Here is a 121,896-nt window from a genome sequence, read left to right as displayed (position 1 = left end):
CCTCCTCTACCTCTCCTCTACCCTGCTGTTCCTCACTCCTCCCCCCCTCATGCTGGCCCTGGTACCTGTACCCGTGGATGTTACCGGGCATCCTCTGGACCCTTGCTGAGAACAGGAGATGACACAGTTTCTGGGTCACTTCTGTCACAGTCCAAATGCCACTCAGGGAGGGCTGACCTTTTCCGGTGGCCGATGCTGGAGCATGCAGCCTCCGTGCGTGGCTGTCACCCCTGTGGTTCCAACCACAAACACACGCTCTCTACGATTCACTGACAGACCTTTTTTTTTTTTTTTGTAAACCCCTCTGCTGTATTCACCTCCTCCTTTTTATCCATGACAATACATGTTTAAACAGCGGGGATGAATCAAAGCTGACAAGCAAAAAAATAGCCACTGTAAAATATGGCTGATGTAAGACATCTTTGCTAAAGTCAGGACCCTCACACGGGCCTGACAATGTCCCACCCCTTCTGGTGTGCCCCATGGGACCTTACTTCAGAAAAAAAATTGTGAAGTAGTCAATGGGCGAGAGACAAATACATTTTGATCCTGTCTGAATTGTGCCTTGACTTTCAAAGATGATGTTTGTCAATTTAAAAGAAAATCAGAAAATCAAGAAAGTCACAGTTTGCTGTAAAGATAGTAAAATACCGTTTAGTTTCGTGTGAAATCGCTCAGTGAACTTCATCGACTCGCTCATACGTCACCAACACCAACATTGCCATTGCCTCGGCAGAGAAAAAAAAATCACAATAAATCTGGCCATCTTGACAGCTAAAGTTATGTGAAAGGAGAGTTAGTTAGTTCTGTGAGCTAGCTTATATCCGCGACTGGATCTACGAGGTTTCGGTTATGGGTTTCGGTAAACATTAAATGAGACGACGACCATACAGATGTTAAAAAATCCTCACCAACTCGCACAACCGCTCCTCAAAAACTTCTGCCATTTTTTAAAAAATGTCTTCCTCTTGTCCTGTTTTTGTATCTTGCTTGAACTACTATACTGCGACACTGCCCCCCGAGACTACTGCAGGTACTGCTCTGTTGGTCCGTATCTAATGTTGATCATAAATTAGCCTTTAAAGGACTGTTGGGTGTGTAGTTTTTCTAATTACGTACTTTCACAGTCTTAAACTTAAACAATTTTATGACAAACTGTGACTTTCTCAAGCTGAATCTTTTACACTTGCAAACATCATATATGTCATATATGGGATCAAAAAATTATTTTTCCATTGCCTTTCACTACCATACATATTTTTTCTGAAATAACGTCTCATGGTGGTCCACCAGAAGAAGCGTGACTTGGCCTCTCCGTCAGGTCTCACTGGAAGGAGCTCCAAATATGCTTCCTGGATTTATTTGAAGGCAAATGGGAGCTTGGCTCTTAATGAAATACCTCAATTAGCAAGAAGCCCAGTCAACACCTTTCTCTTTTACATCTAGGACATTTAAGTTTCCGTTGCCAAGCTGTTTCTTTTAACTGAAAGTGACTTGCGTTGCTCATTTACAGCTGTCAGAAACAGAACATTTCAGTGGCCAGGCCCTGGGTGCATGTGATCCCATGTCACATCAGTGTCAGGAGAGATTTTTGCAGGGTGTTCGGAGCTCTGAGTTTTTTTGCTTTTTGAAGCTCTTGGCCGTGTCTCTGCTTGTCCCGCGCTACCGGTGACTCATACATCACTAAACTAAACTAGCCCCCCACATCTCCCCCCTCACCCATCTGAGTGGATTAATGTGTCAGAGTTGTTCAGTTTCCCTCAAACATACCATCTGCCCTCCGTCCTGTCAATCAAACATCCATCGCTTTGCCATTCAAAATCCCCCAGACCATTTTTTCTCATGATCCATTGTTGTTTTTAAATAACAGCCTCTGATTAGCAGGCAGCGCTTCCTAAAAATAAAAATGAAATCTCCTCGTGTATCTGCTTCAGCTCAGGGCAGTGAAGCTGCTTTTTTCCCAGTGCTGCTATTCAAGCTCCTCTAAAAAAAAAATCCTTTTTTAATTTCAAACTGGCTGCTCTGACTCTTCCAGGAGAACTTTTATTTATTTCCACCATGTGATGTCTTGCTGGCTGAGGGAGGCTGAGAGGATCCCTACTAAAAGCACTATGCTGCCTGGGGCAGAAACAGGCCAGAGCTCTCTTCACATAAATAACACAGGAGCGTGGAGGAAGTCCGTTTGGTGGTCTGCTGGAGGGATAGAACCTACCCATCAGTCTGTCTCTGGTTCTGTCCTTCTTTCTCATTCTCTGTGTCTCAGTGGTCTATCTAGCAGCTTGGCGGAAGAGGCATAAAACAGCAGGATGTGGAAGAGATTGGGCCAAGATGTACATCTGAGTGGATAGTGGACTTCCAATAGCCTGCGGGCCCGGGCCAGACAGAGTGGATGATGCTGTGAACTGCATCAAACTAATCTGACACATGGGAGACACAGATTTAAGAATTGTAACCAATATTACAATACTGAATAAAATGTGTAACTAAATCGTTTAGCATGTAGTCTCTTGGCAATTTTGTAACTGGAAAAACATGATTCATAATGTGCTTTCAATTTTTTCTCCTTCATACAAAATTGATTATCAGTAATCCTCGTATATTATTGTGAGCCAAAAGATATTCTTTGATGAAAAAATACTGTATGTTGACTGTTGTGTTCACTGGATGCCTCTTGAGGATCAAGTTTCTCCGGAACACTGGTGTTCCAGGCCCCAGGAAACGACCTCTCCAAACTGGCCTTATTTGGAGAGCACTCGAATGCCCCATTGTTGTGACAAGAACAATGAATCTAAAAAGAGGTGAGAGACAAGGGCAAGGAAAACACAAAATAAAGATGTCTGGCTCCTAAAAAATCATCAGATGGAGGTTTTCCTTCTATATTTGCTCTCACATCATGGAAATACTGTCAGCTGACGCCGGTGTCAGCCCCCGCCTTTGAAGTTGATTTTAAAAAAGCTGTATTTAGTTTGCATTGTGTGCAGAACCTAATTTATAGGAGTTGACCCTGGCTCCTCTTTTGTGCGACAGCCATCTTGGAAAACAATGGCAGGAAGGCTTGAAACTTGAGAGGAACTGAATCTGCTGTTTTCCATTTTTTCTGTTCTTATTCAACGGAGAATTTTTTTCCCCTGCCTGAGTAAAATAGCTCTGTTTTTGTGTCCAACAGGAGCCATAAACTGATGTCTAAGCATTCCATGGCCAGGCAATAGGTCCGAGTTTAACTGGACACATGGGGACAGTTGTTTTGTACCACATGGAGCAGGGGGGGCCTGACAGAGGAAGCCATGGCCGCCTGGCGACCTCGCCGTGACCCACTGGCCTCCTCATGGAGGGATCAAGGCCTAGATGGGAGCCGGCTGAGGGTTAGAGGTTTAAGGGTAACAAATCAAGCAACACTTTAGTGGTATTTAACCCCCACATACCATATCTCTCTAACTGTGTGAGCGGTGCATAACTGCGCAGAACAAACATAGAAACGCTTATTTTTATTCTATATGTGGGAGTTCTCTTCAGCAACAGAACTGGAGTGGTACAGGTTTGGGAATGATGAGTGAAGACAAGGAGAAGATCATTTTACTCAGATACATCTCTCTTGAACTCTGCCTTGGTTAATTCTTCTGCTGGTCAGCGGGTTAGTAAAGATTGGGGAATGCATCAAATATTTAGCAACGATATTCAGTGAATGTTCTTGTCAGATTGCTGATAAAATAAATGCGTTACTTTGGCTCTGATGCAGCTTCCTCTCTCTCTCTGTGGTCTCTTCAATGTCCCACCCACATCTGATTGGTTTCACACAGCAGTGCATCTCTTGAATTTGCATCAGGGTAAATCTAAAGAGCAGCAGCAAAATAGAGATGATAATATGGTCGGCATCTTCACATTAAAAGTTCGACATCTGGAAAAACAGTCCAACCACTTTGACTGCGTGTGAGCACCAAGCATCAATGTTGTAAACAGAGTCCTCACTGTAGCTCCTGTGCTCTGTCGGCCTGGAACACAGTCCACCTGTTGAGTACAACAGCGTGATCCGCGGTGATGTGGTGTCGACAGGTCTCTGTAAAGATGTGGAATATAACAAAAGTACTTTTACTTGTACTCTACTTGTATTTACTGTATTTTTGCTTTTGTATAACTTTATACTTTTACGCCACTACATCTCAGAGGCGGATATTGTAGCTTTTACTTGTGGAGTATTTTCACAAAGTCTTATTAGTACCCTAACTTAAGTAAAGTATCTGAATACTTTTCCACCACTGGTGCTGATGGTCAGCTACGAGGCCTCTGTACTAAAACATCTGTGATATTAGGACACATATTCTCTACTTTACACGTGTAAAATGATTTCCTTCTTATTATAAGAAGCATTCTCTGAGGTGATGGCAGGATCTCCACCCTTTCACTTTCTTTCCTCTTATCGTTTTTTTGTGCCATAAAGAAGACACGACAAGGACCCCCTATAGGCAGTGCATATCTGCCTCTAAAGGCATCACTCAACTTTATGTTCACTTGTGGTTCCCCTAGCCGGGCTGTGTTTCTTCCATTGGTGTCTGCTCATAAAAGGTACTGCGGTTGTAAAGATGTGCAACAGACAACTGCTGGGCAGTCACACAGCTTTACATGGAAATCAGGTGTTTATGCGTAGCTGTAGGCGCTTTAAGAAGTCTATATTGTTAAGTTTGTGCTGTTTATATTCATGACTCAAGAACATATTCAAAATCATTTCTCAAAACTTATTTATTAATGATAAACACAAAAAATTACATTGTAAAAACAGTATTTTCCTTTAAATGACCACAGCATAAAATGTGGGACAGAACATGACAAGGACTGAATGTTTTTTTTTTTTTTTTTTTCCACAATCTTATACTACACACATTGCGGTGAAATACAAACATATAAACACTGTAACTTCAGGCCACTGGGCTGACCGGTTGAGCAAAAGTAAGCTTACACAGCTTATAGCACACATTCAATACAGACTTTGATTATCGTTAATGATTATTTTCGCCGTTGATTAAACTGTTGATTATTTCCTCGACTAATGGATTAGTTGTTTGGTCTAAAATGAGTTTCCCAAAGCCCAAGATGAGTTCCTAATGTCTTGTTTTGTCCACAACCCAAAGTTTTGTCCACAATCCCAAGATATTCAGTTTGTGTCATTTTTTGTAATATTCCAATGTTTGTAGATTTCATGATAAACCATTAATGGCCAAATGTGATGAACATTATTTAACCATACCGATATTCAACAGAGAGGAAAACAGACACCTGTTGTGTAATGTCATCAAACTTGTTGGCACTAGAGGTTAGTGGGAGCTGTGAGAAAAACTGTCCTCAACGTGTTGAGATTTATATTTAATTACGTACAGTTAATTAAGACACTTCACACTAAAAAGCAGATAGAAAATGTTGACAATCCTCCTGTGATGAAATTTAGTTATGGTGTGACCCTAGCTTCAACCTCGATCCTCAACAGATTTGACAATGCAATGTGAAAAAGGTCAGAGTGAGAGCAGCTTTAATCAGAAAATGATCCTGTTTACCCCCCTGCAAAATGACTGAGAGGGCACCGAGTGACGCAGGTGAGAGTCAGGCGTCCACCCAGCCCCCGGACCGCACCTCTCTTATCTGCCGATGGAGCAGAGGAGGAAGGAGTGAGGAAGGAGTGACAAAGGCCAGGGCTTTGGGTGTGATAAGGAAGGGCCATATGTCCCGCTTTGGCCCCGGCTCTCACCCTGAGAGGCCATCCAAGGGCCAGGAGTTTGAACACAACCAGGAAAGCCTCCAAGACGGTGTTTTCGCACTCAGGTATGAATCTGACCCTGTGCTGTCAGATATACAGGACGGTGGTGTGTGTTTACATGTGGTAGCTTTGGGGGCAGTGGAAGAGAGGGAGGGAGGAAGACAGGGTAAGACAGACAGAGACAGAGGGTCAGGTGGAGTTCAGGGCAGAGTCTCACACTGCAGGAAAGCATAATTGCTTCCGGATCTCGGCATCCACCCGAGTTCCTATCCTTCCCGCCTCCTCTTTCCTTCCATTCATCCTTCCATCTTTAGTTTTTCAGCTCCACTCCTCATCTTTTCTCACTCTTTGTCTTTATTCTGGCTCTTGCTGCAGTTTGTCCTGCTGGGCGGCGTGGCACAGGGTGACAATGTCTGTCGGGAAGCAGTCTTTGAGCAGGATACCTCTGTCTCTCTGGCAGTCGAGCTCTCCTATGAAACCATACCAGTAGATCACAAGGCCTGGACCAAACCTGCGGAGCCAAACAAAAGAAACAAAGCCGGTCTTTCGTGAGAGAAACACTACTGTCATCTCAGAGAGTTCTGAAGAAGCTATGAATGAGTTATATTGCTGCTTTTAAACCCATATCTGCAAAATGCTTACGGCCGTTGACTTTGGATTAGGAAGGCATAACAGAAAACAGCAGGAATAAGCAAGTGAAGAGACAGAAAGATGGGACGTTAGAGAGATTGATCTACGAGAGATAAGGTCGCTTAGGTATTTTCCTTTGATCGCCATCCAGGAAACTTGTGCTGAATCAAACAAAAAAAGGCACCGGGAAGATTAAGATCTTTCTGACAGGGTGATACACACTCGATCACATTACAATGGCAGTGAAATAACAATAATCTGTTCAATAACAAAGCTCTGCACCGAGGCCTCCGCATCCTGTCATCGGAAGCCTTTGGCACATAGCAGAGTTCAACACAAAGTCTGAGACTTAAACACGCTGCATCTGGCGGTTAATGTTAGCCAATCCAACTGTGTCCAGCTGTTTCATTCACTTTGAAAGCCAGAGCAACTTTGCCTTAGTTGGCGAGCACTGTTGTTACTATAAATAATGACTTGCCAGGCAACTGAGTAGTCAAGTTCAGACTGTTTAAACACAAGGTGTTTTTTTTTTCTTTTTTCTTTTTTAAACCCTTACTTCTATCTTTTGTTCTCTCTATAGACACTGCAGCTACTGTACACCTGAAGCTCTGCTGAAAGGTGCAGAAACAATTAAAATGGAGGAGTTCTTCTCCGGGAAATGTGCGACGTTATTTCACTACTACTTCTCCTCACAAAGGCAATAAATCATCTTTCATGCTTTTTATTATGCCCCAAAGAGCCACCGGTGGCCCCTCTCTGCCTCATATAGATCATACCTATTCTTTGAACATTAGCTGCCATGCATAAAGACATGTCACAGTTGAACTCTGAACGGAGAGCACGTCAGCCCCCACATGCAAGACCAGATTCAGGGGGCTGACAGTGCTCCAGTCCCAGACACTCTATCCTCAGACAGTTAACAATGTTGCGGGGGCCTCTGGAGACCCAGACAGGAAGCTAGCCAAAGGGCCACGGAGAGCAACAGAAGTTCAGCTCCAAGGTAAAGTGCATAAAACCTTGAACCTGTGATCAATCACTTCATATTGAAATACGTTCTCAAACACCCGATGGTGTTATTTTAATAATAATTATGGGAATCTTTCGTCTTCTGTATGGTTAGAATTTATGAGCCGAGTAAAAGTGACCTTACAACTTCGACAAGATATTTCAACACATAAATTCTAAATGCAAGTTCACAGCTATGTAAGACTGTGTTGACTGGGCCTTGAGGCAGTGCATGTTCTACATACAGTACCTGCAAGGGGACAGATACATGCACGAAATAATAATATGTGACTGTACGTCCATCCCCTCCAAGAGGCCCTTGCAGCAGTACATGCTTCTGCACCCCATCCCCTGCATTCTACATTTTACAGTGTGTGATTTACGGTGCTGTATCTATGAGCAAACAGGCCAAAGCTAACAGCCCCGGAGAAAGCCCACAGATGCACACCGAAAGTTCACCGCAATGTCACACACATAGCTCAGCCTCTCAGTGCCGCACAAAGCTCAAGCTCCCCCAAACTCTTCATCGTTTCCATGGTCCGCCGCTGCTGCTGCTGCTGCGTGGTCGCCAACTCTTAATATGGAAATGTTATGGAAACAAAACCTAAACATTTACATTAGATGACTTTGGAAATGGGGTTACGCTCTTCTTTTTATTCAGCCGCCGTGCCGTATGCATTTCCTGTGCTCTGGATGGGGAGGTGAGGCTGAAAAGGGGAGAAAAGCGGTCTGTGCAGAGTGGAGAAAGGCAACCTTCTGGAAAGGTTAAACCTGTACATCAACAGATAAGGCAGCGGCGTACGATACATCATGTCCCGGGTCTGTCAGGGGAGGCCGAGCACAAATTGAAACAAGCAAAATTATAAACACAGGGGAGCCATGTCACCAAGGCCTCTCCATACTGTAAAGAAAATAAATGGACTTTGAATCCTACTCAGAATTAATACAAGTTAATACTACAGGGACCTTGAGGTAAAAACCTGAGACTGGGAACACAAACAGTAACACAGAGAGGAAAGGGAATGGTCAGGGGGCCACAACTGAGCCTGAAGGCAACAGCGTGAGACTCTTACCACTTTTACACCAAAATTTGTATGCATACGCAGGTTTTAGAACGTGGATAAACGTGCTAAAAATAGGCGATTCACTCCTTGCCCATCTCTATGTACATTTCTTGTACCTTATGTTCTTCATCACGAACACGCCGCAGAAACAGGGAAAAGTAGACAGCAGCAAATCAGACTACATCCTGAAGACGTTTAACTTGTTTTAAAAAAGTCTTAATCAGTAACACTCTCAATTAGACACATGTTTTTGTTGCGGAGCTCATGATGGCAGTTGAAGGAGTGGCTTCTTTCGCTTCTTTCTGATCCCTGTTGAGAGTTGCACATGCTGGTAAGGCTCTAGTATTGACAAGGAAGCCACTGACAAGGCAAAGGTGGTCACTTTTTAAACTTGTTTTACTTCTGTCTCGCTTTCAAACTCAACGCTGCCTGAACAATGTTCAAGTGCTGCTTGAACAGAGACAGAGATTTAAAAATATTAACAAGCCAGCGGGCATAACATCAATGCACGTTGACGAGGGGTGAAAATGACGATCGGAGCTGGATAAATATCAAAACTCATGCCTGCTGCAGGGCCATTTAACCCGGAAGTCAATCCCAAATTGTACATATTCACATTAAAGACAAAAGCCAGATGTTAGTGGATGCAGGTTGTTTTTTTTATCCAGTGTGAAAGGGGTATTTAGAAAAAGGTCCAAGGAGCACCCAGACACTATAAAGAGCAATTATAAATATACAGTATGTGATGCCCTATATACCCCTATACAGTGCCTCTGAAGTTCGGTGTTATAGCGCCTGATGAAGTGAATGGAACTTCAACTCTGTACGCAAATTATGGCTTATTATGTGGGCTGGCTCGTCTTGACCTGGCGTGTGCTTATTACAAGCACCACCTCCAAGAGAGTGAGAGTCAGCCATCTTCCAATAAACACCTAACTGTGTAACGAGTTGGGGAAATTGTTTGTGAAATGTAGCTAATTTCAGCAAAAGGGGCCACTTGACGAGCCTGGGCGTGGATCGCGGCTGCCAGCCACGCTTTCGTTAGTGTTAATGAGCGGGTGGTGGTCGCGTTTAAAGCAGGTGCCAAGCAGCTTACTACGGCAGCTTAATGAGAGCAAAGGCACTCAGGAACAAAAACGCTCGAATGGAGAGGAGGGAGTGTTATTAGTGTCTGACTGCACATAAACACAGCGAGTCAGTGGAGCCGAGCCTCACACAGAGCCGAGTGCTGAATTAAATCTGAAAATGCACAACCCATACATGAACAGAGCACTTGAAAAAATATGAACTGCATACGCTGAATACAGTAAATTACAAACTGTACCTTTAAAAGAATGTGCAAACTTGCTCTCTTGATTTTATTTATGCACTTCTCATTTTCTGGGAAACCCACCCCATGAGAAAAAAAACCCGTGTCATTTAACATTTCTACCGATCAGGTCTAATTTGATCCGCCACATTTGGTGAGAAAAGGCTTTACTAAAACTTGGGCCGAGCACTTCTGCCAAAACACATTACACGACATGATGAATTATCAATAAAATCAAGATGAATTTACGCTTTAAAACACTGTCACGTCATTTTACACACCGCGCAGACCCGTTTTAAAACAAACGCCCTGGCAATGATTTAGACAGCGTAAGCCTCTACCTGAAGGTGAACTCTCTGTCTCTGAGGTCTCCCCACAAAGACCTCTTTGTCTTCAGCATCCATACATCAGGTCACGAGGTAGGCTCGCTAAAGCGCTGCCAAACATTAGCTTTAGTCAGTCTTTTCTCTGCTCTCTGAAATGCAGGTATGGAACCTGCTCAACGTCTTCTAAGACAGAACGCATTGAGAGTGAGATGTATAGTGGGAATAAAAGTCTCTGTGCTGGAGACAGAAGAACTATGTACATAGCAAAAGACAGAAATAAAATATGTGTCAATCAATGCAAGGTCTGTACTGAATAGTTCAAAACTTCATTCATAACGTTGACAGTGGAATTCTGTGCATTCAAATGCTGTGCAGCTTTTTTTTCTTTTGCATGATAGCTGATGGTTGAAGTCTCATTCCCTGGTCGTCAAATCTCAACACTGGCTCTGACGAAGACACCGACCCAAATCATTGATATTTTTACGACCTGGGAGCTAGACTCAACAATCAACTGACAACAATAACAAAAAAATCAATTTAGCCTCTAACACATATGTCCATTTTTTGGGGGCTGATGATGTCATAAAATAAAGTCTTTCGAAAACCTAAACAGAAACTACAAATGTAAAGAAATGACATTCAATACATGCCTGGTCCAAGCTATAGGCAGCTGCCTATAGGAGTTTATTCACAGGATCAGATGATGGTTATGTGTTTGTATGTGAGTTTTCGAGGGGGGGCATTGACCCAGAGCCTGCATGCCAGGTGATATGGCCCAGCAGCTGATCACTGTACATCCAGCTTGTGTAATTTAATGGCCTTGCAGTCGCTGTTTGTAGCACGTCAGCCCGCCTGATGATGAAGACGCCCTGATAAGACGAGCTTCCATGCACACAAATAGGATATTTAAAGGCTGACACTACCTGGAGGGTCGTCCACGAACGGGGCGGTAAATAATCCCTCGCCACGAACTATACATCCACCTGTCCAGACATAACAGGAGCTGAATGGAAGAGTTAACCTCCCACAGACGAGTTATTAACACGGCGAGAGCTAAGAATAGAACACCTCCTTTTCTCTCTCAACCTCCCTCTTTGTCTTTGTGGTCGAGGAAAAGTTCAATTCTGCTCAGGTATGTAGAACAAAAATACAAAGGCACAGTCGTATGTTAAATGAATCGCCCAAACCTGCACAAGCATCGTAATTAAGGTGGAACAGAGGGCAATAAAAAATAAAAACATCTTCCGCCTGGTGTAATTCTCCCCGACGTTTTTATGTTTTCTGTCGACGGGGTATGGAAATGGAACGTGACGCGGACGTGGTTCGTGTTTGTCACTGTTGGAGGTAGAGAGAGTGTTTTATGTGTCTGTATGTTTGTGTAGTGTAGTTAGTGTTAGGTTAATATAGAGGTGTGGAGGTGTAATGTGTGAGTATGGAGGGTGTGGGAGGTCAGGTCGAGTCAGTGTGCTGTGAGCTGTATGTTGCACTAGGAGCTAATTTACGTCCACTGATGCGAGATACCAGAACAGAGACCGGAGGATTCCAGTCCTTTATCTGGTAACCACGGCAACCACTGTAACCTTCGCAGCTGGGCACGTCCTCAGCTCTCTGACCTGCTACAAAATTAGGCAACTCAACATCACCTACCTGCAGCTCACGAACACTGTGACACGCTTTATCGTACGGCGCATCACCTTTACTATTTCCATGAGGAGGTCTTAACTTGGTAGTGCTACTAACAAAATCAAATACAATCACATTGTTTTCTGTTAAGTATGTGTGGGAGACACTGCTCTCTATTGTTTACTATGGTTTGTATTGTACACTCGTCTATTGTAAGTTAGCAAGTAAACGTTAGAATGAAATGACCATCTTTTTATTCTTTGATTGAATCACCACACAGCGGCAGAAACCTCATACTGTGTGTTTAAAAAATAGAGCATCAACTTTCATTGTTTTTGTACACATTCATCATTAAATGTGTGTGTTTATTTTGCAAAGTGACTCGCAGCATCATGTGCAACTCGCCTGTGTGAGACTCTGCTGCTTGTGTGTTTGTTTCAATAGCATAACAAAATGTTGAAGACAAACAGTATCAGGCACACATCCTGTGACCTCACATATAAACATGATATCATCCCGACATACGCACACATAACACTGCTCCTCTGCAGGTCTGCAGGCGCCCGGTCGGGCTGACGCTGCCCTCACAAGGGCAGATAGGGTTACAGTACAAACTGTTGTTGATTAAGGCCGTGCCTGTAGTGGGGGATCATCCTAAATTGAAAACACATTAGCCACCAGGGTTAAGGGCAGGGCTTGGACCAGGGCTTCGCGGGGCGAGGAGCAGCGGCAGACACAAAATGGCTGTCCCTCCGCCTGCCTTTGACTGTGTTTCCCCCAGAGACAGGTGGCAATTATCGGCCAGGACTGCTGGGAGTTCACAATAACAGGTTAAAGGAGCATGTATCCCCCTGACGCTGTAGTCCTCTCTGTCTGCACAGGCTCACAGCCCCCAGCCTGCACGCCCGCCACCGCGGGGAGCTTCCTGTCTCAGAGCAGAACTTGGAGACATGGGGACTCATCAAAGGCCAGAGGGACTCTCTGGACAGATCTCCAAATTAGCACTATGGCCAGTGTTTGGCTTTGGAGACTAATAGGCCTCATCTGAAAACAGCAAAAGCCTTCGAGACGTTTTTTTTCTTCTGTTATTTTTAAGTCCCACATCAGATATAATGAAGGTCATCTCAATCGTGTGCAGTGCATGCGTTCACAACGTATTTACACACTCGTAGACAAGATTATTGCCTACTCATGGTTTCAGTACAGTGCTTGCACAGGAGACACCATTTGCAGCCATTGCCATAATAGAATTTAATAAAATCAGCATCAAGTGTTAATGAATACCCACTCAGTGTGTCATAACTGAAGAGATCAAGCCATTTTCATGATGTAGAGGGTCATTATAGAGGATGGGGAGTCGATATCCGAGAAAAGATCAGGTGAGCTCTGACCGTCTGAATGTTAACCCTCACACAGCCAGAGGAACACAGAGACAGAGCTTTCTTACTATTACATTCATGTTACACGGGCTGGATTTAAAAGCAGAACTGTTTATAGAAGAGGAACAATGCACTGAAAGTTTTTGTCTGAAGTATAATTTGTTCCATGACTCAAACTAACTTTAATACTGATTGTTCTGGTGTCATCACAGAGCTGTCATCAGGAGGTTGTTTCACTGCATCGCTGTGTCCTCGATTCTGTTTGGACCAACTTCTGAACACTAAACAGACAAAGCTGAAGCCAGACCACACCTTGTTTGGTTTCGCTCCACATCCAAAACAGACCAGAGTGTGTCGAAGCGCGTTGGACCGTAACGCCGTAGATCTGACAGGGCACCAGCACACATTACACACACGACGCACACTTGTCCCTCAGATATGTGTTGCTAATGTGGTCGGCGACATGCTCAGTTAAGGGACTTAACGAGTTCCAAACACTGATTGAGACTCCTCCCTTTGGCTGGAGGATGTTTGGGAAGCATGATATCCTACAAACAGATCCTAACCAGGACCAAATGGCAGTGCGAGGCAGTGCTTTCAATGTCTCGCTTATGTGCTTGTCAAAATAACAATAAGGCTGATGCTTAGTAAGTTGTGCGCTCATTCACGTAATCACGTGTTAGCCAAGTTATCAATCAGTTGAGTCTGTCTGATTATGTGCGTGTGAGGTGATAAGATTTAGGTTAATGTGAGAAGGTGGCAGAGGTGATAGGAGGTTGTGAGGGAGACTGAGGTCAGAGAAAGTGATAATTCGTCAGTGGGAGATAAAGACTGCAGACCATAATGCAGTGATGGTGGGGGAGCTTAAGGCTGTTGGGAGTTAAAGGCTCAGAGATGCAACAATAAGTGAACTAATCGATAAATCGATTGACAGAAAAATAATTGCCAAATATTTTGATTATCGATTAATCATTAGTTGATAATCAAAAACATTTTTTTTTTTTGCCAAAATGACTCTCATATATGGAGATTTCCTGCTTTTCTCTGTTTTTGTTTTTTTATCATATCAAACTGAATATCTTTGGGTTTTGGACTGACTAAACAACATTTAAAGATATCATCTTGGACTTGGTTTGGGAGTAAGTTTTACTTCTTAAAACCTGCTGCCACTTCAGTGAGGACTGAATCAAAAGTTAGCCGTGGAAAGGCAGGTGTGAATGTTTGTTGTGTAAGGCCTCCTGGCCTCTGCATCCATGACTAGACCCCTGCCCCAAAATTAGAGTGTGGCCTCTAATGTCTCCCTGGGAGAAAAAGAGGCCTGGCTTTCGTCCAAGTCAGCACCTTTGGAAGTGCAGTCGTGTTACCACCACTAAATCAACATGTCAGCACCCGGCCCAGTGAACTTCTTTACCCAGACTCCAGCGCTTACAGCTACCCCACACACCTAATGAATTGGTGTGAATGCCCATCTGTCTGCTACAATGAAAAGGAGAAATGAGGAGAAAGAGGAAAAATCAAGATATTTCTCTTTCAGCTGTTGCATTGAACCATTTGCCGTTTTCCCAAATATGGCGATGACACAGAAACACTGCATTAGTCCTGAACAGAGAACAGCCGAGGCCAGGTTGAGGTATCCTCGCCATCAACCTTGGCCTCTCAGTCCAAAATGGAACTGTCCCAGTTTTTTTTTTTTTTTTGGGGGGGGGGGGGGTTTGGAGACGGACGCAGGCGAAGGGCCACAGAAAGCCGTGTGCTTACTCGGCAGTCTGTTTACATTCCTGAGGGTAATTTTAGCCCTTGGGAGGGGAGCAGAGCAGGGGGGCCGACATGTCGTTGGGGCTTGTCAGTGGTCGACGGGCCAGCCGGCGCAGTGGCGGCACCTGGACATGTGGGTGGTACATAAAAACACACACAGACATAGACCTCCAGCGGACCAATCACTGAAACTCTTATCTGTATTTGTGCTAATCAATTATTTACCAGCTTTAGTAATAGGATTTTTTAAAAAATATTCTACATAACATCAATGGCTACTTTGTCTGTGACTGGACAATTAAATGAGGAGGAGGCCTAGTGGAAAACCACAGCAGCGAGGGTGTAGCTTCGCTAACAGGCCCACCACAGAGCCCCATTAGCTTTGGACAACACAGGATATCCCCTGGTGTTTTCACTGATGATCTGGGGTGCAAATCTAATTTCATTGTAGTTTCTAAAAATTTGCTATGCAAACAAAACAATAATCCTGGTTCAAGAATCGCTGAGGGCTTCTGCGTGCGTGTTGGGATTTGTCTTTTTATTACTTCCAGCCCAGAATGTCCCCTTCAAAGGGGCAAGAAAGCAAAATGTCCATGTGTGTTTGCGCTGCCTGTGCGTCTGTGCACGTGCATGAGAGAGGGAGAGAGAAAGAAAGACACAGAGAGAGAGAGAGAGAGAGAGAGAGAGAGAGAGAGAGAGAGAGAGAGAGAGAGAGAGAGGGAGGGAGACTCAGAGCTTATCGAAACTAATTAGGCGAGGGATCAGGATGGAAGTTAAATACTGGGCTACATGTAATGAAAGAAGCAGAGTGGGGGACATCTGGGGGTCAGGCCCACACCAAACAGTGGTCCTCAGGCAATCTGGTATTGATTTTCACTCGTTTGGGGATGAAGGTGGACCAGGGGGGAGGGAGAGCGAGAGGGAGCGAGAGAGAGAGCAAGCGAGATAGAGAGAGAGAGACGGGGAGAGGCAGCAGTGCAGAGTCTAAGGGTCTTGTGAGTTGTCAACTTGACAGTTTAACCCCTTTTGGAGGAGAACAAACAAACAGAGGGATCTCCTGGGCTGACAGCGTTGATCTGTCATAGCGATGACACTGCAAAGCCCCACACAATGCCCACACGGGAGAGGAGAGTGGGGAGGAAAAAGGAGGAGGGTGGCTTGATACAGATATGCAGAGGCACATTCCTTAAGCCGAAGAAGATAGGACTGGGCTCTGCTTAAGATCTGGGAAGCTATCTGCACCTTGAGAAAATCAGAGAAGGAGAAAATTAAATAACTAGGCAACAGTTCCAATTTTAGAACAAGTGTTTGCGACATTTCTTATCAAATAGATGTAACTGCTGTGAATTGTGAGCGCACATGTATGCAAAAAAACGGTCAACCAAATTTGGTTACAGTTTGGTCACATTTTGGTCTTCTTCTCTTTGGTTTTTATCTCTGATAAACCAGCGCTGGGGACCGTCCACAACCACACGGACACACAGATGTCAGCGCTCCTCTCTTGTCACTCAATCCGTGAAGGCCGTCACCCCCGAGCACCTTCCCTCTCATGTCCTTAAACACTTGAAGACCCCTTTTCACTTTTCCCCTCAGACTCCCTCATCGCTTTGTCACATTGCCAAAGGGGACTCCATTAGCCTGGCCATGCACAGAGCCCCCAACTCTCACTTATACTTAACACACACACACACACACACACACACACACACACACACACACACACACACACACACACACACACACACACACACACACACACACACACACACACACACACACACACTCAGAGGGAGGGTGATACGCGAAGCTGAGGCTGTCCACATCAAATTAGAGTGGCCCCTATTGTCCCTATTACGGCCTGGGAATGCTCCATCATGACGGATGCTACGGGGTCCCTCACTTGTCAGGAGTTGTCAGACAGAAAGGGAGTCTGGATACACACAGCTGACAGGTAATCTTAATGTCTTCAATTAGCCCAATTAGGCCTGTCATAAACAATTCGATAAGTGCTCGACCAACACAAACAGATAAAACGCACGCACAAGCACACACGGACGTACACACTCACGCGGCGAGGTCTGCAGGGTATTAATGAGAAGGGTAATGGGTATATCAGCGGACGCTTGACTTGTCTTTTGTTTCAAGGAGGGGTGTGTCCCCATCCTTTGCTCTCAGCTGTGCACTGCTGGCTGCTACCTGGTCAGTTCAAATTGTACTATCTCCTTTCATTAGCACATCGCCGGCTGAGAATCTGAAAGGCCGTGACAAAATTCATTTGAGACGAGTGGGAGCAGATTGCCTGAAGCAGGTGCTATAAGGGAGATAAAACAAAAGCAGCACCTCTGAGGAGCTCTGTGTGTGCATGCATGTGTGTGTTTTCCGTGCCTGTGTGTGCGCATGCAAGATTTTCCCTGGTCTTCACATTCTGTTCTTCTCCTTGCTATGGTAAATGGGTAATGACACAAAAGTGCTTTTGAAAAAAAAAAAGAAAAGAGAGAGAAAGAAAGAACAGGGACCAGAGAGGAATCGGCCCAGCGCACACTAGGAGCGTTTACAAAGCTGTGGTGAAATCTAAATATTGTTCCTAGCGTGACTAAACAGGCCAACACCTTTCAGTGCAGAGGATGTGCGATAGCTGAAATTGTTTGATTTGGTCTCTCCTTTATAATATCTTATCGCCGAGCAGCGGTGACACCCACTCTACATCCCTCGCCTTTGTCCTCTAACCGTTTCTTTAAATCCATTTATTTGCATTCACTATCAATTTCTTTCTCTCGAGGTACGCAGGACACGTTTCGGGAACCGTGAAGCACAAGCTAATGTTTGAAACAGAGATTCCACCGTTTGCAAACACAAGACCCGAGCAAAGTTAGCATCAATATTTGAACAAGAACTTGGCCTTGATCTTATGCACAGAGGCCTTGAAATGCCCCACATTAAGCAACAACGCTGACAATGCAGCACTTATACACTAGTTTCATTCAGGGCCATGTTGAACAAAGGCAAGAAAAAGAATGCAAACAAATTACAAAAAACGCAGGCGAATTCAGTTAAAACAAAGGCTATATGTCGAGTGGTGAAATCCCAAGGCACGATTTCATTCAGTCCAAGTGGGAAGGGAGAGACAAACCAACTACCATCAGCAAAGATCTGTGATGGACATCTAACTCTACTTCTGATCTTTACCTCAAGTGACGGCTGGAATGCCATCTGAGGAGAGAAAAAAAAAGAAAGAGAGAGAAAAGCCGTCACCGGGAAGTTGTAATAGGAAATTGCTCTTGGCAACTATTTGTTCAAGCACCAGATTTTTTTCATCTTTATGCCAACCCAGCGAGCCCCCATTGGAAAACAGGGCAGGTCCCCCTAATGAGTAATCTATTTCAAAGCAGTCGTGTCTGGGCATGACAGTTTACTGAGAGGCTTGAAGAACTGGTAATTACCAGTGTTACGGGGCAATTAATGCATATTACACTGCGGCACTCATGGCGGTGACTGTCAGCTCCCCAATAAAAATGAGCACTCTTCAGCTAAAGGGTGACATTAATTGGGCCCTTAATGACTATGCAGAGGAACCAAGCCAAATAGGAACAAAACAGGGGACTCGCTCTGACTCCAGCAGAGGGCTGGAAATTGGACTAAAAATGAGATTAATTGCTGTTTAGAAAAAAAAAGAAGGGAAAAAATGTGGCGAGGGGAAGGGGGAGAAAGAGGTTGGAATTATAGGGTGCAGAGAGCAAGGGCTGCTCATACAAATGACAATTCAATTAATTATTTTATACAGTATTTTCCATACCTTAAGGAGCGCAGACAGGCCTCAAGCCCATTTCGAAGGCTTTGTCTTGATGTGCTGCTCATTGCATAAACAGCGACATGTACATTCACCAAAGCACCCACACACACACGTCCTCGTGGTGCAAATGCTCTATATAATGAAGCTAAAATCCTCATTTAAGTGCAAAGAGGCTTTCCCACATAACACGAAGAAGCCTGATGTATGTATCTGTGATGAATGTAAAGGAGATTAGGTAGCTAGGTATTCCATAATGTGCACTAGAGAAAAATCATCTTAAGAGGCATGTATGGAGAGTTTCTGGGTTATACACATTCCTAGGAAGCCTAAGGCCTTAAGTATGTCCTTCCACTTAAAACAGTCATAAAAAACATTAAGCAAAGCCTAAAAGTAAATCTGCCAAATTGCAGGCCTTCCACCCCCAGAAATGTTTGTTTAGAAGGAGATCAAGGATGTGGTGAAGACATGAAGTAATTCTGATTAATGTTGCTAAAGCTAGGCACGTACTGAGCACCACCTGAATATGCAAGCCCCGAATCATAAAAATATCAGCATGCAAAACATGCCATCATTTGCATACATTTTTGATTTTGGATTTCCTTGCTATTTAAATATGCAGTTAGAAATAGTCCAGCACTGCCTCTTGCGCTGTCACGCTGCACACTCACACTGTCATTGGTCCTGATAGAACTCTTCCGCTTCAAAGGGAGCTTTGCAATGGAGAGGAGAATGAGCAAATATTTGAATTGCAAAAACACATCATCTAGCGAGAGGGGAGAAAATTCAAGACAACTTTTTAGAGTTAAAGACACCCCCAACCCCCAGCAAGCGAACCCTCTGCACACAGCACAGGAAAAAAAGTCAACATATTCATAGCGTAAGCACTCTCCTCGCTAATTTACCATATCCAAATTTGTGTAATGGGATATGACACATTTTAGAGCGGATTGTGGAAAAAAACTTTAATTTGAGGAGAGAACCATAAAATGTTTTAAGCTGCCCCTGTATTTAACTGAAATCCACCACACAAATCCAGGTTCTCAGACAACCTGACATGGATTTGATTACAGACTGAAGTGTAATTAGCTGCTTAAGTTATCCCCTGCTAGGTTGGAGTAAGCAGCACCACCACCGCAGCTAGCTATTCCAGCATAACTAAAGAGACCTTCAGACACTACAGGAGTACCTTTACCCTCAGGATTCAGCACAGCCAGTTTACAGTCATTTACATGTAATCACTCCAGGAGAATCTCTGACGGCTTCCAACTTTTGCAGAAGTTAGTGGGGGAAAAAGAGCAATAAATAATCTTCATGACAAATCAATAATATGACTCATAGCATATTTGAAAGTATGAGCTTCCCCAATTTTGACGCCAGGATAAATAGAGGATTTAAGCCAAAAGTTACAAGTCTAGCCACGAAGGCCATGAACAACATTAACAGCAATAAATACCCATCTTCAGACATCTGAAAAAATACCTCTGCAAAGGGGGAAAACTGTGTTTATGATTGTAAATTTATTTACCACAGGCTGAGAAATACCTTGAATTTTAAATCGGGGGAAAATGTGAGCGTCTCAAACACATCCTCAGAAAATGTCTGGGACGCGTGGAGAATTACTGGGAGCTGCAAAATAAACTGTGGAAAGACGGGCAATCTGCTACTGGTGGAAAAATATCAAGGCTTCTTTTTTCATAAGCATGTCAAAGCTCTAAATGTTAAACAAATAGTTTGTGGGTTCCATGCAATAATTAAAGGATCATTAAGTTTACACTGTTACTATGACTCTGAATTACATCTAAACATCGTTCTCAACCTGTAATCACAAGCTTAAAATGTTTAATTCTTCTCATCTCTTAACACTAGGGCTGTAACAAACGATTACTTTCATTAAAGGTGAATCTGCCCATCATTTAGTCTATGAAATGCAGTTTAAAGTGCCTTTGAAAGAATCTTCATTTACTGTACTATCATAAAAGGCACAGAAGAGCAACAAATCCTCACATTTAAAAGTGTTTGAAATATTTGGTTTAAAAATGACTGAAACAATTAAATCATTATCAAAAGTAGCAGCTCCACACACAGTTAGCATTACCCAGAGCTCCTCTATACACCGTCCACATCTCACCCCTCCTGTGGCCTCTACTCTTTGTGACTCGCCTACGTGTAGACAACTTGGAGACAGGTCTGAGCAGAAATCAAACCTAAATGATGGATAGCTTTACTGCACAATGACCTCTGTCACTGAGTTCTTGCCCTAAATCAATGCTGGCGATAAGGGCCCTGCGCCAGCGCTCACCTTGGTATGTTCACCAGCAGACCTTATCTATGGCAGGAGGAAGTGTGAGTAATAACTAAAGACAAGCCACGACAAAACCACTAACCCCACCTTGTCAAACATAATTTACAATGTATATCCCTCTTACCCCCCCACTGCTGCTGTTAAAACAGTAATTATGAGAACCAAAGAGATTTGGGACTGTGTGTTTGGAGGATTAACCTGTTGTAGGTTGGTGGGAGAGCTTTGGTCCAAGAAGGGAAACTGAAAGATGGATCATCTACTGAGGACTGACACACGCTAATCTCCATACACCGGCATTCCCCTACACATTCGTACACAAAATTCTGAATAAATTTCACCGTTGTCAGGTCCGTGCTCCAGTGATGCATACAGGGAGAGGTTGGAGGTTGAAGTTGAGAGGAGGGCTGACAGGAAGTAGGAGCAAAGACTTTACGAAGATTACGGCATCGAGAACTCTAAGACCTTTCAGTAGTTTCTCATTTGAGTGTGTGTGTGTGTGTGCGTGATAAAGTGTGTGTGGAGCGAGAGAGCGAGCATGCTTCCAGGCAGTCGCATCAAAACGGAGAGAGAGACCAAACATGACATCAAACGTCGCAATTAGCTGACCCCTTTCTCCTAGAGTCGCAGTTTGAAAAGCTCTGCCTTTAAAACCCTGATTAAAATATGTTTACTTTCTCATTCAAAATGACGTTTGACAAGGTTAGTAATATTTCAACTAACTGCAAAAACATTCCTGTGGCCGTAATGCTTTTTTTCCATCGCTTTGCAGGGGCGCAGGTAACCTCGGAGCGAGTTTCCCATGAACTCAGCGCTACAATTTGAAAACAAAACGGCTAAGGGGGGAAAAAAAAGAAGAGTAGTTCAAAGTCTCACTGGAGCGTGTTTTGTTTCAGGCGGACAGCTGAAGCTAAAAGTTTTGAGATCATTATTCAGAGAATTTATTCCTTTTCTTATCCAAGCCACGACTAATATTTAAGACACAGCCAGTTTTTCTCTAACCACGAGCTACATCCTTAGCAGAGACTCAGGGGGGCTGAGGACTGTCAGCAGCTCCGAGGATAGAGTTCCTCAAACTGTTAAACCCCCTCATCACCAAATTAGGAGAGGTGCAGTGTGTATTCGGATGACCTCTCCAATGGAAAAGTAATACAAAAAGTAAAGTGAGATGTAGTTAAATGGTGTATGACATGATAAATATGTAATAAGAGTATATTACAGTCATTACTTTGTTTTAAACTGACCTGAAGCCCAAGTTTTTTTTAAAAAAAAGGGCTTCAAGAAGTCAGCAAACTTAAATAAACAAAATGTAAATGGCGTCAGAGACTGTCTTTGTCAGTGTGCATTCCTGACAAGATCAGCAATGAATAAAGGGAAGGCATCAGAACTTGTCAAGCCAAAACTCTGTCTGAAAGTTAATAGTTTTCACATCCATTTCCAGTCGCTGGAGAAGAGAATGTGACGTGTCTGGCCGGACAGTGAGCCAGCCCCAGCTCGGCTGCAGCTGCGCTCAAATTGAAGTGGCACTTTCTATCAGAGGCCTTTCGCCAGACGGCTCTATTCTGCCCTTTCACTTGTAACCTCCATGACACACAGACGCCCATTACAAAAAACAAGAGTGGTCATTTTAAAACACACAGCCGTCATTGAAGAGACAGATTCCGGGTTTAACATGGGGGGGAAGATTCATGGTGCGAACGTGCCAGCTGATAGAGATATCACTCAAAATGAGAAATAGATTTCCCGGACATCTCCATGGCGGCCGTACAAAGGGGCCGGCTCAAAGCCCCAAACTCTGCGCAGAGTTTATATTTCACTTGTTCAGAAATGTATACCTCCGTTATCTCGCATCAGTCCAAAGGACAAGGATTGGGTATCGTTGTTTCAACTTCCCGCCTATGATGAAACGTTACATCGACAGCGGAGAGAGTTGGAATTTGGATCATATCGTTACCCTGTTAACTCCTTTGGCCCTTGTCACATAGGTTTGGTTTATGGCGCTCATTTAAAATACATAATAGAGAGAGAAAAAAAACATATTAGCATTATTAACACAAGAGAGTGGAAAGAACATATTAGCAGTCATATCGAGTGCAGATTTATTCTGAGAAGTTTTAATAGGGTTCAGTGGCCAAATGCATTTTTTTCCCTAATCATTTACAGACCTGACAGAGCACGCAGAGACAAATCTGTTGACCTGATAGATCTTGCACATTAACCCCCAGAATTGATGAGCAAAATCAGAAGGTCAGCACTTGGACACAGGCTCCTCATGTGTCTTTGATTACACACTCCCACTAAGGGATAGGCAGGCAGAGATGTTTAAGCTATCAGGCAATCAGACCGCCGCGAGACGTGAAACTCAAACCAGAGACGGGAGAAGGGAGAGGGGCTGCCTGGGAACAAAGATGGGGGGAAGAGAGGGGTCCTGACGAAGCTCTTTAACAAATGCCAGGCCGGTGAGGGAAGACTCAGATGTGCTTGTATCTCTTTCAGCGTTTCTGGCAACGAAGCAATGAAGTGAATTAATGCTGAAATATAAAGCAAAGTTCACAAAAACAAAATACGTCTTCATCTGGTATTTAAATTCGGTTATTTATGGTACATCAATCAAAAGTGATTGCCATGAGGTACAATCAGATATAGGTCTTACATAGTGAAACAAACAATTCGAACCATACATCAGTGTTGTTCGGGGAGATGAATGAGGTCAGACGGTGAATGGAAAAAGAATTGAAGTCCCTTCTTAACTAAATGTAGAATGATGGGTGGAAATTCAGAACAGCTTTTGACGTCATTTATTGTGGAACGGATACAGAAGCTGATGCAGATTTGTTGAAAATCTCTCTGTTACTCTCTAAAATGTCATCTTATTTACTGCATCGCCCTCTTGGTTCAGGATATCCAAGGCTTTGTTCGAGGCATGAATCACCAAAAGCTTTTTATTAGGATCTTTCTTTGATCAATACACAAAGAGGTCAAACCGAGCCAGGATAGCACTCAATACTGAAAACAACAGTACCGCAAATGCAAGTGTATGCACTCCAAGTGTGTGTCTATCTTTTATAAGGGATTATATTTCTGATGTAATATATTTGTCCGAGATTAGCATTACCAAGATGAGAAAAATAATTTAACAGGAAGGCAGAGAGGGTAAACAAGAAGGTGAAATCACAGGGAAGAAAAGCATGGGTGGTAAAAAAGGAAAAAAAAACAAAAAAACAAGGTTACGTGAGGGACAGTGGGCCTATAAAAAGAAGCCTACTGTCTAGATTATCTATAAGGAACCACTTATCACAAGCGACCAGCTCCACACAGTGACTGATGGGCCTCGGCAGACCATGAGTACCAGCACATTATCTGGTACACACAGAGCTGCTCTTTAAACACAAAGGCAGAAATATGAAGCATTGTTTCCTTGGCTGTCATTTGCTAAAAAATATTCTATTTATTCTTGGTTGTAAATAGAAAGAGCGTTTACCGTTTTTGTGCACAGAAATACACAAGACAATGCGCAGAGATAGACTGGCTAAAATAAACCATTCATTTGCAGGATGTAAGATACAACCGATTAGACCCCGAAGTAGTTCTTAAAAGGTTCAATTAAATCTTGAAGTATGTAACTATTAAGAATGAGTGACCTATACCATACATCGAGCTATGGGTGGGGGAAAGAATTGATACAACATAGTATCACAATATTTTCTGTGACAATATTGTATTGACACATGGACACCAAGAATCAAGCGTTAGTTATGTAATTTATTAGAGGAGCATAATGTAGTTTTGGAGAAGAAATCCAAACTCAGATTTATAATATTTATGATAATAATGAGGTAATCAAAGAAACCGTAACTGAATAAACAAGCTGTTCTCAGAAGAAAACAAGGTCCCCAGAACACTGTTTGAAGCTAGAAAGGTGGCAGGGTCCGCCAGATATAAACAAAGTGAAACAGTATGATATTGTGTTGTCCTTTAAGGTCAGTTTGTTTATTCAGTCTATTCAGTCATGAAACCAAAGAGAGTTTGTTTATTTAGTTTGTTTAGGCATAACAAAATCAGTCAATGAAGATCTGTGGTGCACCCAAACCTTATAATGGCTGAAAAAATAAATAAATTAGGAAAAAAAACAAACAAGGAAACTGTAATCTGCCCAAAAAGCTGTTAAACACTTACCATGTCATGAAATCGCATGTCCAGAACTAAAATATGCATTCCTCCTCCATGTATGTGAACCATGGTAGAATAAAACCCCCCTTCCTCTCTACCAAATGCCATGCCTTCAAACAAAATGCCAGGACCATATCGGTTGATAGAGGAACAAAAGACCAAATTGTGTCCATTCAATTGGGAATTTTGTACCAGTAAAGAAAATGCTATTTTTCTTGGTCACATTTATTTCCTGTGACAGGCCACAGGACTCACGGTCCAGTGCTCTCCGCAGGCCTTGGGAGGACACTGGAGGAATCATGTGATGACTCCTGGCTTCCCCTCATCCTCCTCTACAGAGAGGTTAAGACACAATTAAGCCCTTTAGCTGGCCAGCGTTAAGACGCTTTTGAAGCAGCTGTGGAGGTGCATGAAATGAAATACTTAAAAGGCCTCATGAACCAAGGGTCCTTGAAAGCATTAAATATTTGTGCTGTAGCTTTATGTCTGCGGAGCTTAAAGGAGTATGTATGCGTGAAGAGAATGCCTTTATAAAAATCCTCTTAAACTACCTTTAGCCTTCTTGATAGGTTCAGCAAAATAAGAGCGCAACCTTTGTATGATAACAGGATTTTGTATAATTATATTCATATTTCTTTCAGTGGCTTTTGAATATTACTGCAGTAATGTTACTACAGCTTTACGTCACACTGGGTCCAATGTGGACCAGAATGCTTTTTGAGGGTCAGGCAGCCATCGAAATTCTCCTGTTAGATTGAGTTTTAAAAGGAGCCACACTAATCCTTGCCCACTCCACTCGGTGCTTTTGACAAATGCTGCTGACTTCTTCCTGGAATGAAACCCAGAAGGTCACTTTAGAGGGGAAAAAAAACAGAAGGGGAGCGAGACAGAGAAAATGAGGGGGGAGAAAAAAAAAGTGCATCTCTGTAAGTCTGATGACATACATCGTGAAAGCTGACAAAAGATGTACGTTAATCTTTTAAAAAGTTCCATAGCAAAACAGGAATTCGCCGAGTAGACATGCTTGCACCTCATTTCACTCGAGGCTCTCTTCTCCATCTCGCCGTGTCACAGGCGAGCAGAAAGACAGGAGGAGGGATATGTATCGCTGGGGTGCCGCATGCTGTCCCACTCCTCGTTTATACACACAGCGCGGCCGTGTCAAAGCTGCTCTCACACTCAATGGTAAATGACAAATTTGGATAATGCACACATACAACCCTACAAAAATAAATAGGAGACATGGAGGCTTAACCAGAGCTAAATCCTGAGGCTGCTGGGGACCTGAGAGCGCGGATTACACTCCAGACGCCTTAAACAATGCACCCAAATGTGCATCCTTAAAAGCATGAAATCCTTGAAGCATCAGAGCCGACTTGTCATTTGCCATTAATATTCCAAGTTGCTTGTGCTTTGGGGGCCGGCATTGCACTTCTGTGTGCTGATGTGCCCTAAAACAAACACTTGCAAAGCCCTAAAGGAACCACCATTATGGATAGCTATTTTTCTAGCTGTGGAATATTCTACGAGAGGATGTCATAACAAAGGAAACAATAAAAGGGGCCACGTTCCTGCACTGCATGGGGTATCCATAACTATAAATAGGAGGAAGGCAATGTCAGAGGGGCTCTCGCTTTACCAGGAAAACAGATATTTGCGCTCTCGGAAAACAGAGGGAATTAAGCTCTAACTAGAATTTTCCATGCATATTAAGTAAACAAAAACTCTGCAACATTAACACCCTGCAAAGACACCTCATCACCATCACAATAGAGAGGCTTTTATTAGAAACTAAACACACTGCTGGTAGCTGCAGTAATGCAGCTATTCACATATTGAATCACTGGTAAATATCTTTTTTAAAGGCCACTATTGCAGGGGGGATTTCTTTGTTGTGCACATCGCCGACAGGAGGGTGGGCTAAAGTATGGCAGGGCACAGGTCTCGGAGGTGTGGCATTGTCACCCCAGAAGTGCCAGTACCTGTCCTCGGGGATGGCCCTGTAATGTCCAGCCTCATTGGATCAGCAGCAGCCACGACCCTGTGGGCGCCCTCTCCCAGGTGACATCCCCTATCTGCTCTGGCTCTATGATGGCCCTGCTGCTGCTGCTAAGGCTTATATTACTCTTATGCTACTATTACTTTAAATGGGACCACATAACCTGGCTGTTTTTCAAGCGCATATACATACACCTTCTATACACACGTAGGGCTATACAAAATATTGATATTCTATCAATATCATGATAAGACACTGTATACTGTGTTGAATTTTGGATATAGTTACATCGTGATATGGCGTAAGTGTTGTCTTTTCCTGGTCCTGAACTTACCAGCCTGTTCTACTTGTTCTAATACTTGCCTCTACCCACTTAGTTATTATACCTGAAAGTACCAATTGTCATCCCTTCAATATTGTCAAAATATCGATATCGAGGTATTCCGTCGAAAATATCATGTGCGATTTTGTCGTCCAGTACGAGCATTGTATTTGAGGCAATTTCAAAATATCGAGATATACATCGTGTATCGCAATATAGCCATAAAATATTGCAATCTTATTTTAAGGCCATATTGGCCAGCCTGCAACTATTTCTAAATGTCTGGGTTCCCACACCTTCTTAAAACATCAAATTCAACTGAGCAACAGTAGCTAATGTTAGTTTAGAAATCTGCTTCCAGCACAACACAGAAGTTCCACAGAGCCCGTTTAAATTAAAACAAATATCAAAACAAAGAAATGCTTGTACAAAATATATAAATTACTCCTCTTTTTTATGTCTATTTTCAAACATTTTCAAAGCCTTGATTTTTCCCTCAATCAAGGGTTTAAAGGACCCGTGGGAACCTTAAACTATGATCAAATTGCTTTACTCATATTTAACCGGTCATATTTTTAAAAGCAAACTATCTGCACATCTAAGGATGTAGTAATAAAACCTTGTTTAAAGATTAAGGTTTATCAGCTGGATTCAATAAGGATCGTCTAACACACATTTTGTCATTACACTCCACTTATTAAGCATTCCTGTCGTTACTGCTTTGGAAAGTTCAACAAAAAATGATGGACATGTCCATTAAAAAGGACGGCAATCTTGAATCAAAAAATTAATTTCGTGTCGCGGATGGATTGACGGTTCTGAGAATATAACAGAATTACCCTGCAATTTCAGCTGTAAAATCCACAGCATACAGTTCCAGATATAATTGGAAAAAGTTCACAAAGACCTCAAGATGTCTAATTGCAGCTGTGTCAACTAATATGAAACATCACATAAATCAGATTTTTGTCTATTCATTAGCCAGTGTGTCAGCGAGCAGATTAGTGATGTTGTAGGAACAGTCTGCTGAGAGTCCTCAGAGTTACCACTTCCTCATTAATTGTAGTTTTGCCTCCATTACGTGCATCAGGAAACTGATACAACAAAGGACAAGCACTAATCTCATATACGCAAAACAGATCTGAATGGAGATCGATTTGTACTTTTGTAGCATGAGAATTTTCCGCTGGCAATTATGGGAGGACATAAATTATCCACATTACAACAGGCCCTGACTTTGAAAATTATCGAAACAAAAGAGCCAGATGAAACGTAATGCGTGTGCGTGCATTCGTGTCTCAACAAATTTCCAAGTGGTCAAACCAGATGATGTATAATGGCAAACCCAAAAGTCTTAACCCCCATTTCATACGGGGGAGAAATGAGGCATACTGTCCCATTATATTGCTATAAATCATTTTTTTCTGGACGGCTGACAGCTTTTTATCAGATCTAACCTTTTCAAGTCTCCATTAAGAGAGCTAACATTTTCAACTCTGACACATTTTGCAGTTTACGAATCTCACAGCTGATTTACTTTGGGAGGGGGGCATGCTGGCGTCCAAGCTCATTTCCACACAGTCTGTCCATTGTGTTGGATTAGGTGGAATGGGGGAGGAAAAAAAGGAAACAACAAAGGGAAAAACTGGCTTTGAATCCATTTATTTAACTCTAATTTTTCCCTCTTGATGTGCTACACTACAGTGCAAGGTAGTTGTGATGCTGAAAAGCTATTTTAGTATAGTATAGTATAGTATATTCTGATTTACTCTATTGATTCTTTCATGGCACACAACTGCTGCATGGAGGGTGATTAGGGGCCACAAAGATCCCTCATAATCTGACAAATTAATAATGAGTGGACTCATCAGACATGCAGTAAGACTAGGAAACAAGGAAAGACTAGAAAAATAATTGCTTGGTCGCGAGTTAAGTTCGGTAGAAAAAAAAGGTGCTTACAACAGGGTCTGTGGATTATCTGTTCACCCTGCTGCTGTCTGGCAAAAGATATAGAAGTATCCGCTGCGGTACCACCAGACTACGAAGCAGCTTCTTCCCTCAGGCTGTGAGACACTTTAGCTCATCCTCCGCACTCACCATAAAAAAAGTTTTTCTTGTGTAGCATAAATCGATTACAACTTGCATTCTGTTTTGTAGATAAATGCACCTTGAGCCTTAAATGTTGTTAGTAACTGTGTCATCATTTCTGTAAAGAGGTGAATTTTTCAAATGTATGTTTTTGGAGCTTAGAGCATCACAAGCCAAGTGCCATCTTGTTCCATTATATATATATAAAAAAAAGGCATTCATCTCTACGGCTGATATCTCCAAAACGCGACAACTCACACCCCAAAAAAATAGAGATGGATAAATAGCACTACAGGCAAGAGGAAAAATGTGTATTTTAGATTTCGGGGTGAACTGTACATTTAAGTACCTAAAGCTCTAAGGGAACATTAAGTCAAACTTGGCAATAAGCAATGAAAAAAACACAAGAGTGCACAAATATTCAGGAAGTCTGCAAATATTTGTCACTATCTGAATATAATTAAGTATTTGATAAGATAAACTAATCAGACAAGCACAAAGGCAGAACTTTAGTTGCTGCTCTGAGAGTTATGGGAGGAACTTTGCCAACCATAATTGATTTAAGTACACCATATTAAAGGAGGGGCAGTTAAGGTGGCACCACACAAGGGTCCATATTTCATTACATGCTGTGTTTAACCTTACCCACTTCTCCTAAAACACACAAGAGGCTCATTATGTGTTTAATATTCACCAGCAGGTGAATAATTTTTATGCAACTCTGATAGTTGGGCGAGATGGATAACTCAATTATCTGAACATCCGTCAGAGCAGAGGGCTCGCTGGCTCTGGAACGCCACCAGCTAAGATTGATGGCTGTAAGACACCAATAGCTGCTGCTTCGCCATCTCATCCAGGCACTGGGCCTGAACACGCCGTTTGATTCTGCAGAAGACCGTTTTTCTCTCCATTTTTTCCCCCCTTTTATCTTTTTTCTTGGGAGCATTGTAGGTGAAGCGTCATTACCCCTCACTCCACTGAAGAGGGGTTCATTATGGGGTTAGTGTGTTGGCAAGACTATTGTTTGGATGATAAATGCAGTTGGTGAGGGCTTTGGAGGGAAAATTAGTTATGTTTTTTCTTTCTGTCTGCAAAAACATGTCCCCATAGCTCACTCTGCAATGCTTGAGGGCAAACCAAGAACAATTAACACAAGCAATGGGTGAAGCAGCTCAGTTAAAGCAAAGAGGGAATTCATGAAAAATAAGCAAATCACTGGAAATGTCAATCAGGGGCAATGAAGTAATTACAAACACTGCTGTGTAATTCCAAGGGCAGTCAAAAAGAAAACCAAAAGGTTTGGAGTCGAGCACTGAAGTCTGATGAATGAAGGAATGGACAAACATCCTAAACATCAGCCCTTCAGGGCTCGTCTCATAAACGGAGTCAAACTAATGAGAAGTGAAAGGAAAATGATGTCACCCCTTCACTCTCTTGTCCCTCATTTCTCTACTGATTTCTCTCTATGTTTTTGTGACCACAAAGTACTGACCCCAAATTCACTTCCTTCTCTTTACACACAAACATGCATTATGATCTGTCGTACGTGTGTGCGTGCACTGCGTATAAGGACTAACAATAAGAGAAAGATGAGGCACATTTTCAAATGTCAGCAGTAAATGTCAATTAAAAATTACAAGGGTGCTGGAAAAGGTAGGGTCTGAAGGGACTGACATTTTTGTTTTCTTTTTTGACACAACAATGTTTATCTGACCGGGCTGATGGCTGACATGACAAGATCTACTTTGTCAGTTCCTTAATACACTCGGACAAGGCCGCCCCAGTGAATATCAATGAAAGGCACCCGTGGGCAAATATGTAAGGCTCAGACTAACCCTTACAGTCCAATCAGCCTATTAGTATTCTGATATTTTGACCTACTGTAAACTCAACACCACGAGTACCAAAAGGGGGAGACCAAAGACAGATTAACGCCACTTTCTTCAATCTAAACGAAGACAGAAGATTGACTTACACAGTGAAATATTTATGGGGACATCTGATCTTCATGTCACGCTGTCTGTGGCGTTAATCAAATCAGCTCTTTTCACAATATTTTAGGTTTGACTGAGATCATTTAAGTACTTTCTCATCAAACATGGCTTAAGCAAAGCGTTTCACTGTCACCAACTATCTTAGCGATATTTAATGAGGCCTAAAAAAGATGGTAACCATCAAAGATTGGCCCTTTTAAAATTCACACCTCGGTGACTTTTAGTTCCTGACGTCAACAATAGTAAAAAAATAAATGACTGAGCTTTTTCCCCTGGAAGGAGGCCATTTCCAAATAAAAAACTATGATACACTGAGAAAATAAAACACACCATTGATTACGACCTTGACCTCATCTCCCGCACTTTAACTGCTCAATGATATTGGATGAGTCATCTTCCCTGAAAATCAAATGATGGCTCTGCTGGCAGCTTCAGAGTGAAATCAGTCATATAAAGGCAGGGGGAACATTTTCTGAATGTGGAACCAATATTTTCATTTCGTTTATGGTACTTAAAAAAAAAAATCACTCTTTTCATGTTTAACAAACCTGTCTTAGCAGTTATCGCTAAAAACTCAGAATGATTCATTTTACATTATTTGTAGGATACATTGGAGCTTTCCTATGATCCTGAGTATGAAGAGGTTATCATTAAGAGAGAGTATTAACAACTTAGTTTGTATATATTCTACAATGGAGAAAAAAGTATAACAAGCTATGTTGGATGGATAAAGGTCATCTATGTCAGATAATAGAATGTTTATTTGAGGTTTGAGATCAATGTGTATAAAAACCTACACAAAAATCCTGTCATGATAAACTGCTTCTTTTTCCGTGTTTTGGTCTTGATAGATCCAGAAGTCTGATCCTGATTTGGTACTGTACATGCAAAACAAAAACAAAGAGAGAGTCTGGCTCTGCCTGCATGGGGTCTGGACCCTCCCGGCGTTCCAGCACCATGTCACAACATGTCAGCTGGCCGTCACGGCTGAGGGGGGCCGGGGCCTTAGCGAGGCGAATGGAGGCAGCGTGGGTGACGTTTAGACTTGGTGACTGGAACCTCGTGCCAAGGGAGGCAGGGATGCGAAGACCATGTGTGAGCTAGCCCTTCTCTTCTCTCTGTGTGTGACTCAACACAGAAGTCGCTCTACCTGATTACCCCAGTTGGAAATTAAGCCTGTATAACACTCAGTATTGTGCTAAATGATGTGGATAATGGTTGAGGACACATCGTGTGACATAGCCAATTTTGCAGGCATTTAGTGGGAAAAGACTGTCCTAACCAATATATTTAATGGGACACTTCAAGATACATTTAACAAAGTAGGTATTTTATGCATCTTATTCATTTCTAGCATTGAGACACATATTTTCATGTGCATACACATACATAAACCTCTGTTGCCTCAGGGTCAGTCCACAAGGGCCTATTCCTGTCCAAAGGTTCTCATGACAACAGATGCGATGGATTAATCACCCATTTCCCAGCTTCCCTTCAAAAACAATATGGGTACTCTAGAAAACAATAAAGCTCACAGGCTGTAAAAGGCTCCAATGACAGGAGTGGATGTGGAAGTAGTGTGATGTACAGATGTACCATATGGAAGTGTGGGGTTAGTGTGGCCTGTGCCAGGGAGGAAGTGGTTAGCCTTAGTTGACAGAAACGTGAGTTATGATAGTGAGAAAAGCGGATTGAGGTTTGCGGTCAAAAAGGAGAAGTCATAAAAAGAATATGCAAAGTGACAAAACATGAGCAAACAATACAAATAGGTGAGAATATGAAGACTCACCTGTTCCAGTAGCTCCAGAACTGCTCGTTGAGATAAGTGCGATGGCTGTGGTCATCTCCGAACGAGGCTTTGCTCTCAATCCAGTGCACAATGTGTCCCTCCACAGCTTTTCAAAAACAGAGACACACAGCAACACTCAGGAAACCAGTAACAGGAAAACCACACAAGCGAGAGCCTGGAGGGACAGGTGACATTTACTTAATTTTTTCCTCCATGTCATTCACAAAAATCAACATTAATGTGAGTGTTTTGACAAGTAAATAATCCTCTTTGAAAGGCAAAGGTTAACAGGCAGGTATTTCTAAAGCTGCAAAGACTTTGCACTCAATTTGTTGTCGTCAGCTATTAAATCAATCACCAAATATTTTCATAATCGATTAATTTGTTTGAGTAAATTCCTAACAAACAAAGGTCAAGGTTCTCTGATTTCAGCTTCTTAAATGTGAATATTTTCTGCTGTCTTTACTCCTCTATGACAGTAAACTGAATTTCTTTGGGTTGTGGAAAAAACAAGACATTAGAGGAGGTTATCTTGGACTTTGCGAAACACTGATCGACATTTTTCACAATTTTCTGACATTTTATCGACCAAACAATTATTCAGTTATTTAAAGGGTAACCCCACCTACATTACCCACAATGCAAATCGGCCACCAAGTGACATCTTTGGAGGTAATTAATCAGATTACATGCAGTTTCCTCTGGAGCCACAAAAGGCTTTATACTACTTTTTCACTTTTTCACATGTAGTAGTACTCCCAAAGACCTGTTACCTCACTTTAATATGTAAAATTGGTGGAGTTACCCTTTAATAAAATAATAGACCGATTAAACTACAGTGAAAATAATAGTTAGTTGCAGAAAATACTGACATCTGTAATGTAAATACTAACCAATGGGAACTTCCAGGATGATATCAGGCGTTTTGTCGTAGCCCATAGTTCTCAGTTGGTTTTCATCTACAGGAGATAAGGTGCAGAATTTCAACATCTGACTCTTCATTTGCCATGATTTTACACTTTACTGAACAAGCACTGGTACATCAATCAAAGGCAGGTAACCTAACGGCCTTCACCAAGGTGCTGGTAACAAAACGCCTTAGTGTTAGCGAAGAAGAAATAACAGTAGAGGACAGCGAGCACAGTAAAACCATTAACTACAAGTGCCACGTATTCGCTGTCGTTGCACAAAAACCTGTAAAGCCCAGTTAAGGAGCTGCTCTCCAGTTTGCCAGAGCATTATAAAATATACAGCGAGGGGACAAGGTTGGCATTATAGACTCTGTAAGCCTGACCCCTGCCTGCACAGGCCGCAGCCATTGTCCTTGACTTCTGGTGCGCTTCGGCCATTATCCCTACAACACCTGATTTCTCCATTAAATCTCAGGCTGACCAGGTCATTCAGTTCCAAGGGCCTGCCTCTTTGTCTCCAGCCAAGCTCAACTAATGGGGCATGGAAGGGAATTGAGGAGAGATGGAGGGTGGCGGTGTCAGTGGTGGTGAGGAGGTAGTATCAGCCAAGGGGGAAGAAAGAGAGCTGAGTGAGGTCAGTGAGGCTGCCAGAGGTCTGTGGTACAGAGGGGGCATCCTGGGTGTGGTAATGTAGGTGTAGATGTCTGTGTGATAGGATGGGAGCCTCTATTCATACCGACCAGGCTGCTGACATTGTCATGTGGCTCTGATCGCCTTTTTGCATCACCTTTGATTAAAATTAATGGGCCATCCCTGCTGTTGGGTAGCTTACTTCCAATCCATTTATCAGACGGGGTGAGGCTGCCTCAGTGGCCCTTGTGTCGCTCGAACTCTGACAGTTTTAGAACAGTCCTCTGCACAGCTCTGAGGAAAGGTCAGCACTCCAGGTCCAAATAAATGATATGGTCTTAATGGCAAAGGGAATGACTTTTACCCTTCATCACTCATCTGACCTAGGGGATGGTGATGGGATGTGGGTTATGGCGAGACGGGAGGGTTAAAAATTCAGTTTCATAATTTCACACCTGGACACTCTACCTAGATTTAATATTGTTGGAACAAGACAATGGTGCGAGGAAAGTATAAAATATAACTGGTTAGAGCAGCTACAAGGAGTTTTTAAGTGGTCATGAAACAGTCTCAGTTTAATACAGATGCTTGTACATGACCAAACAAGTACATCATCAAGAAGACTGGCTATTTCTATTAACTTATTAACTTATAAATGCCTGTCACTGGGTAAGAATACCTGCAAAATTAGATGAAAAGATTCACGGACCAGAAGAGCCTATGTTTAAATTTTCCCAGACAATTTTTTGCAACGAGTTGAACGTTTTGTCGTTATATTTTGTGGTAATGGCCGATACTTGGGCAGGTTAATTAAAAAGAAAAGAAAACAGCTGATCTACTTCTTCTTGCCAGTAAGTTAAGTAATATGTTTTATTTATGAAATACATTGCAAGACATCATTTTCCTTCAATTTCTGAATTTACATGGATGGATATAGGTCAGTGGATATTACTGTAATACAACTGGCTTAAAACGTAACATTTTATGTTGACCTTGCTACCAATCCATATCTTGCTGTTGGCATATATATAAAAGACATACCATTAAAAGGAAATGTTGACGACTTCAAAAAGAAAAAAAAAACGTTACTGAGCCACTAATTTTGTTAGCTTAAGGATTACATGTGACCAAGGTGTATGAACAGTACTAAAAGACTTTGTTTCACCATTGTCAAGTTCCTGCGTATAATAGTAAATAGTATTAAAAAATATGTTGCGTCTTTCATTCATTTCTTCCAAAACAAATACTTGTGCTAAGATACGAGGCTGTGGTGGTCATAATTACAGGAAACACTACCGCTCTTGTCCACAGGGGCTGCCAAAATCAACCCGAATGAAAGTTCCTTGCAGTTGCTTTAAAATGTCAAAAACTACAACCAAATATAAAGAGTTTCTTTTTTTTCTCTAAACATTACCCACACACACACACACACATAAAAAACATAATCATGTGAATAGAAACGCTTACAGGATAAATAACAGGAACCTGAGAGGACCAAACATTACAACTAATGAAACATTAAAACCTACCTTTGAAGCTTTTATTCTTTAAATATTCATACAGCTGGCGCATAAACAACCAAGGATATTTGAAACAGCTCCTTGTTGTTGGCAAATCAATAGTAGATAACATCCACTGCATCAGTCATGTCCAGGCCTTCTTTTACTAAGCTTACAAAAAGGCTGCAATGCCATGACCAGACTGACTTTAGAAAGGTGATGAGAAGGTTAAGAGGTGGCTTACCTAGAAAGGAAAGGTTCCTCTCCTTCAGTTTGTCACAGAGCAGCACCTCATGCTCTTGGCCAATAGCGCTGGGAATAGAGAGTCAAGGATTCCAACAAATAGCAACAGCAGTACATGTATACTGAAACATAAGAATGTTTAAAGCAGTGCGGTCTCAACGGGGGCAATAACGTGAAATTCACAATGAGAACACATAAAGTTGCTCATTGTAGGTTGCTGTGGTATCAACATGAGTGTGTTGATGTTAAATGATTCAGCTTAACCGAGCATGTGTATGTTTGACATAAGTAAAAGTTACTTTTCTCCACTATTGGCTTACGATGCAAAGTAAGAGCCACTTCTCTTTTTGTCAATGTATAGCGCGAGCACAGTCGGAGTTTTCAGGTCAACCTTAATCTGCTTTCACAACAAATCTCCAAAGTGCATTACCTAAATGAGGAAGATGAAACAAATGCCAATTTGGCAAAATGCATAGAGCGCCTGGACTGGCTGCTCCACTCATTCCTCTAAAATCCTTGAAGAAAAATGCTTTTAGAATTAATGTCAGTTTGCATCAGGATGCAAGCTCCTCGAAGGAATCCTGCATTTGCAGAGGCCGGATGTCATACATGCTTTTCCAAGAAAAGTTCTTAAGGCATTATACTGCCCTCAACAAACACTAATCACTCAAAATGGATTCTAATTAATTAATACATATCAAGATTGGTACAAATGCACTAAGAGCTATTCCTCCCATTGAGGATGGAGCTCTTAGTAGTGGGCGGTTATCATGAACTCTCTATGGTGGAGTAACTGACTCCGAGTTGACACTGATGAGCGGACAACCAAAGAAAGGTAAAAGGGGGGGATGTGGAAAGGGGGCAGGATGGGACAGGGTTGACTGGCTATGAACAGAATGACCCAGCCCCACCATGCACATGAAAGCTTGGACAGACACAATAACATACAGATGTACACATGTATACTCATTCAAATAAGTCTCCTCCCCCCGGAAAGAGTTGGTCTGCTACCCAGCTGCTTGCCCCTAAATAGCCCTTATAGTCAAGGCCAAGCCCCAGCTAGAGGAGGAGGGGGGTATTTGTTGGGAAAGAAAGGGAAGGGAAACACTGGAAACACGAGGAGCACAACTGAATTACGAATAAACACAATGCAATGAAATTATCAGTTCAAGTTGGACTGATGTGCCCAGAGCTCTCCAAGGTGCTGAACACCAAACTAAAGAAAATCCAATTAAAAATTATTTTCCATTTTGTATAAAATAACACATCATCTGGGTTAAATAAAATACAAAACAAAAGAACACATTAACCACCACGAGGCTTATGAATGATTTGTCTTCTTGTATCATACAACATTGGGTCTGATCCACTGTGTGCACATAGAGATGCATTCAGATCAGCCTATTCTCTCCTCCTCCTCCTCTTCCCTCCATCACCTCTCAGCCCCTGTATCGGTGATAGTGGGGTGGCAGGCGGGATGAAACACTTCCCCTGTGAAGCAGAACTTTTATGTCAGGTGAAGCCAGACACATCTCATCCCCTTCAATAGCTCCTCGTCAATTTCAGGCTTAAAATTTTATGGGATAGGATACTGTTTGATGCAGTCTACCAGCGGTCCATAACAGCAGTCATTTATTGTGCACTGAAAAGAGGGGGAAGAAATATTATGGCGTGCGAAAAAAAAAAGGGGGCGGGTGGGTGAGAAGGGTTGGTGAGGTGAGGAAGCCGGTACAGTGCCGGGGAAAAAAGGAGAAAACACAGGAGATGCTGGCAGATTGGCAGGCATGACCGCCGGCTCTCACGTGACCTCATCAGCAAACATGAGCGGCTGATGCCGTCTGTCAGCCAGGTGGTACGACATCACTTAAAAACTCACTAAGCAAAAGATTTGTTACATGCAAAAAGGTACGGTGGGAAAAAGTATACAAAAATGGAATTTTATAAGAATTGACAAAAACACTTGAAATGATTTCCTATAATATTTCAGTTTGAATTTAAATGTACAGCACTTACCTGGTAGATGTTTTTGGCCAAAATTTGGTCTGGAATTAGCGACGGCTCCTTGAGCATGCTGTTGAGGACTGCTTTAGAAGCTAAGAACAAGAGAGAAACAAATACAAAAATCGCATTAATATCAGTGTGTGAATTGCATTAAACACTATAGCTTCTCTAACCTGTTAATGTGAAAACTATGTATTCTAATTCCCGCGTTGAATTGAGAGCAAACAGTGACAATACACAGACAAAAGACAGGCTTGACACGCTGTAATTCACCATGCCTCTGTTAGTGCAGTATTTCCACACGAGTCCATTAGATGGCTGCCTGGTGTCTATACAGATTTTCTATAGATAAATGTTTCAGTCCACAGCACAGGAGCCCCATGTAGTTTATCTATGTTATGAACGCCGACTATTCTGCATCTCTCATCCCCATTCTTGCTCTACTAACATTATAAATCAGGAGAGGAAAGCTCGCTGGATTGATGCGCTGGCACTGCAACAGCAAAAAATTCCTTAAATCATTTCTTAAAAAGATTTGGATTAAATGGATTGTATCATTGTGTGACGAAATGGTTGAGGCACGCCATTTTAGTGATACATGGTCCTGACAGACTTGCAGCATTACAGACAATACAAGGAATGTTTCTATTCACATTTCAGGCATGGATGGTGCCTGCGCCAACATTGTGCAGATATTCACAAGCTCATCTAGAAAAAATGTCCAAAGTATATAACTGCTAAAAACAAGACAGCTTATTTGAGGATTTATAAAAAAAAACTGCTAAAACAAGAGTGACTCGGGTGCACATTTACCAACACTGACTAGATCATTAGGCATCTGTTAAACGTATTTCATTAATAAAGAAGCAAATAGAAGAACATTTTAAACCCTTTTTTTTTCCTGTCCTGTCTTCCTCTTTGCATTTCTTTCATAGGTACTACTCCCTGAGAAAACTATCAGAGGACAAACATCCCTCATCTACCTTATGATGAAATAAAGAGGCGGGAGGGTGGAGAAGAACAAAACCCATTCAACGCTCCCTCCTCTCTTTCTGTTTCTCCTTCTTTGTCTCCATCTTTCTCTGCCATCTCTTTTTTTTCCCTCCCTACCTCCTCTCTGTTCCAGTCTCCCCCAGCCACGGTACTCCCCCAGCCCACCCCATAACCCCGCACTCCCTCTTAGAGCTGCAAGGCACACGGCTGTGCTTTATTTCTTTGCTCATTTTTCTCAGAGATTGGTACCCTCACACGCAGATCCATACCATGCTCCTGTGCAGCGCGGGCGGCGGTGAAGAAAGAGGGTTATATTTTCCCCTTGAGTTAGGACACCTCATGACAAATGATAATGGATAATCAATAAAGCGGGAAATATGAGGCAGCAAACTTTATGAAGCCAGCAGACATATTACTCCCCAACAACACTGGTTTCCCTTAACAAAGTCACTACTCGACTGTGCCTAATAATCTGAAGGAAAATCAAAGGACCCGCAACCACATCAGCAATATTGGCAACTTATTCCACTTTAATGGCATTTTGATTGATTTTTTCCCTCTTCCTAATGGTCGTTTTATAGATTTGACGCTGCTTCTGCAAAACAGTAGTGTGTAATAAACCTCCCCGAAGGCAAACGGTGGCCATTAAAGCTCTTGTCTTACTAGCACTCATAATTGGAGGTTGACCACCACCACATTTTGGTCTCTCACGTAACACACACAAACACACACTGCCAGGACCAGGCTTCTCCCTCTCTCTCTCCTTCTCTCTGTGATATTTTTGGTAGCTGGCCATTATAAGGCATAGGATCCCTTTCTCCTGCTCTTTTTGAGCGATGGGGTTAAAAATAGCCATAAAGAGGTGACCTTGGCGCTGACATTGTGGAATTTCAGCCAAGCATTGACCTGATGAAAATGGAAGGCCGGGCCGCTAATAAATCAGGATGCTTTTAAAATGAGTTTACCCTAATGCTCATTCATCACGGGCTGTAATGCCATTTGCAGGCCCAGGATTCGCTGCTGTGCACAAACACAGCAGTAAATAACAACAGGGCCCTTGCATCCCTCGCATCGTTGCAGCCTCCAACATCAGCATACATTTATTAAAGACGCCCCCGCCTTGCACGGCAGCACTCCTCTATGACACCCTGAGCTCCTCTCTGCCACGCACACACACACTGTGCTCTTTAAATACACACACTCAAGGCACACACAGACGCACACATAAAACATGTGCAGGAAAATAAAAAGCATAATCTGAAGAACACCAGACACAGAGAACAAAGCCCTGCAGCACGACTTTGCACCTTGTAAACAGTCGCCAAATTTACTGTAATTGTCCCATGTTGGTATAAATTCTGACTAAGGCACCGTATCACACCGTCAACATCTGAACAGAAAGAACAGAGAAGAGGAGAATAATAGATGTGAAACGCTACGCCTCCATTGGGATTTGCTAAAGAAAACAACCAGTGTAAACAAATCACAAGCCTGTTTTCATATGCAGCAAAAAAACAAAATAAACTATATAAAGGCGAGGTAAGAGCGACATAACCTTGGCTTGATTTCTCATTGCTTACTTGTGTCATTTGTAAGTACTCTTCCTTTCTCCACTAGGGTGAAAAAGTCATTATCTCAAACACAAAAAAATGTTTGGAAACCTCATTAGATCGCAACATTTGTTGAGGGAGGACCGTAATAAACAATAACGGATGACGATTGTTATTGCCCCTGACACTGATGAGCTCCTCTGCAAGTTTGTTTATTAATTAAAAAACCCCACTTTTTTTTTCCACGGGTGGCGGCGGTGGGGGCTGCTTACACATTTCCTCTATGTGCCCACCCCCCCTCCCTCCCTCAATACTCCCCGTGCACCAGCCATTGAGCTGTGGAGGGGCACTCGTTCATCAAACTTCATGGAGCAAGGGAGAGACAGGTCCTGATAATGTGCGCCGCTAAAGCTGATTTTCCATGATGAATCTCGGAGCATATAAATTGGCTAATATCTGAAAACATTTACAGATACTAGAGGAATTGACTACTTGTGGGACATGATGGATGAGGCTCCGCGACGCTGGCCGACAGCTCTGCAAATCTCTGCGGCTGCCTAAAGCCCTCATTTGATTTTCCAATTTACTCCTTTTAAATTTATCCTCCCGTATTGAAAAAAAAAACAGAAGATGGGAACGAGAGAGAGCGTGAGAGAAAGAAAGAGAGAGAGAGAGAAAAAAAATGTGGTTTTTTTTTTAAGCTATCTATGGTGGTGTGTAGGTGCTAGTTGATGATATGAGGTGGTATCTCCTGTGCAGGAGGAGCCCAGTCCCTGAAGAGGTTACTGGGGCAGAACTGATCCGCTTCCACCTGATTCTCCCTGATAGCGGTGAGATGAGACTCTACATTTCTGTGTGTGTGTGTGTGTGTGTGTGTGTGTGTGTGTAGCAGTAGTAATAGTAGATCTGGGGAGGCTCTTGCTATGGAGAGAGGCTTCCTAGGTCAGGCCATTAGACTGTGGCAGAGGCTGACTGGAGCTTCTCTGCTGAAAAGGAGTAATTAGTATACTTGTCAAGTGAAGTGCCACGCTGCTGCTTACCTCCCTTGCACCCACCCCTTGCATGCATATACACACACGCACGGGAAACACTCATCCTGCCTTTGCCTCCTTACTCCCTCCTTCTTGCTAATGAAGTGCCCTTGCTCTCATTATATGAAAAAAAAAAAAGAAAAGGCTGCATATACACACCGGCTCCACCACAGCAGAGAGGTGAGAGAGAGAAAAGAGGAGCACTTGAAGACAAGAGAGGAGGAACCATAACAATCGCAGTGGAAGTTGAGATTTTACTGGATGGAACATAACACAATATTCAGTTATCAACACGTCTGATCTGCAAAACACTGGAGCTATTATGAATTCTGTCAAGGAACCAAAGGATCACAGTCGACGGGTAACATTCTCACAGTGTTAACATCAAACGCGAGACGTTTATAACCTCGCGTACAAGGCTTCTGTAAAGGAATGTGACAATAAATCTTAAAGGCGGTCGAATCACATAGTTACAAAACATGGAGCAGCAATCTAATCTGGAGCTGGGCCTTGGGAAAATGGAAAAGGTCAAATAGCTAGCAAAATTGCCTCCTCAAAAAAGTATGTCTAAATCTAGAGGCACATCAACTCCTGTCAAAGGAGGAATAGGAAGAAAGATGAAGAGATAGCAGGAGTGGGGAAAGAAAGAACTGGAGCTCCCCCAATGTGCCTGCTGGTGACTTCTAAGAGGTAGTACCTACAGACATAAAGCTGGAATGACAGTACAGCTGTTTACAATGCAGCTGTGTCATTTTCAGAACGTAAAAGTGGCCTGAGACACATAGCATGTACACACGTGTAGGTTTAATCCAGTTCATGATATTTGTCCCAACAGCTGCAATTAACAATTATTTTCATTTTCGATTAAACTGTTGGTTATATTCTTGATTAACTGATTGGTGTGTAAAATGTCCAAATTCAATGAAAAATGTTATTGAGCGTTTCCCAAAGCCCACGACGACATCGTCAAATGACCTCTTTTGTCCACAAGCTAAAGATATTTGGTTTACTTACATAGAGGAGCAAAGAAAACAGAAATCATTCACTTTTAAAAAACTCAGACAATTTTTTTATCTTCAAAAAAAAACAACAAAACAAAACAAAACAAACTTTGAAAGATTGCTTTTCAGAATAGTTGGTGACTTATTTAATAGTTAAAAAACTAATCAGTTATCCGTGAAAGCTCCATCTGTCCCTGCCGACGAGAACATTTAAAAAAGGTTTTTCTTGCAGTACAGGTAATACATCATTTACATCATTAACTTGATCACAGACAAAGTTTACAATAATCAATTTAAAGTAAGTTGTTTGGATAATCAGTAAAACACCACACATTTGCTTGCTCAAATTACTAAACATTGAAGCTGTCTCAACTGGTTCAAAATGTTGGATTTTTCCAAACAAATCATATCAAATTCAGCTTCTAGTGACCTTAAAATAGTGGATATAAACAGTGTAAAAGTGCACATGTGACCTTTCCTCCTCTACTGCCCGGTCTGTTTTCATGAGACAAGGAGCATTATGGATGTTGATATCATATTCAATACGTGATAAAACTGCTTTGAATGTATTGATTTATTTACAAGCGCCACCAGATAGTCTTTCATTCTGCTTGACTGATGCTCTCTCCAATACTTTTGCTGCAAGGAGAGAGGGGGGAAGGCAGCTTGTTGGTGGTGTCGTCATGTTGAGGTGGTGTGTGCAGCTAGTGGGAAGGAAGGAAGGAGGGGAGGGGAGGGAGGGAGTGGGTGGGGTGGGGGTGGGGGGCGCAACAACAAGCGAGCAAAACAAAACAAGGAAGGGACAGAAAACAATTTAAAACTCTGTATTGATCCAGCACTAGTGATTGTACATATATTCCACAGTCCCAAAGGCCCCATTCCTGTGTCTCTTAAATGCAAAGGGAAGGAGAAAGGGAATAAAAAAACGATGGTGCTAGGCAAAGGCAAGCCACTCACCCAGTTGGGGGTAATGTCCCTTATATAGAAGTCTATTGATCTTTGCAGCGCGCCTGCCCGCCCGCCCTCCCTCTGGAGTCCCACAAAAACACACAAACACACACACACGCACACTGGAGCACAGTCTAGTGCTGCAGGGGGCCATGACGGATATGCCTGACAATAGCAGTGAACCAACCTGTTAGCTAATTGCCAGCAAAGACAATTATCCTTGCATTGTTTCATAATGGCAGCACATTACTGGAGTCTAATATACACACAGGGAGATTGGAGGATCTGACCGCGCAGTCCATGTGGGCAGCAATTCATTTGCAAAGGCCAGGCGGGTCATGAGGACACTGAAGGGAGACTCTGTCAAAACAGAAGTCACCCTCAAAGCGAGTGAGTTTACAGCTGGCAAAGGTACAATATGATGACATCTAGGCCTGTCACAATAAATTATTTTATTGGATGATATATTGACCCAGAAATAATCTTGATAAACAATATTATAGTCATTTTAAGACTATTTTATGCCAATGATATGATGATAATAGCACAATAATGCAAGTACACCCTTTCAAAGAGCAATGAACATTTTCTAATTCTTAATAATATTCAGACAATAGAATCAAAACGTAAACCAATATAAAAATATGCTACATATAAAACCACACAACTAAAACAGTAAATATTAAACCTAGTCTCTGGTACCGTTAACACAAATTGCACTTCAGTAAATATTTAACTTTTGGCAAAGGGGTATTGTCTTTCATTAATAGGCAACGTAGGGCCAATCCAGTTTTTGCCGCTTTTCATCGGTGCATGTCCATATATCGGTATGTTGATTAGATATTAAACATTTCTGCTGTAACGCTGCTACAAGTGTTGTCGTCGTGTTAGCTAAATTCCTGTGCGTTTAACTCTCCCCTCCCTGCCTGAGTCACATAGATCGATTTTCATCGGAAATGGTGGTAGTTTAACAATGGAGACAACAACTCCCATGATCTTGCGCTACTTACATCTTTTGTTTTGATTGAGAGACCCCTAGTGGAAGGAAATTACAAAATGTGCGTTTAATCTGATCTAAATCATAGTGTCTCGTCACAGCATGTAGTCTGAGTCGGGCTCATTTGGATCTATGATTATCCTGTAAAAGCCATCTAGCTTCTGTGAAATCACTCTCTACAAGAAGAACCATGACATTAGTCACTAGCCTGCGAACACCGAAACACGGCACGCTTACATCACTGTTTTGAAATTAAACAACGATCATCCAGGAAGTTTCATCCGCTTCAGATCTATTCTGAGCAATAATAAAGCACGTTTCCACTGTATGGAGATGGAGGGATGCAGCGTGCTATTATCCGAGACGGAGTGCTTCTCCTGGATGAATGCTCTGTTCTACAAGCTGCTCAGACTAGTATTTTGACAGGCAGTGGATAACGGTGGGTCCAAAGCAATCACATCTTTGACTTTGACAAATGGCTGCGCTGTGGCGAAGTTGAAAATAACACACATCCACTTTAATCTCTTTCTTGATTAAATTGGAAGCACGTCTTTTTGACATCATGCGATTCACACTCCAAGCACTGACTACTGCACAGACACTCACACAATCCTCAAGATCGGCCTGTTGAAATGACATGGACCCATGTGTGCATGTGATATCAGGAGTTGCCGAGTGAGGGGAAAAAAAAAGAGAGAAGGAAGGGTTTTTTTTTGTTTGAGTTAACAAATGACACATGTAGAAAGGTAGAACTGCAACTGATGCCAGTATTTGGCCAAAAAAATATTACAGAGGATGACATAAGAAGGGTCTAGAGAGGGAAAAAAAGAAATGACACTAACCAGAATGTGCGTGGACAATTATTCACACCATTTCTGGACAATCTCTTTGACATGTTCAACAAAAATATTTGCGTCTGGAATTTGGTTCTCCCGCAGCGTGTCCATCAGCGTTACCTAGGAATGGTTTGCTTTTCCTGCCACGCTTTTCCTCACAGGACCCCAGTAGGGATTAAGAAATGGGGATGAGGGAGGAAGAAAAGGTAGGGGGTAGAGATGGATGCATTGGGGGATGAAGGAGGGTGAGGAAAGAAATCAGGGGCGTTATAAATAACACTGATGAGGTGAGCTAGCATTGATCCACGCTGCAGTTGAGAGGTGGGTGGTCCTCCCAGTGCTTAATTGCCAGTCATGTGCGCTGGGATGCGGCTTCTACTAAATGTGGTCTGTCTCTCATTAGGCTTGGACAGGCTGAAAATACAGCAGCGAGAGCTGGAATTGGGACTCAAACAGAAGGAGATTCAGAAGACAAAGTGCTACAATTAAGACTGATGGGAGGGATGATAGAAAGGAAAGAGTGGGGAATGGAAAAAGTGTTACTCACGCATTTCACCCTCCAGGTCCTGAAGGTACCTGTCCAGGATGATACGAGCCATCAGTGCAGGAGACAGATCCACCTTTACATAGATTGGACAACACAAAAGAGAATTTTCCTTAATAAAAAAACAGGCTATGGCGTCACCAGCGAGTTAATACGACTTCAAAACATAGTGGAACTGTTATCCCTCTCTGGAGAATTACTCCATTTACAAACCTTCAGACTAAATCTCGCATATCCAGCTGGAAGTGCGAACATATTTCAAAGAACCAAAGAATTACAGCACTGAAATTGCACGGTCAACCTACCTTTGGCTGATGTCACATAGATAATAATGATTGTAATGGCTCTAAATGATATTATTGCGTTTCCAAACCTTGACCTAACTTTCGACACTCCCTGTGCAAATTGGTCTTTGAAAGCCTTGCTTTGCAGTAACCTTTCCCACAGGAACAAGGGATCGCCTATTACGCAGCCAGGCTACCCGGCTGAATTGCCTTTGCCTCTGTCAAGCGGACAACCGTAGTCTCTCATCTCGTATGAGAAAGCAGCACACAGGCTAGAGACAATGGAAGGCTTTAATCATAGGATGATCACCAAGGCAAAACTGCACAAACCAACAGGACACACCGGAGGGACTGTGGGAATGCAGTCCTTAATAGGAAGGAGAGAACCTATGGCTGCAGCACTCTTTGAACACAAAAGACACCTTGAGAGGTGTGCAATGTTTTTGGTTTGAGGGCAGGGAGAAGCCCTGACAGGTAAGGGAGCACTAATGACTGATACTGAAGGTGTCTGTCTGACCATATTGTTATCAACACAATGCATCTCCACTCATTCTAAATAAAATCACAACAAAAACTTTTCAAATGGTATGCAATAAAAAAACAACAACAACAGATATTATCAATTAAAAGGTATCAACCACAAAAAGTCTCAAATGTTTTGAAGCAATGGAGCGAATGTATTTTTCAAAAGTTTTGTGTTTGCCTTAGTTTAAACAATACAGACGCTGCAAATAAGACGACACATGAAGTCATTTACAACAGAAATTTCACAGCCTCTTCAGTAGGGAGGGAATTAAAACATTGCTTGAAGACTGCCATTCCTAGCCAGCTCGTTATGAAACACAACGTTCTTGCAGCTGAGGATAATTTTTTCTCTTGTTAGCATAATTGGGTACCAAAAGTGAATTTGCCCTCAGCCTATAGTGAGAGTGGTGGGTTTCATCTTTTCTCTGATGCTTCCTAGTAACGCTCGGAGCAGAGCGGCTTCTCTCTAAACAATGTCTTTTTACCCGCAGTAGTATTTGTTAACATCTCCATAATATTGCACTAAGAAGGCATCGTGTAAAAAAGGCCAAACGTGTCTATAATAATTAAAGGGTGAAAGCCGAGTTTATATCTTCATTAAGACTTCTGAGCTGTTTCTTAGCATTTGTAGCTTGCAGCTACAGAGGCTCTCCTTCCTCTCCCCCTACCCCTCCTCATTTCCTCTCCCTGTCTTCTCTGTTCTCAATCCTTTCCTCCATTCACACCTTCGGATAACGAGAGCGCTTCAGATCCTGGTAACCTGCATCAGGGCTGACACATGAAAAATGGCAACATTACCAACGCTGGCCCAGCCTGAATAAGGACCACCTGATTAGTTCAGGTACTTGCATCTCCCTAATTTTCATATTAATCATGAGTCCATCTCCGTTCTCAAGTCAGATCGCGGCACTTCATGAGTTTAACATGTGACTAAGATTCACACAGCCTTGAAATCCTGCAGAAAACAATTATTGTTCAGTAAAACTCTGGTTTTATCAGCCGCCAAAGCTAATGGGTGTCACAAACAGTACAGCATAACTGCACCTGCTCTAAACCCTGACTGTTTAAGTAACCTTTACATAAAGTGCCAAATAAAGCATGCAAAAAACAGCAAATGTCGAGTTTAGACCCGTCATTCATAGAAGACTACTGGGGGCAAAAAAAAAAAGAAATCCATGAATAGTTTTCATCATTGTTAATCATTTCCCTCTGTTGGAGATATATTGTCTCATAAAGGGATGAAACTACATCAATTAGCGGTCTGGGAGACCATGAGTGCTTGGTTTAAATGTTAAGTAGCATATTAAAATGACAGTTAAATGGTTCATAGACAGTTATCTCTGAGCTGAATTTAATCCTTTGGAGGAAAAAAAAAATCATGTGTCAATTAAATGGAGAATGAATAATGGCAGTTAGCTTTGAGCTGCCACTGATGCGTATGAACTACTCTGATTTTAGATTAAGAAACCCTCAAATCTCGTTGCTCGGTGTAAGCACCAATAAAAATTTAAATGTGCATTTAAATATTTTAAAAGGTTATGCAGCCTATTCTAACAATAAAAATAAGAGGAGACCACAAGACAACAATGTATTCAAATGACAAAAGATAAATAAATAAGAAAGAAAACAAAACAATATTAGTTTGTAAGTAATTCAGTCACATTAGCTGCCTTTGCTGCATTTTGTTTACCGAGTAAGAACTGTTGGTTGATTCTTTGGTACTATTCTAACAGAAACGCTAATTTACTGAATAGGTGCAAAATGTAAGAAACACTAGTGGCCACTGAGTAGATTAATTTTCACTAATGTGAAATTCACAAACTTGGTCATGTGAATAATTGAAGTGTTTAGAGCATGAGGCTATTTTAAAAAATTACACAAACGTTCTCCACCCGAATAACTTGGATTGAAGTTCACATACATGTACAAATCAATTGAAATATAATCAAGATCACAATATGGAGCTGCACTGTTGTGCTGAAAGTAAAATGTGTCACAACAAACTAGTATATACAAAGCATTGTGGCTCTACAGAGCCCCAGCCTACAAATCATATCTTCAAAATGTAAAGGAACATGCTTGTTTGGTGCAAACCCCAGCAAACATCACATCATCATTTTAATATTATTTTCAGTTCAAATGAAATGCAAATATTACCATTCCCATTAAAATCATGACTGTTTGAGACCGGGTTGAAGGAACTGATGGACATTTTGCACGTTGAAAGACTGAGACACGAACTATCTGGCAACCCTCAGGTGTCTCAGAATATGAAACCCTGTGTTACAGCACATCAAGGACCAGTAGAACTGTCTCTTCTTCAAACAACTGCCTTGTACCTCTTTCTGGACCTGCAGTGAAATCTGTAAAATACTGGGTTTTTAAAAGGTTGGCCAAATGCACTTTGCAGCATGTGTTTTCTTTTGTTGTTTGTTTTTTTCTTATTCGTTTACTTATTTATTTATTCATTTCTCATGTTTTTTTACATTCATTTTGTAGGGGGGTATACTTCTATTTATCCAGTCACCTATTCATTGATGAAAAACCACTATAAATAAAATGTTCATAATCATGACTCATAATCACAATATCACAATATCTGTCAAAATAATCGCAATATGATTTTTTTTGCATATCATTCAGCCCTACCTAAATAACTATATGTATGAATACCGTTTGCTACATCAACCAGAGGACGAAACCTACACTGACCTACTAAAGTAAACAAGATGAAGTGATGAAGAGAAGAATCAACCAATGACCCTGCCCTCACCTGTCCACAGTTTGCCACAACTCCGCCTGAAGTGCAATTTGGAAAATTATATAATCAAACACAAGAAGTATTTTCACATCTGCTTAATGGAGGCGAGAGCTAATTACATTAAATAATTGATAATGGACCATTTTACCAATTTTGATAATGACTAACAGACAAGGGCGAAAATCAAAAACTGCAGCCAATTTTCTGCCTGACTAAAAAACAAGTACGCATCAGTTGAGGAGTTTTTCTTTTTCAAAGATAAGAAAAAAAGAGAGCGAGAGAGAGAGAGAGTGGGAGAGAAACCTTAAAGGTTGAGTCATTACCTCATTGGCCAACTCCAGCAGAACGGGAGCAGTGGGTTGTGCCTTGGCTTCTCTCAGATACCTTTATTATAACAAAGAAGAACAACAGCAGTGAAAAAAAAAACATGGCCCACAAAGGCAGACAGAAGGGGTAGAGGGGACTAGACCGGGCTAGCCAAGACATGCTAATGTCCCTGATGACTTTGCCCTAGGTGGCATATGGCAGGCTCAGTGCGGTTAAAACAGCACTGCTTGAAGGGCTTCAAATTTCCTTGAAGCCAGACAAGCATATGATAGTTAGTTAACCCCTGCCGCCCAAAAAGCCTTTTTTCCCTCGCCAGCTAAAACTGCAGCTCCCCTCAGATCTTACCCAGATCATCTCTGAGGTTTGTTGTTCTAAGTGGATTAGAAGTGCATTATCCAGCCTTGTTTTCCCCAGAACAATGGCCTAATAAGCTAGATAAAGGCTAATTGCAATATGCAAAGAGGCTTTCCCCCCTACAGCCTGTTTTTCTTTTTCTTTTTTTTTCTAATTTATCCTTATTCATTGAATTACAGATAATCATCCAATCATAAGCCTGTGTAAGGCAAATGTCCAATCGCTGGTAATTTATTTATTTTTCTGCTTTCAATTTGACATGGAGAACAGAGTCTTAACTTAGCAGGTGCAAGTGGAGGTCTGGAATGAATCCTGAGGGTGGTGATTTGTTTGGAGGAGATTATATCTGTCATGGTGGCCCACCTACTCTCTGACTGAGGAAGGGACTTGCCAAAGTCCCTTTCTCAGAACGGAGAAGACAAAGGGTGCACACAAGAGTGGGAGGCTGAAGGAAAAAGCAGTGATAGAGATGAGAGGAAGATAAACACAGAGTGCTAGACAGAAGAGGGAAGAGCAATAAAGTGATACAAAACAAAGTAATACAGCACCTTTGGTAGTGGCTTTCAATAACATCTGGTGCATGGTGTCTGGAGATTGTTCTTTTGGTTCGTTTCTGTCACAAAGAGAACACAGATGTAATTAGGGGTCTACCAAATTTCACTTAATTATGCAAACCTGTGTTGTATAATGACAATCCCTCGTTACTTAAAGCTGCTGTAAGTGATATATTTTTAGTAAAATGTGAAAAAGTAAAAGTGTTAAATAGCTCTGTCTTCCAACAGTAATCACTGTTACTGAGTGTTTGGTCAGTAACCTATGTCTTCTCTACTCCCGCTCAAACAGTAAAAGAGAAAAGACATTTTCTGGTATCCCTGCCCACTTTATCCAATCAGGACAGGGAACACCATCAAGAGGCGGTCCTGTCTGCTCGAGAAACAAGGTGATTATCTGGTGATTATAGCTGGACGTTCATGCAGTGACGTAGAGAGGAAGGAGGGGACGCCAACTGAAAAATGGACAGGAAGTTAGCTAAGACGACGACTTACAACAGCTTTAATGTCGTGTTACTTTTGTTTCCAAATGTTATATGATATAGCCAATTAGATGGCTATGCTGATTGAACAAATTACTTTTAGAGGCTCTTTACTGGGTTATGTATTGTAAATAAGGAAATTTGAGTTAAATCTCACAACATGGCGGATGAGGAGCTTGTGCCAAAAAAGAACTACAGTATTATTATCATTATTATTATTATTATTATTATTATTATCGTTATTATTATTATTATTATAATACTGTAGTTGAATGACTCCATCCATTAAATTCATTTAATGGAAATAAACTGCCTTTTATTATTATTATTATGATTATCATTATTATTATTATAAATAATAACAACAACAATAATAATAAAAGGCAGTTTATTTCCATTAAATTCATTTAATGGAAATAAACTGCCTTTTATTATTATTATCATTATTATTATTATTATTATTATTAATAACAACAACAATAATAATAAAAGGCAGTTTATTTCCATTAAATTCATTCAAATGCAAAAGCTTTGAATTTTTCAGTCCACCTGAATGACCTGCAGCCTCAGCTCCTCTTTCAGGCTCTATTGTATATCAACCAGCACAAGAGATCTTGGGTCAGAGTAATTTAATTTCAATAAGTTTGCTGGGGGTCAAAGTGTGCCAATGCAACCTTGTTCAAACAGCCCATCCCCTCCTTCCCCCACTCACTCAAACCATGTATTCATTTCCCCCTTTTCGATCAAACAATGACCCTATTCCACATTCCAGACCCTGACATTTCCACGCAATTCAATTGCCATTTTTGCCGAGAAGGATGAGGACAGGGGATAAAAGAGGAAGAGCATTGGTTGAAAAACAACTTATTTAAAAACTACTACACACAAAAAAATGTAATTCCACAGAGACAGGCGGTGTGACTGACACCTGTCAGGGGGATGATAAATGACTCCATTTTCTGCCTGTGCTGCCTTCTGCCACTGGCGGCAGCGGCCATTTATCATCATCCGCTGTCAGCCGTGGAAAGCAGCAGTGACAGTGCGAGTCAGCAAACATTTAGCACACGCAGCCGCACTACACGGGGAAATTATTATTGTCAGAATAATAATGGTTTAGCATAATTTATTACAGGTCCACCAAATAAGCAGGGGCTAGATGTTATTAGACAGATGGATGGGAAGACTTGGCAGACATCCACTGAGGCTCAGGCAGGCAAGGGCCCTCAACGTGAACGTGAGGAGGAGGAGGTGGGAGGGGGGTGAAATAAACGGGGGTATGGTGGTGGGGGGGCATCCTCCAAACCAATCAGAGAGCTGGCAGTTCAATTACAAAGAAATAAAGGGACATTCATCATTCAATTAGGCACCTGTCAGGGCTCACAAAAGAAGAAAACTTCTAACCTGGTACTCCAGGGAGAAGATGCTCAGAAGAGTGGACTGCGAGTGACTGGAACAAATAAAAGAAGGACAAAGTTAATTACCAGAGTGCATTGCACAGAGACAAAGGGAGAGGGGGAGCTTCAAAGCTGGGGCCAGCTGCCCTGTAATCTAAAAGAACATGAAAACAAGTGTGGCAAAGTTGTTCCAGATGAACACCTCTGACAAAGGATTCCTGCCACGATGGCGTGGGGGGGTGGGAGAACGGGGGAGGTTGTGTGTGTGGTATGAGAGATGAGAAAAATATAGCCTGTTTTTTTTTTTCTTTCACTCATTCATACATACCATCTTCTTCCCTCCCCTTTCTTTCCAGTGAGAGCGCTGAAAGCTAAATTGTTCTTAATTGAAGTGCAGTAAAACTACACAAAGGCACAAAACATGACAAAATTGGAGAGAAATTGAATGACATTCATGCAAATAACGGAGAGGATTCAAGTCCAATCGCCGAGTGAGAGAATTCACAATAATAATGACAATAACTCCTTGCTTTGGTAGATGTCTCTTTGCAAAGGGTCTGACCACTGCGAGTGTGTGTATATGTTTTGTGTGATACACGGATAGGAGAAAGTTTTCCTGCTTCACTGTCAGTGCTGGCATATGGGCCGCTCTGGAGCCCTCCCACTGCAACTGATGGGCTTTGAAAATGGAAACTTTCACTGCAGGAAGCTGGGACTCCCAGGAGTCGGTCAATTCCATGGGTTGCCATAAGTTACATTCATCTCCAGCTCCAGTCAATGTCAAACACCTGGCAGAGAGGCAAACCTGGAAAACAGGCAGCTCCAACAGGGACTTGCAGCCCCCTTCGATACCCCTCCCCAACCCCCACAGCATCTTTTGAGTTGAAGATATTTAAAGCTGTGACAGATATTATTCTAATTGGATGATACATGCATATTAATGAAAAAAAAAAGGGGAAGCATGTACACATGGCCATACACAAACTGCTCTGCAATGGTCTCCAGTGGTTTGTGTCTCCATATACCGCTCTCAGTACACTTGATTGTTAAATTTAATGGACTTTTCGTTACAAGTCACCTGAGAGTTGTATGTAAATACTGACGAGAAGCCGAAGCTTCCAATCTGCATTGAAATATTGAGTCCACATAGGCCTTCAACATCAATCACCATAAACCATGAAACAACCATGTGACGTGTAAACAAAGCCAAAGGAATCTCAAACATTGATTTCTGTCTGGAGTCTCAGTCTGTGACCATCTCTTAATAAAAGCATTTCAACCGCTGGAATAGTTTATAATGACTAACCCCACCAAAGACGTCATCTTGGGTTCTCCAGATGCCACTTTTGAACAGTTTTACAGCTCTGGCTGGAGAACAGCTAATTCTCAACTATTCAAACTCTTGGGGGCTCGACGCATCACACGGATGAGTCTCATCAACCACAAAGTTATAGCCACAAAAAGCGAAGGAACAAATGTTTAGAGTAAACAAGAAGAAGAGAAAACACCGCCACCTCAGCATTCATTTTCAATGATGCTCGGGGACAAAGGGGCTGCTGCAATTAAGTGGGCCATTAAATGGTCAACTGTCAACATGTGGGACACTTAAGGGAGGAGAAAAAAAAAATTCTTCCACACTTCAACCTTTGCACCTGAGCATTTCAGCAACATTACAGCCTTATTGTTGGTGTGGGACCATCACAGTCCCCCTGTTGGAACAGACATCTGTTAGGTTTTAAATGGATTACTTTCTATAATGAGCATGATTATTGCCTAATTGCTAAATCTATACCCTGTTAACTTTAAAGGGACATAAACTGCTCCAAATATCTCGGAAAACATGTGTGTTTCAAAAACACTAAGAACTTTGGGGACTTTTGTTTTTCCTTTTTCTCTTTTACCCCAATCAGTGTTTGCCAACATTTAAACTGGACAAACGCATCAAAGTTGCTGAAAATTAAAAGGTTATAATAAAAATGTAACAAGTACAAAAACATCACCAAATATTCTAAGATTTGAACACTGAAAAAACAAAATTAATGAGAGCAATGTAAAGAGATGAGGGCAGATACCTGGATCCATACCAAGAGTTGTGTGCGTTTTATAGACTCTGTCAAATTTTACACTGCGCTCATATTGCATAATGCCCTTTTTCCATTTAACAGACATTAACAATAAATTACTGCAAACGTTACATTAATGTATATCCAACCTGTGCTCTCCTGGGCACAGTTTGCTCACTTCATGCTAAAATATGGAGGCAAGTGCTGTCTCACAATGGGGATCTGATCTGCCTGCTGCACAGTAGCGCTACATTTTCACTGGAACATCCATATCATAGCCTCATAATACCAGCGTTTGAGGGACTCTACTGCAGTGGTTATGAAAATAATTACACTGATACAAGAAAAATGTCTAAAACCAGATTAATTTCTTTTTATCATTTTGGCTTAAAAGAAAGCAAATGAGCAGTTTTTTAATTCAGATTTGTGCACGACATAACATATGATGATATAACATGAAGTAGAAAAGAGACAACAAGGTAACAAGATTTGGATATGAATGTCACTTATTTGAAAAAAATTGATGAGACATATTTCTTCTCAGAATGAATCTGAAAACATCCACCTTTAATCTATCTAAGATTTCTATGTAAACAATTGAGTTCGTCATTTTCTGTCCTACTCACTAAGCCCTCTTCATAACTTCATAAATGCTAGGAATGGTCAACAAAGTCCAATATCATGAATACCTCAATATTATATTGTTTTGTCGGCACGACGATCTGTACTTTCACAAACTATTAGCATAAGAGATTTTTGATGAATAATCATCAGTGATGTGGATATAATGGCTTTGTGGGTTAAGGCAAGTATTTAAACAATTAGAACAGTTTGGTAAGTTCAGAAAATTACAACAGTTTACTGCAGTGCAGTCATTAAAACCAGGAAAAGACAACGAACCACATGACTATATAATATAATATCCAAAATCAAACACAATATAGGTATAATACTAATCTACTTGCTATTATTTGGTTAAAAATTATCAAAGCACACAATGAACATCTTTGAAAACTCATTTCAAAAAGAGTCTGTGAAACTACAGAGCATCCTTACATTGACCTTTATGAGAGAAGGAAAAAAAAAATCTCTCCCTCTTGGATATCATTAGAACATGGGGAAACAGAAGGTTGGGAGACAGAAGAGTGGTTTGGGAATCATTCTCTCTCAACCTAATTACCCTTCCTTACAACATAAGACAGAGCATTAATATGCACTGGCACCCAAAATAGTAAAGCAGCAGATTAAATTAAAAACAATTAGGGACTTTCACTTTGTCACTGAGCTGGTATGCCTGTCTGGTCAGTGCTTTAGGCTCTATTAAGTTAGGCTATCCACTGCTTATGAATCTGACAAATTCCTGTTTGAGTGTTGAATCGCCTTATCTCCTCGTGCGTTCAGAGTGTATCAGTGTCTTAAAGCAGCAGCGAAACGCTGAGAAATTCCCATCAACCTAATTAATAGGAGAAGGGGGAAATTCGAGCTATCAATTATATTCAGAATCTTCCTATTTACAAATAATTAATTATAAACAATAGCTGTAATTTAGGTAATGAAAGCCACCTGGCTAATGGCATTGGTATCATATGCTGCGACAGTACTTAGCATTTGGTGGATCTGCATGCAGAGAGTGTTGCATGGTGCGACTCTTCGGGGCATGGATCTGGCTAATTGAGCCATAGCAGCACATATTTTTACTAATGGCAACAAAGCTATTTCGAAAAGGGAATGAAATGATTCAAAGTCTTTGGAAATATTGCTACATTTTAATACCTTATTCTATTGCTATCCACACTGTTGTTACCATAAATATTAGCTAATGCTTTAGGATTTATATATTTAAGATTTAATTCAAGCAAAAGTGCTGACAGTAATATATTAAGCATTTACTCTCCTATAGATCAATATTTTATAAAGTAAAAAAAACAGCTGAATGTGGGTTAAACACTCTGGATATGCAAATGTTGCTAATTACACATGCTGATAGGCAAAATGCTAACATCTGTTTCGCAGCTAAGCCTACCGTCATCAGCAGCAAAACAAATGTGTGCCAGAAAAATGTATAAATGTTAATGTTAATGTATAAATGTGATATATTTTGACAAGAGATAGAAACAAACACAACATCTCAGTGCGTCATGCAGCTTCAGACAAATACTTGCACGATGGTGTTTACAGTTCAAATTAGTTTTACTTTGTTTCCGCAAAACAACTGTAAAGCCGTCTTCCTATTACAGTCAATGCAACAACAGTCATGGATTTCCTGTAGTTTAAGAAATATATTATTATTTTAATTTTCTATTATTATTAAAATGTTTTTCCATAACCGAAGAACGCTTTACCAAAAGCCTGACTCAGAGTATATTCCACTACATTTACTGATTGTGACCCCCCCCCGCCCCACCGTCTCTCTGCAGTAGGCCATACAAAACTACAAGCCTGCAGGGGACTGTGCACAGAAATGGCTTCAGCAGAAGCACAACAGGGCATCTCACTGCCTACTATTGTCCTAATAGACGAAAAATATGACCCCTTCACAGGCCTCTTCACTTTATTACAATCTTTAAAATTTCTGTCTGCTGAGGTGCCCTGAGATGTCAGAACTGTTATATAATGGTGACTTAAAGAGCGGGAAAGATCATGCAATCACCACCCTAATTGTGATTCCTGCTGAAAGCTGGGGATCTTCATGACTCTGTTGGTGACAAAACATGTTATAACTATTATGGTGTGTCGCCATTGTTATAGTGTAATTACTGTCATTGCTGCTTCTGCAAACTCTCGCGGAAATTGAAAATGAGGTCTGTGTTATCTGTCAAATGGCGAGCGTCCACTGGTCTGGCAAAGAAACACATTACGCTGACCAATTGCCTACTCCCCCCAAGCGTGGCTGGGGAACTTGTACCATTCTGGGCAATTTGTTTCATTCTTCTTTTGCAATTGATCCCAGTATGCAAAGAGAACCTGGGGCAAGACACTACCAAAGCTGCCCAGCTGAACTGTGGTACTCTCAGAGCTGGAGGTTTCCCTCTGTGTGAAGTATGGCTTTGGGGGTTGAGGGACAGCACTGGTGCTACTGCCATGCACAAGGCAAAATACATATGTCTTACTCACAATAGCTCATACTAGGGCTGGGTAATATTGCCTTTAAAGAGTACTGCGATATTTTTAGTAGAGCACAGACAATGTATCGTTTGGCTGAAATTATCGGCCGATATTGGCACATCACAGATTTATCGGTATCATCGATATGTTTACATGTAAACATTTTCTAGATATTATAATGCAGAAAAAAGGATGCTTGGGATTACTGTTAATCACTGATGTCATTTTAGATAATATATTTTATTGTTAAACAGGAAAATATCCTGCATTTGTAACATCTCTTTGTTTGATAACTACATTGGACGGATCATTGCAAAAGATTGCGCATATCGGCCAATACATAGATATTGGAAGTGTTCATTTCCTGATATTGGCATCAGCATCAGCTCAAGAAATCGAGTATTGGTTGGAGTCTAATTTTTAGACTATGTCACGATACACGATATGTATCCCGATATTATAAAATCTCCTCAAAAGCACTTTTGGAACGCAAGGACTAGGTGACAAACAAATATAAAATAAAAACAAATATTAGACAATGAGATTTTCGGTAAAAATCATCAGTAATGTGGATCTAAAGGCTACATGGGGAAAGGCAAGTATTAGAACAAGTAAAACAGTGTGGTGAGTTCGGAAAATTCAATCTCTTTAATGCTGCAGCCTTTAAAATCAGGGAAAGACAGCACTTACAGCATCCAAAATCTAAGGTATATAGTCTCATATCATGATAACTATACAATATTGATATATTGCCCAGTCCTAGCTCATTTTCCTTTGTCAATAATTTGCCTGTACTTATATCAACATCTCATTCTGTTTAGCAATCCAAGAAAGTGTCCCTTATAATTGCTGTACAATACTTAGGCAACAGGCTGCTTACCTCAGTGTTTTTAGCCCAATGAGCCGAAAAGCCTTAACAATGTAAAGTGTATGCCTGGACAACATCCCTAAGATATCAGGAGGAAGTAGTCATTCCTGTGCTTCCTAATCAAGTAATTGATTGCATCTATTATTCATGAAGTCCTTAGCCTGACATGAAGTTGTAAACTCAGCATAGCTTCTCTTCTTTCCACATCTCTCCTCTCTGCTTACACTTCATTCATCCCTTCACCCTTCCAATGCTCGTCTAACCACATAACGCTGCGGAATTACTTTGCCAGCCTCTCAGCCTTCCAAGGGTTGTACCCCTAAGCCCCCAACTGCCAGTTTGTGTTTAGTTCAATATGGGCAGCCAGAAGTGTGAGGCCGTGCGCTGGATGCCGTCAGGGCTGCCCCCACAGGCTCTGCACCAGATCAGTCTCTGGGTAATGTCATTGCCACTTCCAGGCTACAACATAGCTGGAGAATTGTACCTTCAACAATAGCTACAACAGAGTAACTCAGTTGATTCCGCACAGACAATAGTGGAAATCACAGTTAGAAACACTCCAACTGGGACATTTAGCATCAATACTGTTGATACATTATATATATTTCAGAATTGGCCAATATGAGTAAGTAGTATTTATTTAGATCCCCACTGACCTTACAAAGAAGGGACTGTGTTTACCTTCAGAAACCTTGATCTTTGTGACATGATTCTGAACTGGAGATAAAAATGTGAATTTTCAGGTTATGAAGTGGGCCAAAATATAAATAAAGATAGTTGTCGTAGATAACTTGGAAGTCTGATGAGAGATCGTAATATTTTTATGATTTGCAACTGCAACAGCAATTTTGTTTTGACTACCTAATTAAGCTATATACCTAGATTCCATCTTCTTATACTGTGAAGTATGTTTTTTTACATCTGGAGAGCAAGCTTTGTAGGCCAGGGCAGGACTTTATTATAATGCTGTTTTATTGCACTTTTTTAGATTTGTCATAAAATTGCAGTTTCTTGCCATTTGGATATTGTAATTTCGATTCCATTGCCATTCATTCTAAGGCTTCTAAGAAGTGATTGGGGAATCTTGGACGTATGCAACTGTAATAGTGTTAGTCCTTAAAACGTAAACATTTTGGGAATTGGAATTTGGATTTCCAAAACTGTGCTCTACACTGTAAAATATGAGATGGCATAAACGAATAAAAGCAGATTTCCAGCATAAATAGATTTTAGTAAGACCGCAACTAATTAATATGTTCATTATCAATACATTTGCCAATTATTTTCACTATTAAAATATTGCCATTAATGCTCATCATCCCATATCCACAAGTGACGTCTTTAAACAGTGACTAAAAGGACTAAAATTACTAAAACTAATGATTATCAAAATAGTTGGCAATTTTATTTTCTATTAATCAAGTAATCGATTAAAGAACTAATTGTTGCAGCTCTACTGAGGAGCTGACAATAACAATAAAACAAAAATCTGTCTTTTGTTGAGTTCTTGAGCTACAAAATTACACCATGATGTACAAAGAGTTTTCCAGTTTAATGCATCGCGCCTGTTACCAAACCCTTAGCTTTAACCAGCATGTAAAAAAGAAGAGATAAACACTACAGCCACAATAAATAATCAATGAGCCAGTCCCTAAGCTTCGTCCTGAGCCTAGATATTACCATCAAAAACAAAGTGTCTGTAGCCAAGAAATCACCATATCAATGGCACATGCCACAACAACCCTGTCCCGCGCTTCCCCTCCAAAGATCATGCTAGATAAACCCCAAATAACAGAGAAATTAACAAATGCTTGACATTTGCTCAACATCCATTATTCTGACACTTCTTCAGAATTTCAAAAGGCTGAACGCATGCTTAATCAACATTCATATTCCCAGAGCGAGCCCCAGCACCATATTGCAGCCCGCCTCAGTGCTGATGAAAACGGCACATTAGGGCCCGATTCGAAAAACGTTCAGGGACTCCTCACCAGGGAGCTGTGTGTGTGTATGTGTGTGTGTGTGAATAAAAGAGAGAGAGGAGGCAGAGACTATGTTTAGAGGGGAGGGATGCTTCACACTTTACTTTTTAAGCGTTTTCCAAAACCGAGGCATCTGCCCCTTTCTGCACACCCTCCTACTTCCATGACTGTGAAAGCCATATGAGGAGTGAGCTGAATGGCATTTTAAAGAGGGGGGCAATCATTACATCCAAATTCATTCATAATATAGCACAGAAGGACACAGAGGACTCTCACATACCCTCCCTCTTTTTCTCGCCCTTCTTACACAGACTCTCTCTGGGGACAAAGGGTGGAAGGACTGGGGTCCCCTCTAGACCCAAGGGAAGCCAGGCAAGGCCTCAGAGAGCAGCCCATCATTTCCAATTCTAATATGAGGCAAGAGAAGGACGTGATGGGACTGATGTCACATTTCCCCCCGCACCGGCCTGCGACGAGCCCTCACACCCCCGCTCGCTGCCTAGCCGCGGTCCAGATACTAGGCAGGACACCACGGCTGGCTAAGAGGAGGGCAAGGAAGAGAGGGCAGGAATGGGGGTTGATATTTGCATGTCCCTCCATTGTGAGTGGGGGTAAAAAGTGACAGCACCGTGTCCAATTCTTTTCCCCCCAGAGCAGCTCGGGCCCGGCAAGAGAGGCCAGGCTGACAGATGACTCCCAACATCTGTGTTATGCAGCCGTTACAGATGAGGGACTCCACATCACAATCTCTCTCTTTCTGTCTGTCTATGGGACACTCCCTCTCTCCTCCCACCACCCATACTCATAGTACAACAGAGAGAATGACAGACCGTCCGTGGAAATTACCTTGAAATGGCCTATCGCACTCATTTTGTTCAAAGTTTAAATTTTCCTCCCTTTAAGTCCCCGATCAACAGCAATGATTATGAAATGGTTTTGAACTCAATGCAGCATTCAGAGAATTGAGGATAAAGGCTACTCACATTCATGTATATCATTAAAACTCAAATCTAATTAGAGCCCGACAAATACAGGATTTTTGGGGCCAATAAAAATAGTTAGGAGAAGAAGAAAATTCTGATTTCAATAAATATCGGCCAATATTCTTTTACATACAGTATACAATACACAAAATATGAACACAAACACACTTTTTTATGTTCCATAAAAAAATTATGTTTTGATATTGCCGCATATTGTAGAACATATATAACATATGTCGATACCAATCTATAATTGATAGGCCAGCAGCAGCTATACGGGGCTCTGAATCCAATAGACTGGGCAATATAGTTAAAATCAATATCAGTATATACATTTTCTGATATTAATAGATATCAAGATATGGAAAACTGCATGGAAAATATTAAAATTGATGTTCAATGCAATGATGTAATACATAAATGTGTTATACTCTTCTGTATTACAGAATCTTTCATTTGTAATAATTCCTAATATTATATCTGTATTACTTTTTAATTACAATTTGCTGATAAACATTAATTTAGTCTACAAAAAATTATAAAATGATAACACAGTGCCATGATATCATGAGAATATGATTTCACTTAAAGTTAATAACAGATAATTCATTGCAACTAATTACTAGCATTAGACTGATGTTAAAAAAGTTAGCATAAAAATATAAGAAACAATATTTTACACATGATGAAATTAGCCCTTAAAATAATAGGTGTGTCATCTGCAAAATATTGCACATGCCACAGAAAAAAAAACTACCACAGCCTCCGCCATGACACTAGTAGACAACACGAGTCTCCAGTTCACTCAACATTTCTTGCATCATTTGGAAATCACCAAGTGCGATGTGAAATGATTCAATATCCAGATACCTGTCTTTTCTATATCTCTCACTGTTATAACCCAACCAATCTTTTGCCCACCCCCTCAGCGCAGACTTGTCCACAACAAACTGCTAACCCCCCCATCCCACCCCCTCCCTTCCCCTGCCAGCCCCAGCCTGGCCAATATTTACGCAGTGGCAGGGCTCCCACACAGTCCAAGGGGACAGGAGGGGTGCGGGGCGGGGGTGGCTGACTGCCGTGCCTGAGCGCATGCTAAGAGATGATGGATGGCCTAGTCGATATGTTATGTCTTAAGAGCCTGATTTCCTGCCAGTCCAATCACTAACCCTCCAGAGCCCAGCTCAGCTGATTGGACAACCAGAATAATTTTGCAGGCTGTGAAAACACTGCTGCCGTGCCTGTCTGTCAGGCCCAGTGACGAGACTCAGGGATTTTAAAGAGCAAGGGCCTCCCCAAGATTGGTTATGGTGAACGAAATAATAACAATAACCAGCAAGACTAAACAAAAAAGCCAGCACCTCCGGGAGAGGGAGATCGTGCAGAATTATTGGAATGAAAACCGTCCAATGTTTTCCTTTAATTATTACACCCACCAGTACCACTTTTTGAAAAAACGGCATTTTGCTAAAGACAGTTTGGATTAGGAAACCAACAGGAGAGGGGAAACTCAAAATAAACATGAGAAGGCCCTCCTAGTGTTGGTGCCTAAACATACAGGATATTGGATGAACTTTATACGCATGACATATTCTGTAAAATGCTGACAGTGAGAACAAAGGCAAGCTCAAGCTCTGCTGTGTCCCCTTTGGGGACCTGATACCTTCTTCTAGATTGGTGATTAGGGCACGATGGAAGTAGGAAGCTCCAAATACATACGACTTTGTAAGTGACCTCGACGGGATCAGCCATGGTGTCCTAGTGGCCTTGGGGGATTACACATGTTACGTTCAATAAAGTGAGGGCCCTCAGTGTCAAGGAGAAAGGCAAACACAACCATTAACCTCTCTCTTCGATTGCTGGATGTGCAGGCGCTGCATGGCAAAACATTGGCTAATGCTGTGGTGGAAGCCTATACAGAAACCTGTGTGGAATTAATTTGTGGTCATAAAGAGTGAATAAAATGGAGTTATAAATATCTAATACTATGATATATATATGACCATAAAGTTACCTTAACGTCTCTCATGTATGTAAATTATAATGTAAACATTTTGTTTTTCATTAATCATTTATTCACAAAGTAGAAACAGCAGAATAGCGTTTTCACACACTGTCATGCTGAACAAACACATGTACAGCTGTAAACAATACATTCGCACATGTAGGAAGTCCAGTGTGTCACTACTTACTTTGGAAATCTTTCCTTTAGCATCTTCATACACTGCCGTGTAGGTCTCAGTTGATCAGTCCATCTCACTATCTCTTTATATTCAGCTCGGGATAGTCTCATCTTCCTTTGATTAGCTGTTGTTTCTATCTGTGCAAACAGAAAGGGAGAGTTTTGTAAGGGGATGCTGCTGTCGCAATCTGATCTGTCAGCTGTCAAAATCAGCTGTACCCGCATTGCTAAGAAAACTTAGCTTGATGTTACCGCTAACGCGACACGCTAGACGTACGACACACAATAAAACATTTAGCCTCATCTTCGAAGCATTGCTGAATTCATATATCAGGCAATACAATGTCAAATACGACTTTAGAGCGATAAATATCACGTTAAAGCGTTGTTTACCATTGATTCTTGCTGCCTGGACAGGTCCCTGTATCAGCTTCCCGCTAGGAAGTTGAAGAGCTGACTTTTGTGTGAGCAGCGCGCTGATTGGTCTATCCATCCAGGGAGCTGAGTATGCCGGCCGGTGATTGGTTACCTTGCAGCACGAAGGCGGTGACTCGTCAAAACATGCTGCAGCTCACTCTCTGCATCTCCGAAGCATCACTGGATTATCGTCAAACGCAGGCGATACGAAGGCAGGTACTAGAGATGAATGGACGCACGGTATCCAAAAGAAAAACCTCTTAAGTCCGAGAAAGTAAAGAAAAAATGAAGATGATTACCTGTACGGACGAGGAGAGGTGTGTTTTAAAGAGGGAGAGACAGAGAAGGAGAAAGAAGGGGGCGAATTTCTGACTGCGTATGTATAATACAGTACAGCTAGACGACGATTTATATCAATATTTTTCACAGATTTGAAGTATTATGGGAGTTTAGTGTTTGCAATTTATCAAAAAGTCCCACTTAAAACACTGTTTTTAATCCTTACTTCAATTTCATTATATTACCTCAAATACAACCTTTTAAGCTGCTGATAAAACTGTTGAGTTTCCTTTTTGAGTGCTGAGTGCAGTGCTAATGGTCTCTTTAAAGGAGACAAAGTTTACCAAATTCCACTGTAGTGGCACGTTATCAATGGCTACCTGTCTACTGTATTCTTTCACCTTCTCAGTGGTTGACTCAGGGGTGTAGACATGAACTCACCTTTACTACCTGAAAGTATTGGTCTGGTCTTTTCTTAATTATTTCACACAACCTGCAGGAATTTCTGTGCACCATCCTCAGCTGTGGGCCACCAGCATCATCAACACCTCTCACCTCACCCAAGAAAGTAATGCTTAAATGCCCCCCAGCAGAAATATGTAATTTAGACCAAGGATAATGATGTACTGTGCTCGAAAAAGACTTGGGAAATTTGTGAAACATGCCAAAAATAATGTCAAATTTAAATGATGAATCATTGCTCTGCCTATAGTCGTAATATTTCTTACTCCAAACTGCTTTCATTTCCATAGCTATCGCTTTCTAATAGTTACAAACTGATATTTGAGGAAAAATAGTCAATAATTAACTAATGATTTTTTTGTATTATTATTTTCCTCTGAACCATATGATTGCTTCTTGTTCTGGATTGGTGATTTTAGACAACACAGAGATAGGACTAAAATCTTTAAGACCTAATTTGTCAAATACATCCCCTGAGATCAATATAATTTTACAATGGCATTGTTGTGTAATTAGTCTCTGAACAGTGCTAAACCTCTGTCTACCCTAATAGATTTTCTCTTTAACCTTCTCTCTTCACACACAGATTAGTGGAAGTGTCAGATATTTTATGGTGAGTTTCATATTTTCTCTGTTTTCTTTTATTTAATTTATTTAGCAAAGATGATCTGAACCACAAATAATTAGCCTTAAAATGTGCAAAAATATGAACTCAAATTGACATTATGATGACATCAAATAATTCTGTCGTCTTTTCTTTTGCTGGTTTCCTCCGTTGTGAGTGAACAATGCATCGGTGAGCAAAAAGGCTCTATCTGACCTGTGGTGCATCAGAAAATAGAGCTCATTGTTGTTGGGCAGTGTAGTATGATGTCTGAGATGAGCTGAGGTCTCGGGCTGTGTGTTCACCGGCACAGTCCCTAGGTCTGAAAGGGCTCAGTGCTCTGTGGTGGCTACAAAAGGGAGCTGTGTAGTGGGATTGGTATGGCCAGATAAGATCAGGGCCTCTGAGGAAGTCTGGTCTGATTGCTACAAAGGGCTGAGGTCAGGGGCAGGAGGAGCAGTTTACTCATCTAGGTATCAGAGGATCAGGGGGTTTGGTGGGGAGCCGCGTGTGTAATAGGTATAAAAGGATCAGTGTAATGTGATGGTATAAAAAGATAAAAATCAGAGAAGGGGTTGGAAGCCAGTGTACTGTAATGGCCCCAAAAGCGAGGGGATCACAGATTTTGTTGTGTGTAGGTGTCTGATCGTGTGTGTATGTACTCCACACAAATCAGTTTGTGTACATCTTTGATGGCTATGAGAGCCACAGTGGGCTGTGATGAGAGCTGAAAGAGAGAGCAAGGCAATGGAGGGGATACAGGGGAAGGATGCAGGGGGAAAGATGAGTGCTTTGGAGGCTGCGTGTAAACAGGGCAGTGGTACACACAGTGCCGTTAACCAGCTGTGAAGCCTGCTCACAGTGGGAGATGAATTTACAAAGGATGTCTCCCTCTGATATCCACGAGATGCTGCACTGATCTCTGCTCCACTGCTCTCGGTGCACCATTGTAGTGCTAAGCACTGTGCCACTAATGGCACTTATATACCTTAATGCCTGGAAAACATTTACATTTTGCTCGCAGCAGAGGGGAAGTGTGTAGCTGTGCAGGGGAGAAAATGTGTCTGTGTTTTTTTTATCGACAGCATCTCCAGTCGATGAATCTAAGATTTGTGAGGTTGTGTAATTTCCTTTACTCATCACACAGTTTAAGGAAATTGCAAGTCCTCCCATGTCTTGCACATTAGTCCCTCCTAACCTTATCCAGTGATATTACTCACCATACAGACAGAGCATTTTGTTACACTAGATTGTCAGCATTACTGTCATAATGTTTCTTTTTTTTTTCCATTTGTGAAGTGACTTCACTCCTCTGCACCACAGAATTGCTCTCCAATCTTCAGGGAGTCTGGGATCCCGCTTGAAAATTCACAGTTTAAACATGAGGCAAGCCATAACCAGGAAATGCCTGTAGTATTAGCAAGGTATCGGATTCATGCGTTCCCCCCTGAACAGCATGACTGCCCCTGAAAATCCCACATCCATATTTTACATCACGGAAGACAAGACACATGTGTTTCACCCTCGCTTTCAAAGCTGTTTCTTCCATTTATTTTATTATCCTTTAATGAATTTAATTAGAGGACATGTAATTAAATGCAATTGTGCTCACCCCCATAACACACACAGGCGTGCACGTGCAGACACACACAAACACATTTTGGCTGTAAATTGGTCAAAACAACATGTGCGATGTGAACAAATTTACTGGATTAATAGGGGATTGATAATATTTTGGGATTGTATTTCACTCTAAACGGCTGCACGCGGAAACAAAGGCTGCAGCCCAGGCTCATTAATCATAGTCAACGGGTTGCCCGGGTGCAATTTGCATGTCCGAGGTGGCTGCACATGCTGCCGTTCGGACTAGGTTCCTGGATCTGCCTCGAGTTGGCCAGACCGTTAACGCTGCGTCAATCAAGGATAACCCAATAAGAGTATGACAGAGGAAGAGGGAAAAAAACATTTTCTCCTCATTACCCAACACTCCTTCCCCCTCCCTCCCCTCCCTCCCCTCCCCTGTCTGTCCAACTTCTTATTTTAGTTAGCACTAATTACACCGGCCTGATGAAAAATGAAACCACCCTGTTACATTTATTACTGAAAGGAAAAATTCAAGTTCTTTTTTTAAGAATTATGTGTTTATGATATATTTTAATATTTACATTTTAATCTTTTATTTTCCAGTATATGAATACTCTTTTGAGATATCATCCAAATGTGATATTTGTTTTGAATGATACATCAAATAGAAATCTAGCCTTTTCGCCTTTCAGAAAATTTGTGGGAAATAATCACTTTTATCTATAAAGAAAACTTTTGGGGTTTCGTCTGTATTTTTCGTCAGTCACAGTTTGGAGCCTCACTAAGCCATTTTAACTGCAGATAATTGGGTTGAGGCGTGATGCAGTGAAGTTCAAAATGTAGCACAATTTCACAAAGCTGTAATCTCACCACTGGCTCCGTACACTGAATTCTAATTATCTCGTCATGAACTTTAAAAAAAAAAAAAGAGCCAATGTTTTAATGGCTTTTTAACTCCATAAGAGGTGTGTGTGTGTACATGCGTCCACGTGTGTATGTGCATGAGATAGAAGTTGACGCATGTGTGCATGCGTGTGTGGGTTTTATTTTTTGTGTGTGTCAGACACACACACAGACACCCACCATCACCGCACACAGACATGTGAATGCGGCTTGTGTCTGGTCTGGCCTCTCTACCTTGCTCTGCTGCTGAGGCTCACGCTGTGCTCTCCCCCCATCCCCTAATATCCTGGAGGCATTTTTCTCATTATCAAATATTGTTTGATGTCTTTGTTTCTTGATGATTAACCATGGTCACCAAACACTGGTCTGGATTGTTTAAAATTTAATTTTGGGGCTCTGAAGTACCTGCAGAGGGGCTGACTGGTGGGGACACCCGTATTTTATGTATGCTATTTTTCACGCTGAAATGCAAGAGGACACACATTGAAAAACACAATAAATCCTGGAGGAGAATCATTAGTGGAATACTAGTGGTTTTTATGACCATTGTTATTCAATGCTGTATTGAGATGCAGTAAATTATTCTGTTTATTATGGGTTTATGGATTCATTCCCATTTTCAGAATAATTATGTTGCTCCTCATTCTGCATAAATAAAACCACTCTCTGTATACTTTTTCTCTGTGTTTAACCATACATGTAAATGCCACATATACACACTGTAAATATTTATTTTTTCGACCGTGGCAGTTTTTAGTTTTTAAAAATGATTTTTATTCGTGCATCTTCGTGTTTTGATTGCACTGATCGTGTATATATTTCTGTGGCAATTTGAACATCATAAAGACAAACATCTCGCCGAAGGAATCCAAGATTTATGATGGAATCGACATTGTAAGCAAACAAATAGGGAAACAACACTCTCCCCTAATGTCAGCATGTCAAAACTATATTGAATACTTGAAATATCTGTGTATCTTAGGCTGAATAGCAGCCATTGTATCGGTCTAATGATATTATCCTCTGAAATTTGGAGTGAAAGAAAAATGGCAGAAATGAGCAGAACCATTGTCTGCCCCATTTTATTTAAACAAATTGCAAGAGCAGAGAGACACAGGCTGAGGGAGCGAGCGAGCGAGGGAGAGGGAGAGAGACAAAAAGAGAGAGAGCGCGCTCCGTAAATGAAAGGTTATGCGTCGTCCCATGTGTTTGTATTGTCAATAACTGGAGAAGGCTGTCAAGAAAGTGGGGAGATAAAGGTCAATAACTCAGGCAAATGTGTTTGTATTTGTACACTCCTGCTGATAGCATAGCAAACGTCAGGGCCTGTGTCTGACACCCCACAACAATAACACAAATAGTGGGGCTAGCACTAGAATAGTCATTATTATTGTTGGTGCTGGAAATGAGAGGGAACCTCGGCACATGGCTGTGACAGCCGGCGCGGTGTCACTCAAACGTCACTCCATAATGAAACACGCCGGAGATCAGAAAAGGCGATGATAAAGTGTAAACACAAAGAGATTATGCTGCTGGATCATTCTGATATTTGCCTTATTTTCTTGTCTCTGAATAAATATCATCGTTAGCGTGTTGTTTTGGAAGCACTTGAGACAAATGTAAATATTGCAATAATTAGGGCTGTTTATTTTTTTCTCGGAAAAAAAAATAAAGTTCCTGAAATTACATTTTATTTAATAATCTGCCTTTTCACTCCGTCCTGCTCATCAGGCATTCACGTTGTTAATGCAATTTTTAGTCTAAAGTAAAATGTGTGAATGAATCCCTTTTTCCAAATAAAATGATTGGTTAAGAATTTTCCATTTTCCTCTAAAAGACAAAACAAAACAAGTAAATAAATTCCGTAGACTTATTTTTGCCACACAAGGTTAAGCTGTAATGTAAAAGCTTAATTTATTTTTCATGATTCCTATATGTGTTCAAGTGTTATTTTATTCCACAGCCATTTAGTGCATCTCTCTGAGGCCTTGAGTGTAATAAATGTGCAATTAACAGACTTAACTAATTCATGAGGAACATTGTGAAACTAACGAAGGGCATAACTACTGTACAGACGCTGCTGTCATTGGTGAATATTGTTATTGTTCTGCTTTTAATTGCTGAAGGAGGAGGAGGAGGAGGAGGAGGAGGCAGCATGTTTTGAATATACGTCCTCGGTTACCATAGCAAAAAAAAGAAACACTGAGCTCCCTCCTGACAGTTGTATGTAACGTCAGAGGTACGTGGAGGTGTTAACTTCTCTGGTTTAACCAGTTACCAAACAAATGACCCCTTTTTAATGTACAGCACAAAGAGAACAGATATAAGTAGCAATGCCTCAAGTTACAGCGTGAAATCCTCCGGCCATTCATCTTGATCTGCGGTCAGAGAAAAGGTCCCTGTATTTTTGTGTCTCATTAACACACAGGCTTCCTCTTTTAATACCAGATATAATTTCTGCTATTTTAGCCATTGTCAGTGTGGAATCAGCATTACATTGTGTGCTTCTTTCTTTAAGGAAACTGCAATAATTAAAGCTATAAATCATTTTAAGTAAATAAAAAAAACACAGCTCAGAATTTTCATTCTGTGCTTGAAGTATATTTATACCTGAGAAGCTTATTTTCTGTTGAATCGTCAGCACACAGGCCCGCTGAATTTGCAAACGTCGTCCTATTGTTGTGAGCAGATGAAGCAAAATGTACTTTTAGTAAGTATATAAAGTCCATGGGGGGAAGTGGATCCCTCTCCCACTGTCACCCTCTCTCCCCGCTCAGTTTGTTTGTTGGCTGTGGAGCCTCGTAGTGGTTTACATTACATATGATTATGTAAATCTGGAGCTGTTCCTGTGCATTACGGGCCAACGCATTGTCAAGATCTTTTCTAAAGCAGTCAAGTAGCTATTTCTGAATTCTTTTATTATCTGAGAGTGCAACAAAGAAAGTCTTTTGTTCACTGTTTGCCGCACACACACTCACATGCATACACAAACACACAAACACACATACACGAGCACTGCTCCTGCTGCCGTCCGTGACTTACTACTGTCCCCTAGTGGCGCCTGGCTCCATAGTCTCCCTTAACTCTCCATTTCCATCAACTTTCCACTCTCCCATTCACCTGACTTCCCCCCCTGTCTTTGTCCCGCTCCCCCTCTGTGTGCCTTCTCTCTGCCTTATCATGCTCAAACATTTAAAGGGTTGATTTGTTGTATTGTATGACAGAGAGCTCCAATTATGCATTGCTGTGTCCACAGTGGCTTTGCCTTCAATGGCCGGCTCAAACAGTGTCAACAAAAACAGGAACCCTGATGTTTTGTGGCTATTGTGAGGCCAGGGCCCGTGTCAATAAGGTATTGTTTAGTCAGAGTGCCACACCGAAACTGCAGTGAGAATGTTATCAGACCTGTGGAAAAAAGGGTGTGCGCATAATAGTGCTAAAATGTAAGTATGATTGTTTGGACAAGCCTAATGCAAATGCACACAGGGAACAGCTTTGGAGTCTTGTCACCTCCCCACATGCTTTTTTTTAGCGATACACAGCATGCACTTTCATGAAAGAAAGATCTTTTTTCCTATTCTATAATTACTCCTCGATTATTTATTCCTCTTAGAATATTTTTAGTAAGAAAGGTCAAAAGACTACTCTCTTATTCTTGCTTTCACTGAGCTGATCCTCTGTTCCCTCAGCTAATAGTATGCATTTTTATACTTTTTCTGTTTGCCTTTCTTGATCACTGTTATTCCAGGCCTAATTGGTGTGATAACCTGGAACAGTGCTAATAAACAATAGGGTAAAAGGGTCAGTCTCCACCGGCGGTGCACGGACACACACAGTCAAGTCACTCATGTCAAGTGACCAATTATACAGGTTATAGAAGATGGCACCTCCGTCTCCTGTGCCCCGTCCCTCCTGGGATAGCTGCCTCCAACGAGAGGGCTATCACTCAAACCCAAACCACATTCATTCATTAGCCTGTTAAGATGGCATCAATTATTCATTAAGAAGGTGGCCAGTGGATTATTTCTGTCAGCACTAGGCTTATTGTATCAAAGGTTGATTATGGCTTGGATGATTTAGTATGCAGTATTGTGTGTGTGTGTGATCAATCAAAAAAAAATGTAATGAGACTTTCTTATAACAACAAAATTTAAATGTTACTTTGCAGAAAACATTGTGAAAGTTTGTTTAAAACTTTTACACATTACATATTTAAATAATATTGTTTATACCGCCTTACTGAGAGTGCATTGATCTGGATTCTGGCATCATTTTATATGATTCAACAAACTTAAACCTAACATATCGTATGATACGGTGCCTTCCTGATTTATGAGTAAAATATGCTCACCACCTTGCATTTATTATTCCTGTCCTTCACTAACAATCTTGTGCTCACCTCCTTTTTTTCTTTCCATAGCATCATCCCCAAAATTCACACTCACACCACTCTGTAAAATCTTTTTATTAGAATGTTTAAAAGTCCTGTGGGGATTTTTTTTTTAGAGAAACTCTCCGAGAGGGGAACTAGTAAAATAGTCGGGCTAAACTGGAGGACTGACAAAGCCTTGGCTGAGACTGCAAGCAGGGATTAGTACGGTCCATTGTTTCTTATGTGCAACTTCCACCGTAGACTTAAATACTAATTACATCACGCATTACATAATTAAACTAGTGCTTAAAGGGGCACTACGTAGTTTTGGAGAAAATAGGGTCCTCAGAACACTGTTTGAAGCTAGAAAGGTGGCAGGGTCCGCCACATATAAACAAAGTGAAACAGTATGAAACTGTGTTATCTTTTAAGGACAGAGTTTGTTTAGTTTGTTTAGGCATCAAACAAATCTTTCTCTTCTGATTAAAATGTATTCCCTAAAACTACATAGTGCACCTTTAACTTTAACTTTTTTCTCTTACCACTGAAAAGTCAGTTTGAATGCTAAAATGTTTTTTTGTCAAGTGAGAGGATTGTTATTCCCATTATTATGTTGTCCATGATTAATAAAAATAATAGTGGTTGTCTTAATTTGTGCGATTGCCTCTCATTTTCACCCGACAACAGCCTCCTAACAGTTTGTCAGTGCATAAAACACTATGGAATGCCTGCACATTAACCTACTTTTTCCCTTCCTTTGACCCGCAGAGTACCTTTTGAAAACACGAGCGAGTAAAGTGCCATTTAAGCAAACAGGCCGTGAGTGAGGCAATGTTTTAGCAAATACAGATGGAGTGTTTAGGAGATTAGCATCCTGTTACAACACATAGCAGCGCACTTCAGTGTCATGTTTGCAGGGCTTTGCGATGACAAATTTGACCTCCGACTTCAGAAAAAGTTGTTCAAAGCAGCAGATAGCATTGAGCGGAGCAGATATGGCATGTAAATATACACCATGTAAACACTTCTTCCTGCTTTATCGAAGAACATTTTTGTATCCTTTTGTAACTTTTTTTGATTTCATTTTCCCTTCTTGAATTTATCATTGAGTGGCATGCTGTGCAAAAGTCTGTATGTATTTTTATCTATGGAATAAACAAATGTGTGTCTGTCACAATGTTTCATATAATTAGGTGTTTTCATTTAGACTTTTTATTTACATTGCTTTTCATAGAACAAAAATCTTGTTGAAGTCCAAATATTGTGCTGTTGGCAAACATGGCTACTCATAGGCGCACACGCAGGCAGTAAAAACTTCATGTGGTCAGAACTATAGATCACTCCTCTTGGTGTATTTTACCCCAACCTCTCCTCCCTTCGCCAAACCCCTGCAAGTGTTAAAACAATATCCAAGTGTCATGCTGTCGCACAATGTCACCACTTCATAGGTTAGAAAAATCCATTGAGGAAAAAAAAAAAACACGGGTGTGTCGCTGTTTTCAGAGTCGTAATGAAGGATAAACACTGCGACGAGGTGACAGAGCGCAGACCTTGGACTTGGCCCTCGGTTTTGAGCCGCAGCAGGCACTTACACATGATGCAATGACAGCCCGTGGAGATGGTGGGGAAATTAATTCTTGCTCGGTGCAAAGAAACTATTCATAACAGCTTTGCGTAAAAAAACATTAACAATTTTTCACAGGGATCAAAGTGGCCATCTGGTTAAATTCACACAGGCTATACCTTATTCATGCACCTCCTTTACTACTCTCTGTGGATTCGCTTAATTTTCTGTCTTCCTTTTTCCCTCAGGTTTGTGCAGCACTTGCAGAGTGAGACTCTCTCAAGAATGTGTCTAATTTAGTGGCTAAGAGGCAGATTTATACCTGTGCTAGTTATGGAGAAGGTTGCTCCCTCGAGAAGCCCAATGACTGTTTACGGGCGGCCCGACAATGCCTTAGCAGATGATGAAGCACCTGCCAGAGTTCCCCCATGTCTGTTCCATCCCTTTCTGTCTGTCTGCTCGCCTCCCTTCCTCTCACTTTCTTTCTTCTTTCACTCTTCCTTCCTCCATCTCTCCTTCCTCACTCCTTCCTGTCTCCTGCCCTTTCTCTTGCTTTGTTTCGTTTCTCAGCAGAGCCCCATCTCCTTCAGTTACCATGGAGTTGTGCATTTTACAACCGTTCCCACCGCTCTCCCCAGAGTGAACCCATCTACTTACTCCGTCTACCACTGAGAATAAGAGAGATTTCGTCTCCATGTCCCTACACCATTCTTCCTCCTCTCTCCCTCCCCCTTCGCACACATGCTGGATGGACAAGTCGACAGCAGCACACAAGCAGGCGAACAGAACTGTGGTCAGGTTTTGTTTATGACAGGGAAAGGCAATATCGAGATTGTTTCAGAGTAGTGTCATCACGTGAAATGTATCGCTGTCAGGAGTGTGTTTTATACGTCTGGGCCCTTGGCGGAGGCCATTTTGGGAAACAGAAAATATCATATCATATGACCTCCTCTGGTATAAAAGTGAACTATCAGCTGTAAATCCGATACACAACTACAGTAGTGTGAGTGAAGGGGAAGGGAAGTGAGTTCTCTATGACATGGAGCTCACTCGTAAAATAAAGATCAGCTGTTTCTCGCAGTAAATTCTAATGAAGATGTTGGAAATTTGTGTTGTTGATGTGCATACAACGAAGTAATATGAATTTCTTAGAGGGAAAGATTTTTAAGAAAGCTTCAGGTCTGTTTCTGACATGCTCACATGGATGTAGCCGGCTGAATGTGAAAATGATTACAATCATATTTTAGGAAGCCTTTTTAACACCTTGGCGTGTGGACTACAGATGAAAAATATAGCCTGTTGGCCAATTCTGGCATTTTTATGGATGTATTACCATGTGTTTTATTAATTTGCATGTCCTACCTTAAAAACCAAACCAAAAAAAAAAATGTATTAAATTCTTAAAACTTTTCTTTCCTTCAGTGTGTTATATAGGTTCTTGTACATGGAAAAGAGTAAAAAAGTCCACACCAACAGATGCTCCTCTCTCCCACAGAAAACACTGTTCCTGAAAGGACTCGTCAGTAGTCTTGCCTTTAATTCCGCGACTTTGTGACATCACACTACATCACCATGTCACACATTCACATAATTTATGCCTAGCGGCTAGTTTGGCATGTAACAATTGATTTAGCACAGCTGCTCTGTTGTTGTTGGCCATGCTTCGTCAGGCATGTGATAGCTGACCAATCAGAGAAGACTGGGTATTCAGGAGGGAAGGCCTTAAAGAGACAGGAGCTAAAACAGAGCGTTTCAGACAGAGGGGGAATACAGAGCTGAAGCACTGCACAGAATGAGAAAACTGATGTGTTTTTTGAGCATTAAAGTATGTAAACCCATTCTAGTGGTAACCCAAAAATAATATGAACCTGAAAATTAGCATAACATGTCTCCTTCCAAAAAACGCAGTGAACGCAGTACACGTGTTAGCATCTGGACTCAAGCTGAACAGCTGCAACTTGGGGGAATAGGAAAACAAACTAGTGGCCATGCATTTCATTTGTGATTTATGCTCTTTTACTGTTATTTTAATCTTTTTTAGGAGAAAAAAAAAGCCAACAGTAAACATGACTTTCACCATTTTGTGTTTTTTATCGTTCATTTTAACAAGAGGATACAAGAGGATTATCTGCATTTCCCACAACTGCAAATAAAAAGAGTAAATACTGCCAGTTCCTCTATTTCAACTTTCAAAGGGTTTAATTTTATTTATTTTATGCGAATGGGAGTGACTTCTTATTTTGGTTACCTCCAATTTTATATTCCCTGCAATAAAACCTAATAAAGATTAAAAGCATAATTTATGTCTCTCCTTAAGTATTAAGTCGTCGAGCATTGACCAATTCTTGGTCACAGTGCTGTAATCCCAGTCTTTCTCTTAAGTATCCAGGCTGCACTACACTCAATGGGCTGTAACTCATTAATGTATGTGGTATGATGTTGCACCTGTAATTAAGTGTCAGTTTATAAACACACAAACACTAATAATACCCAGAGCTTTTCTTGGGAGAGCCCGGTGGTGGCAATAGCCCATCCATCAATGTCCCTAATGAGGCTCCATATAGACAAGTCAGTGGAGGCTTCCTGGGCCGTTCAGTCTTATTTTTCATGCTCACTATGATAACCACCCAAATCCCTGGTAAGATGATATCAGCCAAGATAGGGAAGATGTTAATGTGTGTGTGTGTGTGTGTGTGTGTATTTGTATGCGTACAGAATGAGTGTGTTTATTAGGGGTCCTGTTCAAAGTTCCCATTAACCTCACTGTCATTTTAGTGTTGGTGACGTTAATCAAAACCAACACCATTAAGTGTGAGGTGGTTAATATGGCTTCTGTTTTCAATGTCGCCATTAATAATATGATGCAGAGAGGCCAACTCGAGGAGCTAATGAGGTGTCACAGGTCATTTAGACCAATCAGAAGCCACCACAGGACATTAGCTAAACAAAGGCCTTGGCTCTGCCACAGTGTGCTACTGGGACAACACAGCATGTGAGGGAGAACGCATTAGAGCAACAATAACATACTTATTAAGCCGGGACAGGCAGACACCAAAAGTTTGTAAAGATTTAGGGTATTTATGGTCTCAGCAAAACCAACATTCTCCACTGATGTTCTAATGGAGCTTATGAGTGATAATCCTCTTCCTGTTTATTTGAATTATAGATCTCTCCACGTGTGCGTGTGTGTGTCTCTCTCTTAGGTGGTAGGAGCAAATAGCACAGAATGTGGTCGACATGTTAAGCTAAGAGATAGATCTACAGTTTCAGGAGCTGAGGCCCGTGCACTGTGGGATGGATTTCATGCTCTGGATGGTCACTGCACAAGGGCTGGGCTTAGGATCCTTTAGCATATGGAAGGAGGTTTCTCAACACAACAGTATAAAGTATCATCAGGAGTGCTGATGACACATTTGAGGGACTTTTGATAGCAGAGGTCAGGGTTTGGGTTAGGGTTAGGGTTAGAGCATGTATCTGGCATCTTGAAGCTAAGCGAGAAGGAGTTTATAATCTTTTCATAAAACTGCTGTCAACGTCCACATCCAACATCCGTCAGGAAGCCAAGTCGTTCATTGTTTTTCACTTTTGCATTACTATTTTCTCACAGCGGTGTGCTGATGTGCAACTGCTGCCTTACAGCAACTCCGAGGAGACACAGCACCTCAACAAAAATGATGTTATAGTCCATCACGATGTTTCACAGTGGACATCGTGGCCATCGTGATATTCCATTTTGGCAGACATTGGCCAACCTTATCTTGACATCCTGTTTAAAATACCTGGTTATGTTGCCACAAAAATGCCTGTAAGTTATCCTGATGTTTCGTAAAAATACTCAGTAACAGACACCTGGAAAATGTCCAAACGTCCTGCTAAAAATACCTGGTTTTGTCAGTTGAAAAGTGAAGCTAACGGTGGTTTCGGATAGCGGATCGCTTGGCATCTATTGAACCTTTATGTTTCTATATGTTTCAACTTTGCATCCGTGTTTTCGTTAAAAATACCTGATTTTGTAGCCACGATGATGCCTGGAAAATGTCACTCCGTTTTGCAAAAAAATCTAGTTTTTTTGCCACAAAGATGTCTGGAAAATGTCAGAATTTCTCTCTAAAAATACTGTTTTGTCAGTTGGTTACCAAAATTATTGTCTAATCAGTCAAATAATTGATCCTGATCCAGTGCTTAACATGCAGTGTCTCTAACAAATAGCTTAGAAGAGGCCATTTTTGCAGGAGACATAATAAGAAAACTTAACAATGAAATGGGTGAAGTATGCAGTCAATATTTGACAATGCGTTGAAGAATGACCTCTCTTATTCCCTGTGTTGTGATTGTCTTCTCTCTTCGAAGAGCACAACTATTTAACATCTGTACTGAGACTTACTGATGATTCCCAATGTTCACATCCACCTAGTGATTAGTGCACATTAATGAAACAATAAGGAGAGACTTCTGTTGAAATACTTTCTGACTCCTTGATATATTTTTTTTCTGCGTGTCAGTGTGAAAGCAGTCAGCATGTCAGCGGGTAATGACAGAGGAAGTGACGTCTGACAACATTGGCCTGCCACTGTGGTTGGTTCTGTAAGAGCAAAAGGAGGTGGCCACGTCTCAACGCTAATGGAGGAGGAGAAAATGGCCATGTCAGTCCTGTCAGCGTATTATGTTTTAAACCTAGACAGTTGTTGTCGCTCTTTCAGGCCCATAATTTTATGCCATTAAAAGTGCCAAGGGGGGGCAAGAGTGAGGGGAGAAAGGAAGGGAGGGAGGTGGGTTCTGAAGTGAAAGCAGTTGTAGACTTTTTCTACCTCTTGTTCCCTTCATGCCACTTTTGCGCTGGAAACTTTTGGCATTTCTTGAAAGCATAAAGACTAGTTGGGGCTTTAAAGTGATCATAAAGTCAATCATGTTGGCTCGAATTACCCAGCAATCTCTGTCAGTTAGTCCCCTCTCAGCCGCCACGCCATGAGACGTGCGTGGGAGTGGGGTGTAGACGTGTGTGTATGTATGTGTGTGTGTGCATACATGTGTGATCCTTTGTGCGCATTAATGTATATACTGTAAATGTGTACGAGACAGGAGAGGAAGTCAGAGAATCTAATTAAAAGTGAGGCTAATTTTTCACGCCTAACTGCCGGTGAAGTCCAGCAAAATTCTTGACAGCTTAGTCACATAAAAGAAATGTGCAAAAATAAAAAATAAGTGAAAGAATACTTTTGATTTTTTAGAGGAAATTATATGTTTAAAAGCACAGATTTAAGACAAACTGCGGGGCCAAATTATAATGCCCTGCAGGTCTGAGCAACTCTGACACTTCTTTGAGAATTGCCACTAATCGAAAAATGTTGGCGGGAATTACTGTCACTTGTTCTGATTTGTATGCATGACAACCTTTTTCATCTCAAATAATACTAGACCCCACAAGGTCTTTACATTATGGGCAAACATTTGCAATTATGATGAACTCCGCCAGCTTATCTCAAAAGGAACAGGTTCTTACTGATGGACAAGTAGACGTTTTAATGAAATAAACTGCTTTGAGCTGATGAAATAAAGATTGCTCCACCTCGGGGCACGCTCAAATTAAATTATCAAGATGACTGCATGCATGCCGCTCCCATTAACTCAGGTATGGTAACAGCCTAATCAGACCGCACTTGTTCTGTGTAGTATTTGTGAAGCAGCCACTTTATACAGCGAGTGATGCTCGCTAAGAGTTTTCTCTGCTCTCCCCTCTCAGATTCTCTTTTACTCCATTCAGAGGGATGAGCTAACGCTAAAACCATGTGTCGTCCCCAGAGGCTGAGCGAGTGGACACTGTGATGCATGCAGTTTTATGCGTACAGATAAACATGGGCCCGATGGCTTGTCAGAAGCCTGTGGAAGGAGCCCAGAGTCCTCTGCCTTAAAACAATGTTGGTGTTGGGGCGAGAGGGACTGTGACTGGCAATGGGAAACACCTGTGCTGGGGTGAGCAGCCGGGCAGTATGCTGAGGAGGGGGAGTAGGGGTTTACCACTGTTAGAAGAGGAAGGGAAGGCAAGAGGGAGGTATAAAGCTGGTTTGAAAGGCCACTACATCCTCGCCATTTGCTGCTGAGCAGTTGAAGGAAATTAGTTACAGTAATGTCTTGACTGCTGCCCCTTAAACACACATGTGCTGGCAGTGTAGAGCCCAAGCCTGGGGCTCAACCTGGGCATATACAGACAGAATTATAGCTTTCGGTATGGTGGAGAAAACACATTGGAAATTCAGAAATATGACTTCAATATTCAGCTACGTCTCCTGACGGTATTTTTGCGCCGATGCTATCTATCCTCCAAAATTTTCTGATGTCAGAAATTCAAACAAAGGCATTCTTTCCCCATATCATAATACTTGAGTAAAGATTTGGCTCCGCTGTGGTAAAATTGTAGGACCTATTTTTGGATGTCTCTGTATGTAGCAGCAGGTTCCCCGAGTAACTACAGCCACACAGAAAAACTACAGTGCTTCTGGCTTCCATAAGCCCGTGGCAGCATTTCAGACAAGCTCAACACTGAGGAATAATGTCAGTTTCTCCTCTCTAGTTTGATAAGCAGTCTGACTTTTTGTTGGCTTGCATGGCTTTAAGATATTTTGATTAGAAACATGTAACCTTTTAGCAATCCCACTAGCTTATAATACTTGTTTTTCTTAAGGTGAAAGGATCACTGCTTTAACAACTTTCATGTAAAAATGTGTCAAAAAAGCCTCTGCTCTTTAGAAATACACCAATAAATACAGAATGATTAATGAATTCATTTCTGTATTGTAACAAAAAAGGTTCAAACTGTCTAAAGGCACGTCGGATTTATCGTTTTTTAAATAATACCTAGCTATGAAAAAGTGTGCACACAGTATAAACATGCAAATCCCAAATGCAACAAAGAACACACAACACAGCACACATTTTTTTTGCAGCCAAACATCCTACCCTGCTGTACATCCATCAGCCTCTCCTCAGCGGCCCCAGCGCTCCACCCTCAAGTCAGGTTGATCATTCCATCTCCTGCTTCTCTATCCTGAGGTGCCTGCTGTCAATTTATCAGACTCTTTCCTTTTAATTTCATACTTTCCACAGTGTAAGCATCCATCTCCGCTGTCTGCAGCACCGTTAGAGGGTTCAGAGCAAAGCGGTGTGAAACAGGCTGATGTGTAGCCCACAACTGACAGGGAAGAAGCAGGGTTTGCGATGGAGTAATGATCCTGTGAAAAAAAACAGCAGTATACTGTACACACAGTTTGCAGACTTCACTGTTCATTTTCCATATGGTGGTTTTCTAGCATTCGTGGTCATTAAATGTCGATGATCGTAATTCAACAAACATGCCTTTAAGTCTGCTTTCCATCGTAGATAATATGCTGCAGGATATGTCTCAAGTTGTGCTTCAGAGAGAGTGATAATATGCCCTGACGTGACATAAAGTACTTTGGAGTGATACAAATCAGTTGTTTAAAAACCTGAAACCATGTGTAGGCGAGAATAACGTGCTGCAATTTAAATGGATACTACTGACATGTACAGTATCAGTGGTTGAATCTGTTCGTCACACAGTGTTATACTCTAAAGTATTCATATTGATAAATGAGAAATCAGATGTATTTTGGGAATCGGTCGTGCAATCAGTACATTACATTCGTGTAAAACTCCGTTGGCCTCATTGCTTTTCCTCTGACACATCTGGAATCTGAAAATAAAGTGGATTCAGACGAGATTTGACACATAAAATATCATTAAGTTTAATCATAATTTAGGACCCCCCAAACCATCTCTCAACAGTCCCTTCTCTCGTCTCCTCTTTCCTGATCTTTCTCCCTCTCTCTGCGTCTAACAAAATTAATTACTGTATGTTTTATTTCATGAAGGTGTCAGGATGAAATGATGAATGGCTTGTAATATCAAAAGATTAAAGACACAATGCAATGAAGGACGCGCCTGCTTACACTGTGGTAGCGCTTACATGCAGACACGTGTACACACACACACAGCCTGCACACATAGTCTCTGGGGCCGCCGATATCTGGTTTCATATTTGATATTAACTTACTGGGGGAGCGAGCGTGGCCGCAATGTCATTACCAGTGGAAGAGGGGCATAATAGAAGTGAACTTTTCAAAAAGGTCCCTATAATTGCAGCCCGGGCCTTTCTTGATAAAATTCCATATTGATATGTACACTGGTCCCCTCATTACGGCCACAGATGAAAAAGAGCATTTCAGCGTTCTTTAATGAGCACTGTACCAGTGAAGGTCATCTTAATGGGGTTCAACTTGCTGTTGGGAGCCAGAGGTAATATTCTAATGAGAAAGAGCCACTACACCACTCTAGTAATTCTGTAATTGCACCCATGGATGCCATTTTATTGTTGCCTGTGCAGTGGTATTGAAGTCCTTTGTTGTCATTTGCAACATTGCTTGTCCTCCCTGGTCTGGTTTGGTGGTCCGGCCGAAGCTCAGTACACGCATACGCACACGCTCTCATTACCATATTTCAAATCCACTTCACACACCATCCAGTGTTTATTGGAAGCTACAGTTTATTCATTGCTTACTTATGGGTGGAGGGACATCAGAGCCACCTAGCAAAAGGAATGAATATTAACCCCAGTACACAGCAGCGTGGCAGAGCAAGGGCACAAAGAATGATCGTGTGCATTTGTGCATGTGCTGGCGGTGCTTGTCTGTGCAAGTGTTGATTTGGAGTTTGCCTCAGTGCATGTGTGTGTCCAAAAAGAAAAAGGAAAATCTTTGTGCCTGAGGTTGTTTCTCCTCTGAATCTCAGCCTATTCCTTGGAATAACAGGAACTTTTGCATATTGCAGTTATGAAGTCTAAGTCTATATTGATTTTTCTCAATTTTGTTCTTGCTGCCTGACATTTTCAGATTCCTAACGCGGTCATATTATTGATACTTAAAGAGTACGCCCTCTCGTAACATCGTGGGACTCACAATGGATGAAAAAAGTATTGAAGTTAAAATTTGGTAGCTACGCTACCCAAAATGCAACTTGACAGCCACAGTTCGATGGGAGATTCGGGCATGTTACGCTAGTGGCTGCTAATGTAGCCTCAAGACAAAATGAGGAGCGGGCTACAGAGGTCTGTTAAGCTCACTTCTTTCTAACTCCACACCCTCAGATAGTTTTTTCATTTTCACCCCAACTGATGCTGACTCAAGTGGCATCACTCGAGGCAAATCATCAACTTTTGCACTTTTTGGACTGCGGTACATGTCGGCTATTTTATATTTTGTGATAATATGATTGTGGCATTTAACAGAGATGTTTATTTATCATTTTAATGAGACTAAAAAAGCTAAGAGGGCCTGTGGAACATAGCAAACTTGCTGCTCACACATCTCCCAGCTTGCCAGCAGGAGCAACGGGCTGTTGGTGTAGCCAGGCAGTGCGCTTTGGAAGATTTAAGCAACCATATTTACAGATCACAGATTATATGGAGAGTACAGAGAAGAAGTAGGTATTCAGCATGTCTGTATGTTTTCCTCGAGTAAAGCCTGTCCCACTGAACCGTGCTGACAAGACAAATGGACAGACAGACGGCACGTGGCGACCATCTGCGGTTGCTAGATGGCCTTTCTTCCATAACAACCCTCACATTAGCTCAACACTGAGATGAGAAACAGATCAGTGTGATCTGTACCTCTGGCACCACCCATGTTTTGACTTACGGTAGCATTCGGTCCAACGGGTTAACGGCTTGAGACAGTCATCGTTTCTGAAACACTGAGCGAGGTAATCTCAATTGCAAAAAGCAGTAAATAGGCTCTATAATAGATATATACAATATACAATATAAGGGGACAGCTTCAGATTTTACAAGTCCCAAGTACCATTTAAGTTCAAGAGTAATTCTGATAGAAAATTGGGTCTCTGAAGAAAAAGGGGTAAAAATAGTTGAACATAAACTAAAACAGGCTTTGAGATTTCTCCCTCCCTCTTCCTCTCTGCACTATTATTCCCTCTTTGTAGGTCATGTCAGTTTAAACAAATATTTTCACCATGACTTGTATGCACATGGGAGAAGCAGAACAGAACCGGAGGTCAAAGGTCACACAGCTTTTTCCCTTTTTGGATGCAAAAATAATTTTCAAAGTCACGAATCATCAACATTTGACTTCCGATCCCAAACTGTTTCAATCCGAGACGATGATGAAAAAGATGTAACCTAAACTTTTAGAGTGAAAGCTTAGGGGCATGTACTCTTTGGGGAATTAAAATGAGCAATTTGTCAAATTTCATTCAAAGCGCTGAAGTGTAGATGGATTTCAATCCGTCTGCTGTCTTTGACTGAAATAGAAAGAGTGTATAAGAGTGAACCTGCTCCATATGATTCAGGTGGCTGTTTCAAAGTATGAGGGGAGTTTTAAAGGTGATAAAAAAAAAAAAAAGGCAAGGCGGTGAATATCATCTTGTAGATAAGACAGCCACCCCGCTTTCCACAGGCTACATCCGTTTTATCGCATCTGGCAGCGAATTAAGGCACGTGTGTGTGGGGGGGAGAGGACGATTGAAAATGAAACCCGAGGCTAAGACCGCATTCAGCCTGACTGCTTTCTTCCCTCAACACTGACATTAGGCTTTGATTCTCACATGAGATCCTCTGATGATGATGATGAACCATAAAAAATGATATAGCTCAATAAAAGTACAAAAAGGCGCGAGTTCATAAAGAGGACCTGAGGGCCATGTTAGGTTTGGTCCGTGCCAATGCATTCCTTCTCCCTCTGCTGGCTTTTAGAGATGATTACCTTGGATATTTATGGCTGAAACATTTTTTGATTCAAGGGGAGTAAGTGTGGCTGGATGTTTGTGTCTGCTGGCTCTGACACATCCAATATGCTTGGTTTTTCTCTCCTGCTGTTACTAAAGATCTATGACCTGTTATCTGTTAAAAACTGGGATAATGTAGTATTGTTGTCATCGCTGCCGTCGTAGATAGCAGTGGAAAAATCCTACTGTAATATATGAGCTGTGACAGGATTGGAAAACCGACTGATATTGACACAACGATTTAAAGGACAAATGTTGTTGGAGTTTTTCTTGGTAACCTTGAAAGTCCACATTGGATTCAGTCAAAGTCCCAAACATACAATATATCATAATGAGACCATGCCGATACATTGAGTTCTGTGTCAATACATTGCTATGTGCAGAGAGAAACAACAGCAACATATCGGACCTCTCCCCTCCGCTCCTCATTGATCCTTTCATCCTCTCCTCTCTACTGAAAGAGTGCAGACTGGAGAAGGCAGGCTCCAGTGAGCACCAGCTCCCTCCTCTTCAGGCAGCGTGTGATGTGACTTGAGCCGTGTGATCTCCATGAGAGAAAACCCTGATGCATACAGGAAATAATCAGGGCAACACAGGCAGGGTTCAGAGGAATGCAAATATTTTCAGAGTGCTTAAAAAACAATACCACACACACGCACACGCCACACCGCCAAATACCCCCCCAAATCACCCTCACACACACAGAGCATCGTGCACACATTAAACCACAATACGTACCCACACATACATCACACAACAGAGGAACACAAAAAAAACAACAACCAGCCCCCTGACAAAACTCTCCCCAAGTGCATTTGCATAAAACATTAAGCTTAACAAAATGATTACACCTGACAAGTTGAGTTGGAGGAAGAACATCGCCGGTGGCAGCCAGTTACTTGCAGATCCTGCATTCATTCTCTCGTCAAGCAACTGTTTCATGGCCGCCTTTGTAGGCACTGTCATCCCGCTGCATCGTGATTAATCCTTCCCTTTTGTTTTTCTTTTCTCCCTTCCACCCCTCTCAGTCCCTCCCACAAATCCAATAAGTTGCCCTTAAATCAGGTTACCCTGCACCTTGCAGATAGGAGTATTGTGATGGATATGCCAAAATGCATGCCAGGCAGCATGTTTTTGTGCGGAAGCACTGTGAAATTGTACTGCTGTGATTCTGCATTATGGTGCTAAGTGTTTGTCTTGTAATGCAATTAAATGTGCATGTAAGCCGCCCCCACACTCCCCAAACTATTGTGCGCTGTATTTAATAATTTTATATACGCTCTTTTGTGACATTGCCATTTAACCCGAGGTAAAATAGAATAATTTAGAGGAGTATTAAAAGAATAACTTTAGAGTGTTTGCCATGGAGAACACAAGCTGGATCATTTTAGAAAAAAAAAAAAAAAGATGACTATCAAAACATTAATATCCTTCTCACTCATATAAGCCTGCTGAAAATTCCTAGCTCTGAATACTTTGCTGAAGGATAGCTTGCAGATAAAGAAAGAGAGAGATTATTGCCTCCTTTCATTTCTGCCCCCCTGGCAGCGGTAGGTATGGTAATATGGTTTTTGAATATTTGCAAGCATGAACTTAAGAAATGAGTGCTGATAAGGAGTGACAGCAACAGAGGCAGCAGAGATCTTCAGCATGACAGGCGATGTCAAAAACCCCGGTGACGCTGTCACTGTGACAAACTTTTCAAAAGAACAATGCACACACACACCGTTATTGAAGTGAGCTGCTGCAAGCCTCTGACAGTGTTGTCCCAGCAGTTAAAAAATGGAAACATCACCTAATTATGCACGCCATATTTTTTTTCTCGGAATACTTAAGCATACAAACTTTCAACGTATGTCAATATACTTTGCAGAGCGCCCGGGTGCAGCGGCACATGGGTAGAATGAAAGATTTATAGCTAAGATTCAGGCTGTGTAATAACAGATTCGACTCAGAAAAATAATTCCAATAAAATATTGATGTTAATTCAAAAAAAATGTACAATTTTGACACCAGCTTGCCCTGCGTGCGCCCTGATCCTGACATCAACCTCCACGAGAGCAGGTGTCTGTTTTACTCTTCTTTTAATATTAGCTATACTTTTATTAGCAACTCTGCAGACCCTGTCACGTCTGCGAGAAGCCGTGAGGATCATTACTTTCAAAAAGAACCAGCTGGCCTATTGTTTAGGCTCTGCCAGCTGTGTCTATTTTCATAACCCATTTTCCTTTTGTTCTGCTACACCTCCCTATAAAAGTACAGAGACAGGAAGACAGAGTTGTATTTCACCATTTTCATGAACTCTTACCCTTACGACAGCCTAACGCTCAACGCTCCGGCGTCGTTGTGTGAGCCCGCATGCACGTACGAGTCCGTGTGTGTGTCAGCGTGCATGTGTGAGTGACTGTGAGGAGGAAGGCGAGGTCTGTAATCACCTAATCCAAACATACGCTCGGGGAATCTCATTACTGGACCTAACAGTTCCATTTGAACCTTATCTGGTTTCAATCAGCAGCCTCTCGTTTGGAGCAAGGTGCAGAAACTTGATTCCTTTTGTCTAGAAGTCTCTGCTATCAGGGGTCTCCTGTTTGTCTTGTCTATCACCATCTTTTACAGCTAACGGTATTTCAAATTCCCCATCAGCGGTGAGGAGAGCAACTTCACTGGCGGTAAAAAAAAAAGGAAAAAAAAGCTGCTTCTCGTCATTCAGCTTGCAAGTAGCGGAGTGTGACACCATGGGGTTTGTATGTGCAGAATAGACGGGTGCCATGGGGAACTCCTGCTAACCCCACACCCTTCCACACTAACCCCGGTTCTTCCCCAGTCGCCCCACATCCACATGCACAACGGACATTAAAACGAAACCTGACCCTGGCCCTGGAATCTGTAAGGTGCTGTTTTTTTTTCCTCCGTCTTTTTCTTTTCTCCTAAACAGGGAATCCTGAAGCTCTCGTGTGTGTGTGTGTTTGTATGTGCAGCGTTCGTGTAGTCAAGGGAAGGGTCAGAGAAAGGTGAGCAAGAAGCGACGTCAGCCACCGCGAGTGAACTGTCTCAGGAATCCCCAGATTAAAAAACTCCAGAAGGTTGAGAGTCGGAGATAATCACAGGATCTGGAATTCACAATAACAAACTGGCCATATATCTACCTGTCTCCGGCCTTCCTCCCCGAGACGGCCACAGGGTCAACCAAATGGCTGCATTCCATCAACAGCTTTTTTTTCTCCTCCCGCTGGGCTCCCAATGAAGTGTCTGGAAGGATCAAATATGGCCTCTGAAGCTAAACTTTTAACTCTTCTTTCTCTCTCTCCCACCTACCCACCCAGTGTTTTTTTTCATTAGTGTATTTATTCTTGTGCTTTTGAGCCAAAGTTAATACGACAGCGTCACTTTATCACACTCTGCTCTGAGTTTTGAACTGAAACTGAGGGGCTGGATCTTGTGCTGATGATTAATGTGGGATTTCGGGGTGGATGCTGCTAAGACCCCACCGCTGCAGCCTCACTCACAACTGTGGCTCCAGCTCAGGGCTCAGGGTTGAGGTTAGAGGTTGAGAGCTTTGTGGCTGGGGTTAGAGAGCTTCCTCTGAGACTTCGGCTCTGCGGCTATAGCGATTTCTGGGTTGAATTAACAGTTTAGCAGGGGAGCTGTGAGCAGTGTCTGGAGGGGGCTGTTGGGGTCTGGTGGAGGGTCTAGTAGGGCAGGTATGATTTACATAGCAGTGAGAGAGTCCAGGATCCAAGTCTGCCCAGACCTTTCCCCAGGGAATGTTGTTGAAGGAGGTGCTGCATTGTGATACTTGTGTGATTTATGTTCCCCGTGTACTCTCCCTTCCATCGCCTGACAACTTCATTATTTATTTCTGTTTGTTGTGATTATTTGCTTTAGCGTTGTTACAGATACTGTATATTGCGTCGACTTTGTGTAAACCTTGGGTTGCAGCCTAGAGATTTGACTGTGTGCCTGTCTTCTCTTCAGATCTGTTCTCTGTAGAGGTTAGTCTTTGTTGTTGCCCGTGTACCCGTCTAGACACTGAGGATAATTTGTCCCTTTGCATCCTCCTCCGCTTGCTCCGTTCTCAGCAAGGGAAATTACCTTACAAAGAGGGCAAGGGTTGCCGATTGAAAGTAAGTTATTTCGTCAGTGTGAAGTGTAGTAAATAGCCCGAGGTTAGGAGAAAATAATGATATACAGTCCTGTCCGGAGGGAGAGTACGGCATGAGACACAATCAGACCCTAACAGAAAACTTTCTGAAATGCTTTCAGAGGATGTATTTCATCATGTTAGATTACTACTGTGGATAGCACCTCTACTGGATGGTTATATCATATTCATATCCTGGTGCGGAGTCTCATTGTGCACCAGCGTTCCTCGAAGGGTTGTGCACAGGGTTTAGGACTGGAGGGTATATCTAAATTCAGCTATTGATTAACGCTGCAGCAGAAAAAAACAAAAACGAAAGCCCCTGTAAAGACATCGCCGTCTGCAGTTACACAGCAGACTGTTTAATTCCCCCCTTGCTGCCGCATTCAAATTATTTGCTTTCGCAGTCGAAAATCGAAGGGTTGTAAAAATTGACTTCCTGTACGGCTGGAGAGAAATAAATTTCAGCAGTATTGACAGCAGCAAAACAGAAAAGCTATTGCCCAGCATTTAATTATTGAAGACATTGATCAACAAAGTGATTTATTTGCTGGGGTTCGGTTAAAAGGCCTAATTGAGTCGCAGTGCTCTGTAAAAAGCCTTTTATTTGTTCATTTGGTCTGGATCAGATTGCATGATAAAATGCAGTCAGAAAGTAGAACTGTTTAGTTTAAATGAATGCATTTAATGAAGTCTTTTGAAAGCAGGATTTAATTTAGGTGCATTAACAAAAGAAGTCAAAATGACAGGCTGGTTATTAATTACATGGGCAGAGATAGGAGGAGAGACAAAGCGCTTCAGAAATAGAATAGAAACAATCGTGCAGATGATATTTACAATCTCAGTGCAAACATAGAATCTAGGTATATCTTTCAACAGTGCAAAATATGCCTGCACAAACAGCTGTCACTCTCATCTGCACTCAATACCCTCACTGACGACAGCACAACAAATGTGAAGGTTGATTTGTACAGTAGAGAGGGACCTCCAGATGTCCAGCTATTACACTGCAGTCCTCCACCTCCCCGTTTGATCATTCACTCTCATCAATAAGCAGGGAGCAGATCACTCAGACACTTGTGTTGCCTTGTATTGTGCATGGTCATGGACTTTTTTAGATGCGTCTCAAAAACATTTTTATGTGCCCATAAGGTGGTTTTAGCCTTTATACAAAAAAGTTAATAAGCTCAGTGAGAGGTGGAAACACCTTTTTCGAATAAGTTATGACATACCGAACATAACATACCGAGGTCCCTCGTCAAAACTATCCACTGGTTTCACACTTAACAAATGTTGGAACACAGTCCTGAACAGTGGTCACTGGCTTGGCAGCTTTCTTGCTTGTTACTACACCACCATCCCCTCCACCTCCCAATGTGATGGTCAGATCATAAAAATGTAATGTGAACGTGCTATGACACATTTGTACAAATATCAATATTGTACATAGCGTATGACACCTTTGTCCGAATCTTTCTTCTTTCTTTCCAACATTTCAAAAGTTCGCCCCACAATCACCCGACAATTAGATGAAAACATGGCTGCTGTCCCCAGCTTTCACACTCTGTCCTTATAGTAGATGATAGATGCAGCTTTTGTTGACGCATTTCCCTGGCTGCATTCATGGTCAATCAAATGTTTTGCACCAAACACTGTAATTAATACACCCAGAAGGATTCTGAGGCATCCATATTTTTGCAAACAGAATCATTTTGCTGCACTTTCATTGTCCGTTTTTACCCAACATATGCCAACTTGTTATCGAGTTGCACACTATGCAGAGAAAATCATTGGAAATGTTCACACTATAATTTTTCCCTTTGGGGTTTCCATTTGTAGTAGGAGTATCTTTCCCTGCAGATGGTGAAAATAAAGAGTGCAGGGCAGACTGCTGCTCTCTGTCCATCCTAAACCTCTGGCTCACACCAACACCATTCACAGGGAGGAGAAAGGAGGAGCAGGCGGCAGGATGTTTTCATCAGAATATGTCTCTTAACTCCACAGCCGGTGAGCGGTCTAATGATCTCACTTTAGACGGAGATGGGAATGTCGGGATTAATGGCATTCCAAGAGAAGGGCTGGAGCTCCAGGTTGTGTCCCCGGCACAGTTTGAGACTGGAGGGAAGAGTCAGACAGCAGGACTGGAAGAAATTATGAGATAAAGAGAATTGAAAGAGAGAGAGAGAGAGAGGTGAAGGAGGGGTGGTGTCAGAGAGAGAAACCACGGGGGAAAAAAAACGAAAAGTGGGTTGTTCATTTTCTGGATAGATAGATCAGATGGAATGGAACCATGCGTCAGAATGAAGGCAGCTGTGCTTTTGGCAAGGACTTTCTCAGCGCACACATGCTTCTCATCCCCTCATACACAACATCTACACTCACACACACACACACTGCACACATGGAGGTAAAGGGATCTTCATGGACAGGTGAGGGTTAGCTTTAGTATTAGCTCTGTGCTGCAGGCGTGGATGAGCTCAGCCACTGATTGCTCCTTCATTCTCCCTCTCGGGGGGCTTTAGCCGAGGGAGCGGTGTTTAGCAGGCCCTCAAGGCATGGAGTCATCTAAGCAGCACTAAGTCCTGGAACTGCTTCAGATTACCTGCTGTGTTCTTCAGCAGATAGTGCTGTGTGTCTGCGCTGTGTGCAGGCTGTATGTTTACTGCAGGTTTGCTAGAATGTAGAAGAATATCATTATCAGATTAAAAATGAATGCTTTCATTACTTTCATTAAATCTGTATCTTCTTTCAGCATTGCATCTGGTTAAATTAGATGTGCAATATCAGTGTATACTAAAGTGTGCAATTTCAATATCTGCTATGAGCAATAATCAGTCCCTTCAGGATTTTGTGGGCTTTTATGGAGATTGCTATGGCCTAAAATGCCTGATTTCATGGCAGCTTTAATAGAAAATTGTGATGCATGTCACACATTTTTAGGTATTTTATATAAATTGTTGCAATTCCTATTTCTGTAATCAATCACACATGCTCTCCATCCATTTGAGACCTTTTATTCCTAAGCCATTTTCTTTATCACACACACGCACACAGTTTGTCACACACACAGGTGAGCATGCTGCGATCGCTGGCTTTGTGATTTATAAGCTATGCATATTTAAAATTTACAGACTGTAGGATTAGTAAAGGAGTATCTTATACTACTATACTTATATACTTGTATGCCCAAATCAAACTAAAATCTAACTAACTTCTAGTGGTATAAGGCCTTGCAGCTGTTTCGGGAAAGATACGTTACCGCTGAATGTTTAAATGATGGAGGGTTTGTGGCAGAAATGTCAGAGACAAATGTTGCAAACACTTGGATAAATGAATCCAAAATGAGAGTCTTTTCTAGTTTTAGTGAGCTAACCCTAAATAAACACTGAATTAGGAATTTGTATTAAATGGAAAATGATGCGCATGATTTGGCTTTCGTCATACATATCATAAAACTGTGGGGTTTTTGTTCAGTGTTGCAGAGAGCGAAGGCGCAGTCCAGGCAGTCCTGGAACAGAAATAAACTGTTATCCTTGGAAGTGTCTTTACTGTACTTAGTCACACACGCATTTATCATGAGGTCATAAATCTTTGTGAGTGAAGGTTGTTAATGACTCTGAGAGACAGTGGTGGAAGTGCTCTGTCTCCTCCGTTAGGCGGGTTGTGATTCTAGTTGCAAAAGACAGAGCTGTGGCTGGGATAGTACTTTACCTGGCCCAGCACTCCCATGGGCTCACTATACTGGAACGCTCTGCAGACTGGGGGCCCTGGCCTCACGCTGGGCCCGTCTGCATCCAGCAGTTTATGGAGACGCCGCATATAGACTGACACTGACAGTTTGATGTCTGCTTGTCGCCTCTTGTAGCTTCCTGTTTGAGAGTGTAGCTATCTCTGTCTTTATTTGTTTAACTCTTTCTCTTTGCCTCTTCACCTCTCTTTTCTTATCAGTTTCTATTTCTGTCTGTTATTTTGTTTGAATACAGAAGTGTAGAGCCGGCTGTGCACCTTTAGGCTATGGGGTGTTTCCTGGGTCTGCATGATTTCAGTCAGGAAACACTCTAAATACTGGTGGGCAGAAATATCAATGTGTAGTGGAGTTGTTTAATATTTCCTTTCCTCTGTAGATATGGACATGAGGGAAATATCCATCTCCTGGGATCCTGACCCCATAGGAACTATCTTTATTCCAGACGGAACTCAAACAATGACGTTTGGACCGAGCAGGGGGCCTATTTGTAGTGCCGGGTCACTTCCGAGGCATCAGCCTCAACCTTTCGGGGCCTCAGTCCATTTTTAGTGGTGAGTGCAGTGAAAATAAGCATCAGCAGCAGTTTGTCTTTTTACAGCCTTGCATCATTTCCTGCCTCCCCCTCGCTTTTGATCATACTTTCTCCGACTCTCCCCGAACACACACTCATAGGCAAACAAACTTGCACCATCCTCCGACTCCTCCGTCTTTCCTCTGTCCTTCTGGCGCTAATGAGTCTTTCAGCTGAGCGATGATAGACTTGTATTTATTCTCCAGGCCGATAATTTTAGGGAGTGCATCTCCACTCTCAGTGCCTGGGGCCCATGCCAGGGACAGATCAGCCCCAGCCCCAGGCACTGAAAGGAATGGTGAAAAAACATTTCGGCATCCACCTCCTTCCTGCCCGATTTGTCTTTACAGTAAATACACACACTATACATGAGTATTACTTCACTCTCCCGCAGGCATTGTCACCACTTGATTTTGTTCCAAAACAATTTACCCTCAAAATACAGTTACGCAAATACTCCCAATGCAAGCACACACAGCTAATCCTTTTAGCTCATAACACACTAACAATGGACTAACTCCGAGCAAAAAGCCCGAGGCTACGACTTTCTACCTCCCAGCTCAGTAAACAAGGAAAAAACTGACAAAAAAAGACAACATCATATAAATGTTTCCGCCTGTCATGGAGTCAGGTTCGAGTGCCCCAGCAGTTGTTTGCTTTTGCATATAAACTTCAAAGTTATCAGCGAGTGGCTGTACGTTGTTGTGAAAGAGACCCACGGCATGATGGAGAGCGCCGGGCCGGGGAGACGGAGCAGCGCTGTGAGATAAATCTAACATGCCGCACATGAGCTCATTAATTCAACATTTCAGTCCATGTGGATGAGACAGGGAGGGCCTATCCAAACACTGTCCCTCCGCAGCAGGGCTCCGAGCACTCACAAGCACTCTCTATTTACTGTAGGCCTGCGTTTGGGCTTGTGCCATGTAACACTTTGACCCAGTGAGAGGAGATTGTTGAGACTTGTATCCAAGAAGGGAAACAGGGAAGCTGTTGTGAGTCTCAGCACAGCAGGGTTTGGTTTTGGTGAGCTTTATCATTTTCTCAACTTACTGACACATGTGATCGGTAGTCTCTGTAAATCTTTATGCTGTTTTCCTGTATGACCCTCCTCCATTATTTAAACATACGACAAGGGTGTTTTTAACTGGTTGTAAGAGTCTAGGATTAAAACTGTTCCACTACATAACCTGCATAAGCAAACGAGACCATCAGCAAGAAGTCTGGCTGGCTAGACTGGCTATTTCTATATAGTTTTTCTTAATACCTGTCATAGGCCAGATTCCCTGCAAAATCATGACATTACTAGGGATACTGATAACTTTAGGTTTCTCAACAAAATAACTAATACCAATCTGAATCTTTAAGCTGTAGGCTTCATCATCGTCATGTAATAGTTATTATTTGTCCACATATAGATACATTACTTCATTGCTATAAATTCTGCAAACAGCTGTTTTGTAAAAAGATATATGGTATTCAAAATAGAAGTAAAAGGAATATGACTTTTGATGATTGTTCTATGCCGCACAATGTAAACAAAAATTGTGCGCTTGGAAAACGGGTAAAAGAGTGATTCAGGCAATCCAGAGATTATAGTGGCGAAAGGCTTTTTTTGACTTGTCAACATGGCTGAAACATCTTTTCAGTGATTGCAAAGAAAACCTATCCCACGCCAGTCCACCCCTACCCTACCCCACCCCGACTCTTTTGCACACACGCCCATACCTCTGACTCAATACTTTAGATTCCACCGTTGCTCCCAAACATCCCCTCGGTGTTGACATTAGATCCACAGGATCAGTGTCTCCCCGGGGCAGATGGTCTTTGTGGAGGGGTAGCACAGTTCCCTGGATGCCTGGATTTGTGCTGGAACACGCAGGACGAATCAGAGCACCTGTGTTCGTTTGGTCATAGCTCTGCACATCACATGATCTGTCTGAGGCGGGACGGGGAGTAGAGGGGGGTGCAGCCAGGGCTACATTGATGTCCAGAACTCAGTGCCTCCTCATACTGACCTCATGTCGACCAAGACTCATCCATCTCTGCCTCCACTTTAGATGACGTTATCTACCATGTTTGATGTTTTCTTTTCAATATCTTGTCTGAAATTGTCATTCTTTTGTTGAATTAATACCATTAAATTCAAATTGTCCTCGCAGAATCATAAAAACTTTATTTTAATAAACAAACTCTGTGGGAGTTTCTCATTGTAATTCTGCAGCACTCAGACCTTTATTCTGTACACCTGGCTATGATTGATGTCAGAAATTAGTTGCTTGCTTACTTTTTGTTGGCACTACAGTTCATAGAAGGTGAACAGGCACAACGTCATAGCCCAGTCATCTTTCATACGTCCGTAGGATAAGCTTCAGGTCGCCAGGCTTGATGATATCAGCCTCTGCTACTCTTCCATTGGAGTGATACCACATGCTGTAGCTGGTCTTTAGGTCTGGGAAATATTATTTTGAGGTGAGGCCTCGTGTATACACCAAAGAAGCACCGTACTGTCCCAAAAAAGCAGCTTAATGTGGAACAGAAGTGCAGTGTTGCGCTATTGTCCAGTGCATTAACCCCAGTCAGCTTATGTACAGTATCCTGGAGAGAATGGGGGAGTCTCGCGTTTTTGTTGCCACACTTTTTTGTTTAGAGCTGCAACATTAGTCAATTATTAGTCAATTACTTTTCAAGCAAAAATGTCAAATATGTGGTGGTTCCAGATGGGTTAAGACTGTTGGTTGGATAAATTAAGCAATTTGAAGGTATGATTTTTTTTAACTTTTTCTTTTTTGACATTTTATAGTTGAAACTAGTGTTTTTTCAATCCTGGTCCCCCCGCTCTGCATGTTTTTGTTTCCCTGCGCCGACACACCTGAATCAAATGATCAGCTCGTCATCAAGCTCTGCTGAAGCCTGATAACGACCCACTCATTAGAATCAGATGTGTTGGAGCAGTGAACCATCTAAAACATGCAGGGCAGGGGGCCTCCAGCACCAGGATTAAAAACTGGACTAAACAATTGATCAATTAATTCTGAAAATAATAGGCAGTTTATCTGATAATGAAAATAATTGTTAGTTGCAGTCCTCCTTTTTTATTGTTTTACTTCTGATTTCTTGTTTTTTTAAGTTTACACTCTACTCTTTTTTTCTTTTCCATCAGAGTCTTACTTATGTTTCCATTACATTTCCTGACTTTTCCCTGGCAAACTATATCTTAGTCATTCCTAAAACCAATACATGTACCTGATAGTGTGTTCATGTGGTGTCGGAATATTGGGAAAATGTATTTCCCATTATTTACCACTGGGAAAATTCACAATTCAACAACTTAGAAAGTCGGAGAAAACTTTAACATCATATGAAGCTGAAACATGGCGGACAAAAGCAAACAACGTGCATATTTGTGAAATATATTTCATGGCTTACATGATCCGTTTCCTTTGCTCTTCTTGTCACTCAAATACCGGAAACAGCTGTCATTGTGTGTTTAAACGCTCTGAGTGATAAAATGCAAAACATCGTCGATGTTGCAATCACCCTTGACACAACATGAACACACCGAAGTCGGAAGAAAGTCTTTCAAACTCAGGAAGGGAGACCATCCGAGGAGCACATGAATGCAGCATTAATCATTCTTAAACTGTTACATGCATTTGAGCCAACTGTTCTTATCCAGGGGAACTCACACAGGGTTGGTGTTGTAAAAATAGCATTACAGTCCAGTAATAGTCCTGTAATTGTATGCATAATTGTATAAACTGTAGCTTTTCTTTCATATTATCGTCACTCCTATCCTAAGAAATCCAACAAATTGGAAAAAGTTACTGACAAAGTATTCATCGTATGTTAAGTTCAAAAATTAAATTAGTAAAACTTAATTTCATTTGATCCCCCAGCCACTCAAAGCCTTTAAAATCATCCTGTCCGATAGATGTGATGTGTGGTTGTCCTCTGCCTTGTTCATCCCTGCTGTCACACTGGATGACAGGTAAATGACCTCTGAAAGTGCAAATACTGTCACTCGACTGTCATAAATGCCCCTGCATAGCGAGAAGCAACATGCATATTTATGATGTCGCATAAACACTGCCCTTACGTCACACCGGCAGGCAAATGTGTACCTCGCCATGCCACTCATCTCCCACCCTCCAGAGCCCCGATGGCACGGAGCACCAAATGAAGAGACGTCAAAGAGAATGCCAGCCTTTGTCAAACTCAACATGGTGAATTCCATCTAGGCAAAAACCAGAAAAAACACCCTTTAATCTGCCCAGGGGGGAATTATTCCCAAACACAAAAAAGTGATAGGCGTGTGGCCATTTCATCCTGTTTTGATTCGGAGGCTTCTGATGGGATCTAAAGTGCATGTTGAGGCAGTGGGGCCTGCTGCTGTGAGGTATCAGCCATCCTAACCTGTCAGAGGTGAGAGACTTTTATAAACTCTGATGATTAGTGGATGATGAGTCCAGACATGTCGCTGACTGACAGCCTCACCGCCCTGCCAAAGCCTTAATCCAGAAGGAATGGCGGGAGGCGAGGCCGGGTATTAATCCTGCGAGTGCTAGCTTCATAACAACAGAAACACACAAAAGCATTCTTAGCAATTATAAATTGAGTTTAAGCTTCACATTCACAAGTGCATGAAGTCGTTTATTTTGCTCTGCTACTTTCATACCAGTGAGGTGCAGTTTTAATAATGAGGGATAAATTCTGGGACGAGCCTAAACAATTGGCCACAACTGGTGTGAAATCCTTTTTGCTCCCCTGTGAGGTGCTCCGGCTCCTCCACCACACCTCGGCCCATCTTTCCTCTCGGTGGGGTGCCCCCGATGACACCTCCGGTTTCCCTTGGCAAGGCAGCCAGACTTCCTGTATTTCTCAGCCATGAGATATCGCATACAGTATGTGCAGTTGTTGGCAAGGAAAAGCTGCAATAAATTCAAAACAGACGTCTAACTGTTAATTGGTTTATGTTCTTTTTGTTTTCCCTCTGGCTACTGTTGTTAGTCTGACTTTTGCATCCTATCTGTTGGAAATAAAGAAGAGCGAAATGTTTAGTAGTCTTTTCATTGGTCTTACACACTCATTCATGCACACACAGACACCACAATTCAACCAAGGCGTAAGTGGCACAGGAGTGATTAAAGCCAGCTTTTACGAAAACCAATGCTCTCTGACCTTCGCCCTTCCTAAACGCTGCTATCCTACCTTGAACGCTGGGTGCAACTCATTCAACCCCTTCCCGTAGGTCAGCTAATAACGGAGACATTTGTGAAAGATGCTTCCCGAGTATTAATGTATTGAAAAATGTGTTTCCTCCCTCCCGAACATTTCACATAACCTCTACTGTTAATGACGCTCTTGTTGCAGACATAGAGCTGGCTTCCATGAGGATCCACCTGAAAAGATGGTCTTGCCAGAAAGTCTGGTGACCAGGAGACGGCCCTTGCCAACATCCGATGCAGCTGGCTGCAGCTTCTCAAGGTCCACGCTGAGAAAGTTAAGCGCTCAGGGCCGAAGAGTATTAGATATTTAATACTTTATTCCTCCTCGGTATCCGTTAAAGTCAACCACAATCCCCAAACTCGATCCCTGCAGACAACTGGGGTCAATTTGTCAGTAATGTTGACTTTAGCACGCCACAGTTTTGCAAGAGCAGCAGCTACAGCCGCTAATACACTTCAAAACATGTTCCTGACGTAACTAAAACAGCCACACAGAACTCATTGTAAGACGTCTTTCAAAGCACCGCCCCAGCAGATGGGTATTTATCCTTGTAGGTGTGAGTTGATTGACAGGTGCTTTGGAATGTTGCGTGAAGCCGTTTCACAGTTCAGTGTCAAGGTTATGGTGCATCACACAAATCCGTGCTAATCGTAGCCCCTAGTAAGCTCCACCTGACAGCGAGAAACTCCACCGACGATGAATTGTTGACATGTTTTCCGAAAACCAGCATGCCCAGCACATTATTTCCCCTTAAGCCTATTCACAGTAATGGGGAGCGCTGAAAGGATTTTTGATTGTCTGCTAAAAGTATTTAATGCACAGCAAATATTTTAGACACTGCTCATGGTGCGGAAACAATACATACAGTTTCCAGCATTCTTGGTTAATCAGGCGGAACAAAACAAACCAAGCCAGTGGGAAGAAAGGAGAAGAAAAATATTGGCCTTTTAGTGTGTGTGTGGATGATCTGATCCTAAAGGAACTTTTAAGATTTTTTTTGCTCAGTTGTTTTTCTTTCCAAAAGCACAGCATGTCGAGCAAGCGTATGAATACTCACCTTTTCCCATCTAATTGTTAAATAAATGAATGATAAGATCACGAAAGGAGTCTTTCTTTGATGAAATTTAACAGCATTACTCTGAAATGAACTGTATGCCTCTGCCCTGCGGTGTTTAAAAGGATTACTGGAAAAACACAATATCTTCTTTGTCAGCACTTAAGGTCTATATAGCCGTGCCTCAGGATATCCCTTTCCCGAAAGGAAGGATTGCCCCATTTTTTTTTTTTCCAACTCTCACGCTGCTCATCACATTAACACCTCAGCTACACTCCAAAGCAAAAACTCCCTCTTATAATGGGATTAGTCAGAGCAAAGTTGTCATTTCCTAATGTGGTGTAAAGTGCTACGGCCTTTAAGACGAGATGAAAATGGACGTTTATGTCTTTTTTGATCATGTTGAACGAGAGCAAAAAAGGATGTGAATAGACACGTTCTGCTCCACAGATTCCAAGTATTAGTCCGACAGAAACTTCTACTTTCCTGACACGGATTTCGACAGGATTGTGTGTTGTTCCTTGCACTGTCCTCCTGTATCGTCTAACACCCTTCACGAACCCCTCCTCCCTGTCCCCTTCCAGATGTTCCATTTTGACTTCCTCTCCATCTGCCATTGTCTCTCTCTCTCTACCTCTCTGACAAAATCAATAGCAAGTCCATTTGCCATATCATACTGTAGCGTCTCCCCAAACTCCGGATGGTAATGATGCGATGATAACCCAGGGGTGAGGCGCGTAGGGGAGAATTTTAGACTGATCAATACAGCCGGTGTACAGTATGACAAGGTTTGCACGAGGATAAACCATCCTTTCGCTACTTACTGCCTATTTTTAGATTCTTAATATAATAAACAAATGTGAGCTAAAAGGACATTTTGCGTTAAATATTTCATTTTTTACATAAAATGTTTAGTTATAATTCTGGTGATTTCTGTCCATCATCATTAGCTGGTTTAGGGTCACATTATGGGTCACAGACCTTGAATTTTCTCCTCCACACTGTCCCTGGACAGTAGCGGTGATATGAGCCACCATGACATCACTCCATTAACGTGCTCCTCAGCCAAAGAGAGCCAGAGAGCGGCCCTTCCTTGGGGGAGATTTCAGCGTGGGTCTTTTGCGTTAGGAGCTGCTCCAGCAAACCCCACTTAAAGCCAGCCTTCTGCTTCCTAAACATGGATTTAATACCCTCATTAATGATATATGACAGGGGAGATCAATGCAGACTGCGAGTTAGAGCCTTGGATCTGTGTGTGTGTGTGTGTGTGTGTGTGTGTGTGTGTGTGTGTGAGAGAGAGAGAGCATCTGTACGTATCCATGTGTGCATACATATGTGTTTATGTGTGTGTGTGTGGAGTACTCCATGTGCTGCCTTTAATGGGTACATGCTGTTGAACATCATAGGGACTGGACTGCCTCTGGATATGTTACACCTCGTGGAAGAGATGCCTTTGGAGGTCACGGCAGCTAATTCAAGTAGTTATAAAATAAAATTAATAAAAGATTGGCTTATATTGATCCCTTTTGTGGGTAGCTGTTCGATGATTAGTTGATTAGTCAATCCAGAGAAAATTACCAAATATTATTATAATAAAAAAAAAAAACAAATGTAGAAATATGTGGTCATTCATGGTTAGCAACGATTGGTAAAATACTAATGAAGCGTTCAATTTTCATATTCAATGCAATGAGTGCAGCCTTGTCCCGCCTTATGTATTGTATTTGCAATGTGGTTAAGAGACATTGTCAGCATAGCTCCATATCAGTGTGAAATTTTATTCTAGCTCAGTATACAAAATACACTTCATCATGGAGGCACACTGCCAGAGCCATCCAAATAATCTTCAACGGTGGGATTGAATTTTTACAGTTAACAGAGCATCAAGGTTAAAGCCTGAGTTTTAAAAAGCAAAACTAAAGCACCATCTACTTGACCCTGTGACACTCCATTTGAAGGGACCCATAGCTGAGGTGATAGCATGTAATAAAGCCCCCAAGATCAAAGTTTGGATTTGATATCCAGCCAGCATGGCCCGCTGAACAGGCCCCAACAAGCCCATCCAACAGCCATGGCAACCATTCAGCGCTTTATTTTCTTATTAGATTGCTCTCCCAGAATTCCATTTTTATCCACATAGATCTGGCCAGTGAATCACCATTAAAAGGCCCATCAAGCTGTCAGGCCATCCGGAGTGCAGGTGCAGCGGGCCCACTCCACTGTAAACAAGCAGCACAGACCCCTGAATAATGGAAGCCCAGACTGTTTTATGTTGTTCAAGGGGACTTAAAGAGATTCATCTCCTGCTGCTTTTCACCAAGTTCGCTTCTCAACTCTCGGGCTGAGCTGCTCAGCGTTACAGTCTCATACGAGGAGCAGAGAGGGAGGGCCGGGGAGAAAAAAGGTTGGATGTGTAGGGGAACGGAGGGGGCTGGGAAGAAATGGAAATCTTTCCCTACATTCTCAAGACAATCACTGCGAGTCTGTGCCAGAAAGCTTTGTTTCTGGAAAGGGGTCTAAATGGAGCGTTTTATGCCTGGCTGAGCATTGACACTAAAAAGCTAAGACTTCTTCATATCTGACAGATTTTCTTTCATTATCTTTTCTCCATAATTTCTTCAGTAGTTAGAGGGGCTGCAGTTCTTTGTAGAGCAGCGAAATGTCTGACTTAACTATTCGAGACACTAGATAATTGCCCGCCGGTCCTTGTTCCCCCAAGGTCAGAGAGAGAGAATGGAAGTGCCCAAGAAAAACAAATGCAGACCATAGTGTAGTTGTCACACGCTCCACTAACACATGTGAAGGCTGGCTCCTCTTTTGTTCAAATAAATTGCCCTGAAGAAGTGCTCACACATAAATGTGTCCCGCATAAACTGAAGTAAGAGAGGCATTTTTCATGATTTGAGAAAATGGCCCTCAGAGTTTATCTTATGTCGTTGAGTTTGAGTGACATCACCCCTCCATTAGATTATTACACACCCGAGATGTGCAGTGTTTTCTAGAAATGGTCTGAAAGATTTTTTTTTCAAAGCTCAACACAGAAAATGGTGCATGTTTACTTGTAGAAAGAAATGTGGATTTAAAGTGTTACACTTATCTGAAAGTGGACTTTTTTTTCCGAGCAAGAAACTGCAGCTTAAAATTATCTGAGAAAATCTGCCCATTACTGTCCAATTGGAAAATGTGAGCTAGCAAATGTGTGCTAGATATAGCTCTGTGGGGTAGTTAGCACCTTAGTGCCCTGTCTTTGAGGGTGTCTGGTTGTCATTAGGGGTGATGGGCAACAGTACAGGCAGGTGGGGCTCAGCGCTTTAGGTTCGCTGACAGTTTTGCGAAACTGTAAAAGATATTATCCGAGGGGAATGAAAACAGCACTCAGCGGGTCTGTCAGGGAAGACAGACAAGTTAAAACAGATGATGCGCGTCCCGGTGACTGCCCCATCGTTTTAGTGCCCCCGCTACACATGCAGCTGCAAAGAACCCCGGGTCGCCACATCTGGCCGGGCTTTCCTCGAGGCTGAAGGCTGAAGGGCCTGGGGGGACAGACAGTGGAGACTAAAGGAGACCTGTCAGAGCAGACCAAACAAAGGCTCGCTGGTTACCGACAGGCTAAACGCAGAGAGGGCCCAAGACATGCCTCCTCCTTCTGTTTTGTCCTTTCAAAATGACACCTCACGGGGCGGCGGATGGCTTTTATTTCAGTGTTTACAATATGTGGCGAGCTTCTGTTTACGGCAGCTGAGGGTGCTGATGTGATGCATCCGAGGTACCGAGAGGAGAGCACACAGTGTACCCAGCTTTCACAGTTCAAGATGATGTCATAATTTGAAAGATGTAACGATAACTTTGCTTCTTTGAGATAAGATTTATTTAAAGGTGCCCCAGGAAGACATTTTAATCAGAAGAGAAAGATCTTCACTGACGGATTTTTTTAAAGTCTAAACAAACTAAATGAACAAGCTATCTTTGTTTTCATGACTGAATAAACTGAATAAACAAACTGACCTTAAAGGACGCTTTCATATTGTTTTACTTTGGCGGACCCTGCCATCTTTCTAGCTTTAAACAGAGTTCTGGGGACCTTATTTTCCTCTGAGAACAGCTTGTTTATTCAGTTATGGAAAAAATTAATATTTCTGAGTTTGGATTGTCAGTACTGAATTATGAGTTCGAATTTCTTCTCCAAGACTACATAGTGCCCCTTTAAATACTTGTCAGAGTAAACATTGTCCAACATATCGTCTGGAAATGTAACTAAAACAACAGAATAAAAATATCTCAAAACATACTCGAAATATTTTAACTTCCTCAATCTCTAACTGCCTGCAACAAGACTCAACTGTGATACTGCGGAGCGTTACACATCATTGAGATTCCATAAACAGTAAATTTGTTAAAGGGCGATGTTTCTACTCCATCAAACAACTGGATTTCCCTCCTCACTCCATACAAGTCCAGGCTTGTGGCCTCTGGCACCGAGGGCTTCAGAAGAGAAGAGGCCCAGGCCAGAGAGGGCGCAGGGCAACATGGGGTGACCGAAGGACACAGTGTGGGGTCACACTGGGGCTCTTCCTGCTCTGCATGCTGCATGCCCCAGTGCTCTGGAGGCCAGAGCCTGATTACTGCGCTGGGATCCAGCCGCAGAGCGTTTTCATTAGGGAGAGGGCCAAGATCATCCAGGAAGGTTCCGGCCCATTAATACATTTGAAACGGCGAATGTAAAGGGGGGTTTGAAAGGGGGACTGTGGGTTATTTTGAAAGGGGAGAACCCTGCGGAACGACCATGAGAGCCTTAGTGAATAAATGCCCTGTGGATCATCTTAACTTCATTTTACTTTTTTTCCCCCCCGTCCTCTCTCTAAGATCTGCAGCCAATTTTCCTGCAATTTAGGATAAATTGTTTGTGAAATCCATGTCGATCCCTCCGCTGGGAATCCATTCACAAGAGATAGAGAAAAGGAGGACTTGGCTGAACGGGAACAATGTATGGAGAATCTGGTTAATGACATCATCTGCTTCCTGTTTCAGACTTATGCTTTTCATACAGACAATCATAACAGGCCGTAGACACAGATTTTGCATTCACACTTGAAGTAGCTTGTAGTGATCAAAGTCGCTTGAATCATGTGTTACCATAGGATATGACACTGACAGATGTTTGCACAAAGCTGTGACACTTTTGATGTGTGTTTTGAGGTCTGGGGCTCGGGGTCAATACAAGCTCACAAATGCAGGAACTGAATTTCCCTGGGTTTGTATTACCTAACACGTTCTCTGCTCAGACACCTTCATCTGTCTGCACTGGATACAGGAAAACAGGTTGGTCTGATTATACTGAAGGTTAACTGTGCATCCTCCCTCTCTTTGGTAAATATGATATTTCCCCAGCTAGCAGTTGCACCACTGTTGGTGTTTATTACCAATAACCATATCAAGCCTTCACCGCTGGAGGAAAAGGAATCTCCTCAGGTCAGTTTCCGAACTAGTTAATATTTTATCCTGCGTGGTGCTGTAATGACTACTATTGATTTTTCATCATCTCTTATTAATGCAGTCTGGTGCCACAGCAAAATGCTAATCATATATTACGCCTCTCTACATTTTTCATGTTAACTTCTTCAATTACTGTAACTAAAAGTACATCTTAATTCAAGGTCTACGCAACCCGACGGCGGTATTTCAGAAGTCTGCTGTGATGCTTCTCCCAGCTGGGTCTTTAATGTGAGTTGTTTCTGACTTGGAATAAAATGCTTACGGCCTTCACCAGCCAGCCAGGGAAATTAGTGTTGACCATGTTATGCAGTCTATGAATTTCTGCACTGATCCAGGCTTCTCTAATATATTAACATGGACAATAGAGACCTAAAATGACCTCCAGTGGTTCAGCGCACACCTCAGACAGTGACCCTGCCAATATCACAAAAGCCGGCCTGGGCCCGCCAAGCCAGTGCAAAGTGAGCTGTTAAAGCCTGACGTGTGTTTTGTCATTGAAGCACGACAGGGAAGAGGCTGACGGTAAGCACTGAGCAGTGCTCAGGGAGCAGCGGGGGTAAAAAGGCTCTGTGACTTGGCAGCAATGGCCACAGTCTGTGCCAGCACAGCTGTCCGGCAGGCGTCTCATTCAGAGCTGCTCCCAACGCGAAAGCGACGACCGATCTATCACTACGGCAGCCGGGCACACAAGGACACAAAGGTGTAAACCCAGCCTGCGGAGGAGACGGGCTCAGCAGTGCGCTGACAGAGCTTTACACGTCATGATCTGTCCTCATAGACTTGCATGTGCTAAAGGGATTTAATTTGCTTGTCTTTTTTTTAGATAGGACACTGATAGAATATGTTGACGTCTTCATTATACTTGTAGGTCAGTTTTGCAATCACACTGTGATTTTTGGAAGGATTCCCAGCAGCACATTCATTGTATCCCCTCAACACAAAGTGCTCCTTGTTTACTTAGCCCGTGTATGGACGTCTACACATCCACCGAAGTTTTGAAGTATGTGATTCAGTCAACTGTTAATAACCCAAAAGGCGCCAGGCTTGTGGATCCCTTTTGTTAAAGAAGACAATAGTGAGATTGGAGATTTTATGAGCAGGCGTTTCTCCGTTGTGCAAGGTTTTTGTTTACACTTTCATTATATCCCTACTATTTTATCTGATGCCTACATCCTGAGTCCAATCTCGTGGTTAGGTTTTAATCTCCTGACGCACTCGGCTCACTCCCCTCACTGTCCTGTGCCACACAGGGAATCGGAGAGGGGTTATATTACAGCACATGAATCAAGGCAAAATGAAATGCACTCCAGACGCTTTCAGATGGTTTTAATTTATGGCAGAGGCCTGCGGATACAAAAAAATGCATTAAATGTAATCTGATCACTTTATTCGATGCTGAATTTATGAGCAATCGGGCTCTGTCTGGCTGAGTGACTGCTTTTAAAAATAGACTGTGTGATAGATTGCAGATCTTTAACCCGAAAATATGTTGATATTAACAATAAGAAGTCTGATTATATTTATGTGTACTTCAGTAAAAGGTAAAGTATTCCAATAACTTTTTAATTAAAGTAAGAGGAAACTTTACCCACCAAGGCTACAAATAAATGCTCTCGGTTTTAAATTATTGAATCATTTTTGATTTATTGAATCTATTAAGCAAATCTAAAACATCACAAAAAAACGATAAAAGGGTTTCAGAGATATGTATAACCAGTCATCTGAGAAACATGTTTGATTTTTCCAGTGCCAGTTTAGCAGGGATTGGCTTTCCCCATCTCCTGTGTTGTGGTCTATGTTCCATTGATGTCTCAATTGTAAAAATCATCTCTCATTCTGCGTCCTCAGAGATCAAATCAATTTATGAGAGCTGGATATCTGTCGTTGGAACAAATCCATTACGGTCAGTCCAACCCAGCAGGGCATTTGGCTTGCACATTAAGAGGTCCACAGGCATTTACAGCGGAGTGAGGAGACGCATCAAGTTTTAATGCTCAAAGCCACAGAAACCAATGAGGGATTAGTCTGACTCATTACTTGACAGTAAACCCTTGTGGCATTCATAGAGAAGTGCAAAATGCTGTTGAACAAATATTTTTTTCTTCAGAACACAAGTGATCGGAGGTTGTTTTTAATCTTTTGCTCTGTTGAGCAGATAATGCGTGGCCACAAGCGAGAACATTAGCATACAATCACACCAATTGTTCCAGCCTGTGTGTGGATGCATAGACTTAGGAAGTGCATCCATCAGCAGTTTCGGGTCCGTGCTGAAAAACAAAATTGCCTCTTCCTTCCTTCAACTTTGACCCCCAGTGCAGCCCTGACACCTGGTAGGCGAGGATGTTCCAGTGAAGGCAGAAGGATGTCCCTCCTTCAAATGGACTGTATATTTGGAAAACCACAAGATGTGCTATCACAGTGTTCTCAGGCTTGGACAGAGTGTCTTCGTTAAGAGGAGATGTTGACGTCCTTCTGACAGCAGCTTGTGAACATCTGTGTGGGGAGGCTTTTCTCGCTTTCCCACCACCACCACCACCACCACTGTGAGATCAACATCAACTTCAAACCAAGTGCTTGTGCCCATCTGTCTGCTCTCTCACTCTGCTCCATGGATACATTAATTCCCCCTCTCATTACCAGTAGAATTCCTTTACATAAAATAACTTTGTCCATACCTGTAACCAAATTTCAGCCATGCTTCGGTCCAAACCGAAATAACCAACTTTTCAATGGGTTGCGATGAAACTTTGTACAGATATTCATGATCCCCAGAGGATGAATTCTGCTGACTTTGGTGGTATCAACTTTGCTTCTAGCACCACCTGCAGGTTGTAATAACTGTTGGACAGACTGGTATGAAATTTGGTATAAATATCAATGCCCAGAGGATGAATTGTAATGTTTGTGATCCCCTGAACTTTGGATGTATTGCCAAGGTTTTTGGTACAGAAATCCAATAGTACTAACTTACCTTTCAAAGTGACATCGCCTTCCCCTGCCAATTACATCCAATTTGGCGTAAAACTCCACTAAATTCACTTTTCTCAAGAGGAATTGCTTCCTTTTTCTAATCAGACAGATAATTTAATAACTGACTCGCAATTCCCATAAGTAGATTTTGAGTCAGTGCACTTAGCATGTACAATATACTGTAGTGTAGACGATTAACAGCGCAAATTGTTGTTTCATTGTTAGCGTTTGTGATTGCATCATCAATAAATGACCTTTATTTTGACAATCTTTTAAAAAGTCCCCCAAAGAAAAACATAGTGTCTTTCCCCCAATCATATCACATGAATGACACTTAGCTTTTAACAACCTCCTTGGTCTTCACCATAACCCTCAAACTAACACATACATGGCAACGCAAACAAATGAAGAACATCTCAGCCTTTACATGTGAAACCATAGTGGAAAAAGTGCATGTCTGCAAATCTTTGTACAAAGATGATGCACAAAGACTGAATATAAAACCCAAGAATGAGGCAATAATTGTAAGGGATGCATGTGATAAATCCTTTCTTTGTGTTGTTTCTCCAGCTGTACGGCACCTAACTCGGAGTAATTGCCACAATTGTACTCTCAAACTGGAAAAAAGGCCTGTCTGAATGTAAACAAACTTTGGCGAACAGCAGAACCACGGCAGAGCGAAATCACAGGCAGCCATGTTTTGACAAGTGCGTGATGAGTGTCCATACACCATGCGCTCGTTTACAATTAGATAAGCTAACTCCTACCCACAATCCCTTTCAGAGTCTGCCACCCCTTTTCTGCCTGACTGCTCACATAAGCTCTTCTTTTAATGTCGAGTTCTGAGCCCAGTTTTGCAAACTTTCTTCAGTTAAACAAAGAGAGACTACTACTGTATTCCATCTCTTTGCTTTCTCCACTGCTGTTGAAATAGTTACAAGGCCTTGGTGGTTGGTTCTGTAAAGACTGTATGAAAGAAAAAAAGAAAGACTTTTGGATCTTGAAGAAATTATTCACGGCTGTATTTCAGAGGAGCGCTCATATGATGGGCTGTGACAAGTGTACCACTCTAAGCACGTCCCTGCCAGCCTGATACTCGGTGCCGCACGCCTTCCACAGACACCATTAGTGCTCTGAACTGCGAGAAGTGCTCGTCATCACACTCTCGCAGAGGAACATGGTAACATTTCTGAGATTTGAGGTTTGTTTTGAAAGGCTCGCCAAAGTGCTGCATATGATCTGAAATTTGAGTTTTTTCTTTTAGTCTGGAATATCATGTCAAGATCTGCTCAATATTATTCCCCCGTTTGTAGCTGAGGGAGCAAATAAACACTTTGTTGGTTGCTTTGTACAAAGATTTTGTCACCTTGTAATCCCAGTTTTTGTTTTAATTTGAATAATTTCAAATAAATGTCTTTTTTAAATGACTTCAGTAACATTTTTATACAAAGTCATCTATCAACGCACGGTGCAATTCCAGCTCAATTTTGACAAATATTTTTGCAAGGAACGGGGAAAAAATGAGCAGAAAATTCTTTCAAAATGACTTCAAGATGCGCTGGTGTTTTGTCTGTAATTGCCCCGTCCTCTATTTTGAGGTCCAGACAAGAAGGGTTTATGCATTCAGAGACAATAACAAAGGAGCTTCGCTTTAGGCCGAGAGTGAGGACAATGACATGTCACCCTTGTACATACACATCAGAGAAAGTGATGGGACTGGGGCTATCCCAGACGACCATAACGACCCTGCACTTTCCTCTCATGCATGTATTGAGATATGTGTGCCTTTGTACCTTTGGTCTATTATCTGTCTGCGACTAGGCCTCCAGCTATCTGGATGAGTCGGGGAGTTGAAGTTGCGCGCGGCCGCAGACCTAGTGCCGTCTGATGGGGAGAAAGAGGGTTCAAACAAACCGAGCCTGTGAATTATGGAGTAAAGCTTGCTCAGAGCGTTGTGTAAATTAGCCTGGTTACATATGCACAGGCCTCAACATGCCCAGAGGTATTAACCAACCTAAAGACAATGGTGACACCCCTCAGACAGTCTGTGCTTCTGCTCGGACAACAGAATTAACGCAGACATATGACCAAAGAGAGTGTCTTTTGATTTATTCATGTATTCTTTATTTTCTATTTTTATACCAATGTGGTGGAAATTTTCCGACAACTTCTTTGTCCAGCAAGTTTTTGTGCTTTTCCGCCTTGCTTCTCCCATCTCTCTGCTTGCAGCTCCTCAAATACAACTCACCTTTATCACTAAATGAGAGGGAATGGCTGCCTCCTCCTGACAGGTTATTATTGATCCTTTTTAGCGTGCTGTCAAAGTCAAAACTGCCAAATTGCGGGGTTGGTCTGGTGAGCTGCAAGGCAGGTCACCAGCTGACCAGTCAAACAGCTGTCTTAAAAGGCATTTCAATTCTGACAGTGACAGCATTAGGGGAGAGCAGCCAGGGTCAGAACCAAACAGGTCTGTCTGTCAGGGCTGTAACAAGAGTGTGGAATCTTGTCTGCCCTGATTGCTCCTTCAACAACACAGAAATGTTATGCTAGAAAAGAAAAAAAAATCTGTAAAGATTTCTGTGAAAATGATTGACTGCACTTGTTGGTGTCAGTCGTTACTGTAAATGTCAGTCATGCCTCTGAAACTTTGTATAAGAGTTTGGTTGGTGTGGTGTGAAGCAGAGGCATTTCAACTTATTTGAGGCCTATCAGGTCTAACATGCTAAACATAGTTAGATGAGAAGAATGATACCACTCTTATGTTGAGGCAGATTTCCCTCTATGTTGAACTATTGCATTATCTGGTGATAATGACACAATTCTGATTTTTTTTTTTAAGAAAGCAAGGAAGGTACAGCTAAAACATATCAACTGCAGCAGTGCAACTTCAACCAACAATCCCCCTCCATCACTCCTCACTCTGTTGAAGACAACACGTCTTCATACCTAAAAAACAGAGGTGGTCATTGACCAATGACTCCCAAAACAACATGCCCTAAGCTATGTACCTGCTTTACATTTGTGACATTAGTTATGTACATCACGTGGCGTGATGCTGTGTTCTGTTATGCTGTGGTCCGCTACGCCTTGTTCCGTTATGTTGTGTTCAGTTTATTTTTGTTCCATTACATTGTGTTCCTTTTATTTGTGTTCTGTAATGCTGTGTTCCATTACGCTGTGTAACGTTGTGCTGCATTACATTGTGCTGCATTACGTTGCGTTATATTGCATTGTGGTACGCTACATCACATTGTTCCAAATCAGTATTCAAAGGAAGGTGATGCTGCACCATAAAAGAGGCAAAACTGATCAATAGAGCGAGACAATTGAGGTCCTCTTTGGTGTTTCAATAGTTGCAAAACCCTCACACATAGAAACAGTGAGGGAGCATTCTGCAAAATACGAGCGTGAGCTTGTTCTCCCACACTTGCCCCTGCTAAACACTCACTCACTGGTCAAGTTGACTCTTGAGACTTTGGAACAGTGGCTGATATCTCCCCTCCTGTCCTCATTTCTCAATATACTCATAATTACAATAACAGCAAAGTATATACCCAACCTAAGTACTTTACGTAAGGTAATGGAATTCACAAGTTTCTGTAAGTCAACACTGACATTTGGTTTCACACAGGACATGAACAGCAGTCTCCTCGGTCAAAATCCTGTCTTTGACACATCCATTCATCTCAACCTCCTCCTAACGTAGACTTTATTGCTCTTTATACTACGTCACCTGACTTCCTCCTTTGCTGCAGTCACTGCCAAAGTAAGCATCAGCAACATCCATGAATTTCATTTAACAGTTTGTACCAGGTTTGAAAACATGTCATCAGTAAATGGTACTGCATGTTCATAAATAATAGATATAAGCATAAATCTCAGTGGCATAGGAACTTTATCTAGTACTACTAAAAAAGCACAACTATTACTTTAAAATGAAATATTTTTGAAGGTGTATTTTGAACGTCGCTCAGTACTTTAAGGTGACACTGTTCATGTATGTGTGACCTCTTGTTTATGAGAGGAACTCATCAGAGGACGAGGTTCAGACGCGCCGCCTTGTGTTGTCTGCCCATGCAGAACCTAGTGAACCGGTGAACCTGCAAACCTTGAAATGCAGATCTGAGGCCTGCTGAGGAGTGATGACAGCTGTCATAGCTCTGTGATAAAGTCAAACAAAAGAGATGGAGAGCGCGGAGAGAGCTGGAGAGACGAAAAAAAGGAAAAAAGAAGAAGCAGCAACTTCAACACTTTTGTGCTGAAGACACAAGAGGAATTTTTTTTGGGGTGGGGGGGTGCATTGCACTGAATTCTGCTACTCAGCATAAAATGTGTCGGATTGAGAAATAAATAAAAGGCTGTGAGTGACCACTTGAAACGCTGCTGCGCTGCGGGGGATTCTGCCTCCTTTGTTTAGATGCTAATATGCTGCTGTGATAGCAATATAGAATGAAGGGGTCCTCCTCTGCCTTTGATACACATTATCCCTCTGCATCTTTTTTACTAGCCTGGCACAACAAGAATAGTATCCCTTGGAGAGTAAATGAGGCCCTTTTGTTGCAGGCTGACCTGCAGGCACTGAGCAGCCATTAACATAAGCATATGGGTAATATCTAACATTGCTGCCTTCTGCTTTTGTGTACAAGAAATAATGATGCCTCAATAATGTGGCTTTGTTGTACGTACAGTATTGTGCGCTCCTCCGGGGGATAGCAGCATGGCCTTAGATGGTCAGGGAATGTTTCCAATTCAGGTTTCAATCGCTTCATATATTCATATTTAATGTAATGCAGAGATTATCCCAGACTATCTCAGCGACCGGGTCGTGTCCTCCAGTTTTTCTGTGTAAAATGAGCCCGTCTGCCACACACAGGGTCATTACTCTGGATCACTTTGCGAGCCGCTACGTCGAGGGTGTGTGGGCAAACTTAAGTGAGAACCCCGAGCAGGAAATGGACAGGAGGGGATCAAAATGAGTGATGGAGAGACAGAGTTCGACTGGGAAAAAAGGAAAACACCAAACTAAGAGCGAGGACCTTCTCAAGTTTCATTTTAATAGCACAGGGCCATTTTTCTCCCTTTACGCTAAGCACAGGCCCGGCCATTAGGGCCCCTCTGTAGAATGTGTAAACCTCCTGCTATTAAAACCACAATTTGCACTGTCAGCTCCTATGAGCCAAATCTATGACCACACTTCAACCCCCTCCCCCCCCTCGGTGCGACTCCGACCCCTTTTTTTCTCCTTTTGTAACAACTTTCAGGCCACAATAACCATCATCAGTTAAAGGCGGCGGGTCCATTACACTTCCCCTGTTCACACAGCCCTGCATTAAGCTAATATTATCTATTCCCAGAGTGGCCCAGCCCTTCACACACCCCATCAATTATTAATCTCCTTGCTCACAGCTAATGTTTGTTCTGAATTATTTAAACCTATCTTCATTTATCAATAAACATAAATGTTAAACAAAGAATGCTGATGAGCGTGAATTACACTGTAAAAAAAGTTTATGAGATTATTTGGATGGGGGGTGATTTATGGGAGCGATATTCACCGGTAATGTTTCAAAGGAAGGACGGAGGATTGTAAAGAGAGAGAGAGAAAGAGAAAGCGGGGGAAAACATTCTCTCGACACAGCTGGTCATTTTGTTTATGGTCAAATTCACCACATTTCAACATGTTACTTTCATCTCATCCGCTTTTAACGACTGGATTATTTCACAACACAAGTGAATCCAAATCTGTGTCCCAGATATTTGCCGTTGTTGAAAGCTCTCACATATTAGTCCAGTCCTCCCCAGGGTGCCATTACTGGTCAATACCCCTGCAGTGAGAACAAAATGAACCCTGCGCCTCTGAGATGTCCAACCTGTTAAAAGGAGAAACGAGCAGACATGAGCACAACCTCTCTGTCGGGTCCCGCTCTGAAAGAGAGGCCCTATCCTGCCGCAGCCTTTTGACTAATGAGGGAAAACAGGCAAACGTCACAGTTCTCCCAAAGAAAACACATTTATGGATGACCTATGGAGGCAGGAATAATACGAGCCCTGAAGGGTGTGAAGGAGCTCAGACAGATGTCACCCAAGAAGTCCGTGCCACCTTCCACCGTGGAACGCCGGGAATCCCTCGCCATCTTGCCCCGTAGCGGAGAGGATGGCTTGGAAGATAAGAAGGAATGAATCCAGCCTTGACATATATATTGGTATAGAATTTATGTTAGACAAAGAGAGAGGTGCCTGGGTGTACATGTGCTCAGGGAGGATATCGGTAGAGTGGGTGGGATTGGTTCACCTCCAAAATACCCAAGACCCTCGTATCCAATCCACCTGTTATTATTCAAACAGTCTGAATCGACAGATTACGTTTCACACGGCACAAAGAATGTCAGTCTGCAATCACAGAGATAGGAGAAAGAGCAGCGGCGCATTTATAGTGACACCCAGGGGTATATTTCTTCATGTGGTTTTAGATCACTCGCTGACATTTTCCTTCCATCCTCATAGTCCAAATTTGATGCCCCCCTGCGCAGTGCCTCACCACACCACCTAAATCCCCACCTCCACCGCCGCTGTCTCCTGTGTTGGGTAAACAAGGCGGAACCCTCGTCAGCGTGGTTAAGCTGGCGGCTCGTGACAGAACGCTGAATGAGTGATTTAAGGTTTCAAGTGAGCAGCTTTCACAGTTAATTAACCTGCTGATGGCTGTGCATGTGTGGAGAGGAGCGAGGGATCCAGGGGAGGAAACCCTGTTCAGTCGCTCCGCCATTTCAAGTTAAGACAGCCACGCGCATTACCGTGACACCGGGGCTAAAGTCTTCCAGCGGGGTGATCACTCATTTGGTGCTCTGGAAGCTGCTGGTGCTGCAGGTTCAGTCCTCGACTTCTCTCTTCACCTTCAGACATGAGAAAGGGGTTTGGCAAGAATGTGGCTCTCAGTGCTGATGGAATGAATAGAAGAGAATCAAAAGTACATGGTTCTCAGACTTCTGCACATCTGGCCTGCTGGAATGGTGGACATCTTGCCAAAGTGTCACGACATTTCAAGCTAAGTCTGCACATGTTTTTATGATCTGATTCTTTTCACCTTGAAGTCTCACACAGGCCAGAGAACATTTTCTAAATCGATAATCACGGAAGCCCTCAGCCAGTCACTCAGGACGACTGGCTACCACTGGGATGGCTAAATACCAGCGACTACTTCACCCCTGTGAAATTTTCAGGAAGTTAGCTGTTAAGCCGCATTTAAATATGAGCTAATCACTCCCGCTGTAAATTTCCAAAACACTTGCCATTCATGCTGGGAGGTCAGGGACTTTGGGGGTTGATGTCTGCCTGAGTCGCTCTAGGCCGCTGCGATTGGAGAAAAACACACGCTCACACACTTTGAACGTGCAACATTAACAGTCATCAATGCTGTCCCGCTCTCGACAGGTCTCTTTAGAAATTTGATCTGTAGCGTGCTGAAAGCTGCTTCTTCACCTGTTAGCAGAACACCCACCAGTCTCCCGGGTCACACTGTGTGTTTTTCTCCGGTTTTGCCACCCAGGCAGGAATGCACAGCAATGGGAGGATAGTGTTTGTGATTCATGCCCTGATAATTACAGTGTGTGTCCTCTCATTTTTAGCAGCTGACTATTCAAACAGATGCTGTGGAGATATGCCCTGACAGGGATTCGTGCGGTTCTTCAGATTCACCAAGCAATTTAACTGAAGCATACATTTTCCTTGAAGACGAGTGTTATATTTTAATTGCATTTCATGAAATAATACTTGTAAAGATAATCTTTATTTCCATCAACAATTCATTTTAAATTTTGCTATAACCAATTAATCTAAGTGTAAACGGGTGCTGCGCTGACAATCTACATAAATGGTGTAATTGTCCTCCAAGATGGAGCTCTGGCATATTCATCTGCGTGGCAGTAATGTAAAATCTTGGCTAATTTACATCATCCTTGAGGCAGTGCAGCAAAACAATTTCCCAGTGAGGGCGAAAGCATTGACAAAACCAAATAAGAACATGTAAGTCATTATTGACTCTTAGTCTTTTTTAACTACTCTCCTAAGGACACCATAATTGTCTATCCGTGTATATAAGTAGCTCCAGGTTGTTTCAGATTGCTCTTTGATGAGTTCATGTATGTAGTTTCAGTGAAATGTACAATCATGGTTTGTATTGATATGGATTGTAGGGTAATCAGGAGAGCGTTTAACAACCAATTTCTCCGCCATATGTAAGTTTATGTTTTTTAATCGGTTAAGCCAGTGATTCCCAAAGTGTGGACCCTGCAGGTGGGCTGTGAGTGGTCATTTACAATAAACACATGAAAAAAAGTTTTACTTTTTGTCATTAAATTTGAAACTACCAAAAAAAAAACTTATGATTACATTGATTTACATTTAAAGGAGTTATCAGAACTGAAAGAACAAGGGAGTTAACAACATTGGAACACAACTTATATTGCATCAATGACAGGGAAATATAACTGTATGTTTGCATGTTTGGGGTGGGTCTGGGCCTTTTTGTTGTTGTTTTGTTGGCTTAATTATTTTTCTTTTTGCCATTGCTCTGTGGAAAATGGAAATGTTGAGTATCTGTTAATGGCATATCAAGTTTTCACCAATTTCATGTGAAAGAAGGCTATAGTAAAGGTTGTTTCATGAATTTATATGATCCAATATAACGATTGTGTAATGAAGGGCTCAATGACAGTTCTGTTTTTTTTTATATTAGGAAGATTTATTTTCTTTGCCTGGCATGAAAGTCAAAATAAATAACAACAATGCAAAATAAATGTACTATTATTAGCCCAGTACTGAGATGTGTCCGAGCATACAAAATAAATTGAGACTATTTAAAGTACATCCGAGATTCATTGTAATACCGTCTGTAAAACAATGTTTTTTAAGTTCTAAAACATTATGTATATGACATTTTATGTTCTGGAGCTATGTATGAGAGTCAGCGACGTTAAAAAATTCAGCGCACACTTTCATTTCTAAACTCAGAATAACATACTTGTTAAAGTGCTGAAATGTCGAGTGAATAATATGTGTATGCACACACGTCTTGCCTTTTTCCTCTAAAGGGAAATGGGAATGTAGAATAGAATGCTGCACCACTGATCTATGGGACTCAATGATGCAGCCCTCTCCCAAGGCACTCTGGGATGCATTTAGGACATGCATGGCGAAAACAATGGCGGGTGTATTACCAGAAAAGATAAATCTATCTCATTAATCCCTTATTCTCCCAGGCTGGGAGGCACATCTAAGGGAACATGCAGAAGCAGTATTGTACGCGAGGATCTTTCACACAGATGGGCAGAGAAGAGGAAAGGAAAGGAGGAGGGGCCACGGTGTCAATCTGTGCATCATTAGACAGTGCAGCGACAGCGAGAGGAAGAGAGGGATTACCAAGATGTGGCTTTCACAACAAAATGATCAATGATGTCTTTGTCTTGTCATATAAAAGATGCTGTATCCGTTTTTCTTTGAAGGCATGCATTGAAATTTATTCACATGATACTGTAGTATGCGAAAGCTGTGGAATTAAAACTCTCAATGGTTGCGTGATTTGATTATTTTAATATTCTTGCCAATTCCTACATATGCAGTCTTAAATTCAACCATGGTATTTGTTGACAAGGTTGACATCTCCCTGTCAGTGGTTTTGTAGCCCACAATTCCCTTGTACCCGTATCCCACTGCACGTTCAAATTACCACCAGTAAATTCGATTGATTTCAGTCAAAAATGACATTGATTTTTGCCCATCTGAAATGGCCGGGGAGTCCATAAAACAGATAAATAGGTCATAACCATTTTACCAGCCTGTAGAATCCCACAGAAAGATTTAAGGGGTCATGAAAGTCTGATAGTTAAAAATGAAGCTTGTGGAGCATCCTGTGAAAGGCCAACGAAATGCACCAAGAATGCTGCTTTACAAAGAGCTCCGTCTATAAATTTAGAAGTGTTGACGGCTTGAAAACAGATGTTTGGAGAAAATATCTTTTCTTACGTTTATACCAATTAAGATTCCGGCTATAAAGTTTTATTCTAAGATGAACATGGGCACATTTATTTATTTTAATAGAGCTACAAAGAGCACAAATGGCGGCAGACTTAGAGGACTGAAACCGAAGTTGATTGCAAATTCAATTAGGAAAATTCCTCTGCTAATTTCAGAGGCTGGCTGATACCTGATACACCTGAAGCTTGGAGATTTTCCCGTGGATAAGAGCACTAAATGAAAAGGCTTTGGTTTTAAATGGTAGTGTGCAGTTTGAATAGCTTCACTGTGCAGCTAACTAGTGCTTTGAGTTACCTGGACCAGTCTTTTAATTATTCCTGAAATACCTGCTAGACAAAATATTGGCTATTAAATATTATCTCGTAAGTGTTTCACACAAACACACACACACAATCTCACATTATTGCTTAAAGGATGATTTCACCTAAAAATGAAAATTCAGTCATTATCACTCACCCTCATGCTAATGGAAAGTTGGGTAGTTTTATAGTCCACAAAACATTTCTGGAGCTTCACAGCAAAAAACAGCATTGCAGCATTCCCCCAAACAAGTATAGTAGGTGGGGACACACAAAAACATAAAATGGATCCATGCAGCTCATCCTGTTTAATCAAAGGCTCCGGAAGCCCTGAGATCCTAAATTGATTTGGAAAGACGTTATCTATGCTCTTTTTAAAGCCGAAATCTTCACTACAGCTCCTAAGCTAAACGCTGAGTGTTAATGTAGTTGCAAGTGTGTAGACATTTAACATCTACCATTGACCCTGATGCCTTGCTCCAGGGCACCTCGATGGTGACTAATGAGAGTATAGCACACTCTATTGATTCACCAACTTCATACAACTTTATGGGGATCAAACTTCGATTATTTTGAATGATTTTCTTGATCGCATTGCTAACTTTTAGACTGTAGTTACAAATGTTACAGTTACACTCTCTGAATGCAGCAGTGGGTCGATATCCAGGAGTGCCTGTGTTGTTGACAGCTAAAACAATATTACCAATTTATTTCTCACTTTTCCCTAGTCTCGACCAAGAGCTGAGGAGGCCATGTGTGGGGGGCCAGGCTAGATTTCAGTCCTGTCAACCTTTTATTTCACCTGTCAGAACGGTGACGGACGTACAAGTGTTTGTTTGCCCTTCCTGTCGTCTTCAGCTGCATTGGCCATGACAGGCTTCGCGGAGGAAATGGACGGAGAGCACATCTCAAGGACCCCCCAAGTCTTCATGGTATAGTTGCACTTCATGTGAGGTGGTGGGATTTGAGGGAGCACGCACTTCTTCCTTGTCTTCTTCCTCTTGAGACATCATTTACTTCTATAAGGGAGAAGGGGAGAGAGAGAGTGTGGTAGATGGAGGTGGATTTGATGGTCGGGGGAAGGCGATGTGGGCTTTGAGTTAAGATCAGGAAAATGCCCTTCCATCTAAAGAAGGATAAGACGTTCAATCCTTGCCAGGCAACAAGAATTCTGCATTCAATGCCATTTTCATACAAACCTCTTAATCAGTAAATGATAGTTGGTGTTCTGAATGTTGAGTGCTTTCTGTCAGTCCTCCAGATCACCCGCATCCTTCAGGAAGTATCATATCATCTCCTGAAATGTGTGAAATCTAATCCCGCAAACAAATTTGCTCAACGTAAAAAAATAGAAACTGAAATATATGATTATCACTTAAACATCACAGATGCTCGCAGATACACAGGCCCAATGTGACGCATGTGTCTTTTTCAGTGTTGATTTCCAAACTGTAGCCATCCCACTCAGATTTAGATGTTCAGCTCGGCCAAATCCACATAATGACATCAGATTATACCTCTCAAAACCAAGAAAATAAATATGTCTTTCTGCAGCCTTGGCTTTGAGGTTTGTGAGGTCGGAGGGCCACATGCTTTTTGGCCATGCATGAAAGGTTTTGTCTTTATTTCACTGATTTATCTGGAAGTAGCAAGACTTCCTCTCTGTAAACCGCTGAAGTCTTAATGATAGATTTGCAGAGCACGGGGAAGACAGCACAGCTGGACTCATGGCAACACTTTTCGGTCCCATGTGGTGACTTCTGAAACTGAATTCTAATTTTAAGCCAAATGGACATCAGCAGCGTCACCAGGTCAGCTTCCAATTAAGAATCAGTGATTGATTTACGTGGCCAGTGTCCAACTAACTAAGTAACTGATTACATTTACAGGAGAGCTGAAGTTGATGTACCGCATGTCTTTGAGGTAGTTCGAGTATTTCCATTATATTCTATTGTTTATATCTGCTCCATAATGTATCAGAGAGAAATACTTTGCACCTGATGTTTAACATTCCCTGTATGTAAAGTGCTCAGATGAATCAAATAGCAGGCGCTCATTTGTTGCCTGTGATGTGTCCACTGGCAGAAATGAGTGCTGGCTGAGGGGTGGAGTCCATGTCTCTCCCTCTCTGTCAACCGGTAAGGAACCCCGCACAGGGGAACTTTAGAATGAGCCTTTGTTTTGGTCGACTCTCCTCCTCTCGCTCTCCTGTCATCCTTTGATCATGTCAGGCTTCTTGCTCGCTTTCTCACTCTCTGTCTACCCTCATGGGTCTGATGGGAGAGGAGACGCGCTCAGGACTGCGCCGGTAGAGACCAAAGTATCCCATTCACCTCCTCCATTTCCCCCCGCAGGGCCATTCCTACCCTCACCTCCCAGCCCCCTCTTCAAGATCCCCAGTCAGGTGACAGGAGGTAAGAAAACACTCCTGGTTTTTGCCCGAGACTTCTCCCGTTTTAGTCCCCCTCTATGCGCTGTCAGTGGTATCCCTCTAACCAACACTGGGGTCAGCACCTGTGGATATCACACCATGCAGCTGTGGAGGGATGTCAAAACGTGCCAATCCCCTATCTTAGGAATGAAGAAAATCTCTAGTGTGTTATTGTTGCATTACAGGTCCTTAGCCCATTATCGCTGACAGCTAAACCACCAAGTTCTTGTCTTTATCGTTGGAATTATTTGCTCAAATAGTAGCTAAAATAATAAAAATCAGATCTGTTTGCAAATTTGGATTTTTACCCATCAAAGTAAACCCCACGCCTCCGCTCCATCTCTTTGTCTTATTCCTCTCTTTTATTTTAGGCGCTGTATTGATTTTTGCATTTACCCTGGTTGTGCCCATCCATCTCTTCAATTCTCGTCTTCTCCCAGGCTCGCTGTAATGCCTCGATCCGAACACAGGAAGTGTCTGTCCTCAGCCATGCATTTGCTGCCGCTGCCCAGCTTTAAATGCCCCCAAAACTCTGTCAATAATATTGATGTAATCCACAGGCATTTTTGAGTGATCCCGCTGTCACCGGGACATAATGACAGGC

The 121,896-nt window shown here is 41.9% G+C and overlaps 1 protein-coding gene across 2 annotated transcripts; it reads right to left on the bottom strand.

The window, feature by feature from the left end:
- Positions 1-4,716: 4,716 nt before the first annotated feature.
- cdin1 (CDAN1 interacting nuclease 1) lies at positions 4,717-64,745 on the bottom strand. Of its 2 annotated transcripts, XM_073482683.1 has the most exons (12): positions 64,724-64,745; positions 64,341-64,468; positions 53,155-53,200; positions 51,269-51,333; positions 50,363-50,423; positions 46,473-46,545; positions 38,582-38,661; positions 38,161-38,210; positions 36,570-36,637; positions 34,179-34,244; positions 33,286-33,391; positions 4,717-6,254 (listed from the first exon to the last, which is right to left on the bottom strand). In XM_073482683.1, the coding sequence occupies exons 1-12, from the start codon at positions 64,724-64,726 to the stop codon at positions 6,098-6,100; spliced, it is 903 nt and encodes a 300-aa protein (XP_073338784.1). In that variant the 5' UTR covers positions 64,727-64,745; the 3' UTR covers positions 4,717-6,097. The 2 variants fall into 2 exon arrangements, with proteins under 2 accessions (XP_073338784.1, XP_073338785.1); XM_073482684.1 differs by lacking the exons at positions 53,155-53,200; positions 64,724-64,745 and having other exon boundaries at positions 64,341-64,358.
- Positions 64,746-121,896: the final 57,151 nt, after the last annotated feature.

Source organism: Pagrus major, chromosome 16 (genome assembly GCF_040436345.1).
Source record: "Pagrus major chromosome 16, Pma_NU_1.0".
Classification (NCBI taxonomy): Eukaryota; Metazoa; Chordata; class Actinopteri; order Spariformes; family Sparidae; genus Pagrus; species Pagrus major.
Note: the sequence above shows the minus strand (reverse complement) of the source record. Positions and strands in the feature narration are given on the sequence as shown.

What these genes read in the sequence shown, in the direction of transcription:
- cdin1 (XM_073482683.1), bottom strand. An exon ending in TCTTCTCCCTGGAGTACCAG is followed by an intron (nt 51,334 to 53,154) that starts GTTAGAAGTTTT and finishes TCTTTGTGACAG; the next exon opens with AAACGAACCAAAAGAACAAT. An exon ending in ATTGAAAGCCACTACCAAAG is followed by an intron (nt 50,424 to 51,268) that starts GTGCTGTATTAC and finishes GTTATAATAAAG; the next exon opens with GTATCTGAGAGAAGCCAAGG.